At 44.6% G+C, this 101703-nt stretch overlaps 4 protein-coding genes, 1 long non-coding RNA gene and 1 pseudogene across 7 annotated transcripts; 3 read left to right on the top strand and 3 right to left on the bottom strand.

The window, feature by feature from the left end:
- The first annotated feature begins 2571 nt into the window (after window positions 1-2571).
- LOC123117815 (uncharacterized) lies at window positions 2572-3557 on the top strand. The gene is made up of 2 exons (XM_044538488.1): window positions 2572-2771; window positions 3124-3557. The coding sequence occupies exons 1-2, from the start codon at window positions 2678-2680 to the stop codon at window positions 3360-3362; spliced, it is 333 nt and encodes a 110-aa protein (XP_044394423.1). The 5' UTR covers window positions 2572-2677; the 3' UTR covers window positions 3363-3557.
- Window positions 3558-6578: 3021 nt separating this feature from the next.
- Window positions 6579-7049, top strand: LOC123117814 (uncharacterized). The gene is made up of 2 exons (XM_044538487.1): window positions 6579-6695; window positions 6808-7049. The coding sequence occupies exons 1-2, from the start codon at window positions 6599-6601 to the stop codon at window positions 7038-7040; spliced, it is 330 nt and encodes a 109-aa protein (XP_044394422.1). The 5' UTR covers window positions 6579-6598; the 3' UTR covers window positions 7041-7049.
- A 675-nt stretch (window positions 7050-7724) lies between these two features.
- On the bottom strand, window positions 7725-36551 carry LOC123115339 (probable peptide/nitrate transporter At3g43790; annotated as a pseudogene).
- Window positions 36552-37622: 1071 nt separating this feature from the next.
- On the bottom strand, window positions 37623-42355 carry LOC123114360 (U2 small nuclear ribonucleoprotein A'). The gene is made up of 8 exons (XM_044535802.1): window positions 42118-42355; window positions 41975-42015; window positions 40356-40485; window positions 40044-40249; window positions 38820-38987; window positions 38444-38494; window positions 38170-38343; window positions 37623-38063 (listed from the first exon to the last, which is right to left on the bottom strand). The coding sequence occupies exons 1-8, from the start codon at window positions 42197-42199 to the stop codon at window positions 38058-38060; spliced, it is 858 nt and encodes a 285-aa protein (XP_044391737.1). The 5' UTR covers window positions 42200-42355; the 3' UTR covers window positions 37623-38057.
- Window positions 42356-67792: 25437 nt separating this feature from the next.
- Window positions 67793-70463, bottom strand: LOC123115338 (uncharacterized). The gene is made up of 6 exons (XM_044536511.1): window positions 70345-70463; window positions 69711-69806; window positions 69240-69326; window positions 68411-68681; window positions 68090-68294; window positions 67793-67914 (listed from the first exon to the last, which is right to left on the bottom strand). Exons 1-6 carry the CDS (start codon window positions 70461-70463, stop codon window positions 67793-67795), a joined length of 900 nt encoding a protein of 299 aa, XP_044392446.1.
- Window positions 70464-86387: 15924 nt separating this feature from the next.
- Window positions 86388-91950, top strand: LOC123117813 (uncharacterized). Of its 3 annotated transcripts, none has more exons than XR_006457525.1 (6): window positions 86388-86427; window positions 86598-86686; window positions 88325-88841; window positions 90184-90273; window positions 91350-91465; window positions 91767-91950. It is a non-coding gene; the product is annotated as an uncharacterized lncRNA (long non-coding RNA). The 3 variants fall into 3 exon arrangements; XR_006457526.1 differs by having other exon boundaries at window positions 91756-91950; XR_006457527.1 differs by lacking the exons at window positions 86388-86427; window positions 86598-86686 and adding exons at window positions 87515-87869; window positions 87957-88053.
- The last annotated feature ends 9753 nt before the right edge of the window (window positions 91951-101703 follow it).

The raw sequence follows: 101703 nt of genomic DNA, 5'->3' as shown, positions 1-101703 counted from the left end.
TAGTGAAACTATATGAAAAATCTCTAATAAAACCATGTAAATTAGTACTAGTAATTTTGAATTTCTTTACCCACAAAAAAATTGAATTTCTTTCACTACCCAAGTTACTTATGCTAAAGAATCCCAAAAGCTAACGTGCGGACACTAGTTTTCTATCGAATTCGCTATATGACGTTGGATGAGTCACGCGGATCTTGAAGCAGGGGAGAGAAGACATTACCAGATCAAGATGTCTTTCACTAAGGAGTTGTTTGGTTACCTGCATAAAACCCAAACAGGCCCAATGGGTGCAAAAATATCGCGTTTGGTACCATACATGGGGGCCTGGATTGCACGCTCATGGACCTTAAAGCAGCCCACAACATGGCTCATTAGGAACTGCCGAATTAACCATTTCTAGCGAGCCAGGCTAAGTCGAGCGCAAAAAGGCGACGGTGTAGGGGAGACCGAGCGCGGAGATGGCGGGTGGCTAAAATGTGCCACCATTTACTCGCTCACCTCTTTCTCTAGGACTTGTTGGCACCGGCGGCGGCGGCGACTCAGATCTGCGCAAGCGGCGGCGGTGCCAACAGCTTCACTCTCAAGTAGCAGGAGTTGCCCCTCCCCTTCTTCTTGGCATCTGTCTCGTCCTACTCGTCTCAGCAATGCTCCCCCCCCCCCACCCACTCATCATCCTTGTTGGCTCCGAAGCTGGTAAAACATACACCCCCCCTCCTATGTTCGTTCGCTAGGCACAGTGTGGGTTAGATTTTGCTATTGCTTATCATTATATCAATGTCTAGGTCGGTATGGACGAACGGACAAAGATTGTAATTTAGCCATTAATACTCATAGCAGTTATTCATGCTTGGATGATGTAGGTTTATCAGAGAGCCGTTTGTCGTAGTGAATAGCCTATCATTATGTATGGTCCATTGTGGATCCGAGGTAGGGAGAGGATCGCCAATATGAACTACATCTACAACATCAACGACATAGATGCAGTGAACATGCTTCAAATGCGAAGAACACCATTTTCCACGCTTGTGGAAGAGCAAGTTGCCATGTTCCTTCATGTTGTCAGTCATAATCAAAGGTCCAGGGTTATCCACAACGCCTTTAGAAGATACAATGAGACAATGTCCCGGTATTTCAAACAAGTCGTGTATGCTATTGGGGAGCTCAGAGGAGAGATGATCAAGACACCAATTGGGCAAACTCCGCACAAGATTCACACGAGCCCAAGATGGTATCCACATTTCAAGGTGAGCACTACTCGTATTTCATGCCATAAAATGCTTGCAATGTTATCATACTGTCAATAATAATATGTTTTCATGCCAGCACAGGATTGTATTGACGCCATAGATGGTACTCATATCACTGCTAGAGTGCCGAGGAGACAAGCTGCAGTATACAAGGGTAGACACGATATCATATGGACCATGATCAGTGTGTATACCTTGCATTTTAAGAGGGAAAAGGCTAGAACTGCATCATATTGTGAACTATATCACTGAAATAGGATAAATTACAATAGGAACTACTGATACAAAATAGATGTATCACCCTTCAGGTCGACATTCGCCCCATTCGGGTGGCCGAATAAAAATAATCCGTGAAACCCATCTCTTCATCTTCCTCTTGCTCTTGCTCAGGGACGAAGCTCGAAAAAAAGGTTGTTGGGGTCATGTGTATGGCAATGAGGTCATCTTCAATAAATAGATAGTGTTTAGTAGTAAATTAATGAAGCATTTCCTAATTTCATTGGGGTCAATTGACCCCAATGCCTACAAGGAAGCTACGTCCCTGCTCTTGCTCTTGCTCTTAATCTTCTTCGGACTACAAAACAGTGTTGGCCTTCCTCGGAAGATTGTTGATCTACTGTATGTTCACAATGTTGAAACCTTCTCCACCAGGTGGAGAGAACGAGCGTTGACCAGATCTGGCAGTTGGGGAGCAGATTCATATAACGGCTAGCACGCGACAGGCCGAAATTTAGGCCCGGCCGGCCGGCGCCTAGCGTTGGCCAGGGAGAAATGAGGGACACTGCTGTGTCCGTTTTCTTTTGAGAACGAATGGCCTCTATCCATGGACATGCTGAAATTTGAGGTTCTCCTTTGGAGTTGCCCTTAGAAGGGGGTGCGATAAAGCAAACTGTTTTCAAAGTTTATTGGTATTTCCTAACCGGTTTTGAAGTTAGAGCCTTGGAGGTAAGCATCGTACATTTATACTCCAACCATGCGTAGTCGCGTAGATAATATGTCAAAATATACATGTACTCGTTGGATACCTGGCCTTGGCATGGGTTTGTACGTACTCTCCAAGCACAATCAGGACGTACGTACTAGATCAACCGCAAACACTCCCAAGGCTATGTTTCTTAAACAAAGCTAGCAAGGTGGTACGGCAAGAAGCGATGTTGTCCTCTGAGCGCGATTGGATCTGAAAGAAATGGCCACCCTAGCTTCGCCGAGCATGGGCTGGCACCATGTTGGAGTAGTTGCGAGCACATTTTGTTTTGTGTGCTTGTTAATTCACTCTGAAAAGGGTAATGAATCCAAACGATGAGCTTGATCCAGCTACATACCACCATGTTGCACACATCCCTACAAAAAGCCCAGCCCCTCCAGCTTCTTTCTTCGTAACCTCTTGATCACACACACACACGGAAGAAAGCTCACCCACAAGCTGCGAAATGGCTTCTCGTGCCATTATCATCCTCGTGTCTGCCTTGCTCTTCTTCTCGGTGCTCGCGGTCTACCTTCCCGCTGCTTCACGTGCTCGCCATGGTGAGTACGTCGACTTCCTCTTCCATTCATGCATGCCCTTTGTTTGCCCGGTCGAGATTGGTCTTGTCGATCTCGTCCCGCTTTTGTTCATTGTTGTTCGTACGTCGACTTGTGCACGCCCATGCACGTACATCACATGTATTAGCTCTAGTTGTACCGTTTGATTTTCGAGTACATATTCTGTAATTAAGAATTTAGCCTTGAACGATACTACTCTTATACTCCCTCCGTTCGAAATTACTTGTCTCGGAAATGGATGCTATATATGGGCATCCCATGATGTGAATACAATTGTGTTGCGCCACATATTTCCTCTACATTCGTTAAGTCGAGCTGGTCCGCTGTAATGCAGCTGCGGCGCTCAACGCGAAAGATGGTATCAACTCTGGAGGACGACTGCATCGTGTTCGTGTGGTGCCTAGTGGCGCGGTGAAGGCTGGCCCCGTCACGAGCGCATCCGGCGGCTCAGGGCCGAGAATGGCCACGACTGAGCACCCGGACGACACGGACGCGGCTGCCGAGACGCTCAGGAAAGATTACAGTTACAGGGGTCCGAGGCGCCCAGGCAGCCCCCTTATCCACGCGCCGTGAAGGTTGAAATGAAATGAAATGAACTTTTGTAGCGCCCGCATCTGGCATTTTATCTTTTATTTATGGGTATGGTTAGGTTTTAGTCGACTGAGATTTATCCAAATCTATGTCAAATGGCATAGCATGCAAGAGAGGAAAAGAAAAAACTGAATATTTTTTCGCACGGATCTTAATGAAAATCTTATGAATATAGCATCGACTGAGACTTGACTAAGACTTAGCAAGACTGTTTATTTTACGTTAAATTAGGCTTGTTTGTTCCGCACCAATGTTTATGGCCAAAGCTAGGCGCTGCTCGACCGGCCGATGGCCGCGCCACTACACGATCTGTCTTTTTAAAACAGTATATGCTTCCTTCGTCCACCATCGTCCCCGCTTGTCCTCCACCGCCCATGCCACCTGTGCTCGCTGGCCTCCCGTGGCGCCGGAATTAGGTTTTTGGCTCTGTATCTGATCTGACGGGAGTACGTAGGTATATATAGAAGGAAGGAGTACGTCGGTGGAGCAACAGAGGGGCCACGAGGCAGGGGGGCGCGCCCTCCGCCCTCGTGACCGCCTCTGGCACTTCTTGGAGTAGGGTCCAAGTCTCCTGGATCACGTTCGGTGAGAAAATCACGTTCCCGAAGGTTTTATTCCATTTGGACTCCGTTTGATATTCTGTTTCTTCGAAATACTGAAATAGGCAAAAAACAACAATTTTGGGCTGGGTCTCCGGTTAATAGGTTAGTCCCAAAAATAATATAAAAGTGGAAAATAAAGCCCAATATAGTCCAAAACAGTAGACAAAGTAGCATGGAGTAATCAAAAATTATAGATACGTTGGAGACGTATCACCGCCCGCAATAGCCAAGGCCCGTGGCCGCATCCTTCACTACCTCGAAGGAGGCGGTTATGGCGGTGCCTCCGGCTCGTCCACCGTGGTATCCGGGGTGGAGCGTGCGGTTCAGCAGCAGGCGAGGTACGACCGACACAATGCCAGTCATCGCTCTGCGTTCGCCAAGACCTCGTCACGGTGTGGGCGCTCGACCGATCCGCCACCACCGTGGAGATGGCCACCCGGCGCCACCACTGCCTTGACGGTGAGCTCGCCAAGATCAGTGATGAGTGATCGTTTAGCAACTGCTCCGCCAACACCGGCAAGGACAAGGCCGCTGCTAGGGCGCTGCCCACACATTCCGCAGTGGCCAAGGCGGCCCTCTGCACCGCAAAAGGGAGGCGTAGCGGCTCCTTCGTGAGCTTCAATCAGCCGCCAGACAAGGCTGCCGTGGCCCTCCAGCATCGTTTCAGCGCTGGAGGGACGACGACGGCACGGACGGTGAGGTGGTGCGGCAGGACAGGGTGGCCACGCTTAGGAGGTGGTCGTCCAATATAGGGTTTAGTTTTACTTATAATTTTTAGTAAAATGGTTGAAATATTGTTTGTTTATGTAAATTATATCTGAACTTGAATGAAAACCCGCCCAGTTTAAACGGATTTCATCTGTTTCGATCAATAGTTGTTGAAATATATGCGGGCAATGTTGGATGGCGTTCTCCCGCATCCGTGTCCGCTGACTGGTACCATATGTCTGCGGGCGGATGCGGAAGGAAATTTGCTGGTCGGCGTTGGAGATGCCCTTACATACAAGCATTCGAGACAAGAGGAACAACAAGAACCGCATGCGAACAAACGTCTGGTGCTTGGGGCGCCGGAGTAGGTTTCTCAGCTGACACGTCAGTTTTAATGCGGAGAGAAGGCACATGCAGCGGGCCTCAAGCAGGCGGCGCTCTCGGCCTGTGCGCCACCTTAATGTCGGCTCCAATGAGAGGTCACATCTGCTCTGCTCGGCATGAATGCGGCGCTGACGCTCTAGAGCAGCCGTGACTGCTTTAGGCAGGAAAGCGCACATGTGAGGGAGAGGATTTTAGGTGGGCTAGGGTTGTCGGAGGCGTGCGTGGCAGCGGTCTGGATCCTGCAAAGCCCCCATCCTCCAGTTTGTGGGAAAAAGAACGACAGGACCGGCCAGCGGACGGATACATGACTATGTTGGATGACAAAACATGTCTTGACTGCACAATCCGTATGTATACATGTGGTTTGAGGGTCTGCATTGGACATGCCCTTACACATTTATACTGCATACATATATAGTTATGCATACATGTATAGTTAAAGGTCCAGTGTGATATGTTAGAGTGAATACAAAAAACCACCACTTTCTATGCTCGGATCTGATTTTACGACCACATTCCATTTAGGAAATACAAATCTACCCTTTTTGTTTTTTTTTCAATAAACACCGACAAATCTACCCTTTTCAGACCGTTTTAATGCGATTTCTAGCAAGTCAGGCCTGGTATAAACACTGATGACTCGACATGTTAAGATAAACATACACGCTTTGATCTACTTCTTATATTTTTTATGCTACCTTGACAGTTGATGAATAGATTGAAAGTTTTTAAAAATAGTCTTCATTTTTTGAAAAAGTAAAACATTGGATACCTGGCCTTGGGTTTGTACTCCAAGCACAATCAGGACGTACCAACTAGATCAACCATAAACAGTTCCAAGGCTAGGTTTCTTAAAGAAAGCTAGCAAGGCAGTACGGCAAGAACAGATGCTCTCCTCTGTGCTCGATTGGATCTGAAGAAATGGCCGAGTATCCGTAGGTGCATGCGAGCACATTGTACGTATTTTTGTCTCGCCAGCTACATACCACCAACTTGCACAGATTAGCGGCTCAAAAAAAAAAAACTTGCACAGATTAGGGCATCATTAAAGTAAACCCTGAAATCTTCACCATATGTGTGGACCACAATGTTCGAACTATTTTTGTCATGCAACGAAAATCTGTATATTAGCAATCGACGTACAAATTTCGGTGTCCAAGAGACAAATGTGGTGGCTTTGCCGAAGTCCGAACATGCACTTGACTAATCACATGCATGGTCCCTCTTTTCTCTCTCCTCTCAACCGCAGATGCATGGTCCCTCGCTCTTCTCTCTGCTTGTGTCTTCACCTACTTTTTCTCCTCTTAATCAGACACTTTGTGATTAACATTAAATGACTCTCTTTCGTATCATGTCCCCTCGCTATGAAAACATTTGTGGGTCAGTTTTGAAGATGCCCTTAACGAGCGGTGCCTCCGCTATAAAAAGCAAAGCCCCCTCATACTTCTTTCTTCGCTATCAACCAGCATGCTCTAGATCATAATACACAAAAGGAAGTTCACCCACGAGGCCACGAGCTGCAGCATGGCTAGTGTCAACATTATTATCCTTGCTGTGTCCGCCTTGCTCTTCTCCTCGGTGCTCGCACTCTACCTTCCCACCGCCGCCTGCGCTCGCCACGGTGAGTCGAGAGTTCCTCTCCGATCTATGCCATTTTGCTTGTTTGTTTGTCCAAGATCTGCTTCGTGCCGCTTGTTGATTGATTAACCCGAGCTGGTCCCGTTGTCATGCAGACGCCGTGCTCAACCCCAAAGATGGCCTGAACTCTGCAGGAGGACTGCATCACGTGGTGGTTAGTGGCGCGGGGAAGGCTGGCCCCGTAACTGGCGCCGGCGGCGGGTCAGGGCCTACAACGGCGGAGATGCGCGCGGACGATGCGGACGCTGAGATGCAAGGCCTGCTCGAGACGGATTACGCCTGGAGGTGGGGGAAGCGACCGCGCACCCCGCCATCGAGGTCGAAATGAAATGAAAACTTGTTGCGCGCGCATCGATCTCGCATTTTGTTGTGAGACCTTTTACGGTACATCAAAACAATACTAACCGTCCATTCTCAGTCCTTTGATCCTCGTGCGCCGAGGAAATCCCGATACAAAGCTAGACAAGCTAGCCTTCCAGATCGATCGATTATGTCCAGAACGCCAGATGCACTACGTACTACGTGACAAGCCGATTTCTTTCCGGCGATCACGCATATGTATACGATAGTCACGTACGCCAGCCGGCGGCTGTACGCCTGTACACAAACAACGCGCACACAGCGTCGATGAATTTCACCGATGGACAAAAAACCGATAGGACAGACGAACAGCAGTGACAGTGGACAGATCGTACTGTATGAACGGACGCCGACGATGACTGGCGATGGCAACGACGAGGCCAAACGAGGGTGATCATGGTGAAGGATTCTACAAATCAATCAAAAAAAAAAAAAGACAAAGCTACCCTGCTAGTCAATGGCTGAGATGATTCAGTACTATCTGATTCTGGTCCTAGAAGTAGTATGATGTACCGTAAAAAATCCCGTTGTTTACTAGTACTATATGTCTATTCTGGCTAAGCCTTGTTTGGCCAAAGTTTGGGAAGCTGCACGCTGTCCGCGAGTGTATTTCTGCAAGGTTCTACTGACCTTCCTCAGGTGAAATGCAGCGCTAGAGGATGCCGAAGATTCTACGCTTGTAGAGCTCGTCGCGGAATGGGGTGCACGCATAAGAGCGGCACACAATCCCTTTTCTACCAAAAATAAAATACACGGTCCCTTGACTAAAATCAGGCAGCTTCTGCTTGTTTCTGTTGGTACAGTGGATGCCAAGGTTCCAGTCACAATACATATTTTCAACCCAATAAAATGGAGTCATTGTAACCAAGTCCATGCTACGTATGCAACTCTTCTCATCAATAATCTAGAAAACATGCTTGATGGTATTGCCAGAAGCAACTTACATAGACCAAATTACTGAAAGAAAAAGATATCATGCCACATCTGATCACACAACCTAAAAGTATGAAAAATATTCATCGCACAAATACATGAAGTCACACAGTGTATTTATTTATTCAGGGATTAAATCTGTGGTAGTGTCTCTAATTTAACTTCACTAGCTACATGTGCATAACCGTGGGTTCATTATTTGGTCGCTTACAAAATTCCTGCTGCTGCTGGAGCTACTGCTTTAAAGATCGACATCAGGGTCACTGAAATACCATTTGCATCACCCCTTTGTTCTTGTGGATGTACATGTTTTCGTCAGATAAGTTAGAACGTAGCAAAGGTGTCTCATAACGAAATAAAACGAGATGAATGATACATACCACCGATGTGTTCTGCAGAATGTTGCAGGCAATAGTAATCGTGGCCTGTTCCATTTAAGATGATACATTAATTATTATTTTTGCAGGTAGATGATACACTAATATATGGTCATAATTAAATTGTATATTAAAATCATTGTCTACGGAGCTTGCTTTCTCCAAATATATTGAACAATTAATTTTATTTCATTTGTGTGAGTGGTGCTCAAATATGGTTTGTCTAGACCATCCAAAAATCCTCATAAACATGTTTGTATTTTCTAAAGGAATATTTTAATAATCTTCCGGCCTGATATTCTCTTGATGGTCAACATGTTTCTATAGGATGGTTACTAGTGTAAGCAGGGATGTGTGAATTTTATTTGCACTAGATGGGCTCTATGGTTCTTTGACCCCACCCAAGTAACACCCCTAATTTGTATTATTTCACTTTAAACAAATCATAAACAATAATAGCAAGGTAGCAATTTGTTTCAATCATAAAAATTGACTTACTGCAAACATATTCTTCAAAAGCGAAGCTATGCTGATGAGTACTTTGAGCTCCATGCCGTATAGATTGGACATTAAAGGATATGTTGCAAGGAGAAGTACAGATAATACCTGAAAAAACATACATTTAGTACTGTACAACAGATTCGCCGTATTAAAGAGTATGTCGACATCAAATGGTCTTCTCACATACCGCCGCAAAGCGCAATGGCTTGATTAACCCAACATACTTGGCAAGTAATGGGTAAATCACAAGTTGATACACCAAAACACCAAACCCTACGATATCAAACAAAACAACCTTAAGGTAATTAAAGGGATTCAACACCAATGCTACATGTAATACGTAGAGGAGCAATGTTGTGCATATGTCGATTTCATTCATTTTGGGCTTACTATGTCTCTCTTGCTGCTTGTGCAATGATCATATTATATGAGTTGAAGAAACATCACATACCTCAGATAGCTAGAACAGTACCAACGTCCTGAGATGTTAAACTCAGCCCCTGGTATTTTCGGCTGCTCACAACCCACAGTGAAAATATCTAAAGATGAAATTTACAGAACACATGGAAAGTTGCTTTAGTTCCTTATTAAAAAAAGTTGATTTGGTTCCTAGTATGATTCTTCTCTATAAGATAGGTAAAAGCATATTTTCATACTAAAATGTTGCTGGGTATGTTTGAGATACCTAAATATAGATTTACCTCGAAATAAGTTGTATCATGGAGAGAAAAGACACAATAAAGGATTATTGTTGACATCAACCGCCGTTCTTTAGTAGGCTCTTTGTAGATGCCATTCTTTCCGATCCATATTCTTTAATTTTCCCATCTTCTAAGATTGAGTCATCAACTTGTACCTCCATTGTATCGATAGCTTCTATTTTTTCATCACGGTACATGCGCAGAGTTTCCTAAAAGTTCACTCATTCAAGTAGGAATTAATGGTATAGAACAGAATCATAGGGAGATTTTTGAAGCAATACCGGAAGCCAAATACATGCAACACATGCTCCTGCAGCTAGTACCGATATGACCAAGCAAGGGAGGAAGTATGGAAACCTATAAGATGTTTGAAAGTTTATCTTATATTCCCAATGCTGCAAAATTTATATCATTGAAACATTATTATAAGTAATAATTTACCTCCCAAATATGGATTCCTCAGAGAAAAGATTCGGGTACTTTTTTGCAGGCTGATGCAGGACAGAGAATACACAATGTTAGCCAGGATGGGTCATATAAGATCACTAATTAGTCTCCAAAGAGACATGTTATGTTCATCATTCGAACAAATGTTCTAGTTATCACTTTTACGGTTAAATACAGATTCTGTGGAAATTCCCTCGGAATAAAGCATTTCTTTGAACTGCCATGGCAGAAAAGTTCTCGCCTATTAGCCCAGTCTTTCGCTTTTGCACCAATTAGTAGAGGATATATATATTATTCTCAAGGTCTGCACCATTTTTACTTATACTTATAGCGGCTCAATGAATTATTACAGTGATGGCTTTACTGGAAGACCACATGTAGCATATTTTCTATGCTCCTGGAAATAATTGACCCTTAGTTTGATAAACCGGTTAAATACAATGTTAATTCAGGAATAGAATTCTATAACTCTACATCATAGTGGACTGATCCTCACTTGTGCAATAAATCCTCCAATGGCTGGTCCAATAATAAGAGCTATTGCCCGTGAAGAAGTGACCTACGATATAATGTTTGATATAATTATCAGCTAGTAACCGAGTCAGAAACACAAAACATAAAGATGAACTATTCTTACAAGAGAAATTCCTAGCGCTTGGTGTTCCTTTGTACAGACTTCTGAAGCATAGGCCTGGAGAGTGCAAACACAACAATGGGTGCAGTGGCGGAACTTGATAAGAATCAATGGGGGGGGGGGGGGGGGGGGGGGGGGCAAAGACAAAAAACTGAACCAACTTCAGCAAACCAGAACTTGTAGCCTCCAAGCAATTTTACTTATATAGTTATATTACCCATATTGGTCGGAAAATACATGTATGATTAGCATTTAGCAAGATATATGCTTCATATGAGAACTAAGCACACCAAAATATACAAGTTACTGCTCAGCCTTCAAAGCCGAGCAGCCGAGCACTTAGCAGGTTCGTGTGCGCGTGGCTACCTAGTAAAAAATATTTGCATGCATTTGGGTTGGGGGGGGGGGGGGGGGGGCACGGCCCCCTCAGAGTTGCATATAGCTCCGCCGTTGAATGGGTGTTCAACATTTAAGTACTTCTTAATTAATCATAGCCACTCAAACGATATTTTTTACCTTGATTGGTCCTAATATACCACATAGTAACCCGGGTCTGACTATGTATCATCTAGATGTGACATAATATATCACATCTAAGATGACATCACCCTGTTTATAATCCTCCCGATGCCAACTTATTAGCTCCTGTATTTGTCATTGTGTACATAGGCCTCCACCCCCAGCCTGCTTGTTTGTCACCAGAAAAAAGAACGTGTTGTGAAAAGGGTCTGGGCCTTGTGCGAGTACAAGTCTGGGTCTAGGTTTGTTTGTTTGGTTATCAAACAAGCTTTTTACTCGTACTAAACTGTGGTAAAATATTCTCAAAAAAAAATCTATGGTAAAAAAAAGAGAAACAAATTGCTCTTATTTAATATTGGGACGAATCAGGGGCCTAAAAAAAGCCGTGAGAGAAAAAGTACAAGAAAAAGGGGAAAGCACAAACAATAAAAATGGGAAAATGTGTTACCAATATTTTCATTCCGTCAAACAGCAAATGATCAGACGCTTCTGTTTCAGTTAAGTCAACATTTACATGCCTTCCTTGGAACTCAAAATCTTGATGAAAGTCCTCCCTATCTCTGAAATTGTTGTCGTTGTCCGAATCACTGTAATTGATATCCATTTTTAACCCTGATAGAACCTGCGAATGGAGTGTGTTTTCGTACAACGACGACAAAAAGGAAAACACACACAAAAAGGTACTATTGCTCTATGTAAAATGAACAAATGTTAGAACCAAAATGAGCTGTATAAAAAACATAAAAAAAGCCATGTATAGATATCTGTCATTCTCTCTAATAAAAAAAGGCAGATATATACAGCAATCTAGCAGATGAAGTGAGGTAGCTGTACTATCAAATTTATATCTGAATGTCAAAACACTCTTCTAATATTAATAACCATTTATAACTCTATAACCATTACATCTGAATCTCAAAATACATTTGATGTATCTCTACTTTTGGTGGAAAAAGAAAAAAATCAACGCACGTTTTCACATTCTCCCTGCATACTACAACAACCTAGTGGGGCAAAATTCTACCTAGTATTTCTTTATTCAGTTTCCAACATACTATAACATTCTACAACATTATGTGCAAATGTATAATTCTATGACAAATGTATTTTGAATTAATATTCAGCACACTACAAAAAATACTACAACATTCATTTTGAAATTTACACATTCTCCCCTCATTACTCTTCTTATGTTTTTGATTCTATTCTAGCAGCGTAGAATGAAGTTGCGAGTCAAGGGTGGACTAGCAATTAGGACTAACAGAAGATCAGACTCCAGTTCCGAGTCGCGGGTGGACACACAACTGGGACAAAAAAATGTTGGGCTACAGTAGTGAGTCAAGGGTGAACTTGCAACTCGTTGAAAAAAAGGCCGGGGCCCAGTTGCGAGTCGAGAGTGGACTTGCAACTGCGATAAAAAAGATCACGACCCAGTTGCGAGTTGAGGGTGGACTTGCAACTAGGACAAAAACAATGTTGGGGCCCAGTTGTGAGTCGACAGTGAGATTACAACTAGGACAAAAAGGCCAGACCCCAGTTGCAAGTCGGGGGTGGACTTGCAACTGGGACAAAAAGGTCGGACCCCTGTTGCGATCTGAAGGTGGACTTGCAACTTGGGCAAAAAAGGTCGGCCCTCCAGTTGCGAGTTAAGGATTGACTTACAACGGCAAATAGGTCAGGCCCCAGTTGCGGGTCGAGGGTGGGATTGCAACCATGACAAAAAAAGCCGCCCATTTGCGAGTAGGGTGTGGACTTGCAACTAGAAAAAATAAGTTGGGCCTCAGTTGCGAGTCGAGGGTGAACTTGCAACGATGACAAAAAAAAGTAGGCCCCAATTGCAAGTCGACCATGGAATTGCAACTGAGCCAAAAAAGTTCGGGCCCAGTTGCGAGTCAAGGGTGGACTTGCAACTGAGACAAAAAAATGTTGGAACCCTGTTGCGAGTCAAGGATGGATTTGCAACTGAGACAAATAAGGATCGGGCCCCAGTTACGAGTCAAGGGTGGATTTGCAGCTGAGACAAAAAAATGTTGGACCCCAATTGCGAGTCGAGCATGGAACTGCAACTGAGACAAAAAAAAGATCGGGCCAGTTGCGAGTCAAGGGTGGACCTGCAATTGAGACAAACAAATGTTGGACACCAGTTGCAAGTCGAGGATGGATTTGCAACCGAGACAAAAAAAGGATCGGCCCCAGTTGCGAGTCAAGGGTGGACTTGCAAATGAGACAAAAGAATGTTGGACCCCAGTTGTGAGTCAAGGATGGATTTGCAAGTGAGACAAAAAAGGATCGGGCCCCAGTTGCGAGTCAAAGATGGACTTGCAACTGGGACAAAAAAGGTTTATCCGAGTTGTGAGTCAAGGTTGGACTAACAACTAGGACATAAAAGTTAGACCTCACTTGCGAGTTGATGGTGCACTTGCATCTGGAACACAAAAGGTCAAGCCCCATTTGCGAGTCGAGGGTGGACTTGCAATCGGGACTAAAAAAGATCGGGCTCTAGTTGCGAGTCAATTGTGAACTTGCATCTGGGACAAAACAAGTTAGCCCTCAGTTGCTAGTCGAGGATAGACTTGCAACTGGGACAAAAGAATGACAGGACATAGTTACGAGTTGAGGGTGGGATTGCGACTAGGACAAAACAATCGGGTCCTAGTTGCGAGTTGACGATGAATTTACAACTCAGGCGAGAAAAAAGATGGACCCCTATTTGATGGTAGACAGTTAACTGACATCGACAAAAAAACTTAATGAATTTAAAAAAAAGAAAAGAGAAAAGAAAGGGTATGAGAGTGGATGAAGGAAACGAGAGTAAATCAACTAACACTCCACTTTTAGCTCACTAGTAAGCATGCACGTGCAACGCACGTCTCAAACAAAACATGTTCACATGATATAATACTAAAATGTTTTTTTACAAAAAATACAGATCGCTACAAAATGTTATCTTGTCACTCAAATTGCATTTTCAAAAAGTGCGACATATTTGTGATCCAAGGCACGTATCATAAACATGTCTTCGCATAAAATTCACTGTCACATAATAATTGTGTTATAATTGCTACAAGAATATATTCTAAAAATCGCAACTAAGCGTGTCTTGAAGGTCCATCTTTTGAAGCAATGAAGGTCCATCTATAAATGCGATCAATGATGCTTCGTTCAATGTATGGGATATTGTTTTGAGCTTCATTGTCTTCGTACTTTAAAATATGCACCAAAAATTGCTTCCTCGGTTGAAAACCATCCTACATTGGCATTATACAACATTGTTATAACAAGTTGCATGTGCAATGTGTATACAAATAAGCATGGTGTAAATAGTCACCTGAGGTACGGGAAAATGTAGCTTTCCATCGCACAATGAGTGCATGTAATTAAAAACCAAATAACCAGACAATGCACTGCATGTATGAAATAAACACATAATGTACGTTAAATGAATCAATTAATATTGTAATGCGTTTAAAAGATTCATACCAGTGTGAGTATGTTGGAGCAACAGGAACAATGCATTCCCATTTAGAGATATCATCCTTGAATCCAGGGTTTGCAACTTCAAGCGCAAGGTTTAGATTGTCGACCACGGTTTTAAGTACATTCTTCCCGAAAGTAGGTATTGGTATCGGATCGAAAATTGAGACAACTTTTCTATTTTGATCCAAGACAAATAATAGAAATAACCCAAACATATACCAAGGCAATAAAATCTGCAATGATGAAATAGTTTAGAAATGCATAGAATATTAATTAAGACCAAGTAAAGCACTGTTACAAATGAAAAAAAATCTTACCGTATCACATTGAGAGATATGATAATCATTACTGTCAGGCCAGCTATGAAACAACCGTTTGAATGTAGCAATTTCCATATGTTCACGGTGACTTGAGTCTTGTGCATAGTGGAACATGGACTAAAGTAAGAATGAGAAAATATTAGTGCAATGAGAAAAAAAAATGTAGTACGTGATTATAGTAACTTACACAAAAGTTCAGATCCATATAGTAAGATGGAATGTCTCTGAGAAGCTGGACTTCGTGGCGCGCTAGTATTTGCACAGCCATATTAAAGCAATGAATATCCATGTATTCATCATTACTTAAGATGTTTCAAATTTGTCTCTAATTTAAGCTAATAGGGTACGGATCAGAGCTTTTCACCCATTCGCTCATGTAAAATCAAAATTCTGTAAATTATAATGACATCAAAGTAATTTGTTGGAATACAAAATGAAACAAAAAATATGGCTTACTCTAGTAGAGCAACATCATCAACCATACCGATGAACAAGCAAAGTTCATCTATTAAATCATCGTTTCTTGGGCTGACAGACGGTGAAAGAATAAATGACCGCGAGATGAGCTCAACTTCTGTTGATGTATTTGATGTTTTGAAATTCTCAGGGGGTCTATCCAGAATCACACATTCTGTGGGATCAGTGTTGTTTTCGTCCTCTTCCATGTCTCGCTTTCTTATATTATCATCATTCAATTATGAGTCCACTAAAATGACAGCTAGTTTTGTTCTAAAATCTGTCATATGTTCCTACTAAAACAGTAATAAGAGTTAAATAGTGATACAACATAGAATAAATATAATGATACACAGTAAAAAAATACCTGTGTAGGAATATCAGACACAATATCTCCTGTGAAGTACTCCATAAAATTTACCATCCACAGACCACAAGATGACCTGCATGATTACAAATATAAACCTTAAATATGCTCAATCATTTTTATCAAATTTATAGATATTTGTATAAAACAACTTTTAGAATCATCAAATGATCATGACTGAAACAAGTCGTGATGAAAACAAAATTTTCACAAACTTAGTGAACCGGACATGCCCTATGAAATATAATGCGGTGATGAAAACAAAATTTTCACAAACTCATCAAATGATCTGTTTTTTATCTAATACAGTATAATTTTGTTTGGATAATCCGCACTCACTCAAAGCTCAGTCAAACTCCCACCGCCCCCTCACTTCTCCTTTCCTCCCCATTCTTCCCTCATTCCTGGCCACGAAATCCCCATCCACAGCCGGCGGCCCGGCGATCTGCTCTACGCTGCCCCTCACTCCTCCTGGCGGCACCAGGGCCATCCACTGCGTGCACTCTCTGGTGGCCGCCCCCTCGTCACCAACAGCGGAGGTAGGGTAGGCCCTTCTCTGCCCCACCCCGCCCCTCACTCCTCCTGGCGACGACGGGGCCATCCACCGCATGCGCTCTCTGGTGGCCGCCCCCCTCGTCACCAGCACCGGCGGTAGGGTAGGCCCTGCTCTGCCCCGCCCCGCCCCTCACTCCTCCTGGCGATGATGGGGCCATCCATTGTGTGCGCTCTCTTGTGGCCGCCCCCCTCGTCACCAGCACCGGCGGACGGGTAGGCCCTGATGCGCCCGCCCCGCCCCTCCCTCCTCCTGCGGACGGCAGGGCGCTCGAGGTCGGCATGGTCGCCGGCGATGCCTTGGCCCTCCATCGTCCTGATGCGCTCGATGTAGCCGCCAGGAGCCTCCAACCTCTCCCGCATGGCACGAATTTCCCTGCCCCCTTGGTCGGGACGCTATCAAGGTCCGGTTTCAAGTCTTCTTCTCCCCTCGATCCGGATGCTCTACTCTCCGATCCCATCTAATTTTCCCTGTTTGATTCGGTCAGGAGCAGGAGCAGTTGCTGCTCGCGACCTCCATCGTGATCAAGATGATCATGAAGACCTCCGCATGCTGTGCTGCTGCTCAGGACCCTCCCTACACTTCTCCTCGCTCGTTCGGGTCCAGGTTAGTCTCTCTGACCCCACCGCCTTCTTCTCCCCGTCAAATTGGTGCAAAAGCCTCACTGTGTGCAATGTTCGTTCCCTAGATATCCTGAAGGAGAACAAGGAGCTGCCTAAAGGGGATGAGATCAACAAGTTTCAATCGAAAGAGGTATACCCATTTGTCTGCAGTTTGATCTTAAGACACTCGTCCCTTGGCCATGCTGTGATGTTTATGTCTTTCCACTTATCCAATTTTAGTTCCATTTGAAGCGATGCATATTGGAACATATTTTCAGTCCTTCCAGCTATTACATGAATAAATGACCAAGTATTAGCATCAGAAGCAAAGAATGACAGAAATTGTCTTATCAAAAGATGGTGCAGTGGGACTAATAACTAACCATAGCGTTAAGGTCTTTGCGGGGCATTCCTGGGCCTAGCGAGTCGAGCACCTGGATACGTTTCACCCTGGTATTTATAACTGCTAGGTACCAATGAAAGTGTTCAATGTTTACTGGAATAAATATCTGAGAAAAGAGATTTGTTAGTTTAGGTCTCATCTATACAAACATCTGTCCTCGATTGAATTCATCATAGTAATATATACGGAACTGAGACTCACCATATCATGTTCTAAATAAGTCGTAGCTCTCTTTAATACCCATCTTGGTACGTCATCACGTATAGAGCTAAATTCCTTTATCATCTTAGAGATGCATGCATTCTCTAAGAAAACACTTCCACCTGACCTCATCTGTAGATGCTCTTTAGCACTTATGCAATGTATGTATGCGTCTATGATCTACTATATCAAGTGCACACCTTGGTTATAAGAGATATAGGAACATATGTTAAAATAGCATCGTCTTGTCATAAAGCTACATATACTTACTTCGTCGCCAACAAATTCTTCGGCGGTTAAAAGACGTAGTAACTGTTTTTTTTAAGAAATGACTCGTTGATGCTCACTAAATTTCTTTTATCGCTTGGTTCAGACATGATATTTTCAATCACCGACCAATCATCGTCGGTGCAGGCGTAATCTATCATGATGTAAGCAAGAAGAATTATTAATAATGATGAAATTAGTGAAGAAAAAGCAGGGCATAGAAGGATTTGTTCATGCCTTCTGGAGCCACCACGTAGTCTTGTGCCTTCTTAGGTTTGTTATGCACTCGGATAGGGATATGCTTCCCTGTTTGTGCCCCTTTCGTGCCGGATGTGTGTGCTAATTCTTCATCATCTGATGCCTTTGTCACTTTGGAGACTTCGGAATCAGTGGACTGCATGCTATGCTTTTTCTCCACTTCTTCTTTGTTAGCTATTCCATGCGATTCTGGCATCGTCTCCCCTATAGTTTCTGGCCCTTCGGTACCGAATGTTTGTGCTAATTCCTCATCCTGAGCTGGCTGCATTTGTTCACTTGTTTCATTGAAGGTTAATTCCTAAGAGCAACATTACAAGATATAATATAGTTAGAATTAGAACTATTTGGGACATAGTTGAAAAACTATATATGCCTGTGTCACCTCGGATTTAGTGAACTGCGAGCTCTTCTTTTTCTGCACTTCATCTTTGTCGGCTATTCCATTTGATTCTGCCAGCTTGTCCCCTATAGTTTCTCCCCCTTCGGTGTTGAATCTTTGTGCTAATTCATCGTTTTGAGTTGGCTGCATTTGTTCACTTGTTTCCTTGAAGGTTAATTCCTGAGAGGAACATTACAAAGAATAATTTGTATGGAGGATATAAAATAATTAGAATTAGAACTATTTGGGATAGTCGAAAAGAAAGCATGCCTTTGTCACTTCGCAATCAGTAGCTTGTGTGCTATTTTTTTCTCTTCTCCATCTTTCTTGTCTATTCCATTTGATTCTACCTCGGTTACTATCTGAAACTCACAATAATACAATATTATCCAGTACTTATAAAACAGAAAGTATTATTAAGGCGAGTAAAGAATTGTAGGCATGATATTATTATACTACAAATTACATATTGTTTTGTCCCACCAGAATAAAAATAATAATGACATGTGAAAATAAAAACCGCCTTTGTCGACTTAAAGTATCACCTCATCAATCTCCATATTTTCTGTATCATCCTTGATGGTTTGTTCTTCTATTGCCTTTGTTGACTCGGTGTTCATATCCTCATCTTTGATTATCATGCCTTCAATCTGAATATTTTGTGTATGCTCGTCCTTGGCTCCCTTGTCGATGAGTTCCTGAAAACCCAAGCATATATAAATCATATGCTGGTGGTGGTATGATATTCTGTTAAATACATATATATCACGCACCTACAAATTCTATGGATCTGTGGATGTTTTGATTACACAATGGCATTGTTTACCGAACTAAAGTTGTGTCATATTCAGAGGGTTAGTGTAGTCCCGATATGAGTGGCACCTCATGGTCAGGCAAGTTTAATTCTGTTCTGGAATAGATATCCATCTGACATAATTTTGCCATTGTTTTATGTTCAATCGTTACTTGGGCTGAATCGGCGAATCAATTGATGGCAGAGCTCATGTGGTAAATAAGCACTCCTATTTGTGTGTGGAAACCACAGTTTCTGATCTTCTCTTACCATTAGACCCTATGTTTTGTACATCACAACTGGATGCAGATATATGTACACGTTTACTTAACATAGTGCTACCAGAATATTGTTTCCACCTAAATTATAATGATCTATTTCTTTGTTCAATTATCCAGTCAACCTTTTGAGATTCACTTGCGTGACTAATCATCTGGATGTTGTAATAATAAGAATTTCCTAAGTCGCACAGAGCATGTTGGTAATTTTGTAGGGTCACACAGATCATGTTGTTTTACTTAGTTGGATCCCCTCTGGTGACTTTGTTGTTTCGCAGATGCGAAAGCATGAATAGGATAAAATTGCAGAGAGATACCATTACCATGATTATTGTAGATTGATCCCTACAGGACACCGGGGATTGTGGCGCAGACATGGAGGATGATGGTAGGTCACCACCGACGGATGTGTGCGGCAAGGTGGAGGCCCTCGCGGCGGAGGAGACCTTTGCGGTGGAGCAGTGTGAGGATGCGGCAGCGAGCTCACAAAGCAGGATTCAGGGGAGGTTCAAGGGAAACCCTACGGTGCTTCTTTGGGCTCCTGATCGAGAGGTCGTTAGGTATAGGCAATATACAAGGCGGAAGTCACGGGAAGGACTTCCATAGCGTGAGGAGGAAAGTGAATCGTGATTGCTATGTCAGGCCCCACACTTTCCTTTGATTTATCTCTGGCCCCATGCTTTCCTTTGTTTTATCTCAGGCCCCACATTGTTTTTGCTTTTATTTATACCCAAGCACATTAAATTAATTGAGTTATTTTCGTAATACATTTTATACAGAAATATCGAGTTAACCTCATTGGAACGTTTCTTCGATTTTGTGTGTTCCTTCCTTTACGATTTTGTACAGGGAAAGCTTAAACCTTTATGTAAAGAAATATAATTCATGTGTCCTTTCTCTTGCTAGTTTATTGTACCATCAGCGGCCGTGCTTGATAGGAGGGGCCAGCGAAGTGCTTTTAGTTATGAGTTTGCTAACCCGGCAGAATCCAATATTCCTGAGATTGAAGGATGTTACATTATTGTACTACAGCTGAAAACTCTTGGCATTGATGTGTAACCATCAAGGTGAGTTTCGTAATTTTGTTTTCTCATTATTCCCGGTCATGAGTAAAAGGAAAATTTGCATTGAGAAGATAGACGCTAGTAAATCCAGCCATCATAAAGTTACAATATTTCAGGTGTGCTAGTGTGCTTTTTATTTACAAATAAATAAACGACACATATATGCACTGTCGAAGATTACATCGACATACTTCTTCTTTCATGATTATTATATAGTGCGATCTGATAAAAACCTGGAAGTAAAAAAAAAGACAAGTGCTAGTAAATCCAGCCATCATAAAGTTATAATGTTTCAGGTGTGCTGGTGTGCTTTTTATTTACAAATAAATAAACCACACAAATAAACGACACAGATATGCAGAGTCGAAGGTCAAATCGACATCCTTCTTTTGGCATGATTATTATATAGTGCGGTCTGATAAAAACCTGGAAGTAAAAAAAATAGATAAGTGCTAGTAAATCCAACCATCATAAAGTTAAAGTACTTTAGGTGTGCTGCTGTGCTTTTTTATTTACAAATAAATAAATCACAGAAATAAACCACACAGATATGCAGAGTCAAAGGTCACAACAACATCCTTCTTTTTTCATGATCATAAATAAATGACACAAATAAACGACACAGATATGCAGAGTCGAAGGTCACATCGACATCCTTCTTCTTTCATGATTATTATATAGTGCGATCTGATAAAAACCTGGAAGAAAAAAAAAGATAAGTGCTAGGTCCAGAATTAGTTATAGAAAAGCAAAAGGTACAAAGGAAACATGAACGATCGCACGAACCTCACCGCTCTAAAACATCTTTGTACACAATGTTTTTGGTGCTTCTCCCAGATTTATCGACCTCCCTGTTAGGCTTGGCTAAAATCCGCGTTGTCTCTCTTGACACACCTCTTGACAATGCAACATATAGCTGGCCATGTGAGAATACAGGCTCTGTAAGGTAAATACCAATGTTTGGGATGGTTTGACCCTGTGCCTTGTTAATGGTCATCGCAAAACTCAGGCGGATGGGGAACTGTTTTCTCTTAAGCTTGAAGGGAAGTGAGGTGTCCTCCGAGGGTGACATAGGGATCCTAGGTATGAACACCCTCTTTCCAGCATGCTGACCACCAACAATCTCTGCATCGATTGCACTATCCTGGAAAGCTCTGATCATAAGTCGTGTTCCATTACATAGCCCATTATGAGGGTCAAGGTTCCGTAGCAAAATGACCGGGCAGTTCATTTTTACTCTCAACACATGCGGGGGGCAACCCGCTTGGTGTGAGCGAGTTCAGCAAATCAATCGTGTAATTATTCTGGAAGTCATCCTCGATAGAGTCAAAGCTATGGTACACCTTTTCTTTGACCGGAAACCTGGAGATCATCTTCTCATTCAGGTCATCCACATGCTCGTTTTTGGTCGAGAGGATTGCACGTGTGCTCATATACTCTCTCGACATAGCATTGGTGTGCAGGGATGGGAAGACATCTTCGATGAGCTTGTTAATAGGTTCTTCATCCTCGGTATAAGCAATCACAATGTCTTCAGGGAGACGCTCATAGTCGTCGCCAATTGTTTCTTCCATTCCATCGCCTATCCTAAGGAGGTATTCGGAGAACCAAGGGTCTGCTTGTGCTCGCATATTACGCGTGAGGCATATCTTGCGGATCTTCTCCCACAAATAGGATCTCAAAAGTGTAGCATCCGTGATCTGTGCTCTTGTCCCTCGGGTCACAACGAGGAGGACCTGCCTGAAATCCCCACCAAAGACGACAACCTTTCCACCAAACGGTAGAGGACATTCCATTATATCCTGTAGCGATTTGTCAAGCGTCTCAACTGCCTGTTTAAGCAACTTTGCCGTACCACTCTGCTTTGTGAAACTACACATGCTTTTGTCAGTGAGCTTGATTGGAATTTTGAACCTGGAGTGTGCAGTTCGGCCTCCAGGCATTATCGACGCTGCAATACCTGATGTAGCAGTTGCGGTCGCTATTAGGCCCATCGAACGGACCCTCGCAAGTAATGCCTTGTACAAGTACGTCTTCCCAGTGCCTCCAGGACCATCAACAAAGAATATCTGGCTTTTTTGGTTCGCCACATGATCTATTATGTCATTGAAACCAGCCAGTTGCTCATTGTTCAGGCAGTTGAATAGATCTAGATGTTCTTGATCTGCTTTGACTTGCCTCTCCTCTGTTACCTCCCTATACTCGGCATCAGAAGAACCGTCTCTGCCAACCAGATCCGGAAGCCCATACATTTTAATATCATTTCCCATGGACTGCATCAGATCCCTGATATCCCTAAGGACCATCTGCTCAAGTGCTGCCTCATTCGATTGAGTACGGTGGTAATCTTCAGACATCGATGCTAGGTGTTTGTCCCACAACTGACGAATTTCTTTTGCCTCACAGAATACCAGAATAGTTGCAAACAACCGTCTAAGAGCAGAAGGCATCTGAAATGTTGCTGCCTCTGTCATGCAATCATCAAGTGTCTAATCATGCTCAATGAGTCCTAAGTGCTCACATGCCTCTCTGAAGGAACTGCATGGATTGCCATTCACTGTTTTTAAATCATCAAATGAAGTGGCACCTCGGACATGGCTGAGGAGCACCCGCAAGTAGTACCTCTCTCCTTCAGCAGGGTGTGCATACACCAGTCTTCCTATTTGTGGTCTATTATTTTTTCTCAGTCGCCACTTCTTATTACCGGTAATCCACCTATAATGTTCTGGGATCTCTCTGTACAGCCATTTCCGTGCCTCTGGATACTTTTGGTTCATCTCAAAGTACTCGGTAAGCATGGATTTGGAAGAAGATGGCCGAGTAACAACATCTTCCAGATTTTCATAAGCCCTAAATGCAACTGTATGCATGTTTGGCAGATGAAGTTGGAGCTGCAACACAGATGGACTGACACCAAACATTTTAAAGCCAAATATCCTGTAAATAGCTTCCTGAGGAGATATATAGCGTGCATCCCTATACTGTCGGATTTCGTTGATGATTCCCTCATCCTTGATAATATCTTGCTTGAATGCAAATGATGCCTTATCATGCCCTTTGTAGATGTACTTGAATAAGTACTTGACTGCCTTGATGCTCGAGCATGCTTTGACATTAATGTGACAGTTGTATGTCATTAGCAGGAAGGGGTTGTAAGGGACCACCCATCTGTTGTCCAAATCTGCTCCTCTGATCCTAACTCGAACCCACCTTCGTCTGTAGATCGGATATGAATCTTTCCCTTGTAATGTGGCATCACAGAAATCTCGTGGGTAATGAAACCGACATTGTCCATCTATCATGCAAGGGCAACTCTTCTTCAGCACACCACATGGTCCGTGCAACATGTGTTTGACTACCAGATCATGGAGAACAGGGTATTTCTTCTTGTTGGGTATCTCTGCAGATATGACCCGGTCATAGTCATCTGGGGTCCTTAACTTGCTTTTGGCTTTCATGATTAAAAGTATATGCTCATGAGGGAGACCTCGTTTCTGAAACTCGGTGACATGTACATAAGCCGCAACTTCTCCGAAATGCTTACCCTTAATTAGTAGGTCCATCATACTTCGATGTTTAGCTCTATATACTCTTGCCACAAGGTCTGGACGGTCTTGCGGCAGTTGTCCAGGCAATAATTCCTTAGTTATCTCCTCCCAGTAGGGATTGCATGTCATGGTGATAAAATAATCCGGTTTACCCCATCATTGTACTATTGCCATAGCATCCAGAAACCTGCGCTGCATGTCACAGCCACCACCAGGAAATGTACGTGGAAGCACTATTCTCTTGCCAATCCGATCACCACGTGACTCGCCGGCATAGACGGTGTCAACAAGACCCTATAATGAATCAATATTTGACGCTAAGTAGCGTACAAGGTTGAAGGAAAGAGTGCAGCATGTATAATGTGATTTATTGGTATTAACAGAAGCATGTTACTTGGTAGAGGTCAGCACGTATAACCTTTTGATTTTCTGGCCATGAGTACCAGTCAAGCCTCATTGTCTCAATCTTGATGTACATGTCAACAGCCCACTGTTGGAACAGGCGCCCCCCGAATAAGATGATGTTAAAAAGCTTTTTTCGGACCTGTAGCTTGAAGCAATAGTACTCTCTCGCGCTTACAAATTTCCTGGATTTTGTGGCATTAATCTCATTGTCTCCAAACTCCTCCAGGTTATCATCGTTGTCATCTAAAAATTGATTAACAAAAAAAGTTGTTATCCCATAATGTTGTTGTCTGAAAGTTGGTATGATAGATAGAATCATAAGAATATAAAAAACAACAAGTATGTGCAATACCTGCAGGTAAATCAGTGGCATGTTCTTCAAGTTGTGTGGTATGACCAACTTGTTCTCCCATCACGCTGTTGTCTGAAAGATGGACGACTGTCTAAGTTTTAATTTGACCAATATGTATATAAATCTGCTATGAACACCATACCTGAATGAAAATCAGTGGCTTGGTTCCTTTTGTGGTGCAGAATCATGCACTGAACCTTGGGTTGTGGCATCGGGGAGCCCAATATATGGCATCCAACGATTCCAACCGATCTCCCCACGTGGGAAGAATAGTGGATATGACAAAGTATGCTCTAATATACACAGGACGATCTCCTTTGCCGTACACGACAACACTCCTATCAAAGCTATTTTGAGGGTCACTTCCTTCAACCCATATTGCTGCTACTTGCGAAGTAGTTGGCGCATTGTACCTTCGCTGATCAAGGTTGATTTCTATGTCCAGTGAGATCCTATATTCATCCAGATTCGGAACAGCACCAATGCTTCTAAAAGCTTGAGCATAAGGGTTATGTTGTAGTATTGTCAGAATCTTCTGTATGAGATCTAGCCTAAGATCTGGAGACCTCTTAACCCTGTGAATCAAGTTTTCATCCGTATCGTAAATATATAGCTGCAAATGTCGAGGGCCATATTCACCGGACATCAGATCATCAAGAGCGTGGTACAACTGGCCACACACATGAAAAGTGTAGACGTCGGTTCCTACGGCAGTGCTCACTTGTCGATCAAGAGTGACACCAAGAGTTGTGAATGAGAAGTGAGAGTTGAAATAACGTATATTCTCTCTGAAATATTTAGCATCCTCATCCGATTGACTTGTAAACAACCGTTTCAACTCGTCAGAAACTTCCGGAGTAAACACACCCACCTTGCCCTTTCTGCAACAAAATGCAGGCCCCTCGTATTGAAACCGCAATGCTCCACAGTGGCAGCAGTCGCTAACTTTTCGAAGGACATGGTGCTTTTTGGGCAGGTTCATGTATACTCTGTCATGAGTGTCATTAGTGCAAGTTCCATCACCATGATTCCGATCCACAAGGTAGGATTGAAATTCAACATCTGGAAAAGTGTAGACATTTGCATTAACTAAATTTATTGCACAAACCATTTTGTTATATTATATATTGTATTGGTACATCATGATAGCAACAATAGACCTGGTTGGGCGAACATCCTAGCTTCCTCATCAGGGTCATCATCTCCAAGGTTGTCACCTGCCAAGCAGTCTAGCCGCCAACACAGTCGATAATGCAAAAGGTGTTTCAAATAATGCTCAGGACACGAAACAAAGGTAACCGGGGGAGAGGAGACTTAAAATGATATTATGTGTACCATCAATATTAATCGTGTGGGCATCAGGCTCCAGTATTCCATATGGATCTTCCCCGTGGTTGTTGCCTGATAACATTGTATATGGGAAAAATGAGTAAGAATCAGAGATGAATTGAAGTTATGAACCAGGTGTTAGTAAAAATAAACCAATTATATTGTGAGTGCCAGGGCCGCATCAGGGATCGTTTCCATTACTGGACTATTGTAAGTTGGCTGGATCGGTATAGGTTGTTTGCTTACATAAATAGACTATGTACCTGAATGAACAAAAGAGGGCCCAAATACAGAAGAAATAAACACTCCTGAAATTATTGTAGCAACAATAGACCTGAGTGAACAAAAGAGAACCCCCAACTCAGTACCATCACCACAAAGAGGGCCCATTTTGTTGTATTATATATTGTATTGGTACATCATGACATTATTGTAGCTGAATGAACTATTATATATTGTAGCATAAATATTTCAATGAACTAACCTTTGTTTTGTTCTGACTCCTCTGGGTTACGTAGGTTCACGATTGTACTGAGTCGGGGGTTCTCATCCCCTGACATTTGGGTGAATGGCAATCGTCGTGAATGTCGCTGCATCTGGTACGCATCATTTCTGTGCAACCAATCGGTCTCATTTTCGTCATAAATATTCTCGTTGAGCTGCATTGAATTTGGTCTAGGCTCTCCTGCACTTGTTATGATCTGCAGTTGTGTGACTACCGTTTGTCCGGTAGCTTGCAGCTGTGAAACAATGTTACTGCCATCGGCAACGACGGCAATATGCTTATTATGCTCGCTGGATTTGGGTTGTCCCTTTAATAGTTCCTCTGTATTGTGTGCATACTGCCCCCTTCCCCCCGTATGTCCAGCGCATTATGGTCTGAATAGACAAAGAGTAGATCATTATATGGCAGTACCATTGGGCTATACATCACCAAAGTCGACAATCATTACCTTGTGATACAGCCAAATGTGTGTGTGTTCCGTTTTCCAGGCCATTGACGTCTGCTGCAACATTTTTTTTGTTGGTAGGCTTCACGCCGTCTCTTATTTATGTCATCCCTATTTTGTGCATACTGCTTTCTTTCCCTCTGCCTTTTTATCTCTTTACGGTCTGCAAGTCATGACACAGTTCAGCAGCTGAGCAAAATAAATAAGAAATCGAGTGATTGGGTTAAGTACCCAAGGAATGGGTGTTGGTTATATCCTGGAACGGTGTGCGCGCCCCGTTGGGAGTGGTAGGGGCCATACGAAGTTCTTCAACCCTGTGAATGACAAATTGTTATAATACAATTGTATTTGAAGTGGCATCTGACTGAGGACTTTGAGATCTAAAAGTACTGACTTTTTCTGGAAGTTGTGTCTATTTTTCTTATGAAATTCATCTTCAGCAGTTTGAGGATGAGTTACTTTTCATAGGTGCCTCATTATTCGTCTGCAATTTATAGATATTCTAACAAATCTGGGATGTAACAAGTTCACCGCTTTCATGTGGTGGTTAAATTCCAGACTAGCAGCTGTTGATGTGTTATAGTATATATTGCAGGACAGAAAATAGAGAAAATGAGGGCGCACCAGCGTTGCAGAGGACGCCGTGGTATGAGCTCAACGGCGATAAGGCAGGACAGCCTGGGCGGCGGCGTTACCAATCCTGGACGATGGCGGCATATAAAAGCTTCACGAAGTCCAGAAGAGCATAGACCTGTGATGGCGTCCGTCACCGGGTGCCTCGCCGGCTGCGTATGGCGTATTCGTTGTCGCGTCCGTCGCCAGGTGCCTCGCCGGATGCGTAGGGCGTAGGTCAATCTGGAGGACCGCTTCAGTATTTTTTTTTGTTTCTGTGCTGTTGAAGAACCCATCCGGAGATTACGTGATGTTTCCATTGTAAGCCTTAATTATTCCTACATGGACTTTTTTTTCCGTAACGTGGGAGGGCAGCAGTTTTCCTCTGTCTTTGTTGGCTCTTTTAATAGTAGTGTAGATAGAAGTGTAGATTCAACTTGGGCTGGAATCGTGAAGGCACGGGACAAACAACGGGCCACCGGCCCAAGAATGCAAAAAATAAACAAAGACCAGCCCACCCCGCTCCAATGCACCTGGACACGGCCGCCGTGCGCGACGCGGGAACAACTAATTAACGAGCGCTCCTTCGGGAGCCTCGCAACGATCAGCGCCACTTGGCACGCTCTCAGTCATTCACCACGTGTCGCGTTCTGGGCGCTCCCTCCGGATTTTGTTTTTATTATTTTTCCGCACGCGTTTTTGACTTTTTAAACGGTTTTTTCTGGATTTTTTTGACGTTTTGGTTTTCTACCGGTCTTCCCTAGCTTTTCGACCAAAATTTGTTTTCGAAAAAAATAATTTTTTCGCAAAGAACGTATTTTTTCGCGAGAGTCACGGTTTTGTTTTCGCGAGAGGCACGGCCGTGCCTCTTGGAAACGAAAAAAAAAACGTGTTTTCTGTTTTTTTCCTTTCGCGAGAGGCACAGTTTTGCTTTCGCGAGAGGCACGGTTGTGCTTTCGCAAGAGGCACGGGCGTGCCTCTTTCGAAAAGGGAAAAAACGTGTTTTCTATTTTTTTCGCGAGAGACACGGTTTTGCTTCCGCGAGAGTCACGGTTGTGCTTTCGCGAGAGGCACGGGCGTGCCTCTTTCGGAAAGGGAAAAAAGGTGTTTTCTGTTTGTTTTTTTCTTACGCGAGAGGCACGATTTTGCTTTCGCGAGAGGCACGATTTTGCTTCCGCGAGAGGCACGGGCATGCCTCTTTCGGAAAGGGAAAAAAACGCGTTTTTTTTTCTTTTCTTTTTTTTTGCGAGAGGCACGGTTTTGCTTCAGCGAGAGGCACGGTTGTGATTTCGTCAGAGGCACGGGCGTGCCTCTTTCGGAAAGGGAAAACCCCCCGTGTTCCCGGTTCGGGTTTTTCATCGGGTTTTTTCGTCCGGTTTTTTCGTGAAAAAAAAGTTCATCAAAACTTATCAGCATGGGATCTAGTTTTGAAGATCTCGACGCGAGGAATCCAACGGCGAAAGCGGTTCGAGATTTGGACGCACGGTTTAAGAGATAAAACATTTTGAATAAACGGATCTACGAAAAAAGGGAAAACTCCCGGGTTGTGACAAGTGGTGCACATGCAACGCGCCACTTGTCGCTACCTGGGGAGTTGGAGTGATCTCCGCAAGTAGTACTCTTTAATTAGTGATTTCGGCGCGACGCTGGGTAGCGAGCGAGCGAGACAACCATGTTTTTTTCTTTTCTACGCATCAAGACAATTAGGTCCCCTCAACAAAAAAATCAAGACAATCAAGTTGCACGAATATTAAAGACAAAATATATCAATGGTATTGGACTTAGATGTGAGATAACTATTTCACATCTAGATGTGAAATAGCAAATCTGTAGTAACCCAGGTAGCCCCCTAATAACAATTGTCATCCAGTAAGTCGTGCTAAGGCCAAAGAGGGTGTTAAGTACAATCTTGTAAAAGAAGATGTATAAGAGGGTTTGCTTTGATTTAATTGAACGGAGTAAAAAATATGTTTTTCATATGATTTAACTGAATATGTCATACACTGAGAGGATACTGATCACAATGCAGGGCTTCCTCCCATATTTGTCGGCAAACATGCCCCATGGCACAGCACTGATTGTTCTTCCAAGGAAATAAGTAGCCCCTTAAGAGACATAGTGTATGGTGAGTAGGTACTAACAGAAAATAACCGCCATCACATCATAACGCTGTTAGAGTCTACTTCATGTAGACTTCTCTTCCCGTAATTTTTCCAATATCACACGACGAGGGGGGGGGGGGGGGGGGGGGGATGCTCACCGACAAAACCAGCATAGAACCCAATGTCTTGCTCCTGCTTTGCTACTTTAAGGTCCTGAATCTGTTGCATGTAACAAAGTTGAACATATAATTAATCACCATAGAGTTTTTTTTTGTTGTTGCGGTAACTCCATAGATTATTCAATAATTCATCAAACAATAATTTCCATGAATACAATCAGAATAGATAGGTGTTCAATTTCTGTGACATCTCTACATACCATGAAGTAAAGATAGGGAAATAGCGACTTGATCGGTAACGCTGGAAAGATAACAAACCAGGGTGTTAGTTAGAAAGCATCAAAAACTAAATTAATCTGATATAGCTGAACTAAAAAAACAATAAAACATACAAAAATATGTCAGATTGTGACAAGAAAAACTCAGAGTTCTGTAAACGAATTGTGTGACCGTAGAAAAAACCATGAATGAAATAACATGTTGGGCACCATGTTGATCTTAGTATTCCGAAGTCTGAAGTTGTCAGGATCTCGTCTGGTTTATTGTATATATCTTTTTTTTTGCTGTGTACATGTTGTGGTGGGCAGCCTCTGCTGAGTTATTGGCCTTCAGTTGGGTGCGGCCCAGTTATTTTGAGATTGATTGTTTCTTCAATTGTTGTTAAATTTGTGTTTGGCCGTGCAGCCTATACCTTTTCCTTTTTTGAATGAATATAATATGTTTTTGCCAATAGGATCAGATCCAAAATAAAGATTCATCAGAAATACAAAGCATCTCAAACATAATAAAAATCACATCGAGGTATATGAACCACCGAACGACCATTGTCGCTCCCAGAAAGAGCCACCGACTCACATGTAACCAACTCTTCTTGTTGGGGATTTTCTTTTACATTTTGTATCGAATCACACACAACTTATGCGTGAGACATAAGGAAGGAAAAGAAAAACTCATGTAGCCGTTGTCTCTTTAGTATGTCTCTTTTTAAGCTCAAAAATCTAATAACAACAAGCCCAAACAAAGAAACCAAGTTTTCCAAATAGGGTCGCAACTCTAAGTTTTTTAGAAGAATCAAAATTTCAAAACTGTCGCAACTGCAAGTATACAAATGGGGTTGGTATTAAAAAAAATTACTACGCCTTCTTTCTGTGCTCACCAGACAAGTTTACAAATGGGATCGCCAAAACACACGCGCGCGCGCACGCACGCATGTAACCAAAAATATTTTGGGGATTTTCTTTTTTTACATTTCGTATCGGTCGCGCACGAGTTCTAGGTGAGCTATAGTAACCCCTCAAGAAAGTTGCTAAAAAAGTAAGAGTCAATTACACCATCGGTGCTTGAACTTGGCACGAAAAGTCATTTTAGTGCTAAAACTTGTTGTGTACATTGAACCGGTGCAATAACTTGGCTTAGGATGCAAATACGGTGCAAATTGTTGTTGAATACGTCCACGGGGCTGACTAGGCATGACAGAGTGGCATGGGGCCCACTGTTAGGGACTCAAAGTCGGAGACAACGGCGTGTGGCCCGCTTTTTTGCGAAAACACTCTTAATATTTTGTTCCACAAAAAAACCCCGGTGTGGGTTAAAATAAATACCGGTCCTCAGCGTCCTACATATATGAGAAATAAAATCGTTAAATGTACGGGGCATGGGCAACTAGCCACTACAGCCTTGGGAATTTGTTGTCTCATCTGAATACAAATATCTTATGTTAGTATCGTTAAACAATGTAAATTGAGATTTTTGATACGAGTTAAAAAAGATAGATAGGGAGGGAATCCAACTAGCGACCACAAAAAGACCTGCAATCAAACCTGCCACTCCAGCCAAAGACAATTGTTGCCCCCAAACAACAAGTATAATCCCTCATTTCCTTTTCTTTGCAATATAATCCCTCTTTTCCTAAATATAAGTCTTTTTAGAGATTTCAATTAATACTACATAAGGAACAAAACCTGTGAATGTATATTACTGTAAAATATGTCTATATACATCTGTATAGTTCTTATTGAAATCTCTAAAAATAATTATAAATAGGAACGGCTGAAGTACTTTATGTATGTAAACTATAATCATGTGTTATAAATAATGTACATAAACATAAAAGTAAAAACATTCAGAAAATTTTCATGTACTTTCATTAAATATCCACTTATTAATTTTATAAATATACATGTAACTAAATTAATAAATATACAAATATTTGTATGAGTCATTTAAAAAGTTCATATATATTCAAATAAATGCTCGTATAAGAATATAAATATTTCTTAAATTATAACCCATAAGTATGTCATTTGAGAAAATGTTTGTATAATAATTAATATTCATAATTTAGAAAATAACATGTTGATATGAATATTCAATAGTGGTAATACTTAAATTACGTAAAATAAATTGTGTATAGGTCACAAGTGAAAATTATTCACAAGTTAATGGTCATAAATATTTTGTAAATGTTTGTATTCAATATTTTGTATATTTTAAATATGAGCCATAGTGTAAAAAAATGTTTGTGTATAATACTTTTAGCACACTAATATTTTAACATTATTTTATTACTTACTACATGCGTTTTGCAAATATCTTAAAAAAATTAACGTGTAAAAACCGGCCGCGCTAACTGCAGTCCACATCTTGCTTATATTGAGAGTGCTTATCCAGTCTGAGCATGAGAATTGTTGGGGTTGCAGTGGCTAGTACCGTGCGCGTGCACTCTGCGGATCCCGGGTTTTATGTCAAGCCGGACATATTTTCGTTTCTTTGCTCACACCTTGTACTGACATGCGGACCCGCCTTGCTGGGGCTTTCTCTTGAAAAAATAAATCCGAGCATATCTTTGCAAATAAAGAGCCCGCACGCCCTGCCTCTCCCGTCTGGTCGCTGACTGTGGGGCCCATGCCATGTTGGCGTGCCTAGTCAGCCCGGAGGCGTATTCAACTGTGATTTGCACCGTATTTGCACAAGGAGGCCAAGTTGTTGCACCGATTGAATGTACGCCGCAAGTTTTAGCACTAAAGTGACTTTTCGAGCCAACTGTAAGTGTTAGAAGGGAGAGAGAGATTGGTGGAATAGTTGTTGTATTGCTTGAGCCTCATGGGCATATATATAGGAGTACATGATCTACTTGGAGTACAAGGCAAGCCAGAATATTTCCTAGTCTAACCTATGTTTCCTAATACAATCACGTTACTCAACATCCCCCCGCAGTCACAACGGTAGCGATGCAGACAGTGAGACTGGAGAAGAATCCGAAGGCAAGCCGACGGACACCCCCCACAGTCGTAACGGTTGATGCATCGTGGAGTCGTGGCTGGAGTGGAAACCAACGAGGTTGCTCAAGCAGGCGGTAGCCCTTTGTGCCGTTTGTCGATGTAGCCGAGAGCGTGGGTGGTGGAGCCGTGGTCGAGGTAGCCGTGCGAAGAATGCCGTGGTCGATGTCTAGTCGGGGTAGCCGGTGTCGAGGAAGTCGTCGTGGAGCCGCGGGCGCAAGGGGGCGCCGAGTTAGCATGGGCGCAGTGGTGTCGAAGTAGTGGTGCGCCAGGAAGTAGATGATGTTGACGACGCGTCGCGGCGGGTTTGCCAAGCCCGGGGACACATCGTGGACGAAGGCACGCACCGGTGTTGCCAGCACAGGGCATGCGTAGACGGACGAAGACGAAGTTGACGAAGCGCCGCCCCAGGCTTGCCAGGCCCGGGGACACGTCGTGGACGAAGGCACGCGGCGGTGTTGTCAGCACCGGGCATGCATAGACTGGGACCTGCACAAGTTGTACGCCATGTCGAAGAAGTCGGAGAGGCCAGCAGAGAAGGACTCGACGACGGTTGCAGCGCCAATCGGCACGGGGCCAATGTCGCCCGCGGTTGTCGGAGGAGATGAAGCGGTCGGGGTAGATGACGACGACGCTGGCGACGGGCCGGTGCTGGACGAAGACAAAGGAGGTGGATGGGCGGCTGCGGCGGCTACGGGGGTTGCGGCGGCGGCTACAAAAGAAGAGCGGCGGCGGCTGCCTCACGGCGGCGGTGGCAGCTAGGTTAAGAGCGCGACGGTGAAGCTCGAAGTAGGCGAAGAACCCTGACAGCGTGACGAAGACCGGCGCGGACGGTGGCGTTCCCACGCCAAAGGAGGTGCTGCGGTGCATGCCACAGGAAGTCGACGCGCGGGGACGGCGGTGGACCGCGGACCACGGCGCTACGGCCCGAAGAGGCGACGCGGCGGCGGCGGGCAGGTCGGGGTGACGACGAAAGACCTCAGGACGGTCGCAGGGACCGCGGGCCGTGGTACTACAGCCCGAAGGGGCGGCACAGCGACGGAGCGCGGGGTGGTGCAACCGCGTGGACGGCCTCGAGACGGCGGCGTGGACCGCGTGCCACGCTCGCTACGACCCGACGGGGCGACGCAGCGGCGGCGCGAGGGTCGGTGCAGCCACGGGGACGGCCTGGAGTGGACGGCCTCGGGGCGGCGGTAGACCGCAGGCCGCGGCACTACGGCCCGAAGGGGCGACGCAGCGGGGACGTGGGTCGGTGCAGCCGGGAGAAGAACCACGGGGCGGCGGCGCTGCGGCCCGACGGGGCGACGCAGCGGCAGCCTGTTGCTCGATCGACGGAGGGGCGCGCTGAACTCGGAGACGATCTTCACGGGACCTGCGAAGGCGCGCGTAACTGACGGGCCAGGTCGGTCGCGCGGCGTAGATGAGGCGGATCGCGGCGGCGAGCGGGTGATCAAGCCGATCGCGCGCGAGGTCAGGGACGCCGCTCGGTGGAGGCGTGGTGGCGTCGGAGTCCGAGATGAAGCCGGCGGCGGCGGGCGGCAGGGCGGATATGATTGGCCGCCGCATGGCGCGAGGCCGCCGAGTCGGGGTGATGCAGAAGTCCCGGTCGGAGCAGGGCGGTGACGGTCGGCGTAGATCGACGGGCGGGCCGGCGCGCGGACGACGGCCTTGAGGGCTGCCTGTCACGCGAGGCCGCGGGTCGGTGAAGTAGCCGGCCGGTTGCGCCGATGTCGGAGTAGAGGCGCGAGGTGTCGACGGCGGCGGTGGGCGACGCAAACCGATCAAGAAAAGATCGGAAAACCAAAAAGTAGACGCCGATCAAAACGACCGGCGAGAGAGAAAACCCGGATCAAAGGATCGGGAAAAAGACTCTCTAGGGCAGCCGGTCAACACGACCGGCAGACGAACCCTAGGTACGGGCGGCGCGGCCCCCGGCGGCGGTCATGGAGGCCGACCGCCCCGAGGGCGGCGCGCAGGTGCGGAAGCGGCGGCGGCTAGGGTTTAGGATCGACTTGCGATAGATACCATGTTAGAAGGGAGAGAGGGATTGGTGGAATAGTTGTTGTATTGCTTGAGCCTCATGGGCATATATATATAGGAGTACATGATTTACTTGGAGTACAAGGCAAGCCAAAATATTTCCTAGTCTAACCTATGTTTTCTAATACAATCACGTTACTCAACAGTAAGCACCGGTGATGTAATTGACTCAAAAAGTAACGCCTCAAAGAAAATGTAGAGCCATACATTTTGTACGATCGAAATGCTAGAGGTGCTCTCTTTATGGAACGGAATCCAAGAGACGCTGGCTATGTATAGCTCTTACCGGCGCAGAGGCAGACGATCCAGATGGAGAAGAAGTTGAGGTAGGGGACGCCGGTGTGGGCCTTGTTGGCCTGGTCCAGCCTGCACCCGAGGCACCTCTCCGTGCACACCCTCCTCCCCTCCGCCACCGCCAGCAACGGAGCCGCCATTGCCGCCGTTCGATGTGCTCGCTCAACAGGCGGAGTAATAAAAGGAAGAAAGAACGGCGCACGTACGTTGGCCGTAACGCGCGCGCACGGGAGCAGGCGTGCTGCTGCTGGTGGTGTTAATAAGCGAGAGCGAGACGCGCGGGGAGGGAGAGGGAGGGCGTGTTTACGGCGGCGCCGGGCGACGCGCGTGTTGTGTGTGTCTGGTCTCTTTTTTTCAAGAAAGCTTTCAACCTATTCATCAACCGTTAAGATAATACAAAGAACAACAGAAGTAAAAAATTATACCCAGGTTTGTAGACCACCTAGCGACGACTACAAGCACTGGAGCAAGCCGAAGGCGCGCCGCCAACATCGCCCCTCTCTCTTCGGAGCCGGACAAATCATGTTGTAGTAGGCAGTCGAAAAGTCGTTGTGCTAAGCCTCCATAGGACCAGCGCACCAGAACGCCAACCGCCGCGGATGAAGAGAAGTGTAGATCGGAAGTATCCACCTTGTAGACACACGAACACAGATGAGCAAAGACCAGATCCACGGGGATCCACCGAAGACAAATGCCGAGAGAATCCCATGAGATCCGCCGGAGGTAAGCCTCCACGCGTACTCCGACGATGCTAGAATCACCACCAGAATGGGGGTTAGGCGGGGAGGATCTTATTTCATCGGTGGAGAGCCACCTCCACTTTGCATCTCTGAATATGACACAAACCCTAACAAAACACAAAAAAATTCAGAAAACTGAGCTCTCCCAGCGGCAAGGGACGGGATTCACCGCACCTCCATGATCCTAAGACGATAGGAGACGAGATAGATCAGCGCCGGCGCCGGCGGGAGGAAAAAAAACCCTCGCACAGGGTGTAGGGTACCAGCGGCGGCCGTGCGTACTAACCACGTGAGTCGATACATTTGACTTTTCTTTTCTTCTTTGAAATGGTGTGTTTTTTTTTTGAGGGAAAAATGGTGTGTGTTTGGTGTTGGATATTCAGTCAGAGGTTCGATCGGCTCGGCCCACGCTTGGTTTGCGCGCTGTCTGCCTGCCACTTTCCCTGCATACAGCACGCAGGCATGCGCCGAGTGGATGACCGCTGGGCCCTGGCCTGGATATCCCCGGCAGGTCCCGCACGCAGCGTCCTTGAGCCTTGAGCCATCAACCTCGCCGGCGCCCTGTAACCACCGACGCCGGCAGCAGCCACAACACCGCGCCCACCACTAGCGCTCGGCCCCGCGTTGTTGCCTCTGAGACATGTTTCTGCAACGACGCGGCGTTGTTGCAAAACGACAACGATGACGACTGTGCAAGTGCGCGACGTAGCCGTGGATGCCGTTACAATTTTTTCAACAAGAGCCTGGTTGTAGAAAATTAGAGGCCGGGGCGGGAGATGTTGTTGCAATTTTTGCAACAAAGGTTTGTGCGAAAAACTAGAAAGAAGGTTTTATAATATGGGTCTTGTTGCAAGAAATTAGAGAAGAGGAGTTTTCTAGCAAAGATTTTGTCATAGAAAATTACAGAAGACAAGGAATGATACAGACCGCTTGCGTCATAGAATCAGACGGCTCGTGAGACAGCGGATTTTGTTTAAAGATCCGCCGGCTGACGCATAGCACGCTCCTCATGTGATTATAGGAACATGATGATCATTTCCTGTCAAGAAACAAATAAAGAAATACGTTTGATGTAATAATTAGTGGTGGAATGGATTAATTAGTGGCTTGTTGCGATCAGCATTGAAGGCTTTTGGGCCTTTAGATCTTCTAGATGGACCGCCGTAATTGTTTGAATCTCCCTCTTTAGATGTAGCAAAGGTTGGTTTCCTATGCCATCATGAGCCATAGTATTCTGTTTCACAGGTCGCATCAAAGGTATGGAGATGTGCTACCAAAAATCTGATGGAGATACATCCTCTCCTGATGAATTACAACCCCAGCAAGATCCAAATTCCAAGAAAAACCATCTATCAATAGGTAGCGTAGCAAATTTAACAACAATGGAGCCCAAGCAAGTCGGCGTTGTCGACACACCGCGGGAGTAGAGTCTCAGCAACATTCATTCAGCGCGCAACGCATCGTCTTCTAAAACATCCAACACATCTAGGTCCCCTGGGCGTAAACCTTCCTCGACTCGGACAACAGTACCATGTACTGAAAAGCGTTGTTAGCATCCACAGGATACATCAATCAATATACTGACACTAGATCGCCGAGTCGAGAATTCCCCCACGAGATCGCCGAGTCGCCGCACATGGTTTCATCCCCCCACGAGAACAGGCAGATTCAGGTGTATGCATGACATCAATCCTGCGGCGAAGGTTAAACAAACACAAGCAGGTAAGAAGCAGCCAGTGGAACCAACAGGCACCATGTGTGAAGTAAAAGGCAGAAAACACACTGCAAATATCAGTACCTCCTGAATCGGGGTGCTTTCATCTGCTTGCTTCTGCTCATCAGCCCCATCCTCCTCCTGGTCCTGGCCATCTGTCTCCATCTTCTCAGCTTCAGCTTCCTCTGACGCCTCAGCCATGTTGGTGTCAGGCTTGGGGAGCGCAAACTCAGCAGGAACTTGGCCAGTGCTCAATGCCTGATATCACAGTGACCAACGGGTGCATGTCAGTACAATAATGCATAGGGTGCTTCAAACTGCACAAAGCGACGGCGCTAAATGTCACACGGCATGTTACCTTCTCAAGCCTTGTAACTTCGTCAAGCGTCTGCGAGTTAATGATAGCAGCCTACATACAGATAAAAGACTTGTTAAACACAAATTCACAGCCAGATGTATTACAAAGGAAAAATAGAAGATACTGGCATTTTAACCACGACATATATATGGTAACTAAGAACAAATGATGTCTCAATACCTGGGACGGACATGGACATCATGGTAAGACTAAAACATATGGAAGTAAATATCAAGCCCATACCAAACATATGCCAGTAAAAGACCTGACCATAATTTTTTTCCCTGAATGCAACAGTCAAGTAATAGAGATTCTATTCAACTTGCAATGATGACATGAACGCCTGTGTACAAAACAGAAAGAGGGAGTCAAGTACCTTGATAGCTGTGATTTGTGCAGGCGTTGGAGCGACTACTTTAGGGCCCTGGTCTTTTGTGGTACCTTGAGCATCCATCACTACTGGGGTATAAGCTTTGGCAGCAACCTTCTTTGCCGCCTCCTCTGCCTCCTTTGAGTGGAACTTTTGTGCTGCGTCAGCTCTCTCCTACATAAACACAAAATCTCATACAAAATTTCAGAAACATACACAAAACCAGGCACGGCAAATAATGCTAGTGAACATGCCAACCAAAAAATATTTAATGGCATGCATGCATCTAATTCACAGATAATTAGTTAAAAGAGTTGCTCTTTTCCCCCTTTTGCTGCCAGCACTTCTGCGGTCAATTCCAAAATCATTTTGGAAATCATTCCGAAGGAAATGAATGAACCTGTGGGGAATGAATCAACAAATCAAGCAGCGACAGGATTTCTGTGCAAATCCACAACTTCTAAAAAACTTCATGACAAAACGATTATGGCATGGTATAAATCAACAACTCCTAGCTCCATTCAAAAAAGAAATGAAGAAAATGATTAGAAGAAAAGAGTATTAGCTGCTGACAGAACTCATAAACTGTCAATTAATGACAGTTACCCTTTTCTTTTAGAAGTCCCAAGAATTATCTTGACTTGGTGCTGTAAAGGGCTAGCACGATAACATCTAGATGGTGTTCTCAACTAATACTTCTTCAATTAAAATAAACATGACTTAGAGCAGACATAGTCTATTGACTAGCATAAAGCCGTAAACCACATAAGCCTGCAATGCTGCTAACTTTTGAGCTCGTTTGAACTAACTCATATCTCAGTTAAGTAAAACATATATGGGAGATGTATGTGGGCCGTAGATACATACAATATGTTATGTCCGGACATTATATCGCTAGATTTCTGGGTTCTTTGAAGAAATCATGACCAGTTGGTTTCCCGTATATGAAGAACCAAGCAAAGTTCAATGCAGCACAGCGGCACACAAAATGGTAAATGATGTTTCATCATTAAAGAAAATGCAAACATAGGATGTTGACTTTAGAAACTATGATTAGCTATCAAATGAGAGAAAACTGCAGCGAAATTAGACAGATGTCATTCAGAACAAAATCATTGGCACTATGCAGAAGTATATTTGGACAACATGACAATCAAGAAATCAAGCCTGACTACAGATGATTCAAATATCAAACATAATTGTGTTATTGAGAATTTGGTGGTTGCTAACCTGTTGTTTCACTTTCTTGAAGTCCAGCAAACGCAGATGCTTCAGTTTGTGGATCACATATAACCGGTAATCTGGTTGCTTAGTTACGGTATTATCCAGTAAGCTGAGAAATTGCAGCTTTGGAAGAGAGGCCAGGGGGTCAATCTCCGCAAGACTTGTAAGGCGATTGTTCGTCAGCACCAAAGTATGCATCTTGGGTAAAAACTCTACATGACAGCAAAGCAAAGAGAATTGAAGAAACAGACAACCTATGGAGCAAATTATGCAAGTGAAAGAAGCACATAGCAACAAGACATTGTTTGTTCCTCTTACCACCAAGGTTGGGATTGATACGTGTAATTCTGTTGTTGTTGATTAACAGAGTGCCAAGGCGATTCATGAAAGGGAAGTTCTCAAGCTTGACAATCTCGTTGTCCGACAAGTCAATAGTGTCAAACTGGTCCTGTTATCAAAAAAAAGGAACAAAGACAGTTATAAACACAGCCAGAGAAGGAACTGGAGCAACTACAAACAATTCAAAATGAGATAAAGAAAACCCTATGATTTCAATTTCAAATCAAGCTAAACATTTAAATATTAAGCCATCGGTAATACAAAAATCGCCCAAGAGGTGTGTCACTCATGGTAGAGTCAGTACAAAAAAGTAGGCTGGTAACACAATAACAAGCCACGCATAAAACTGTTATGCCTGGACAACTACATAGAAGAAAGCAAAAGTAACCAGAACAGTAGAGGTGTGGTGATCAAGTATATAAACACTCCTAGCAGCTAATTATATAAGGGCACTGCTCATAGTGAAGAGCAAATTATTTTTATGGGGAGGAAAGGCTTCCAGCATTACCACCCCTACGATATGCACCTCTTGTAAAATTACTACACAATGCACTCCAATACTTCATTCCTTATCGAAGAGAAATGTCCTGGACAACTACTACATAGAAGAAAAGCAAAAGTAACCAGAACAATAGAGGTGCGGTGATCAAGTATATAAACACTCCTAGCAGCTAATTCTATGAGGGCTCTACGATATGAGGGGCACCCACGTCGTCACGCCTTGCAACCCCAGCATAACATTGCATAGCACGGACTGATACAGGCAAAACTCCCTGCTTATAACATGGCCAAGGATTATGAATCCACTAGCAGGGATGTTACTCAGCTAGCATTTAATGGCCAACAGGGAAAAAATCCCAGCAGTAACGTCTGCTAACTTGACAAGGCACCACAGCTTTACCCCTCCCAGCCTCTGTGGCCACTTCAATAGCAGCCAAGCAAATCGATAACCAAAGCAGTAAAGGTGTTGTGATCAAGTGTATAAACACTCCTATTAGCAATTTCTACATGCACACTGCTCCATAGTGAAGAGTGCTTAATTATTATAAAGAAAGGACTAGAACTTCACCACTCGTATAATGTGTACCTCTTGTATAATTACTAAACGATGCAGTTCAATGTTTCATTCCTCTCAACCTTAGCTGGTATATATAGCAGTGCATAAGAACAAAATCATTGCATCGCACCCACTGATAACATTGCATCGCACCCACTGATATACAGGTGAGTGAAACTCCCTGTTTACTTACTACATGGCCAAGGATTACGAACCCACCAGCAGAGATTTTACTCGGCCAGCATCAAATGACCAACAGAAAAGTTCCCAGCAGTAACGTCTGCGAACCTGACAAGGCACCACAGTATTACCCCTCCCAGCCCACTTCAGTTGCAGCCAAGCAAATCGAGACAGCTATGTTCCTTGCATCACTAACTATCTAGAGCTAACAGTTTGTGGTTCTGCGCCCGTTCGTTCTAAGGAAGCAGAACAATTTTCCCTAGAAGCAGATTCGGCCGGCCGGGGAGGTTGGGTCGAGGAGGCCGCACCTTACAGTTACAGCTTAGAATGAGAGGAAGGACGGGTAGGTGGTGGAGCTCACCTCGGTGGCGCCGATGTTCTCGATGATGGCGATCTTGTTGCCTGCCGCCGCCAAGACCAAACGAACCGCCGGTTAGACAGGGGAGAAAAAAGGCAGAGCCCTAGATCTATCTGACTGACGGGCGAGAGGAAGGGGGAAGGAACCTCGGAGGTCGAGCTCGCGCTCCTTGATGGCGTTGAAGAAGTGCGGGCTCTTCCATATCAGGTCGGCGTTGAGCCTCACCATGGCGCACGGCGGCGGCGGCGGCGGCGGTCTGGAGCGGGGAGCGGGTGGCGAAGAGGGGCGTGGCAGTCGGCGAGGGGGAGAAGAAGAACCCTAGCAGCGGAAGCCGAGGGAGAAGGCGGCGGGCGGCTTCTCGCTGGGCCTGGGCTTGCGGGTCGTACACGCCGAGACCTACAAACCCGGTCGGTAGCTCGAAAAGAAATGCGGCAAGTTGTCGACTCGCACAGGGGAGGTGCGACCGAGCGACCGAGTGGGCCAGACCGTTTTAGCGTTACAGCACACACCGGTTTTTGGGAACCTTCTATGATGTTTCCAGCCGGTTTTTTTCGGTTTTGGGAACCTTCTAGAAGGTTTTTGAATCGGCCATTTAATTTTCAGTTCTTTTTCGTTTTTCTACTTCTCTTCTTTTCTTTTTTTCTGTTTCTTTTTTTCTTTTCCTTTTTTACTTTTCAAGTTTATTTTCAAAAAAAATCCAAATTTCAAAAAAAATCCTGTTTTTCAGATTTTGTTCAAAAATTCAAAAAAAAAATCCCATTTTACAAAATTTGTTCATAAATTCAAAAAATGTTTCTGCTTTCCAATTTTTGTTCCAAATTTCAAAAAATGTTCCTGTTTTTTCGAAAATTGTTCGAATTAACTTTTTTCATTTTTTAAGAAATTTTAAAATAATGGCATGGATGTCAAAAAATGTTTGTTTTCAAAAATTGTTCAAAATTTTCAAAAAATCTTCATTTTTTTCAAAAAAAATTCATGTATTAAAAAATATTCACATTTCAAAATTGTTCTCCATTTTACAATTTGTTCTAAAAATTCAAAATTTGTTCGTTATTTTAAAATTGTTCCCATTTCAAAATTTTGTTCGAAAATTCTAAAAATGTTCATGTTTACAAAACAAATTTGTTCACAATTCAAAAAAAATTCTCCTTTCAAAATATTCATGCTTTCGAAAAAATCACTATTAAAATACTTGTTCACATTTTGGAAAACTTTTTTGTGTTTATCAAAAAATAATCATAATTAATTTTTTTATAAACGTTTTGTTCTGGAGTTTCATATGTGCACGCGGCTTTCTCCTTTCAAAAATCTCATTTTTTTAGGAATTTTTTTGATTTTTCACGAAAATGTTTTTGTATGTGCACACGGCTTTGAGTTCTTATAAAATTCGCGCTACATACAGTCAGATAGACATGTCTAGTCGAGTGGTGTGCCACATTCACCAGCTTTGCGAGGTCCTTTGCTCGAATCCTCGTGCGCCCTCTTTTTCTTTTTACCTCTTGTTTAAGTGAAGCGCGCGTCATCTACTAATGGGCCGGCCCAGTTGAGGCAACTATGTGCGTCGCTCCATCTATTTGCCGCAAAATGCGGCAAATAGGAGCTCCCCTCGGATGCTCCAAGCGCCGCCTCTGCTACGAAAAAAATACCCGCCAAAAAAAGGGCCTACTGGTCATAAAATAATCCACCAAAAAAGCCCACCATGCAAGCACCATTCCGGCCCAAAACACGTTCATGAATCAAAGCTTCACTCTTTTTGAGGGGCGGCTTAACGCGCTTTAAAAAACCATTATTGGTAATGTTCATGCGGGTGAAAAAGCGACAAAATCGTTGCTCCCAATTGCAGCTTCTTTATCAAAGTCTTTGGAGTTTTTCTTTTCTAGCAGAGATTGTTACTGCGAGGAAGGTGTTTCCAAGAGATTTCATTGTAATTCTTAGTCATAGGACCTCGCAAAAAAAAATCTTAGTCATAGGAGTTACTTTCTTTTTTTTTGGGGGGGGGGGGGGGGGGGTAGATCCAAATCAATGTACCTGTAATTATTATGAGTATGAATAAAATTATAGATGTTTCTCAAAAAACGATAAAGCAAACAACAACTTCACTCTTCTTCGAGATTGGCAGAACCATACTCCACTGACATGCAAAGCATAGCACACACTGGTCGGCATTAAAGGATAACGGAAAATTCATTAGGTTCGACACTGATAAGGTGGAAATCACTAGGTTCGCCGTCATCCACACCTCCCCTAAGCGAAGGTTAGAGAAGGTGAACAGGCAGGGACGCAAAGAGTTTATGCAACAAGATATCAGTTGCAAGAAAAATCTACAACAAAACCTATGTTGCAAACAAATTATAAAATAGTTTGCGACATGACCTTTGTTGCAAAAAAAAATCTGCAGCACCAAATGTTTTTGTAGCAAGACTTGTGTTGCAAAAGTGTTCTTGTAACACGACTTCTATTGTGAAAGTAAGAACAATGCTCAGCCAGGGACGCAGAGAGTTTCTGCAGCATGATATCAGTTGCAGAGTGAATTGCAAAAAACCACCACATTTGAAGTTTAAGCATCAGATTGCGACCACATTTGTAGCGCGTCCCAAAAATCCACCAATTTTCTTGTAAATTTTCTCAATAAAAGCAAATGACCGCTTTGCCGCAGTTAACCCGATTTCTGACAGGGCTGGCCCACCCGTCAGGTTCCACGTTGCACAAACCAGACGGCGCACGGGTTGATGGCCGTTAGGGCACGCGCGTGGTCAAAGCGTTGCCGGCTTAGTCTACTTGGCCCATTCTCCCCTCTTTCCCCCGTCTCTCTCTCTGTCCTGCGATGGCGGCGGCGGCTAAACCTAGCGGCGGCGGCAGCGAGTCAGCAGGAGGCGGAGGGACTAGAGGCGATGGTGATGGGTTCTCGGAGGTAGACACCTGACTCGGCAGCAGTAGTTTGCCGACGCAGCGGGCTCCTTCACCGGAGCAATCCCCTTCGCCCCCTTCGCCGCGCGGAGTGGGACCTTGAGCGTCGTGCGGCGGCGGCCCTAGCACGCAAGATCAGGGCTTCCGGCGTGGGAGAAGGCCATCAGTGGGCTTCAGGGTTCGGCAGCGTGTGGTAAGATTTCTTCCTCGTCCACCCCTCTCTTCCATGTAACTGCATTCACTAGATTGTGATTTTAGGGCTACAGATAGTGCATCTTTGTGTTTGTTAATGGGCTGTTAGATTTTAGGGCTATAGATGGTGCATCTTTATAGGGTCGTTTCATTTTAGGGCTTTGTTTACTGGATTACTGAAGATTATTTTAGGGCCGTTTCATTTTAGGGCTGATATAGTTAATATCTTCTCTGTATAACATGTTACAATAGGAATTATAGCTCTGGGTTTATGGATTTATGCATGAATGCTTTGTTTACTCCTTGTTAATTACACTTAATTGTTGTCCTGTAAATTATGTGCAACTGAATCAATCAAGCACTAATTCTCCTCAAATTTGTGTAGTTTGGATGATGAGATATGGGAAATAAGGTACCATTTTCAAGGGAAAGACAACTTGGAAAGGACCATTTCTCTGTCAGAAATCACTTATATTAACATGTTAGCACTGCTAGAGACTGAAGAGGGATATACTGAAGCTGACTACATGTTCTATATGAAAGAAGAGGGAAAGGGGGCAGCAGGGATGCAGGTTATTGACAGTGAAGAGAGTGTGGAGGAGATGCTTGACCATTATGCTAAGCAGAAGGTGCTCAACATAACTGTAATTAAGTCTAATGAGCCTAATCCAGGAGAGTTTAACAGGGCAAATATTGTGGAGGAACAAGTACCTATAAATAATGTGGGGGATTCCAACATTATTTCTATAGATGAGGCAGGAGTATTGTTCCCTATTTCTGTTGAAGACCCAGTTGAGGAGCTGTATGCTGTGCCTATTGCTATTGTAGAGCCAGGTGAAGAGGCTGCTTACATTAATACACAAATAGAGCATGACTTTGAGAAAAGCAAAGGGCAAAGAGAAATTACAGGGAGATGTTAGCCCCTCTGATGATGAAGGGTTTGTTGATTTGAACTGGTGTGAGGAGAAAGAGGAAGAGCATGACATATGTAATGAGGAGGAAGATGAAATCATTGAGAAGTTGAAGCAGAAAAGGAAATAGAGAGAGGATCCTATGCATCACTTTGAAGGAGACACAGAAGTGGAAGAGATGTGTCCAGAGGCAGAGGACTCAGACACAGAATCTGAGACACCACTTCCTCAAACATTTAAGAAAGTAGGCAAAGCAGGCCCCACTACAAGATCACACCATGAAACTGACATTGAGGTAATTCCTGATTTCATTCCATCAGATGATTCAGCTTGTTTCCCTGGAGACTATGGCATTAGTGAATCAGATGATGAGTCAGGTCTGCCACTGCCTTGTGGAAGGAAGAGTCAAGCCAAGAGGGCCAGGACTAGGATCTGGTATGATGAGAGCAAGCCAGATGCTCATGACCAACTTTGCATGAGTATGTGCTTCACTGATGTGTATCAGTTTAGAAGAGCACTTAGGAATGTTTGTATCAGAATCCTTAGAAATTTTGTGTACCATAGGAACTGCAAGGATAGGATCATTATGCATTGCACAGAAAGGGACAATGGGTGTCCTTTTTTCATGACTGCATCAACAATTGCTCATGAGAAGACATTCTGCATCAAGAAGATGAAGTTGTTACACACTTGTGGTGCACATGGAGAGAAAACAAAAGTGACAGTTGACTGGATGGCCAGAACCTGTGAGCAGCAACTGAGAGATAATCCAAGGGCTGGTGTTGATGCAATTTTAAAAAGAACAAAGACTAAGTATGGGCTTGAAGTGCCAAAGACAAAGGCCTACAGGGCAAGGTCATTGGCCAGTGAAGTGGTGGAAGGTGACATGAAGGGACAATATACAAGGTTTAGGGATTATCTTCAAGCTGTGCTTGATACCAACCCTGGGAGCAGATGCATTGTGACTACCACAGAGCTTGAGCTCCATCCTAGTCCAAATCCTAGGTTCCACTACATGTTCTACTGTTTGAATGCTTCAAAAGAAGGTTTCTTGAATGGGTGTAGGCCCTTTATAGGTATTATATGCATTCTACATTACTCCAGTTCACTGCTCATATCTTGTACTTAATAATGTACTCATTTCACTGCTTCAATGCAGGTTTAGATGGTTGCTTTATCAAGCTTTCTACTGGGCAACAGATACTTGCTGCCACTGGGAGGGATGGGGATAACAACATATTCCCTATTGCAATTATATTGTTGATAAGGAGGACAAGGATAGTTAGACTTGGTTTCTTAGCCAGTTAAGAGCTTGCATTGGAGAGGGGAACAAGTGGGGCACATACACAATCATCTCTGATAGACAGAAGGTATATTTTTCATTTCACAATTGAATTAGCAAGTTGTAGAAATAATAATTTGTATTATGCATGGAAGGAGCAAGTTCCATGAATAATAATCTCTATTATTACTTAAACAGGGGCTGTTGAATGCAATTCAAGCTGTGTTTCAAGACTCACCTCAAAGATATTGTCTTAGACATATCTATGCAAATTTCCAGTCAGCATGCTACAGGAGTGAGGAGTTGAAGAAGCATATGGACAATGTTGCATATTCATACACAAAGAATTGTTTTGAGGTTGCAATGAATGAACTGAAAAAGGAGGATGTAGATGCTTGGAAGTGGCTTTGTAATATCCCTAAAGAGACTTGGGAAAGGCATGCTATGGATCACACATGCAAGACAGACCTAGTAGTCAACAATCTTAGTGAAGTATTTAACAAGATGATACTAGATGTGAGGAACAAACCAATAAGGAGCTGTGTAGATGGATTCAGAACTAAGTTGATGGTTAAGTACCAAGTAGTTAGAGAGAAGACAGAGAATAGTAAGTGGGAGATAACACCCACTTATATGGAGAAGTTGGAGGAGTCAAAGAAGTACTCTAGGCATTGCACTGCTTACATGGCAGGTCCTGGTATTTGGCAAGTCACTAGTGGGGAGTCTACCTACTGTGTGAACCTTGATAAGTGGACCTATGACTACAAGAAGTGGGACCTATGTGGTTGGCCATGTAACCATGCAGTTTCTGCCATTACAAGAGTGAAGGGACAGCCAGAAGACTATGTGCATGAGTTCTTCAAAAAACCATTGTATAAGGAAACATACAAGCACATCATCTACCCTGTACCAGGGCATGACTGTTGGCCTAAGACACCAACTGCTGACATAGATCCACTAGTGTTCAAAGAGAAGAAGGGCAGGAAGCAAACAACTAGGAGGAAGGGGCAATTTGAGGTCCCAACAAGGAAGGATACATCAAGGATGGCAATTATCACCTGCAGCAACTACAAGATGCAGAAACATAGGTACACCTATTGCCCTCAGCCCCTGAAGCCTCATCTTCAGGCAAGAAAGGACAAGCACAAGGTATGGAATATGCACATTGTTGTCCTTGTTTTCAACTTAACATTACCATGAAACAACTAGCCTCAACAGTTTTCATTGTTTTAATCATTTGATGGCTTCATCCTAATTGTCGGGCTATGATGTGTGCTCTCTTAGAAAACTAGAACTCACTACCATGAAGCTGAAGGAAATATGCCCTAGAGGCAATAATAAAGTTATTATTTATTTCCTTATATCATGATAAATGTTTATTATTCATGCTAGAATTGTATTAACCGGAAACATAATACATGTGTGAATACATAGACAAACATAGTGTCACTAGTATGCCTCTACTTGACTAGCTCGTTAATCAAAGATGGTTAAGTTTCCTAAACCATAGACATGAGTTGTCATTTGATTAACGGGATCACATCATTAGAAGAATGATGTGATTGACTTGACCCATTCCGTTAGCTTAGCACTTGATCATTTAGTATGTTGCTATTGCTTTCTTCATGACTTATACATGTTCCTGTAACTATGAGATTATGCAACTCCCGTTTACCGGAGGAACACTTTGGGTGCTACCAAACGTCACAACGTAACTGGGTGATTATAAAGGAGTACTACAGGTGTCTCCAAAGGTACATGTTGGGTTGGCGTATTTCGAGATTAGGTTTTGTCACTCCGATTGTCGGAGAGGTATCTCTGGGCCCTCTCGGTAATGCACATCACTATAAGCCTTGCAAGCAATGTAGCTAATGAGTTAGTTACGAATGATGCATTACGTAACGAGTAAAGAGACTTGCCGGTAACGAGATTGAACTAGGTATTAGATACCGACGATCGAATCTCGGGCAAGTAACATACCGATGACAAAGGGAACAAAGTATGTTGTTATGCGGTTTGACCGATAAAGATCTTCGTAGAATATGTAGGAGCCAATATGGGCATCCAGGTTCCGCTATTGGTTATTGACCAAGAATAGTTCTAGGTCATGTCTACATTGTTCTCGAACCCGTAGGGTCCGCATGCTTAAGGTTTCGATGATAGTTATATTATGAGTTTATGAGTTTTGATGTACCGAAGGATTTCGGAGTCCCGGATGAGATCAGGTACATGACGAGGAGTCTCGAAATGGTCGAGACGTAAAGATCGATATATTGGACGACTATATTCGAAGTTCGGAAAGGTTCCGAGTGATTCGGGTATTTTTCGGAGTACCGGAGAGTTACGGGAATTCGCCGGGGAGTATATGGGCCTTATTGGGCCATACGGGAATAGAGGAGAGAGGCCAAAAGGAAGGAGGCCTGCGCCCCCCTCTGGTCCGAACTGGACAAGGGGCGCAGCCCCCCTTTCCTTCTTCCTCTCCCCCTCTTTCCTCTTCTCCTACTCCATCAAGGGAGGTGGAATCCTACTAGCACTAGGGAGTCCTATTAGGATTCCACACTTGGCGCGCCCCCTCCTAGGGCCGGCCTCCTCCCCCCTTGCTCCTTTATATACGGGGGCAGGGGGACACCCCATGACACACAAGTTGATCTACGAGATCGTTCCTTAGCCGTGTGCGGTGCCCCCCTCCACCATATTCCACCTCGGTCATATCGTCGTGGAGTTTAGGCGAAGCCCTGCGCCGGTAGAACATCATCATCGTCACCACGCCGTCGTGCTGACGGAACTCATCCCCGACACTTTGCTGGATCGGAGTCCGGGGATCATCATCGAGCTGAACGTGTGCTGAACTCGGAGGTGCCGTACGTTCGATACTTGGATCGGTCGGATCGTGAAGACGTACGACTACATCAACCGCGTTGTCATAACGCTTCAGCTTACGGTCTACGAGGGTACGTGGACATTACTCTCCCCTCTCGTTGCTATGCCATCACCATGATCTTGCGTGTGCGTAGGAAATTTTTGAAATTACTACGTTACCCAACAGTGGCATCCGAGCCTAGGTTTTATGCGTAGATGTCATATGCACGAGTAGAACACAAGTGAGTTGTGGGCGATATAAGTCATACTGCTTACCAGCATGTCATACTTTGGTTCAGCGGCATTGTGAGATGAAGCGGCCCGGACCGACATTACGCGTACGCTTACGCGAGACTGGTTTCACCGTTACGAGCACTCGTGCTTAAAGGTGACTGGCGGGTGTTTGTCTCTCTCATTTTAGTTGAACCGAGTGTGGCTACACCCGGTCCTTGCGAAGGTTAAAACAGCACCAACTTGACAAACTATAGTTGTGGTTTTGATGCGTAGGTAAGAACTGTTCTTGCTAAGCCCGTAGCAGCCACGTAAAATTTGCAACAACAAAGTAGAGGATGTCTAACTTGTTTTTGCAGGGCATGTTGTGATGTGATATGGTCAAGACGTGATGCTATATTTTATTGTATGAGATGATCTTGTTTTGTAACCGAAGTTATCGGCAACTGACAGGAGCCATATGGTTGTCGCCTTATTGTATGCAATGCAATCGCCCTGTAATGCTTTACTTTATCACTAAGCGGTAGCGATAGTCGTAGAAGCATAAGATTGGCGAGACGACAACGATGCTACGATGGAGATCAAGGTGTCGCGCCGGTGACGATGGTGATCATGACGGTGCTTCGGAGATGGAGATCACAAGCACAAGATGATGATGGCCATATCATATCACTTATATTGATTGCATGTGATGTTTATCCTTTATGCATCTTATCTCGCTTTGATTGACGGTAGCATTTTAAGATGATCTCTCACTAAATTATCAAGAAGTGTTCTCCCTGAGTATGCACCATTGCCAAAGTTCGTCGTGCCCAGACACCACGTGATGATCGGGTGTGATAAGCTCAACGTCCATCTACAATGGGTGCAAGCCAGTTTGCACACGCAGAATACTCAGGTTAAACTTGACGAGCCTAGCATATGCAGATATGGCCTTGGAACACAGAGACCTAAAGGTCGAGCGTGAATCATATAGTAGATATGATCAACATATTGATGTTCACTGTTGAAACTACTCCATCTCACGTGACGATCGGACATGGTGTAGTTGATATGGATCACGTAATCACTTAGAAGATTAGAGGGATGTCTATCTAAGTGGGGGTTCTTAAGTAATATGATTAATTGAACTTAAATTTATCATGAACTTAGTCCTGGTAGTATTTTGTAAATTATCTTGTAGATCAATAGCTTGCGTTGTTGCTTTCATATGTTTATTTTGATATGTTCCTAGAGAAAATTGTGTTGAAAGATGTTAGTAGCAATGATGCGGATTGGATCCGTGATCTGAGGTTTATCCTCATTGCTGCACAGAAGAATTATGTCCTTAATGCACCACTAGGTGACAGACCTATTGCAGGAGCAGATGCAGATGTTATGAATGTTTGGCTAGCTCAATATGATGACTACTTGATAGTTTAGTGCACCATGCTTAACGGCTTAGAATCGGGACTTCAAAGACGTTTTGAACGTCATGGACCATATGAGATGTTCCAGGAGTTGAAGTTAATATTTCAAGCAAATACCCGAGTTGAGAGATATGAAGTCTCCAACAAGTTCTATGGCTAAAAGATGGAGGAGAATCGCTCAACTAGTGAGCATGTGCTCAGATTGTCTGGGTACTACAATCGCTTGAATCAAGTGGGAGTTAATCTTCCAGATAAGATAGTGATTGACAGAGTTCTCTAGTCACCATCACCAAGTTAGTAGAACTTTGTGATGAACTACAGTATGCAAGGGATGACGAAAACGATTCCCGAGCTCTTCGTGATGTTGAAATCGACGAAGGTAGAAATCAAGAAAGAGCATCAAGTGTTGATGGTTGACAAGATCACTAGTTTCAAGAAAAGGGCAAAGGGAAAGAAAGGGAAACTTCAAGTAGAATGACAAGCAAGTTGTCACTCCCGCGAAGAAGCCCAAAGCTGGACCAAAGCCTGAAACTGAATGATTATACTGCAAAGGAAATGGTCACTGGAAGTGGAAATGCCCTGAATATTTGGTGGATAAGAAGGATGGCAAAGTGAACAAGGGTATATTTGATATACAGGTTATTGATGTGTACCTTACTAGTGTTTATAGTAGCCCCTGAGTATTTGATACTTGTTCGGTTGCTAAATATTAGTAACTCGAAACAGGAGTTACAGAATAAACAGAGACTAGTTGAGGGTGAAGTGACGATGTGTGTTGGAAGTGGTTCCAAGATTGATATGATCATCATCGCACACTCCCTATACTTTCGGGATTAGTGTTAAACCTAAATAAATGTTATTTGGCGTTTGCGTTGAGCATGAATATGATTTGATCATGTTTATTGCGATACGGTTATTCATTTAAAGTCAAAGAATAATTGTTGTTCTATTTACATGAATAAAACCTTCGATGGTCATACACCCAATGAAAATAGTTTGTTGGATCTCGATCGTAGTAATACACATATTCATAATATTGATGCCAAAAGATGCAAAGTTGATAATGATAGTGCAACTTATTTGTGGCACTGCCGTTTGGGTCATATCGGTGTAAAGCGCATGAAGAAACTCCATAAAGATGGATTTTTGGAATCTCTTGGTTATGAATCATTTGATGCTTGCGAACCGTGCCTTTTGGGCAAGATGACTAAAACTCCGTTCTCCGGAACAATGGAACGAGCTAGTGACTTATTGGAAATAATACATACCGATGTATGCGGTCCAATGAGTGTTGATGCTCGTGGCGGGTATCGTTATTTTCTGACCTTCACAAGATGAATTGAGCAGATATGAGTATATCTACTTAATGAAGCACAAGTCTGAAACATTTGGAAAGTTCAAAGAATGTCAGAGTGAAGTGGAGAATGATCGTAACAAGAAAATAAAGTTTCTGCAATTTGACCGCGGAGACAAATATTTGAGCTACGAGTTTGGTCTTCAATTAAAACAGTGTGGAATAGTTTCACAAACTCATGCCACCTGGAACACCACAGCTTAATGGTGTGCCCGAACATCATAACAGTACTTTATTGGATATAGTGCGATCTATGATGTATCTTACCAATTTACCACTATCGTTTTGGGGTTATGCATTAGAGACAGTTGCATTCACTTTAAAAAGGGGCACCATCAAAATCCGTTGAGACGACGCCTTATGAACTGTGGTTTGGCGAGAAACCAAAGTTGTCGTTTGTTAAAGTTTGGGGCTGCGATGCTTATGTGAAAAAGTTTTCACCTGATAAGCTCGAACCCAAATCGGAAAAGTGTGTCTTCATAGAATACCCAAAGGTAACTATTGGGTACACCTTCTATCACAGATCCGAAAGCAAGATTCGTTGCTAAGATGGATCCTTTCTAGAGAAGGAGTTTCTCTCGAAAGAAGTGAATGGGAGGAAAGTAAAACTTGATAAGGTAATTGTACCTTCTCCCAAATTGGAAAGTAGTTCATCACAGAAATCAGTTCCAGTGATGCCTACACCGATTAGTGAGGAAGTTAATGATGATGATCATGAAGCTTCAGATCAAGTTACTACCGAACCTCGTAGGTCTTCCAGAATAAGATCCGCACCAAAGTGGTACGGTAATCCCATTCTAGAAGTCATGTTACTAGACCATGAACCTACGAACTATGAGGAAGCGATGATGAGCCCAGATTCCACGAAATGGCTTGAGGCCATGAAATCTGAGATAGGATCCATGTATGAGAACAAAGTATGGACTTTGATTGAGTTGCTCGATGATCAGCAAGCCATGTTAAATAAATGGATCTTCAAGAGGAATACGGACACTGATAGTAGTGTTACTATCTACAAAGCTCGACTTGTCATAAAAAGGTTTTCGACAAGTTCAAGGTGTTGACTACAATGAGATTTTCTCAACTGTAGCGATGCTTAAGTCTGTCCGAATCATGTTAGCAATTGTCACATGTTATGAAATCTGGCAAATGGATGTCAAAACTACATTCTTTAATGGATTTATTAAAGAAGAGTTGTATATGATGCAACCAGAAGGTTTTGTTAATCCTAAAGATGCTAACAAAGTGTGCAAGCTCTAGCGATCCATCAATGGACTGGTGCAAGCATCTCGGAGTTGGAATATACGCTTTGATGAGTTGATCAAAGCATATGGTTTTATACAGACTTTTGGAAAGGCCTGTATTTACAAGAAAGTGAGTGGGAGCTCTGTATCATTTCTGATATTATATGTGCAAGACATATTGTTGATTGGAAATGATATAGAATTTCTGGATAGCATAAAAGGATACTTGAATAAAAAGTTTTTCAATGAAAGACCTCGGTGAAGCTGCTGACATATTGAGCATCAAGATCTATTGAGATAGATCAAGACGCTTGATAAGTTTTTCAATAAGTACATACCTTGATAAGATTTTGAAGTAGTTCAAAATAGAACAGTCAAAGAAGGAGTTCTTATCTATGTTGCAAGGTGTGAAGTTGAGTAAGACTCAAAACCCGACCATAAGCAGAAAATAGAAAAAGAGAATGATAAGTCATTCCCTATGCCTCAGTCATAGGTTCTATAAAGTATGCTATGTTGTATACCAGACCTATTATATACCTTGCTCTAAGTTTGGCAAAGGAATACAATTTTGATCTAATAGTAGATCACTGGACAGAGGTCAAGAATATCCTTAGTGGGGACTAAGGAGATGTTTCTCGATTATGGAGGTGATAAAAGAGTTTGTCATAAAAGTTACATCGATACAAACTTTTACACTGATCCAGATGACTCTAAGTCTCAATCTGGATACATACTGAAAGTGGGAGCAATTAGCTAGAGTAGCTCCGTGCAGAGCATTGAAGACATAGAATATTTGCAAAATACATACGGCTCTGAATGTGACAGACCCATTGACTAAACTCCTCTCACGAGCAAAACATGATCATACCTTAGTACTCTTTTGGGTGTTAATCATATAGCGATGTGAACTAGATTATTGACTCTAGTAAACCCTTTTGGGTGTTGATCACATGACGATGTGAACTATGGGTATTAGTCATATACATATATGAATATTGCTGTTAAATCACATGATGATGTGAACTAGATTATTGACTCTAGTGCAAGTGGGAGACTGAAGGAAATATGCCCTAGAGGCAATAATAAAGTTATTATTTATTTCCTTATATCATGATAAATGTTTATTATTCATGCTAGAATTGTATTAACCGAAAACATAATACATGTGTGAATACATAGACAAACATAGCGTCACTAGTATGCCTCTACTTGACTAGCTCGTTAATCAAAGATGGTTAAGTTTCCTAAACCATAGACATGAGTTGTCATTTGATTAACGGGATCACATCATTAGAAGAATGATGTGATTGACTTGACCCATTCCGTTAGCTTAGCACTTGATCATTTAGTATGTTGCTATTGCTTTCTTCATGACTTATACATGTTCCTGTAACTATGAGATTATGCAACTCCCGTTTACCGGAGGAACACTTTGGGTGCTACCAAACGTCACAACGTAACTGGGTGATTATAAAGGAGTACTACAGGTGTCTCCAAAGGTACATGTTGGGTTGGCGTATTTCAAGATTAGGTTTTGTCACTCCGATTGTCGGGGATGTATCTCTGGGCCCTCTCGGTAATGCACATCACTATAAGCCTTGCAAGCAATGTAGCTAATGAGTTAGTTACGAATGATGCATTACGTAACGAGTAAAGAGACTTGCCGGTAACGAGATTGAACTAGGTATTAGATACCGACGATCGAATCTCGGGCAAGTAACATACCGATGACAAAGGGAACAAAGTATGTTGTTATGCGGTTTGACCGATAAAGATCTTCGTAGAATATGTAGGAGCCAATATGGGCATCCAGGTTCCGCTATTGGTTATTGACCAAGAATAGTTCTAGGTCATGTCTACATTGTTCTCGAACCCGTAGGGTCCGCACGCTTAAGGTTTCGATGATAGTTATATTATGAGTTTATGAGTTTTGATGTATCGAAGGATTTCGGAGTCCCGGATGAGATCAGGGACATGTCGAGGAGTCTCGAAATGGTCGAGACGTAAAGATCGATATATTGGACGACTATATTCGAAGTTCGGAAAGGTTCCGAGTGATTCGGGTATTTTTCGGAGTACCGGAGAGTTACGGGAATTCGCCGGGGAGTATATGGGCCTTATTGCGCCATACGGGAATAGAGGAGAGAGGCCAAAAGGAAGGAGGCCTGCGCCCCCCTCTGGTCCGAATTGGACAAGGGGCGCAGCCCCCCTTTCCTTCTTCCTCTCCCCCTCTTTCCCCTTCTCCTACTCCATCAAGGGAGGTGGAATCCTAGTAGCACTAGGGAGTCCTAGTAGGATTCCACACTTGGCGCGCCCCCTCCTAGGGCCGGCCTCCTCCCCCCTTGCTCCTTTATATACGGGGGCAGGGGGGCACCCCATGACACACAAGTTGATCTACGAGATCGTTCCTTAGCCGTGTGCGGTGCCCCCCTCCACCATATTCCACCTCGGTCATATTGTCGCTAAGTTTAGGCGAAGCCTTGCGCCGGTAGAACATCATCATCGTCACCACGCCGTCGTGCTGACGGAACTCATCCCCGACACTTTGCTGGATCGGAGTCCGGGGATCGTCATCGAGCTGAACGTGTGCTGAACTCGGAGGTGCCGTACGTTCGGTACTTGGATCGGTCGGATCGTGAAGAAGTACGACTACATCAACCGCGTTGTCATAACGCTTCTGCTTACGGTCTATGAGGGTACGTGGACATTACTCTCCCCTCTCGTTGCTATGCCATCACCATGATCTTGCGTGTGCGTAGGAAATTTTTGAAATTACTACGTTACCCAACAGAAGCTGGGGGAAGTTCTGCTGCATCTGCCCAGCCTGCAACCAGTGCACCACCTGCTGCAACAACTAGGGGAAGAAGAACAACTTCTGGTGGTCCTTCCCAGCCTGCTACATCTACAAGAGGAAGAAAAACAACTGCTGCTGCTATTAGTCCTGCCCAGCCTGCTGCTTCTACAAGGCCAAGAAGAACAGCTGCTGGTACTACTCCTTCCCAGGCTTCCACAAGAGCTTTAGGTTCAAGCAATGCACCCAGCAGGAGAGGTGGAAGGCCCTACATGGCACCTAGGGCTGCAACTACAACAGAGGGAGCAACAGTAGGGTCCAAAAGGAAGAGGTTCCAGAACACCAGGATGAGGGGTTACTTTTATGCTAGTGGCAACTAGTCAGTGCACATTTGGTTGTTGTCTTTTGAACTACCTGCCTTAAGTATTTCTAAGTTTTAGAAACTATGCCTGAGAACTGCTATGTGTAATCAGTATTTAGCTTGAGAACTTGTTTGTGTTAGCAGTATTTAGCTTGAGAACTATTATGCCTGAGAGCAATTATGGTCCGGAACTATTATGGCTGAGAACTAGTATGGTTCAGAACTTGTTTGATTTGATGTTTTTTCTGTTCTACAAGATTTTGGCATTTGCTGCTTAATGGTGGTTTGGGTGGTTTTGTTGAGCCCAAGCCAACCTAAAGCCTAAATGATAGGTTTAGTGGTTTTGTCGAGTCCAAGCCACCATAGAGCTCAAGTGATAGGTTTAGGTCACTTTGTCGAGCCCAAGCCACCTTGATGACTAAATTATGGTTTTGGTGGTTTTGTCGAGTCCAAGCCACCATAGAGCCTAAGTGATAGGTTTATGTCACTTTGTCGAGCCCAAGCCACCTTGATGACTAAATTGTGGTTTTGTGGTTTTGTCGAGTCCAAGCCACCATAGAGCCTAATGATAGGTTTAGGTCACTTTGTCGAGCCCAAGCCACCTTGATGACTAAATTATGGTTTTTGTGGTTTTGTCGAGTCCAAGCCACCATAAAGCCTAAGTGATAGGTTTAGTGGTTTTGTCGAGCCCAAGCCACCCTAAAGCCTAAGTGATAGGTTTAGTGGTTTTGTCGAGCCCAAGCCACCCTAAAGACTAAATTATAGGTTAAGGGGGTGAGTGCACTATGCATATTTTTTCTTTGTGGTTTATGTGATCAACAATTTACCTTCTGAAGCATTTGCCCAATTTGGCCAAGCCACCATGCCCATTTAGTCCAAACAAGCAGAATAATAATTGCAGATTCATAATAGCATAGCTCTTACTATAGAGAGCTAACAACATTACATAACCGGGGTAGTTTTGTAGCTAGTCATTACATACATTACATAACTTAACTGGAGGTAGTTTTGCAGATAATCATTATAGTCATTTAACTAGGGGGATTCCCAAAATATACAACCCTAAGGCCAGCTATATTGTTCCAAGGCCACATATTAGCTTAACATAACTCATGAACATCATTGTTCACTCAGCAAGGATTGACTTGATCTTGTCAAGCTTGTCCTTGTTGCCATGACCAGCTTTCATAAGATCACCCACCAGAAACTCCAGCTTCTTCTTCTCCTCTATCAGCTAGTCCCTCTCTTTCTTGAAGTCATCCCTCTCCTTCCTGGTGTTCCTAATGATCTCTCCCTGAGATCTAAGAATGCACTTCATCTCCTTGTGCTCCCGAGCCAGTTTCTCCATCTCCTTCATCTTGCCAATGCCATCACTGTCCTTCTCCTTGCTGATAGCTAGCTTCTCCATGTCCTTGTCCACATCCATCTGCTTCTGCTTGAACTCTTCATCACTCATGACCCTGTTGTTTTGATCTGCCCAATCAAACATCTTGGTGACATCCTCAACCAGCTGACTATACCGATCACCAAGTGTATCCAACTCCTTGTGCACCTTCTCCAACTCTTTCTTATACTTCTCATGGTCAATCATTCTGCCATTGTTCTCCTCATGAAACATCTCCCATATCTTCACCAAACATCTTTGCAGAATAGAAGACCATGGGGCATCAACCCACAGAGCAACTCCACAATCAATACCATCCTGCATCAAGTATCATAAATATGCTAGCTTCAAAACTAAAATAGATGAGATATTCAGTGATTCTGTCAAACTTGCAGATACCACATTAACTGAATAAATCATGTATCATAAATTAATGCTTACATCTACAGACAGACAGTACAAATCATGTACAGACAGTACAAATATCAGAACAACAGGGTCAATGCTTCAGTTAATGTATCATAAAACTAAAATACATGTTTCATTTACTTACTTTACTGACATAAATTAATGCTTCCATCTACAGACAGTACAAATCATGTTTCATTAACTGAATTTACTGACATAATTTTATTCTTGCATTTGTAGACAGTCCAAATCATGTTTCATTTACTTACTTTACTGACATAATTTTATTCTTGCATCTTCAGACAGTCCAAATCATGCTTCATTAACTGAATTTACTGACATAATTTTATTCTTGCATCTTCAGACAGTCCAAATCATGCTTCATTAACTGAATTTACCAACAGCAATTCAAAACATCTGCAGACTAACTACCACCAACACAAACCCTAGTTGGATAGCACTGACTGACCTGAGGAACAACACATCCATAGAACCTCCTCCCAGTGTCCTTTCCTTCAAATGCATGGGGCCAAGTGCAGTCTACATGTGATGCTTGCATCTGCAGCTCTACCACAGAAGGATGCATTTATGGTGGTGCCAGGGTTCGCCTGCATTGTAGCACAGTAATGAACCTCAGAACAAAGAGCAGTGCTCCAAACCATTGTCTCAAATCGAAGAACACTTGAACCCTAACCCTAACGCTAGGTGCGAAATAGAGAAGATCTCTTACCCAGTGTTGCTCCAGCTCCATGCCGACCAGCTCCTCCTCGCTGCTCTCGTCTCCATCGTTCCACGGCGGCGAGGGAACCATGCCTCCAGCGGCGGCGAAGAGCTCCGGCGGTGACAGGAGGGGACATAGCAGAGTGGGGTGGAGTGAGAGTGAGAGTGAGCGAGTGGAGTGGAGTGGAGTGTGAGCGGCGGCGAGTGGAGGGCAACGCTTTGACCACGCGCGTGCCCTAACGGCCGTCAACCTGTGCGCCCTCCGGTTTGTGCGACGTGGCACCTGATGGGTGGGCCAGCCCTATCAGAAATCGGGTTAACTGCGGCAAAGCGGTCATTTGCTTTTATTGAGAAAATTTACAAGAAAAGTGGTGGATTTTTGGGACGCGCTGCAAATGTGGTGGCAATCTGATGCTTAAGCTTTAAATGTGGTGGTTTTTTGCAATTCACTCTCAGTTGCAAGAAAAATCTTTAGCAAAACCTCTGTTGCAAACAAATTATAAAAAAGTTTGCAACAAGATCTTTGTTGCAAAAAAATCTACAACACAACCTTTATTGCAAATGTTTCTGTAACAAGACTTGTGCTTGCAACCCGACGAATCGCTAGCCGACGCGTAGCACGCTCCTAGCTATACTTGAAAAACATGCTTAGTTATGGTTTGACACATCAAGATAGTTTTCTGGTGTTCTGTTAACTTACGATAGCTACTGATCTTATGGGGTTTCGAAAACCAGTTTTACCTGCTCATTTGTTTCGAGAAAGGTTGAGAGTTTCCATGGAGAAAAAGGAAAAATCCCATATGAACGTCTAACTTTTCACAAATATGTGGTCAATTGCTGAGTTTTCTGCCATGATAAGATTTTCTTGTGAATTCGTGAGATTTCAAAATTTCCAAGCTTCCGGTTGTGAGTTTTAATTCATGTGCAACAGTCATGAACAGACCCGGCCCGTCCTGCATTCAAAATATTACAGGATTGTACGTTCTTACATTTCAATTAACTTTTGTTCACCAATGTCAGTCAGTGTGACTACAAAAGTTTCCTCAGACTACTCTGAATCAGATTATGTAAATAGAAGTTGAATTCTTAATACATTTATGCCATCCATAGAAAAAGAATGGCCTTGCCAACTGCAACACCACGTCCATGAACATGGCTAGATGAACAAGTCGAGAATTTTCCACATTTGAACAATTATCTACATTCTTATATTCATCGTTATATGACTAAGTTGTTGATGATATTGACAACTAATAAATTATTATTAACCCGTCATTTTGCCCTCTCTTTATTTTAAGTCGGACGCCACTTAAATCACACATTCCGGGTAGTGCTAATTATTTCTACACATACTTACTAGTAGAAAGAAGTGCTTCGATCCTTAAAAAAAAGAAAAAAAGAAAGAAGTGCTTCGAGAGACCCAACACGTGCCCATCAACGCGTCAAGCAAGTACGTAGCCACCGATGCATCAAGCAAGTAAGTGAGGGGTTAATAATCCATAAACTTAAGCTTAACGATACTTCTCCACTACTATTAAACAATCCAACAAAAACTTTCTTACGTGCATCACATAAGCGTACACGGACTCATTACCATCATAGGATTAGACCCACCAATCTCAATCTAACAGCTATCTTCAATCTAATCCGATCGCTGGTGTGCACTTAGTAATTTAACATGACTGACCGCACTCCACCACAGAGGAAAACAACTCTGCACATAACGCAGGAACCGTTCTCCCCTTATCCCTTCCGCTAATCGCTCTTCTTCTTCACCCACCTCGCACCCCCGATCTTCGTCGCCATGTCCTGCGCCGATCTCAGCTGGTGCTCCTATGCCCCCGGCCATGCCGACCTCCGGTGGCGCTCATCCCATCCTGCACCTCCAACCCCGACTCCGCCACGCCCAACACATCTTCACTAGAGCGCCTCCACACAGAGAACACCGGGTGCATGGGGAACCTCCATTGCACTCCCTCCGACGGCCGCCCGGCGGTAACCCAGCTCCTCCCCTCCCTCGTCTTCACCACCAACCGAGCCCCCCAATGACGAACCAAGAGGAGCCGGGGGCGGCTAAAACTTTGGATCACTGATGGGACGCGGAGATCCAACAAGCGATGGTGACGACGCTTCAAATTCTGCAGGTATTGCCCTCCTCCCATCTCCAGCACATTTCCTATTTATTTGACTCTCCTTGGAGATGGCGAGGTCCACCGACGTGGAACTGCTAGCAGCCACGGTGGGGCTTGGTGAGTGCAGACGTCTAGTCCACTATAATTAACACCCAACACCAAAACCCAGATTGTTTTCATGGCAAATTCAAAGCTTGTCATGTGTACCTCTAATGCAGGAATAGGATTAATGGCAGATAAGAAGAATCCATCAAACACGCTCTCCACTGGATGTAAATACTACTTCTAGTTAAGTTTCTGGATCACACCGGTTCATAATTCAACAAGCATGCCAAGCTTCTCAAGAACCAAAAGTTCGCGTCCAAGCTTGACCACCAGATTAAGTTTTTTTAATGTCCAGGTTAGTTTTTTGTTTCATACCCTATGCCTCCATTGAGTTCTTCTAGCTGATGAGCGTCCAAAGTGGAATTAGCTATCAAAATGGGTTCAAGGTAAACTCTAATTTATTTATTTCTTTGGATTCAGGTGGACATGTCATAGGTGCAGATGGGCTTGATCAAGCCGTTAAATTAATTTCATTTACGAACTGACGTGAAGGCGAAGTTTTTTAGTAGGTATTTCTTCAACATATGAATGGTGCTTGCTTCTTGCGTCCAAAGATGATTTACTACTTTGTTGCTTCAAATTAGGCTCGAACCAACCATACCTACACTAAACACATCATAATTATGAGCTAATTTTTTTTGTGTTCCATTGATTTTCGTAACATGTTGTTTGGCATTGTTGTTGCTAATCTCTTTGACATTGATTTTCATAGCATGATGTTTGACACCGTCGGCCTCGCGAACCAACCATACCTATAGCATGCTGTTGGACATTGATTTTGCTAATTTCTTTGATATTGATTTCCATAGCATGTTGTTTGACACCGTCAGCCTCGCCGTACTCAGCCAGGTTGCCACAACAAGGCGTCAGGTAGCCATTCACCTCGTTTCTCCTATTTTCTTTCTCCGTCCGTCCATCAGGTGCTTCAAAAGCTGCTATAAGTTCATGGGCCGATTTACTTTCAGGAGTTCCATATGAACTGTTTGACTGTGGGTGTGGGCATGGGTACATCAGAGAAGGGCTCCACTCTTTCAGAGCTAAGTATTTTTTTAACTAAAAAAGATCCATGTTTGCACTGTTATATATTTGGTTCAACTCATATTACAAGTATGCATCTATATATGTTCCCAAACGAGTGAACCCCTTCCAACGTCAAAATTATGCATGTCTTTCACATTGCAGCTTCCCATTGCCCGTTGGTATGTGCCTCGAATGGCTTCACCATTGCAAAAGGTATTGTAGTCGTGCACAACATACTACACCGAATTCTTTGTAGCTTTGTGGAATTTTGCTGAAAACTGTTGTTACTATTTGAGAATTGAGAGTGATGTTATTTTCTTCCTATGTTGTAGAGGCCAGAAAAGTTTGGTGAGACGGAACACTATCATGGTCTTTTATAGAGCTACAGATCAATCTTTACGAATGTTTTTCTGTAGGCAATTATTTGCTCTTCTTGAAACTGTGAGACCGGTATTTTGATTTGTTGTTTCTTCTTAACTGCAGATTTGTCACCTACTATTAGGTACATATATTGTGTTACTGCACATTGCCTCTATATGTGTTCACTTGAAAAGATAAGACTATTTTACCAACCAATACTTTCAGCTCCCATTTGAAGGGAATAGTATGGTGCTCGTGGTCTTTATGTTATCTTACCATTCTATACGATAAAAATGATTCTGTTCAATTCCTGTCTATCCACCTCTAACATGTTGTTTGTTGCTTTTCTTTTCTTGTTATATGGTTTTTCCTGCTCTTTCCAAAATCATGAACTCATTAAGCATATAAGCACATATAATGCAAGGTTTCTTTTGGTGCTTTTAGAACTTAAAAATGGTTCATTTTTATTGTAAAGGAGGGTATGCAATCACTATGGTGGCATTATGATGGCTCTTGTAAGTTTGACATGGGAGTTTAAGGGACAACTTGATTGTTCACATAGAGAAGGTATGCTTTTAGCCCTTTGTTTTGTTTTAGACACGAAAGCATGTGCTTAGCATGTACTCTTTTCGCAGAGAGCTGCTGATTATTTTTGTGGTGAGCTGTGATGCAAGGTTTTGCCGTGATGTTACAAAACAGATATCGATATCGAAAACTATATACTTGGAGATCTTTGGGCAAGGTAACACATTTCAATAAATAAGGGCAAATGGATTGGTTCTCTATATATTTAATTACACAGATGGCTTTGTCCTATTATTCCTTACCAATAGGTTTTTTGTCATGAACTATAAACAATTGAAATTATCTTTGCACCATCTATCTCATTGCGTGGCATGTTAAGGCACCATGGCTCTTCTAAGTTTTGGGATGTCGGCCAAGCAACCGACCTTGTGATGGGACTGCAATTCTGGCTGGCCTTCCACCTGAAGAAGCTAGCCATTGACACCACAAAAATCGAAGCGGTTGTTCCCCTGCTCCATGGATCCGTGGCACTCAACGGCCTTGGTTGAAACGATGGCGTCAAAACATAAAGCAGATTATGTAAAGTAGGACTTGCAAAAAAACAATCATATTACAAGAATGGATAAATAGTGGTTGTACCTGAGTGCTTTGAATGTGTCCTTCAAGATTCATAGGAATAAGAAGGTTACTGATGATTTGAAATAAGAATGCAGTAGCTTTTCGGGTGAAAAAAGAACCTTATCAACTTAATAATTCGTTTGAAATATTTCTTTACTACTACTATCAGATTATCCTTTTACATACACATGCGATTTTTCACATATGGTTTCAATATTAGTTGAGACGTGCGTTACACATGCACGCTTACTAGTACTGTAAATGAAGAACACAACCCATATATACATGCATAATGTATCAACCAACGCGGCGCGCTTTGCTAGTGCTTTCTATGGGCCGGCTCATTTAGAGTTCATCGAAGGTTCACGCAGAATATATCGAAGTTATTTAGCCCGATTCCAGCCCATCCCATTACCAAGCACTTCCCCGGGGTTGGGGCTAGGGTTTACAAGCTATATATTTAACCCGGGGTTGGGGCCGGCTAGGGTTTTCTGATCCTGAAATCAACAAGAACACCGATCGAAAGGTAGGAACACCAACATGCTACAGATGATAAGCCATGCCTCACTACCGGAACCACACCCTATGCCGACGGCCCTGGCCGTCGGCATAGCCCTGATTGGCCGTCGGGACAGGCCTATGCCGACGCCCCCGTCGGCATAGGGTCGTCGGCAACATATCCGTCGGCGTAGCCTGGGAGGCCGTGCCATCGAAGCTCCCGCGGATGGCATCCCGCGCTCGCGCCACTGCGGCAGCCCCATCTCGCACCGCTTGGATGCGCTCCCGCTCAGCGTGTGGCCATGAGGAATCCCTCCTATCTTGCGCCCCTGCTGTGGCGAAGAAGAAAAAGAAATTGTCCAGCGCCTATTACGAGCTCTCCTCGCCAGGTAACCAATCTCAGAAATTCTTTGTGCTTGCGGCGAACCAAATCGCATGCAATCCGCTGCTGTGTCTGTCTGCTTGACGCTACTAATTAACGCTTATAAAACAGTCACAGATGATGATGATGTTGATACCCCGACGGAGAAGGACCTTGAGTCGGATGAAGCCCAGTGGGCGTATTATCAGCGCTGGTGCAAGGCTCATAACAAGAAATATGACCATGACGAGATGGCTCGCCGATTCGATGTTTTCAGAGGTTGGGCGCTGGGTGTGTACCAATGGAACACCGGCCTTCCTTTGGATCCAGTTAAAGCAGCCATTTTCATAAAGAAAAGAGAAAAGGTCAAATTACTTTTGTTGAAAGGCAAAGACGTCTCAAAGTATGATGAATGTCTTGTTCCACTCGCATTAAGTCCATCTATGGATGAGCCCTAAAGCTATGCATTAGCGCTTGTTGGAGAAAGAAAATCCCAGAGATGGATGGATCCCTTCAGTGATGTTGAAGATGTCACAGCAGAGTAGTCGTAGTAGTTTGCTTAGGGAAATCCCAGTCCCTGAATGAGATGAACTCAACTCACCAAATCACTCCACTGTAATAAGTTATGCTTTGCTGTTCCATGTGTACTAAGTTATCCTATACCCTGCGGGCTAAGTTATGCTTCCAAGTGTACTAAATTATGGCATCTTTTTCTCTAAGTCTCTGCCATGATGTGTTCCATACTTCCATATGCTTCCACCTGTGTAAAGTGTCTATTTAGTCTATTGCGTTTACAGGAACAAGAGTTCAAAAAGATCAAGAGCAAATATGGAGATGGTAATATATGAAGTTGTTTATTGGGCATTATTAGGACGAAACTGAAGGTGAGTTTGTAGTGAAAAATATTTTAGCAACTTGTTTGTTAGGTGCTCGTACAGTTAAAGGTCCACTATAATATTTTTAGATATATACATGTGCTCTTTTGGATGCTTGGGTTGCTACTCTCCAAGCACAATCAGGACGCACTGGGATCAACCAACAAAAATAAATTCCATGGATAGGTTTACTAAACATAGATAGCAAGGTGGTACAGGAAGAACCAATGTTGTCCTCTTGGCGTGGCTGGATCCAAAAGAAATGGCCACCCAAGCTTCGCCAGGCATGAACTGACACTATGTAGGTGAGAGTACATTTTGTTTTATGTGTTTATTCACTCTAAAAGGGTGATGCTATTACTGAAAAAAAGGTGATGCTGCGCGACAACAGTCTTGATCCAGCTACATAACATACCACCATGTTGCACACATCCCTACAAAAAGCTAACCCTCCTTCTTTCTTCATCAAGTCTTGATCGACATGTATGCTTGATCATACACACACAGAAGAAAGCTTACCCACGAGCTGCAAAAATGGCTTCTCGTGGTGCCATTATCATCGCCATGTTTGCCTTGCTCTTCTTCTCGATGCTCGCGGCTTCCCACTGGGATCTTCTGAAGGATTTTGAAGAGATTATCTTCGAGCATTGTCTGAGAGTGGCATATGTCGTGGCTCATGAGTTTGCTAGGTATGCGTCTATCTATCAGCCAGATGTGTGGCAGGAGAATCCCCCTATTTTACAATCATGTGGTGGTCTAACTGATGCCCGAACAGGTTATACCGGGCATGACGGCCCACCAACCTGGCGGAATCATTGGCTAGATCCAAGCAAGGAGGAGAAGTGGCAACGAAGTGGTCAATGGCGCCGGCAAGGAAGACCAATTCCAAGAATCTCAAGAAACGAAACACAAACCGATAGGTAAAATTCCCATACTATTTTACTTAGACATCCCTACGTTGTAAGCAAATGGCAAGAGCAAATATGAAATTACATGTTAACACAATACTATTCTTGAGGTTTTCATCCCATGTCCACATCAGTCGAGTCCATTTACTCAACGTGACGCAAAACACAATAGCAGATGCCATTATCAGATTAGTACACGCTAACATTCAGTTGAGACACGCGTCTCCATCAACTGACAGATTTCTCAAGTTCATCTATCTACTCCATGCGATGGGTATTCTCGCAAAAGGCAAGCGAGTCAATATACACCAGACTAGACTGGCCACACAAACCGGCGCTAGACACCAGGCTTCAAGTGCTATGTTACTAGTCGCTATCGCTATCGCCATCCGAACGAGGATAGGCAATACAAGTACTACTACCGCCGCCATATGCTTGGCTGCTTGGGTGAACAACAGGCTGGTAGTTTTCGCAGCCGTAGCAGCGCCCTGCAACATAGATAGAACAAATAAAGAGTTAGACAAATATCAATATGAGATTGCGATTAAGGCATATGTGTGAACAGCACAACTGGCTGAACCTGATGCAAACCTCACGGACAATATAATAAGAAAACAGGCCAAGAATCAGGAGGAGCAACTGTCAAGAAAACCAACAAGGTACCTGCATCATTTTCTCCAACTATACAGCACATAATCACATCATTCTCACTCCGAAAATAGAGGTCGACTTCAGAGAAGAATAGTTTGGTACTGTTGGCATCAGCATTCTGCTGGTCCTCAGGCTGCTTAGCTGTGAAGTTATAATGGGCACCGCCCCCTCCAAACTCGTAAAATATAGATATTACTTTTACCTCCACCAGCTCATACTGAAAAGACAAAATGGAAAGACATGTTTAAAATGGATAATCAGGCTGAAAAGTCATCCCGATTGTCACAACCTCACACACACCAAGATAAGAGAGAAAGAGAGAGAGAGGTAGACCTTGGTGTTGTTGGCTCTGTTGTATTTACGCAGGGCCACCTCCGCGTGGTAGCGCGCATCCTTTTGTTTGGCCGCGACTCTTCTTTCACGCAGCGCGTTCCTCACCTCCGGAGGTTTCCTCTTTCGCATTACAGGTGGAATTCCGATGGAAGCGATGTTAAAGTCACCCGTCCATTTGGGTGGGGGCAGAGGCCGAAACCTCCAAGCATGTTCCTCCATGTTGATACCTTCAGGAGTGCTCCTCTCCTTGGACATCCAACCAGCTTGACTCCTGATTCATTATTGTGAACTGATTGTTATGCCAAAAAAACAAAAATACATCACATGTACCATGCCTTAACGTGAGAAATATTAAGTTATCACTTACCCAGTTGCTTTTCTTTCATGATGAAGGTGCATGCAGAGTTCTTGAAACATGATTAAAAAAAACCATTGAGTTTGTTCAGAATTAAATTTGACAGATTTACCCATTTGATTTTCTTTTATGATGAAGGGATGAACTACATGACATAAGATAATGAGAGCAAAACATGAGATTGTGATATTAATTTTATTGAACGGATTGCTGTGTGTTTCAGCACAGTTCTAAGCCCGTCAGCGATGAAGCTTGCAGTGTAGAATGTTAACGGGAGGAATTATCTTAACCATTTACCTGGGAAAATAGTTTGGAATATTTTAAAAGAAGGACGATATAATAGTAGGAACCAGAGGATTTGGGTTATCGATCTTGCAATGACATTTCAGATGCCAAATGAAGATGCACAATGACATTGAACAGAGAGCAATCGAACAATTTAAGTAAGAGGTTAGGAGTGTTCAACTTGCATACCTCCCTTTTGAAGAGGCGCCTGAGGTGGCAACTTGATGGTGGTGTTGCTTTGTCTCCTGTGCCTTGGCATTCAAATTATGTTTAAACCTGAACCAGAACATATGACTTAAATAGAATTAATTAAAGTAAAAGGAAACTAAGTTATCGAGATAATCTACGTATTATTATTATTCCAATTTTAGTAAATTTCAGAACCAGAAAATATTTTTGGAACCGATAGCATTGCTGCGCTTTTCAGTACAATTCTTAGCCGATGCAGCGTAGAATGGTTTTTTAAAGAACGATCCAGCTAACCATATGGGAACAGGGGGAATTATGCAACCCATTTTCCAGAAAAAAAAACAGTTTGGAATATTAACCAAAATGGACAACTTAACAAAGGGATTCAGAGTATTACCCAATGACCATGTACAGTGGTGTTGAACAGAGCAAACCAGAAAAAAAAAACCCTGAAGATGTTAGGATTTTTACCTTGCATATCTCCCCTTTGAAGCAGCATGTGAAACTGTAACTTGGTGTTGCTTTGGCTCCTCCTCTGGGAAGACAGGCAGCAAACCCCCCTTATGCCTTGAACCATAACATATGATTTATTCAGAATCACGGTAAAATGAAGCAGAGTCGTCAACAAAATATAGTAACATTCTAATTTCAGCAACTTTCACAATCGTAATAATTTGTTGCTGCGGGGTGGGGGGTTGCCGGCCGGGCCGAGCTCGGCTCCGCCCGCGTCATGGTGGCTACAGAGCTCCCTCTCGTCGGCGGGACTACTCGCCTCGCCGCCCGTTGGACCTGCGAACTCATCGTTGATCTCCCGTCGGTTTCCGTTCCTCCTGCCTCTGCTGCTCCCCCGCCCCCCCCCCCCCGGTCTGTTCGGGACCTCCGCGCCGGCCGGCGACCGCGCCAGCGTCTCCGGCGGCGACGGGGTAACCCTAGCAGGGTCTCAGGGTGGACGAAACGGTCCGGTCCCGCGGTCCGGCTCGTGGCCCGCTCGGCTCGGGCCGGCTCGGTCCTGGCCCGCTGAAAAAATCGGCCGGTCCGAGCTCAGGAATCCAGCCCGACAAAACTTCGGTCCGGTCCGGGCTTTCACCGAGCCGACCGAACGGACCGAAGAATGTGGCGAGGGCATGGCGAGAGCGTGGCCGGGGCATGGCGAGAGCGTGGCGGGCGCGTGGTGGGGCGTGGCGCGGGCGTGCCGGGGGCGTGGCGAGGGCGTGGCGGGGGCATGGCGGGGTCGTGGCGAGGTCGTGGCGGGGGTGTGGCGGCCCAGGCATGGCGGGGGCTGAAGAAAATGTCGCCGTTCATGTCCGCCGCCGCGGGGGCTGTCGTCAGCGCGGCCCCTGGACTCGCTGGCCCTGGGAAATATGTCCACTAGATGCACCTCACTCGGATCTATCGTATGCACCAACGAACACGACGTGGGAGGTCCTGCGTCGCCGCATCGGGCATCGTCTTTTTCATCTCCGTCCACCGGCCGTCGTGCCAAATGCGTCGCCGATGAGCTCGCTCTGGTGATCTTCTTGGCTCCTCTATCTCCCTCTGGAACTTCCAAAGCTGCCTGACATCTCCACGACGAGCCCCGCTGCCTCCAGCGCCCTCCCCGCGTCGCCATGCTCCAGCGCGTGCTCTGGCGTGAACTCTGGCCGGTCCAAACGAGCCGCTCGGTCCGGCTCGGGCTTCGTCCCTGCCGGTCCGGTACCTGGAAACAGGACCGTGACCCTGCTCGGTCCGGTCCGGTCCGGACCGCCGACGGCCGGTCCAAAGGACGGCTCGGTCAGGGACCGGACCGGCCCGGACCGTGTCCACCCTGAGCAGGGTCCTCTGCCCCCCTCATGGGCTGGACCCGCGAAACCCGGGCCTGGGCCATTTGATGGGCCTGTTCCCCGTGGCGCGTCCGCCCACAGGCCCCGCTGGGCTTGCTGCGGTAGATGGGCCGGGACGGCCCGTGATGGTTGCTCGCCCGGCTGAGGCCCATCGGCTTTCCCCGGCTGGCGCGGGTCAGATTTGACTGCCGTGAGGGTTTCCCCTCCAGCCATCAATTTCCCCCGCCTCGCCCCCTGCTCTCCGTGTCCCAGATCCCCTGCTCTCGACCCCCTCCTCCATGGCTCCCCCTTCCTCCCTGCCGCCCCTCCCGTCGTCCCCCTCACGACTGGGGCGACGGCGCCGGCCGGCCCAATATGTCCCTGGACGACCGTCGGGCCCCTGCCTGTGCCTTTGCGGGGGGTCAGCGCCGGGAGGCCGACCTGCGCCGCCAACTGGCCACCCGGGACTCCCGACGCTCCCCACCCCATGAGCCCCGCCGCTGGTCATCTCGCGATGATTGCCGCTCGCCGCCCTGCACCGATCGCTGCTCGCCGGGCCGCGATGCCCGTCGCTCCCCCGCCCAGGAAGACCGTCGGGACCGGGCCCGCTCTTCGACTGCGGACTCGTGGCGCGCTGACGGCCGCCGGTCCCCCTCCCCTGCTCCTCGTCATCGATCTCCATCCCCTCCCCGCCCTGAAGCCCCGGCATCCGATGCCGCTCCCCCTCGTCGGTACCAATCGCCTCATAACCAGCCTACTCTGCCTCTGGGCAACGGCGGTAACGGGACACGGGGGAGGCAAGGTGCCAAGAAGAAGAAGAAGCGAGGCCCCGGCTGCGGCCCTAATGCCTCAGCCATCACTCCCGCAGCTTCGGCTGCGCCTGTTCCTGGGGTGGACCGTGACCCTCCTCCGTGCTTCAACTGTGGAATCGCGGGTCATTTCCAAGTCGAGTGCCCCAACCCCCCGATGTACTACCTGTGCAAGGACTCGGGCCACCCCGCTGCACTGTGCCCGGACCGCCCGGTGTCGGAGAGCTCATGATGTACGGCCACTGTATCGAGGGGCTCGGCTTCTTCCACATCGAGGTGGAGGACATCCCCCTTCCTCTCCGTTGCTCCTCACGATTGTCTCCATTATGGGGGCGGGGGTTGCCTCCCTGGAGATGATCGAGGCCGAGCTCAACCACCTGTGCCGGCGCGTTTGGGACTGGCAGGTCACTCCGACTGCGGACAACTCCTTCTCTGTGATCTTCTTGGATGCCATCAGCTTGGGCCTTTGCACTCGCAGCGACAACATCACTCTGGCCCTCAACAAAGCTCGTCGTCAACATCTCTAAGCCTCAGGTGGACCCCAAGGCTGCGACCGTCCTCGACATGGCCGGGATTCTCATAGCGGGGCTCCCCGACATTTCCCGTTCTAAGAGGGCAATTCGTAGTATGTCCAAGATAGTCGGCAATGTGGTGGTGGTGGATGAGCTCTCCCTCCGCAAAGAGGAGGAAGTCCGGGTCAAGATCAAATGCCTGGACTCCTCCAAGCTCCGCGCCACCGTCCGAGTCTTCTTCAACGACTTGGGCTTCGACCTCAAGATCTCCCCCGAGCCGCCCAACCACATCTGCCGCCCCCGCTACTCTGATGATGGGCACTTTGGTGGGGGTGGCATGGAGAAGCGCGACGACTCCCACTACCGCCGCCTGCGTCCCTCCCGCCACGAGGATCCGGACGAGAGAGCGCTCTGGTCGCAGCCGCTCCCCATCACGGGACCCCTTTGACCCTCTCTGAGCCGTGGGGGTGCGGGCTCCGATCGGTCTCACGCGCTGGACCCCTCTGTCGAGGTGGCCCCCGCTGTGTTGCCGGCTGCCTCCCCCACCTCCTCGGCCGAGGGGAGCAACGTCTCCGGCATCAGACTCCTTGTCCTGCTGGTGTCTTCGTCGCGCTCCCCCGGACGTGCTTCCCCTGGTGCTGGTGGCCTCTCTGACGGCCGAGCTCCCCCCCCCAGCGCGCCCCCCTACCGGCCCCCCCTGGGATGTTTTGTCGCAACCCTCCACCATGGCCTCGGACTTCGCTCTCGTGGCCCTGCTGGAGGATAGCCAGCCGGCATCGGACCCGCCACCCTCCCGGCCGGGCCCCGGTGCCCTGCTGGAGCCTCCTGCGCCTGCTTCTCTGACCCAGCTGCTCCTGGTGGCCACCGAGGAGGTGGTCACCCCTGTCGCCTCCCACCTGCCCCGGACGGTGTCGTATGCCCGACGGACCCAAGCCTCGTTGACTCCGGTGACTGCTTCTCGCCGCAGTGCCCATCTCGATGCGGACTGCCCGTCCGGCTTCCCGGCGCCGTCCATCTCCGAGCGTGCTGAGATCCGGGCCGTGATATGTCCATTTTGCATCATGCTTTTATATCGATATTTATTGCATTATGGACTGTTATTACACGTTATGTCACAATACTTATGACTATTCTCTCTTATTTTACAGGGTTTACATGAAGAGGGAGAATGCCGGTAGCTGGGATTCTGGGCTGGAAAAGGAGCAAATATTAGAGACCTATTCTGCACAACTCCAAAAGTCCTGAAACTCCACGAAAGTCATTTTTGGAATTAATAAAAAATACTGGCGAAGGAATCAGCGTTAGGGGGCCCACACCATGTTCTCGAGGGTGGGGGGCAAGCCCACCCCCTAGGGCGTGCCCCTGCCTCGTGGGCCCCCTGACAGGCCTCTGGTGTCCATCTTCTGCTATATGAGGTCTTTTACCCTGGAAAAAATCATAAGCAAGCTTACGGGACGAAACTCCGCCGCCACGAGGCAGAACCTTGGCAGAATCAATCTAGGGCTCCGGCGGAGCTATTCAGCCGGGGAAACTTCCCTCCGGGAGGGGGAAATCATCACCAACGATCCTCTCATCGGGAGGGGGTCAATCTCCATCAACATCTTCACCAGCACCATCTCCTCTCAAACCCTAGTTCATCTCTTGTATCCAATCTTTGTACCAAAACCTCAAATTGGTACCTGTGGGTTACTAGTAGTGTTGATTACTCCTTGTAGTTGATGCTAGTTGGTTTATTTGGTGGAAAATTAATGTTCAGATCCTTAATGCATATCAATACCCCTCCGATTATGAACATTAATATGATTTATGAGTAGTACGTTTGTTCCTGAGGACATGGGAGAAGTCTTGCTATAAGTAGTCATGTGAATTTGGTATTCGTTCGATATTTTGATAAGATGTATGCTGTCTATCCTCTAGTGGTGTTATGGGAAAGTCGACTACATGACACTTCACCATTGTTTGGGTCTAGAGGAAGGCATTGGGAAGTAATAAGTAGATGATGGGTTGCTAGAGTGACAGAAGCTTAAACCCTAGTTTATGCGTTGCTTCATAAGGGACTGATTTGGATCCACATGTTTCATGCTATGGTTAGGTTTACCTTAATACTTATTTTGTAGTTGCGTATGCTTGCAATAGGGGTTAATCATAAGTGGTATGCTTGTCCAAGAAAGGGCAGTACCCAAGCACCGGTCCACCCACATATCAAATTATCAAAGTAACGAACGCGAATCATATGAGCGTGATGAAAACTAGCTTGACGATAATTCCCATGTGTCCTCGGGAGTGCTTTTCTCATATAAGAACTTGTCCAGGCTTGTCCTTTGCTACAAAAAGGATTGGGCCACCTTGCTGCACTTTATTTACTTTCATTGCTTGTTACCCATTACAAATTATCTTATCACAAAACTATCTGTTACCTATAATTTCAGTGCTTGCAGAGAATACCTTACTGAAAACCGCTTGTCATTTCCTTCTGCTCCTCGTTGGGTTCGACACTCTTACTTATCCAAAGGACTACGATAGATCCCCTACACTTGTGGGTCATCAAGACTCTTTTCTGGCGCCGTTGCCGGGGAGTGAAGCGCCTTTGGTAAGTGGAACTTGGCAAGGAAAAATTTATATAGTGTGCTGAAATTTACTATCACTTGTTACTATGGAAACTAATCCTTTGAGGGGCTTGTTTGGGGTATCTTCACCCCGACCAGTACAGCAAAGAGTTGCTCCTCAACCTACTGAACCTACTAAAAAAGTTTACTTTGAAATTCCTTTGGGTATGGTAGAGAAACTGCTAGCTAATCCTTTCACAGGAGATGGGACATTACATCCCGACTTGCACCTAATCTATGTAGATGAAGTTTGTGGATTATTTAAGCTTGCAGGTATGCCTGAGGATGTTATCAAGAAGAAGGTTTTCCCTTTATCTTTGAAGGGAGACACATTGACATGGTATAGGCAGGCTATGTGATGATATGGGATCCTGGAACTATAATGATTGAAATTGGAATTTCATCAGAAGTTCTATCCAATGCATCTTATTCATCGTGATCGTAATTACATATATAATTTTTAGCCTCGCGAAGGAGAAAGCATCGCTCAAGCTTGGGGAAGGCTTAAGTCAATATTATATTCATGCCACAATCATGAACTCTCAAGAGAAATGATTATTCAAAAAATTTATGTTTGGCTTTCTCTCAACAATCGCACCATGCTTGATACTTCTCGTGTTGGGTCTTTTATGATGAAGACTATTGAATTCAAGTGGGATTTATTGGAAAGAATTAAATGCAACACTAAAGATTGGTATTCCAACGATGGTAAGGAGTCAGGTATGACACCTAAGTTTGATTGTTTTAAATCTTTTATGGATACCGATGCTTTTCATAGATTCAACACTAAATATGGACTTGACTCTGAAATAGTAGCTTCTTTCTGTGAATCATTTGCTACTCATGTTGATCTCCCTAAGGAGAAGTGGTTTAAATATAATCCTCCCACTGAAGTAAAAGTAGTTGCACCTATTAAAGTTGAAGAAAATACCATCACTTATAATGATCCTATTGTCCCTACTACTTATATTGAGAAACCTCCTTTCCCTGTTAGGATGAAGGATCATGCTAAAACTTCAGCTGTGGTTCATAAGAGTGATACTAAAACACCTACACCACCTGAGCAAATTCAGTTTGAACCTAATATTGTTGTGGTTAAAGATCTCTTGGCTGATAATATTGATGGGCATGTTATTTATTTCTGTGATGAAGCTGCTAGAATTGCTAAACATGATGCTAAGAAACATAGACCTGTTGTAGGCATGCCTGCATTGTTATCATGGCTTATGTGATATGGGTGCCAGTGCTAGTGCAATACCTATTTCCTTATATCAAGAAATTATGCATGATATTGCACCTGCTAAGATAGAAGATATTGATGTTACAATTAAGCTTGCCAATAGAGGTACTATTTCACCAATTGGGATTGTTAGAGATGTTGAAGTCTTGTGTGGGAAAGTTAAATATCCTGTTGATTTTCTTGTTCTTGGTTCCCCACAAGATGACTCTTGTCCCATTATATTTGGTAGACCCTTCTTGAATATTGTTAATGCTAGAATTGATTGCAAAAAAGATGTTGTCACGATTGGCTTGGATGATATGACTCATGAGTTTAATTTTGCTAAATTTCGTAGACAACCCCATGATAAAGAACTGTCTAGTAAGGAAGAAATTGTTGGTCTTGCTTCTATAGTTGTACCTCCAACAGATCCCTTAGAACAATATTTGCTAGACCATGAAAATGATATGTTCATGAATGAAAGAAGGAAAATAGATGAAGTATTCTTTAAATAGGGTCCTATTTTGAAACACAACTTACCTGTTGAAATCCTAGGGGGTCTTCCATCACCCAAGGGAGATCCCGTGTTTGAGCTTAATGTTGGGAAACATAGTAATTTCAAAAAAATTCCTACGCACACACAAGATCATGGTGATGCATAGCAACGAGAGGGGAGAGAGTTGTCCACGTACCCTCGTAGACCGAAAGCGGAAGCGTTAGAACAACGCGGTTGATGTAGTCGTACGTCTTCACGGCCCGACCGATCAAGCACCGAACCTAAGGCACCTCCGAGTTCTAGCACACGTTCGGCTCGATGATGTCCCTCGTACTCCGATCCAGCCGAGTGTCGAGGGAGAGTTCCGTCAGCATGACGGCGTGGTGACGATCTTGATGTTCTATCGTCGCAGGGCTTCGCCTAAGCACCGCTACAATATTATCAAGGAGGACTATGGTGGAGGAGGGCACCGCACACGGCTAAGAGATCAAGAGATCAATTGTTGTGTCTATGGGGTGCCCCCTGCCCCCGTATATAAAGGAGTAAGGGGGAGGGGGCGGCCGGCCAGGGAGGAGGCGCGCCAAGGGGAGTCCTACTCCCACCGGGAGTAGGACTCCCTCCTTTCCTTGTCCAAGTAGGAGAGGGGGAAGGAAGGGAGAGAGGGGAGGAAGGAAAGGGGCGCCGCCGCCCCCCCTCCTTGTCCAATTCAGACTAGAGGGGGAGGGGGCAGGCGGCCTGCCCTGGCCGCCCCTCCTTTTCTCCACTTTGGGCCCAAGTGGCCCATTAACCCCCCGGGGGGTTCCGGTAACCCCCCGGTACTCCGGTATATATCCGATAACCTCCGAAACTTATTCCGGTGTCCGAATATAGTCGTCCAATATACCAATCTTCATGTCTCAACCATTTCGAGACTCCTCGTCATGTCCCCGATCTCATCCGGGACTCCGAACTCCTTCGGGACATCAAAACACATAAACTCATAATATAACCGTCATCGAAACCTTAAGCGTGCGGACCCTACGGGTTCGAGAACAATGTAGACATGACCGAAACACATTTCCGTTCAATAACCAATAGCGGAACCTGGATGCTCATATTGGCTCCCACATATTCTATGAAGATCTTTATCGATCAAACCGCATAACAACATACGTTGTTCCCTTTGTCATCGGTATGTTACTTGCCCGAGATTTGATCGTCGGTATCTCAATACCTAGTTCAATCTCGTTACCGACAAGTCTCTTTACTCGTTACGTAATGCATCATCCCGCAACTAACTCATTAGTCACATTGCTTGCAAGGCTTATAATGATGTGCATTACCGAGAGGGCCCAGAGATACCTCTCCGACAATTGGAGTGACAAATCCTAATCTCGAAATACGCCAACTCAACATGTACCTTCGGAGACACCTGAAGAGCTCCTTTATAATCACCCAGTTACGTTGTGACGTTTGGTAGCACACAAAGTGTTCCCCCGATAAACGGGAGTTGCATAATCTCATACTCATAGGAACATGTATAAGTCATGAAGAAAGCAATAGCAACATACTAAACGATCAAGTGCTAAGCTAACGGAATGGGTCAAGTCAATCACATCATTCTCCTAATGATGTGATCCCGTTAATCAAATGACAACTCATGTCTATGGTTAGGAAACTTAACCATCTTTGATTTAACGAGCTAGTCAAGTAGAGGCATACTAGTGGCACTATGTTTGTCTATGTATTCACACATGTATTATGTTTCCGGTTAATACAATTCTAGCACAAATAATAAACATTTGTCATGAAATAAGGAAATAAATAATAACTTTATTATTGCCTCTAGGGCATATTTCCTTCACTTAAACCATTACCTGATACTCTTAAATATGCTTATCTTGATGAAAAGAAGATATATCCTGTTATTATTAGTGCTAACCTTTCAGAGCAGGAAGAGGAAAGATTATTGAAAACTCTGAAGAAGCACCGTGCTGCTATTGGATATACTCTTGATGATCTTAAGGGCATTAGTCCCACTCTGTGCCAACACAAAATTAAGTTGGAAGAAGATGCCAAACCAGTTATTGATCATCAACAACGGTTAAACCCTAAGATGAAGGAAGTGGTAAGAAAGGAAATACTAAAGCTCCTAGAGGCAGGTATAATTTATCCCATTGCTGATAGTACGTGGGTAAGTCCTGTCCATTGTGTCCCTAAGAAGGGAGGTATTACTGTTGTTCCTAATTATAAAGATGAATTGATCCTGCAAAGAATTATTACAGGTTATAGGATGGTAATTGATTTCTGCAAATTAAATAAAGCTACTAAAAAGGATCATTACCCTTTACCTTTTATTGATCAAATGCTAGAAAGACTATCCAAACATACACGTTTTTGCTTTCTAGATGGTTACTCTGGTTTCTCTCAAATACCTGTGTCAGCGGATGATCAAGAAAAGACCACTTTTACTTGCCCTTTCGGTACTTTTGCTTATAGACGTATGCCTTTTGGTTTATGTAATGCACCTGCTACTTTTCAAAGATGCATGATGGCTATATTCTCTGACTTCTATGAAAAGATTTGTGAGGTATTCATGGATGATTTCTCTGTTTATGGATCCTCTTTTGATGATTGCTTGAGCAACCTTGAACGAGTTTTGTAGAGATGCGAAGATACTAGTCTTGTTTTGAACTGGGAAAAGTGCCACTTTATGGTTAATGAAGGCATTGTTTTGGCGCATAAAACTTCTGAAAGAGGTATTGAAGTTGATAAAGCTAAATTTGATGCTATTGAAAAGATGTCGTGTCCTAAGGACATCAAAGGTATAAGAAGTTTCCTTGGTCATGCCGGTTTTTATAGGAGGTTCATTAAGGACTTTTCTAAAATCTCTAGGCCTCTGACTAATCTATTACAAAAAGATATTCCTTTTGTCTTCGATGATGATTGTGTAGAAGCATTTTAAATACTTAAGAAAGCTTTGATTTCTGCACCTATTATTCAGCCACCTGATTGGAATTTACCCTTTGAAATTATGTGTGATGATAGTGATTATGTTGTAGGTTCTGTTCTAGGACAAAGAGTTGATAAGAAACTAAATGTTATTCAATATTCTAGTAAAACTCTAGACAGTGCCCAGAGAATTATGCTACTACTGAAAAAGAAGTTTTAGCAGTTGTATTTGCTTGTGATAAGTTCAGACCTTATATTGTTGATTCTAAAGTAACTATTCACACTGATCATGCTGCTATTAAATATCTTATGGAAAAGAAAGATGCTAAACCTAGACTTATTAGGTGGGTTCTCTTGCTACAAGAATTTGATTTACATATTATTGATAGAAAGGGAGCTGAGAACCCCGTTGCAGACAACTTGTCTAGGTTAGAGAATGTTCTTGATGACCCACTACCTATTAATGATGGCTTTCCTGATGAACAGTTAGCTGCCATAAATGCTTCTTGTACTGCTCCATGGTATGCTGATTATGCTAATTACATTGTTGCTAAATTCATACCACCTAGTTTTCCATACCAACAAAAGAAAAAATTCTTCTATGATTTAAGACATTACTTCCGGGATGACCCACACCTTTATAAAGAAGGAATAGATGGTGTTATTAGACGTTGTGTACCTGAGCATAAACAGGAACAGATCCTACGCAAGTGTCACTCCAAACCAAATGGAGGACACCACGCTGGAGATAGAACTGCACATAAGGTATTGCAATTTGGTTTTTATTGGCCTACTCTCTTCAAACGATCCTCTCATCGGGAGGGGGTAATCTAGGGCTCCGACGGAGCTGTTCTGCCGGGGAAACTTCCCTCCGGGAGGGGGAAATCATCACCAACGATCCTCTCATCGGGAGGGGGTCAATCTCCATCAACATCTTCACCAGCACCACCTCCTCTCAAACCCTAGTTCATCTCTTGTATCCAATCTTTGTACCAAAACCTCAGATTGGTACGTGTGGGTTGCTAGTAGTGGTGATTACTCCTTGTAGTTGATGCTAGTTGGTTTATTTGGTGGAATATCATATGTTCAGATTCTTAATGCATATTAATATCCCTCTGATTATGAACATGAATATGATTTGTGAATAGTACATTTGTTCCTGAGGACATGGGAGAAGTCTTGCTATAAGTAGTCATGTGAATTTGGTATTCGTTCAATATTTTGATAAGATGTATGTTGTCTATCCCCTAGTGGTGTTATGTGAACGTCGACTACATGACACTTCACCATTGTTTAGGCCTAGAGGAAGGCATTGGGAAGTAATAAGTAGATGATGGGTTGCTAGAGTGACAGAAGCTTAAACCCTAGTTTATGTGTTGCTTCGTAAGGGGCTGATTTGGATCCACATGTTTCATGCTATGGTTAGGTTTACCTTAATACTTCTTTTGTAGTTGCGGATGCTTGCAATAGGGGTTAATCATAAGTGGGATGCTTGTCCAAGAAAGGGCAGTACCCAAGCACCGGTCCACCCACATATCAAATTATCAAAGTAACGAACGTGAATCATATGAGCGTGATGAAAACTAGCTTGACGATAATTCCCATGTGTCCTCGGGAGCGTTTTTCTCATATAAGAACTTGTCCAGGCTCGTCCTTTGCTACAAAAAGGACCGGGCCACCTTGCTGCACTTTATTTACTTTCATTGCTTGTTACCCGTTACAAATTATCTTTTCACAAAACTATCTGTTACCTACAATTTCAGTGCTTGCAGAGAATACCTTACTGAAAACCGCTTGTAATTTCCTTCCGCTCCTCGTTGGGTTCGACACTCTTACTTATCGAGAGGACTATGATAGATCCCCTAAACTTGTGGGTCATCATGCCGCGGCCCGGAACCTCTAGCCAGGTGCGACCGACATCCCTTCTAGTTCTTCCAGCTATTCGTTTTCTGCTCTTGAGGCTGTTCTGCTCGGCCACCTTGCAAAGGTGCCTTAGACTCATCCATCATTTTTAGGGGGGGGGGGGTTGCCCCCCCTTAGATCAGATCGCGACAATTCAGGCCCGTGAGATCCTTGTCGGGAAACTTTTCAAGATCCGGGCCCGGCTTCTTCGTACACCGGCACCCCAGCCTTCTACAGGGGCGTCGGTCGAGGAAATCCGCGGCCGCAACCGCTCCCGCACTGCCGCTCTCAGAGCCCACAATGCTTCCACCATTCTGGGGTCAAGCAACCCCCCAATGGCGGTTTAGATGCGTGTCCTCTTATGGAACATTCACGGCTTCGGCCATGATGACCGCCGCCGCCACTCATTGGGTTCATGCGTGACGAACACATCGACATCATCTCCATCCAAGAAACCATGTGTACGGAGTTTTGTCTCCTCGAGCTTGATAGCCTTAGCCCCCACCTGTTTGCCTGGCATTGGGTCCCTTCTAGTGGGACCACTGGACACTCGGGTGTCATCCTTTTAGGTGTGAAGGATGCCACCTTTGAGGTGGGCGGTATGGACCGGGGCAAATTCTTCGTTAGCATGGAGATCTTTGAGCGGGCTCTCAACTTCAAGTGGGAGGTCGTCATTGTCTATGGACCGGCGGACCACCGTTGATCCCCGACCTTCCTTGCTGAGTTGCAGCAGAAGGTCTCCGCTTCCTCCCTCCCGATTGTTCTGGGAGGTGATTTTAATCTCATCCGCTCCCCGGACGAGAAAAGCAACGACCGGATTAACCGACCCCGGATGCAGAAGTTCAACGATTACATCGCGGAGCTCGGTCTCTACGAGCTTGAGCAGACGGGCGCCAGGTTCACCTGGACTAACCGTCAGGCGGACCTGACGCGATCCTTGCTGGATCGCGTCCTAGTTTCTCCGACTGGGAGCTTAGATGCCCCCTGGCGTCGCTGCGGACGATCACCCGGATCGGGTCCAATCACGTCCCTCTCGTCCTCTCCACCGCTGATGAACGCCCCCCCATTCCTCCGCGGTTTCGGTTTGAGCTCTTCAGGCTCAACAAGGCGGGATTCCGTGAGGCTGTCACGACTAAGTGGATCGCTGCGCGCAATTCTCCCCACCGCTCCATGTCCGCTGTTGACTCGTGGCAGTTTTGCACCAAGCTTGCCCGCCAATTTATGAAGGGGTGGGGCGCGAACCTTGGCCGAGACCTGCGCGATCACAAGAAAGCCCTCTTAACTGCCATCCAAGCCCTGGACACCCGCGCTGACACTTCCGGGATCTCCCCGGATGAGTGGATTTTGAGATATGATCTCGAGGATCAGCTCTCAACCATCTACACGAACGAAGAAGCGTACTGGAGGCTCCGCGGCACCCAATGGTGGGTGCTCCGTGGGGACGCTAATACGGCTTACTTCCAGGCTATTGCCAATGGGCGACGATGATGGAACTCCATCCACTCCCTGTGGGATGGAGATGCCCAGTGTTGGAAATATGCTCTAGAGGCAATAATAAAATGGTTATTATTATATTTCCTTGTTCATGATAGTTGTCTATTGTTCATGCTATAATTGTATTAACTGGAAACCGTAATACATGTGTGAATACATGGACCACAACATGTCCCTAGTGAGCCTTTAGTTGACTAGCTCGTTGATCAATAGATGGTTATGGTTTCCTAACCATGGACATTGGATGTCATTGATAACGGGATCACATCATTAGGAGAATGATGTGATGGACAAGACCCAATCCTAAGGATAGCACAAGATCGTGTAGTTTTTTTGCTAAAAGCTTTTCTAATGTCAAGTATCATTTCCTTAGACCATGAGATTGTGTAACTCCCGGATACCGTAGGACTGCTTTGGGTGTGCCAAACTTCACAACACAACTGGGTGGCTATAAAGGTGCACTACCGATATCTCCCAAAGTGTCTGTTGGCTTGGCGCGAATTGAGACTGGGATTTGTCACTCCGTGTGACGGAGAGGTATCTCTGGGCCCACTCGGTAATGCATCATCATAATGAGCTAAATGTGACTAAGTAGTTAGTCACAGGATCATGCATTACGGAACGAGTAAAGTGACTTGCTGGTAACGAGATTGAACGAGGTATTGGGATACCGACGATCGAATCTCGGGCAAGTAACGTACCGATTGACAAAGGGAATTGTATACGGGATTGCTTGAATCCTTGACATCGTGGTTCATCTGATGAGATCATCGTGGAACATGTGGGAGCCAATATGGGTATCCAGATCCCGCTGTTGGTTATTGGCCAGAGAGTTTTCTCGGTCATGTCTGCATGATTCCCGAACCTGTAGGGTCTACACACTTAAGGTTCGATGACGCTAGTGTTATAGGGAAGTTTTGTATGTGGTTACCGAATGTTGTTCGGAGTCCCGGATGAGATCCCGGACATCATGAGGAGTTCCGGAATGGTCCGGAGGTAAAGAATAATATATAGGAAGTGAGGTTTTGGTCACCGGAAGTATTACGGGTGTCACCGGTAATGTACTGGGACCACCGGAAGGGTTCCGGGGGTCCACTGGGAGGGGTCACAAGCCCCGAAGGCTTGCATGGGCCAAGAGTAGGAAGGGACCAGCCCCTGAGTGGGCTAGTGCACCTCCCACCAAGGCCCAAGGCGCAGCAAGGAGGAGAGAGGGGAAACCCTAGGCGCAGATGGGCCTAAGGCCCACCCTAGGGCGCGCCCCCCTCTCTCCCCCTCTTGGCCGCCCCCCTTCATCCCATCTAGGGCTGCCGCCCCCCTAGGGGGGGACCCTAGAGGAGGCACACCCTCCTCCCCTCCTCCTATATATAGTGGGGGGTTTTGGGGCTGCCAAACACATGAGTCTCCCTCTCTCTTGGCGCAGCCCTACCCCTCTCCCTCCTCGTCTTTCGCAGTGATTGGCGAAGCCCTGCTGGAGTGCCACGCTCCTCCATCACCACCACGCCATTGTGCTGCTGCTGGACGGAGTCTTCCTCAACCTCTCCCTCTCTCCTTGTTGGATCAAGGCACGGGAGACGTCTCCGGGCTGCACGTGTGTTGAACGCGGAGGCACCGTTGTTCGGTGCTTAGATTGGATTTGGCCGCGATCTGAATCGCTTCGTGTACAACACCGACCGCGTTCTTTCAACGCTTCCGCATCGCGATCTTCAAGGGTATGAAGATGCACTCCCCTCTCTCTCATTGCTAGAATCTCCATAGATTGATCTTGGTGATGCGTAGAATTTTTTTGAATTATTGCTACGTTTCCCAACAGTGGTATCAGAGTTAGGTCTATGTGTAGTTTCTATGCACGAGTAGAACACAAGTTGTTATGGGCGTCGATTTTGTCAATTTACTTGCCACTACTAGTCTTATCTTGATTCGGCGGCATCGTGGGATGAAGCGGCCCGGACCGACCTTACACGTACGCGTACATGAGACAGGTTCCACCGACTGACATGCACTTGTTGCATAAGGTGGATAGCGGGTGCCAGTATCGCCCACTTTAGTCGGATTGGATTCGATGAAAAGGGTCCTTATGAAGGGTAAATAGCAATTGGCATATCATGTTGTGGTTTTGGCGTAGGTAAGAAACGTTCTTGCTAGAAACCTATAGCAGCCACGTAAAAAACTTGCAACAACAATTAGAGGACGTCTAACTTGTTTTTGCAGCATATGTCGTGTGATGTGATATGGCCAAAAGGATGTGATGAATCCAGAAATAAGAGAAGGATGGATGTACAAGCCTCCTCAGAGCTCAGTGATTCTGGGCCGTTGGATCGGTTCTCTTGATGTGTTTTCGTCCATCCGATCGAGATCTGGAGAAGCCTGGGCCGTTGGATCTAGGATTGACACTGCTGAAATGAATAGTAATGGCAACAAAATGTAAATACCATGCCCCCATCGGAGCATTTTGGTCATTTCGCGTAGGGGGGTATAAAAGGCGGCCACGTTCCTGGTGAAACCCTAGCCGCCTCGCTCCCGCACTCCGCCTCCTCCCTCCCGCACTCGCGCCTCGCCGTCACCTCCTCTCCCCTCCCCTGCGCCTCCTCTCCATTCCCCTTCCGCCTCCTCTCCTCCTACCCACATCGCCACCGCCACCCACCGCCTCGAACCGCGCTGGAGCAGCAGCAGCAGGCCAAGGCGGCGCAGCAGCAGACTTTGGGCGACGAGCAGCAGCGGAGGGAGGACGAGGAGCACGACGGCGGCGGGGAGCGGCAGCAGCAGGCCAAGGCGGCGCTGCCCTTCTCCGCCATGTGCGTGCGGATCTCCCGCGACTCCTACCAGATCCGCCACAACAAAGCACCCCCCCCCCCCGACAAGCAGATGAGGAGCACTACGGCGGCAGCGGGGAGCAGCAGCAGCAGGTCAAGGCGGCGTAGCAGCGAGCGCGAGCAGCCAGAGAGGAATGGCCACGACCCTCTCCCTCGGTGGCGCCGGCGTCAGCGCCTCCCTCCTCTGCAGCCCCCTGCCTCGCGGGGCTCATGGCGGTGCCGGATCCGGTGTCGGGGGCGCGCGGGGTCTGGGCGCGGTGGCGGCCATGAATGAGCTGGAGGTGGCGGCTGGCGCTCTCTTTTCACCGAAGGAGTGATGGATGCGGGACTAAGGCGTCGTCCTACACTCCCCTCGCCGCCGCCTAGCTAGATCGAGCACCCCATGGACGCTTCTTCGACCCAAGGCTCCCTCGACGGAGGGACGCTTTCTCCATATGTTGCCTGCTCCGTGCATCCTCTACTCCCCGTGCCTCTGCTCGCTCAAACCCAGCCGCAGCTCCTCGTCAGCCATGCGGGGAGCACGGACGAGCTGCTCATGGACGTCCATCCCGCAGCCCTGCCAACGACGGTGCCCAGCCTCCTCGACAGCGCGCCTCCTACTTGCCGCACGGTATGTGTCCTCTGCTGCATAGATGATTGACAAGCACCGCCAAGATATGTTGATTCGACCCCTACCCCATCTCCGCAGTTGACAATGATTAAATGTTTGTGATTGCAGCCAGATTTTAGTAGGGGGAGGATGGATACTGCAGGGCTTTCATATGTTTTTTGATTTTGCAGATAGGGCTTTCTTCTATTCTGGCAAAGAGTCAAGCTAGCAACCGTGAAGATGCAGAATTCATGCAACTCCATCTTACTCCAACTCTCAGGTTTGTCTTTTTCCATCCTTAATCACATGTATTTTTTCGAAATTGATTAATCACATGTATGTGTTTCTACCATCTTGATCATGCATGAATAGAATTACTAGATGGAAGATGTTTGAAGTGCAAACTAATATAATGTTTAGGTTCAGATTTGGTGAGAAAGTGAGAACATGAATAGATCAGAGATCAGACTCTATGCTCTGTAGCCAACCACTTTTTTCATGTAATTTTGTTAAGAAAAAAGAAACCATAGCATGCAATGCCTACCAGCCAGCTGCTAATAAGCACCTTCCCGAGCTCCTGTGCATGTCTACTCTCAGCACACGGTTGCACTGTCATTAGGGCAGCCCTACAGTTTATAGATGGGGGCATGGGGCATAATTGCACAGTTAATACTATAGTAAATAAATTAATATTCCAGTTACTAATCTTTTGTGCATTATATCATAGAGCGTAGACATTAGGTTTCAGTTTGACTCATGCATGCATCAGAGACCTCTCAGGTTGACCTTAGGTTTCAAACATTTATGCCTGCATATACCGCCCAGTTCCAGTTGCTCGAGATCACATCCCTCGTCTTTGCCCCCAGCCTGTGGGTAGGAATAGAGTATTCTGATCTATAATTTCTTCCCGTGGTTGTGGGCCTTGTGGCAGCAGAATTTCAGTTTTTTCGATTGTTGTTGGACAATGCAGTTGTAATACTTGAGCTCTATCTAAACGTGTTTATATATAGGTATGCTTGCACTGAAACCTAATCAGAATAGGTTTTTAGAATTAATCTATAGTTTGTTAACAAAATTGGTAAGCCATTGCAGCCATCTAATTGGTGGTATGGTGTGCTTCTGACAGTATTTCACGGCGTTTGTACCAGCGGCATAGTAACTAAAAACTACCGTGAACACAGCTTATTTATTGTTTCTGGAGGGCCTCACGGATGAGCTATTCATCGGCGGCACCCTGCCAGTCGTTTAGAGGATCTGCGGGAACAAATGAACAAGCAGAGTGTCATAAGTCAGGGACCAGCATCCATGCCAACTGCCCGGGATGACTGCTAAGGCAATTCATATTCTCTCTCAATCGTCAGCCACCATATGATGTTAATTGATCTTGATCTTCCCCACTCGCCAGTTCTGAAGACACTTCGGATCTCACATTAACTTCATTCAGTCTTTAAGAATAACCATAGGTATGTTCTACAATAGCCTTCTTTAAATTGTTTAATATATATTTTACAACTAAACAAACCTTCCAAATGTCTCGATATCATTTTCAGTAATATGCATCTCAAAGCTATGGCTCATGCGCCCATACAAAAAAGGTCAACTGACTAGATTGAGGATACGTTATGGCAAGAAGGCTATATATTCATGGTGATCTTAACCCCACTCTTGACTTTTTAACCGGTGCCCATAGGAAACATAATTAGGCATTTGTAATCATGAAAGTTTCTTTCATCATGCTTTCCATAATATAGTGAAATTTGACAACAAAATTATTTTCTGTGCTGCTACGTAGTCAATTCAGTGTGTGTAGAAGATGTTGTCGTGGGTGTGCAGAGTATGCGGTGCATGGCTTCTTGTGTTTGTGTGTGTGTGTGTGTGTTCTTATATGTTAATTGGTGGCTGGTGTGTGTGCGCGCAGGGTGTGAATGGGGACAGCAAGTAGGCGGCGTGTATACTACACCAAGGAGCGATACAAGGCATGAAGCAAGCAAGCGAGCAGGTGTACACAGCGACCTGCTACTGCACTAATAGCCTTGACAGAGCACCGGGGCCGGCTCAACAGGGCATTCGGCCGCCGGCGGACCCTGGATGTGCGCGATGGAGATGAACCCCACGTCGTCGTCTCTGCAGCCTGGATAGAGCTCCGTCAGTGCTGGTGATGAACCCCACGTCTGTGCTGGTGATGGCGCTGTCCATCTACTTTCTCCACTGGTTGTCAGACAGTAGAGATCACATTGTGGATTTATGTTTTCTTCAGAGTGTTCTCCCATCATTGTTGGATGTCGAATTTGCAAGGCAATCCGTCTCTATGTCGATGTCTTAACCACTTCGTACTTCCGCACAATTAGCAGAACAGATCAGTTGCCACAATTTACCCATTGATTTCTTGGACTGATTCAGACCTAGGAAAGCCTGCTACTTGTGCAAGCAACAGGGTAAGAAGTTTCAGTTTTCTTACTAATGCACCTCAATTTGTAAGGTTAGAACAATGTCAGTTTGCTTTATGTTGGTTTTCTAATTTCTACGTATTCCTTTCTTACATACTCTGCCTTCAAGCAAATCTTATCTAGGTAGTATGGAAAGCAGACAAATCATGTAACTATTTCTGTTTTCTCATGCTCTGCTATGTCAGATTGAGGAGAAAGAATTATTTCATTCACCTATCCTATTTTTTATCTATAATGATGTCATTTTTCCATCTCGCGATTTTTGCTCCAGTTGTGCTAATACTTTGTGTGCACTTCAGCGGGAATGAAATTTTCTTGCTACCATGTGTCATGGTAGTAGGTTGCTGCGGCAAAAAACTGGTAAGCCCCCTAAGAGAGGAAAAGTGAAAAAAGTCCCATCCTGCTTACCATGTTTTATCTTAAAAAATTGGCTTCTATTTTGTTTCTAACCTATATCTCTGCACGGTTTCTTTCTCCAAACATGCTTTTGCTGCAACCCTGGTCAACTGGCTTGAACAGAGCTCACATGAGTCACCGCCAAATGACCCTTTTTTGAAATTCATTCTCTTATGCACTGAGAAAGGAGTTACTCCATGTCAGTATGTACATACAGATGCAAGCAATAGATAAACTGATGTAGATGATGATTGAAGAAATTTTCAGGAATTTTCCAATCTGAATTGGCTACAGAGTTGGGGAAAAGAGAAGTCTAGGCTCTGATGAACACATCTTTCCTAGCTGACTAACAGTTGGCACCTCTATATTTACATTACATCAGGCCAGCGCTACAAAGCCCATGTATGCCTCTGTCCGCCTGCCTGCGTCAATGGACGTTCCGATCACAAAAAAGTAGATAAAAATACACATTAGTTTGTCAGAATACATGTTGGTTATCTTACAAACGAGTATAGCTATCACAAGAATACAACAAATATGTATCAATTTTTCAATGAAGCAAACTTATATTATGATTATCACATTTTGATCTTGGAGTAATGGTCGACTTTAGTTGATGGTTACTGCAGCCTGCACCAGTCCAGTATTTCTAATTACAAGTTTTAGCTCCATCGGGATAATCTGATTAGTGTATCACAAGCTTGATGTTTTTAATCGTGCAATTTTGTAGTTATTTTAGTGTTATGCAGAACACATAGATTTTTCACAACAGAAAGAAATCGATGTACAACCTGATTTTGCTTTATTATTTAGTACCAGTTGACTTTGTAAATCCCAGTTTCTCCAGTGTTGTAACTCTATCAGATCATCAAATTAAACTAATCTTTTTCTTTGGACAGCTTGTAATTTGTAATATTATGATTTTCCTTTTCAGAAACCACTTCAACTAGCCTAGGACCATCTCTGGTCCGACGCGCGAGGCGCCTACCGAGTGCCTCCCCAGCTTAACGGTCCCAAACCCAAGGTGAGTCCCTCTTCCACCCATCCATCCTTGCATGTTGTCGCCGTCGGATACGGGAGGCCGCCGATTGCGTCGCTAGGCCAGACTAGAAGTGAAGCTCGCCTTTGAGTTTTAGGTTGGATGGTGAACTCGGTAGCTTATAGATTGTGGTTGTCCTTTTTGATCAGTGTATTGATGCAGTTGCGCCACTATATATTGTTTTCCTGCAAGTGGTCTTTGGGTCGGTGAACATTAAAACATTGTCAGAAGGATGGAATCAGTAATAATATTGATCCTTGCTTGGTGTCAGATTACTTCAGGTGACAACGGGTGTAGCTTGCTAACTATTTTATTGTCAGTTCCTCACTCACGGATGTCTCGGGCTGTTGATTTTTTCAGTCTTATTCTGGACATAGATTTATCCTGTTCATATGTTTAAATAAAATAGTTAAAGTTCATGTCTATGCTTCGTATGAAATAAAATATGGGATGTGCTTTTGAATCTGCAATATTTACAGCCTATAGGATTTACTTCTTTCAGCTCTTGGTTGTATGCCTAAACAGAATAACCGTAGTTCGAATTTATGTGTGGTAACAAACTAAATATGATAAGCATTTGTCATGTTCTAAGAAATAGTATATTGTAAAGAATCGGGTGAATTTTGCACTTCCATTTCTGGGTGTGTTGTTTCAGGATTTTGTAGGTTCCTGTTTATATTTCTGTATGCCTTGTGGTTTGAAATAGTGATGCTTCTCAAGTTTTTTTGTTTGCAGGTCTGGCAATATTTATTTGCGCCTAGCTCCTAACATGCATGGATCCATCATTTTATTATTTTGTCATCTCATGTAGTTTCACATGATGTTAGAATTCATCGTCCGAATTGTTAATTAGGTGGTAGCTTTGTCAAAATAATAATTATTAGAAGCTCAGAACCGTGAGAGATCGATGGTATTTCCAAACTGGAATGACAATGCTAAGACTAAATTTGACATTCAAGTGGACATCATGTTGGTATTTGGTGCATGACAAGGTGCAGATTTCCTAACTTCTGCAATATGGTTTACTTGGTTTGTGTTGATCTGCTGAAGTCTTTGTTCAGCGATTAGATACGAAGTCTACTCAGCAGGAGGAGCATGAACAATTGTGAAGGAGAACCCCACTGCCTTGGACCAGGTTGCTGAACCAAAAGCAGAAGGTGCGAGGGGCACTGTTCAGGTACATGAATATTCCTTAGAGATCCAATCAGCTCTTTCATTTGTGATGAGCTTACTTATGATGGTTACCTGTCGTTGTCAAGTATCATAGCTGCTACTTTTTGTTTCCTTATATTGAAAGTGACTGGAATGCATTCCTTAATCGCCCTCATTGTGTGCACAAGGAGTTGCTGTTACTGATATATATTTGTTCTATGAAAATATGTTCCTTTTTTGGTTAAGAACACCACTTCATCATTTCTGATGTATAGCTTTCCTAGGTTCGTTAGCCAATTATAATAATTTTTGTAGATCTTTCACAGTATCTTTAGGAATGAAGCCATGAGGATGCTACCTATTCTTTCCTTTCAAGTATCCGGCACTACGAGCTGCATTAGCTTCACCTCAGGATGTTGAAAGAGGAAGTAGGAGTTTTCAGAAATGATAATCTACAAGCGCAGTACATGTTCGTTGATTAACGAAGACAAAGGCCCTACAACTCAACTGTTGTAAACCTATTTTTACAATGTAGGGTATGAACTACTTGGCTTTATTTTTAACTTATGTACTGATGTAGAATGATGGCTCCTGTTTCTTACTCGTTGGTATGAGCTTTTTTGTTGTATTTTGTAAAGCTCATGTATTTACTCATCTATGCTAACTAGCATTGCTACAACATTTGTATACTCCAATAATTATACTTCCCTTGCCGTTGGCAGGGCTTTTTTTGTATAATTGCTCATACTTATGAATGTTGAAGCTACATATATTAGAGGCACTTATTACACTGCGTTGGATGCAAGCTGTTGTTCTGCTAGCTTGTACCTCTTATGAAATACCAAGTGTTTGGCATGTAGCTGGCGCGCTTTATTTTTTTGGATTAGTTTGAATTGCTTACAACATATGTCATGTGGTAGCCAAGGTGTGCTTCCTATCACAATTTAAATGTTTCTTCTTCGCTTTATTGTTATCCTGTATGAACGCATATGCTATACCTGGATTTCTATTAACTTAGCGTTATCTCTTTGACCAAAACGTTGTGACCGGCACCCCCGCGCCAGGGCGCGATCCCAATCTAGTGATATATATGTGATGTATGAGATTGATCATGTTCTTGTAATAGGAATCACGAGTTGCACGCCGATGAGTATGACAACCGACAGGAGCCATAGGAGTTGTCTTAATTTATTGTATGACCCGCGTGTCATTGAATAACGCCATGTAATTACTTTACTTTATTGCTAAACTGTTAGCCATAATAGTAGAAGTAATAGTTGGTGAGACAACTTCATGAAGACATGATGATGGAGATCATGGTGTCATGCCAGTGACGATGATGATCATGGCGCCCCGAAGATGGAGATCAAAAGGAGCAAAATAATATTGGCCATATCATGTCACTATTTGATTGCATGAGATGTTTATCATGTTATTGTATCTTATTTGCTTAGAACGACGGTAGCATAAATAAGATGGCCCCTCATAAAATTTCAAGAAAGTGTTTCCCCTAATTGTGCACCTTTGCGAAGGTTCGTTGTTTCAAAGCACCACGTGATGATCGGGTGTGACAGATTCTAATGTTCGCATACAACGGGTGTAAGCCAAATTTACACATGCAAAACACTTAGGTTGACTTGACGAGCCTAGCATGTACAGACATGGCCTCGGAACACAAGAGACCGAAAGGTCGAACATGAGTCATATAGCAGATGTGATCAACATGAAGATGTTCACCGATGATGACTAGTCCATCTCACGTGATGATCGGACATGTCCTAGTTGACTCGGATCATGTATCACTTAGATGACTAGAGGGATGTCTATCTGAGTGGGAGTTCATCAGATGAACTTAATTATCATGAACATAGTCAAAAGGACTTTGCAAATTATGTTGTAGCTTGTGCTTTAGTTCTACTGTTTTAGATATGTTCCTAGAGAAAATTTAGTTGAAAGTTGATAGTAGCAATTATGCGGACTGGGTCCGTAAGTTGAGGATTGTCCTCATTGCTGCGCAGAAGGCTTATGTCCTTAATTCACCGCTCGGTGTACTGAACCTCGAACATCGTCTGTGGATGTTGCGAGCATCTGACATACACATTTTGATGACTACGTGATAGTTCAGTAATGTTAAACGGTTTAGAATTGAGGTGCCGAAGACGATTTTGAAACGTCGCAGAACATATGAGATGTTCCAAGAGCTGATATTGGGATTTCAAGCTCGTGCCCACGTCAAGAGGTATGAGACCTCCGACAAGTTTCTTAACCTACAAACTAAGGGAGAAAAGCTCAATCATTGAGCATGTGCTCAGATTGTCTGAGTACTACAATCACTTGAATCGAGTGGGAGTTAATCTTCCAGATGAGATAGTGATGGTTCTCCATAGTCACTGCCACCAAGCTATTAGAGCTTCGTGATGAACTATAATATATCAGGGATAGACATGATGATCCTTGAGCAATTCACGATGTTTGACACCGCGAAAGTAGAAATCGAGTAGGAGCATCAATTGTTGATGGTTAGTAAAACCACTAGTTTCAAGAAGGGCAAGGGCAAGAAGGGATACTTCATGAAACGGCAAATCAGTTGCTGCTCTAGTGAAGAAACCCAAGGTTGAACCCAAACCCGAGACTAAGTGCTTCTGTAACGAGGGAACGGTCATTGAAGCAGAACTACCCTAGATACTTGATAGATGAGTAGGCTGGCAAGGTTGACAGAAGTATATTGGATATACATTATATTAAATGTGTACTTTACTTGTACTCCTAGTAGCACCAGGGTATTAAGATACCGGTTCGGTTGCTAAGTGTTAGTAACTTAAAATAAAAGAGCTACAGAATAAAACGGAGGCGAGCTAAAGGTGAGATGACGATGTGTGTTGGAAGTGTTTCCAAGGTTGATGTAATCAAGCATCGCATGCTCCCTCTACCATCGAGATTGGTGTTAACCCTAAATAATTGTTATTTGGTGTTTGCGTTGAGCATAGACATGATTGGATTATGTTTATCGCAATACAGTTATTCACTTAAGGAGAATAATGGTTACTCTGTTTATTTGAATAATACCTTCAACGGTCTTGCACCTAAAATGAATGGTTTATTGAATCTCGATCGTAGTGATACACATGTTCACGTCAAAGATATAAGATAGTAATGATAGTACCATATACTTGTGGCACTGCCGTATAAAACGCATGAAGAAGCTCCATGTTGATGGATCTTTGGACTCACTCGTCTCACAAAAGATTGAGGCATGCGAACCATGTCTATTGGTGTATATGCATGAAGAAACTCCATACAGATGGATCGTTTGGACTCACTTGATTTTGAATCACTTGAGACATGCAAATCATGCCACATGGGCAAGATGACTGAAAGGCCTCGTTTTCAGTGAGATGGAACAAGAAAGCAACTTGTTGGAAGTAATACATTTTGATGTGTGCAGTCCAATGAGTGCTGAGGCACGCAGTGGATATCGTTATGCTCTTACTTCATACATGATTTTAGTAGATGCTACGTATATTTACTTGATGAAACACAAGTCTGAATTATTGAAAGGTTCAAGTAATTTCAGAGTGAAGTTGAAGATCATTATGACAAGAGGATAAAATTTCTATGATATGATCATAGAGATGAATATCTGAGTTACGAGTTTGGCACACAATTAAGACATTGTGGAAATTGTTTCACAACTAATACTGCCTGGAACACCATAGTGTGATGGTGTGTCCGAACATCATAACTGCACCCTATTGGATATGGTGCATACCATGATGTCTCTTATTGAATTACCACTATCGTTTATGGGTTAGGCATTAGAGACAACCAAATTCACTTTAAATAGGGCACCACGCAATTCCTGAACTATGGTTTAGAGAAACCTAAGTTGTCGTTTCTTAAAAGTTTGGGGCTGCGACGCTTATGTGAAAAAAAATTCAGGCTGATAAGCTCGAACCCAAAGCGGATAAATGCATCTTCATAGGACACCCAAAAATAGTTGGGTATACCTCATATGTCAGATCTGGAAGCAAAAGGGATTGTTTATAGAAACGGGTCCTTTCTCGAGGAAAAGTTTCTCTTGAGAGAATTGAGTGGGAGGATGGTGGAGACTTGATGAGGTTATTGAACCATCACTTCAACCAATCTGTAGCAGGGCACAGGAAGTTGTTCCTGTGGCGCCTACACCAATTGAAGTGGAAGCTGATGATAGTGATCATGAAACTTCGGATCAAGTCACTACCAAACCTCATAGGTCGACAAGGACACGTACTGCTTCGGAGTGGTATGGTAATCCTGTCTTGGAGGTAATGTTGCTAGACAACAATGAACCTATGAGCTGTGGAGAAGCGATGGTGGGCCCGGATTCTGACAAATGGCTCGAGGCCATAAAATCCGAGAGAGGATCCATGTATAAAACAAAGTGTAGACTTTGGAAGAACTACTTGATGCATGATCATAAGCCTGTTGGGTACAGATGGATTTTAAAAGGGAAAACGGACAATGATGGTAAGTTTCACCATTAAGAAAGCTCGACTTGTCGCTAAGATGTTTTCCGACAAGTTCAAGGAGTTGACTACGATGAGACTTTCTCACTCGTAGCGATGCTAAGAGTCTGTTGAAATTATATTAGCAGTTCCTGCATTGTTTATGAAATCTTGCAGATAGGATGTCAAAACATTGTTTCCTCAATGATTTTCTTGAGGAAAGGTTGTATGTGATACAACCAGAAGGTCTTGTCAATCCTAAAAGATGCTAACAAGTATGCAAAGCTCCAGCAATCCTTCTAAGGACTGGAGTAAGCATCTCGGAGTTGGAATATACGCTTTGATGAGATGATCAAAGATTTTGGGTTTATACAAAGTTTATGAGAAACTTGTATTTTTAAAGAAGTGAGTGGGAGCACTATAGCATTTCTGATGAGTATATGTTGTTGACATATTGTTGATCAGAAATGATGTAGAATTTCTGGAAAGCATATAGGGTTATTTGAAAAGTGTTTTTCAATGGAAAACCTGGATTAAGCTACTTGAACATTGAGCATCAACATCTATAAGGATAGATCAAAATCGCTTGATAGTACTTTCAAATGAGTACACACCGTGACAAGTTTTTTAAGGAGTTCAAAATAGATCGGCAAAGAAGGAGTTCTTGGCTGTGTTATAAGGTGTGAGTATTGAGTAAGACTCAAGATCTGACCACGGCAGAAGAGAGAGAAAGGACGAAGGTCGTCCCCTATGCTTTAGACGTAGGCTCCACAGTATGCTATGCTGTGTACCGCAACTAAAGTGTGCCTTGCCATGAGTCAGTCAAGGGGTAAAAGTGTGATCCAGGAAAGGATCACAGGACTGCGGTCAAGGTTATCCTTAGTAACTAGTGGACTAAGGAATTTTCTCTATTATGGAGGTGGTAAAATAGTTCATCGTAAAGAGTTACGCCGATGCAAACTTTGACACTAATCTGGATGACTCTGAGTAATAGACCGAATTCATATAGTAGAGCAGTTATTTGGAATAGTTCCAAATAGCACGTGGTAGCTGCATCTAGGAGATGACATAGAGATTTGTAAAGCACACACGGATCTGAAAGATTCAGACCCGTTGACTAATACCTCTCTCACAAGCGAGATATGATCAAACCCAATGGGTGTTGGATTCATTACAATCACATAGTGATGTGAATTAGATTATTAACTCTAGTGCAAGTGGGAGACTGTTGGAAATATGCCCTAGAAGCAATAATAAAATGGTTATTATTATATTTCCTTGTTCATGATAATTGTCTATTGTTCATGCTATAATTGTATTAACTCGAAACCGTAATACATGTGTAAATACATAGACCACAACATGTCCATAGTGAGCCTTTAGTTGACTAGCTCGTTGATCAATAGATGGTTATGGTTTCCTGACCATGGACATTGGATGTCATTGATAACAGGATCACATCATTAGGAGAATGATGTGATGGACAAGACCCAATCCTAAGCATAGCACAAGATCGTGTAGTTATTTTGCTAAAAGCTTTTCTAATGTCAAGTATCATTTCCTTAGACCATGAGATTGTGCAACTCCCGGATACCGTAGGAATGTTTTGGGTGTGCCAAACATCACAACATAACTGGGTGGCTATAAAGGTGCACTACCAGTATCTCCGAAAGTGTCTGTTGGGTTGGCACGAATTGAGACCGGGATTTGTCACTCCGTGTGACGGAGAGGTATCTCTGGGCCCACTCGGTAATGAATCGTCATAATGAGCTCAATGTGACTAAGTAGTTAGTCATGGGATCATGCATTACGGAACGAGTAAAGTGACTTGCTGGTAATGAGATTGAACGAGGTATTGGGATACCGATGATCGAATCTCGGGCAAGTAACGTACCGATTGACAAAGGGAATTGCATACGGGATTGCTTGAATCCTTGACATCGTGGTTCATCCGATGACATCATCGTGGAACATGTGGGAGCCAACATGGGTATCCAGATCCCGCTGTTGGTTATTGGCCAGAGAGCTGTCTCGGTCATGTCTGCATGATTCCCGAACCCGTAGGGTCTACACACTTAAGGTTCGATGATGCTAGGGTTATAGGGAAGTTTTGTATGTGGTTACCGAATGTTGTTTGGAGTCCCGGATGAGATCCCGGACGTCACGAGGAGTTCCGAAATGGTCCGGAGGTAAAGAATAATATATAGGAAATGAGGTTTTGGTCACCAGAAGTATTACGGGTGTCACCGATAATGTACTGGGACCACCGGAAGGGTTCCGGGAGTCCACCGGGAGGGGCCACAAGCCCCGGAGGCTTGCATGGGCCAAGAGTGGGAAGGGTCCAGCCCCTGAGTGGGCTGGTGCGCCTCCCACCAAGGCCCAAGGCGCAGCAAGGAGGAGATAGGGGAAACCCTAGGCGTAGATGGGCCTAAGGCCCACCCTAGGGCACGCCCCCCTCTCTTCCCCTCTTGGCCACCCCCTTCATCCCATCTAGGGCTGCCGCCCCCTAGGGTGGGAACCCTAGAGGGGGCGGACCCTCCTCCCCTCCTCCTATATATAGTGGGGGTTTTGGGGCTGCCAAACACATGAGTCTCCCTCTCTCTTGGCGCAGCCCTACCCCTCTCCCTCCTCGTCTCTCGCAGTGCTTGGCGAAGCCCTACTGGAGTGCCGCGCTCCTCCATCACCACCACGCCGTTGTGCTGCTGCTGGATGGAGTCTTCCTCAACCTCTCCCTCTCTCCTTGCTGGATCGAGGCACGGGAGACGTCTCCGGGCTGCACGTGTGTTGAACGCGGAGGCACCATTGTTCGGTACTTAGATCGGATTCGGCCGCGATCTGAATCGCTTCGTGTACGACTCCACCGACCGTGTTCTTGCAACACTTCCGCATCACGATCTTCAATGGTATGAAGATGCACCGTTGGAAATATACCCTAGAGGCAATAATAAAAGGATTATTATTATATTTCCTTGTTCATGATAATTGTCTTTTATTCATGCTATAATTGTATTATCCGGAAATTGTAATACACGTGTGAATACATAGACCACAATATGTCCCTAGTGAGCCTCTAGTTGACTAGCTCGTTGATCAACAAATAGTTATGGTTTCCTGACTATGGACATTAGATGTCATTGATAACGGGATCACATCATTAGGAGAATGATGTGATGGACAAGACCCAATCCTAAGCATAGCACAAGATCGTGTAGTTCGTTTTGCTAGAGCTTTTCCAATGTCAAGTATCTTTTCCTTAGACCATGAGATCGTGTAACTCCCGGATACCATAGGAGTGCTTTGGGTGTACCAAACGTCACAACGTAACTGGGTGACTATAAAGGTGCACTACAGGTATCTTCGAAAGTGTCTGTTGGGTTGACACGGATCGAGACTGGGATTTGTCACTCCGTATGACAGAGAGGTATCACTGGGCCCACTCGGTAGTGCATCATCATAATGAGCTCAAAGTGACCAAGTGTCTGGTCACGTGATCATGCATTACGGTTCGAGTAAAGTGACTTGCTGGTAACGAGATTGAACGAGGTATTGGGATACCGGCGATTAAATCTCGGGCAAGTAACATACCAATTGACAAAGGGAATTGTGTAATGGGTAGTTCATCCGATGAGATCATCGAGGAGCATGTGGGAGCCAACATGGGTATCCAGATCCCGCTGTTGGTTATTGACCGGAGAGCTGTCTCGGTCATGTCTACATGTCTCCCGAACTCGTAGGGTCTACAAACTTAAGGTTCGATGACGCTAGGGTTGTATGAATGTGAGTATGCAGCAGACCGAAAGTTGTTCGAAGTCCCGGATGAGATCCCGGACGACACGAGGAGTTCCGGAATGGTCCGGAGGTAAAGAATTATATATAGGAAGTGCAGTTTCGGCCATCGGAAGAGTTTCGGGGGTCACCGGTATTGTACCGGGACCACCGGAAGGGTCCCGGGGGTCCACCGGATGGGGCCACCTATTCCGGAGGGCCCCGTGGGCTGAAGTGGGGAGGGGACCAGCCCCTAGTGGGCTGGTGCGCCCCCCCTTGCCCCCCCTGCGCCTAGGATTGGAAACCCTAGGGTGGGGGCGCCTCCACTTGCCTTGGGGGGCACTCCACCCCCCTGGCCGCCGCCCCCTTGGGAGATTCAATCTCCAGGGCCGGCGCCCCCCCAGGAGGCCTATATAAAGGAGGGGGAGGGAGGGCAGCCACACCCTGAAGTCTTGGCGCCTCCCTCTCCCCTGCTACACCTCTCCCTCTCGCAGAAGCTCGGCGAAGCTATGCCGGAACCCTGCTGCATCCACCACCACGCCGTCGTGCTGCTGGATCTTCATCAACCTCTCTTTCCCCCTTGCTGGATCAAGAAGGAGGAGACGTCATCCGCTCCGTACGTGTGTTGAACGCGGAGGTGCTCTCCGTTCGGCACTTGGTCATCGATGATTTGGATCACGACGAGTACGACTCCCTCAACCCCGTTCTCTTGAACGCTTCCGCACGCGATCTACAAGGGTATGTAGATGCACTCCTCTCTCTCGTTGCTAGATGAACTCATAGATTGATCTTGGTGAACGTAGGAAAAAATTTATTTTATGCAACGTTCCCCAACAGAGGCATCATGAGCTAGGTCTATGCGTAGTTCTCTATTGCATGAGTAGAACACAAATCCGTTGTGGGCGTAGATCTTGTCAACTTGCTTGCCACTACTAGTATTATTTTGCTTCAGCGGTATTGTGGGATGAAGCGGCCCGGATCGACCTTACACGTACGCTTACGTGAGATAGGTTCCACCGACTGACATGCACTAGTTGCATAAGGTGGCTAGCGGGTGTCTGTCTCTCCCACTTTAGTTGGAGCGGATTCGATGAAAAGGGTCCTTATGAAGGGTAAATAGAAGTTGACAAAATCACATTGTGGTTATTCGTAGGTAAGAAAACGTTCTTGCTAGAACTCAATTGCAGCCACGTAAAAGATGCAACAACAATTAGAGGATGTCTAACTTGTTTTTGCAGCAATTGCTATGTGATATGATATGGCCAAAAGTTGTGATGAATGATGAATGATATATTGTGATGTATGAGATCATGTTCTTGTAATAGGAATCACGACTTGCATGTCGATGAGTATGACAACAGGCAGGAGCCATAGGAGTTGTCTTAATTATTGTATGACCTGCGCGTCAACGATTTAACGCCATGTAATTACTTTACTTTATTGCTAAACCATTAGCCATAGTAGTAGAAGTAATAGTTGGTGAGCAACTTCATGGAGACACGATGATGGAGATCATGATGATGGAGATCATGGTGTCATGCCGCTGATGAAGATGATCACGGAGCCCCGAAGATGGAGATCAAAGGAGCTATATGATATTGGTCATATCATGTCACTACTATATAATTGCATGTGATGTTTATTATGTTTATGCATCTTGTTTACTTAGAACGACGGTAGTAAATAAGATGATCCCTTATAATAGTTTCAAGAAAGTGTTCCCCCTAACTATGCGTCGTTGCTAAAGTTCATCGTTTTGAAGCACCACATGATGATCGGGTGTAATAGATCCTTACGTTCACATACAACAGGTGTAAGACAGTTTTACACATGCAAAAACACTTAGGGTTAACTTGACGAGCCTAGCATGTACAGACATGGCCTTGGAACACAGAGACCAAAAGGTCGAACATGAGTCGTATGGAAGATACGATCAACATGGAGATGTTCATCGATGATGACTAATCCGTCTCACGTGATGATCGGACATGGCCTAGTCGACTTGGATCGTGTA

Source organism: Triticum aestivum, chromosome 5B (genome assembly GCF_018294505.1).
Source record: "Triticum aestivum cultivar Chinese Spring chromosome 5B, IWGSC CS RefSeq v2.1, whole genome shotgun sequence".
Lineage (NCBI taxonomy): Eukaryota > Viridiplantae > Streptophyta > Magnoliopsida > Poales > Poaceae > Triticum > Triticum aestivum.
Note: the sequence above shows the minus strand (reverse complement) of the source record. Positions and strands in the feature narration are given on the sequence as shown.

Excerpts from the sequence above, each read along its gene's own strand:
- LOC123117815 (XM_044538488.1), top strand. The coding sequence starts at position 2,678 with ATGGCTTCTCGTGCCATTATCATCCTCGTGTCTGCCTTGCTCTTCTTC. Across the intron at positions 2,772-3,123 it reads TGCTTCACGTGCTCGCCATG|CTGCGGCGCTCAACGCGAAA; the intron begins GTGAGTACGTCG and ends GCTGTAATGCAG.
- LOC123117814 (XM_044538487.1), top strand. The coding sequence starts at position 6,599 with ATGGCTAGTGTCAACATTATTATCCTTGCTGTGTCCGCCTTGCTCTTC. Across the intron at positions 6,696-6,807 it reads CGCCGCCTGCGCTCGCCACG|ACGCCGTGCTCAACCCCAAA; the intron begins GTGAGTCGAGAG and ends GTTGTCATGCAG.
- LOC123114360 (XM_044535802.1), bottom strand. The coding sequence starts at position 42,199 with ATGGTGAGGCTCAACGCCGACCTGATATGGAAGAGCCCGCACTTCTTC. Across the intron at positions 40,486-41,974 it reads AGAACATCGGCGCCACCGAG|GACCAGTTTGACACTATTGA; the intron begins GTGAGCTCCACC and ends TTTTGATAACAG. Across the intron at positions 40,250-40,355 it reads TATCAATCCCAACCTTGGTG|AGTTTTTACCCAAGATGCAT; the intron begins GTAAGAGGAACA and ends GCTGTCATGTAG.
- LOC123115338 (XM_044536511.1), bottom strand. The coding sequence starts at position 70,463 with ATGCCCCCGCCACGCCCTCGCCACGCCCCCGGCACGCCCGCGCCACGC. Across the intron at positions 69,327-69,710 it reads TCAAAGGGGAGATATGCAAG|GTTTAAACATAATTTGAATG; the intron begins GTAAAAATCCTA and ends GTTCTGGTTCAG. Across the intron at positions 68,682-69,239 it reads GGCGCCTCTTCAAAAGGGAG|GAGTCAAGCTGGTTGGATGT; the intron begins GTATGCAAGTTG and ends ATAATGAATCAG.